Genomic DNA, 144,179 nt, shown 5'->3' on the forward strand with positions numbered 1-144,179 from the left:
AAATGAAAAAAAAAAAAAATATCTCAGCCAAAGTCAAAGCCATCAAAAGGCATGGCATACCATCAAGGGCAGGGACTTGCACCAAAGCTTGCCCCTTTGGTTCCCATTGAAATCGCAAGATTTCGTTTCCCGTCCCGAAAGGAAATGAAATTTCCTTTCGGGACGGGAAACGAAATCTTGCGACCCTGAAAACAAAGGCTCACAAACACTCTGGAAAGAAGATATGATCAAAAGAAATGAAATTGAAAAAAAACCCAAAAAAACCGGAAAATTGGTAGATGTAATGACTGCAAGAAAGTGGTCTGGACGGAAATGAGGTGCAGTGCAAAAGACAAAATAAGGCCAGCAGTAACCTGACAGCTGTTGCAAAAGCAGGGGAAATATCAAGGAGGCAGACACAACATGGAGGGGAAGATATGAGGGACATGGCGTGGATACTTAAAAAAATGAAAAAAAAAAAAAAATCTCGGCTAAAGTCCAAGACATCAAAAGGCATGGCATACCATCAAGGGCAGGGACTTGCACCACATACCCCTAGGCTTACAAAAATTGATCCCTGCTGAAGGCCAAAACAAATAAGAAGGACTAAGGAGCACTCTGAAATGGAGATACCATCAAAGGAAATTACATTGAAGGAGAAAAAAAAAAAAATGCAGAAATTAAGTGACTACGAGAAAGTGGTCTAGGTGGAAATGATGTACAGTGCAAAGGACCAAAAGAGGCCAGAACTAACCTGACAGCTGTTGCAAAAGCAGGGGAAATATCAAGGAGGCAGACACAACATGGAGGGGAAGATATGAGGGACATGGCGTGGATACTTAAATAATGGAAAAAAAAAAAAAAAATCTCGGCTAAAGTCCAAGACATCAAAAGGCATGGCATACCATCAAGGGCAGGGACTTGCACCACATACCCCTAGGCTTACAAAAATTGATCCCTGCTGAAGGCCAAAACAAATAAGAAGGACTAAGGAGCACTCTGAAATGGAGATACCATCAAAGGAAATGACACTGAAGGAGAAAAAAAAAAAAATTGGGGAAATTTAGTGACTACGAGAAAGTGGTCTGGGTGGAAACTAGGTGCAGTACAAATGACCGAATGAGCTCAGAACTAACCTGACAGCTGTTGCAAAAGAAGGGGAAAAATCAAGGAGGCAGAAACAACATGGAGGGGAAGATATGAGGGACATGGCGTGGATACTTTAATAATGGAAAAAAAAAAAAAAAATCTCGGCCAAAGTCCAAGCCATCAAAAGGCATGGCATACAATCAAGGGCAGGGACTTGCACCACATACCCCTAGGCTTACAAAAATTGATCCCTGCTGAAGGCCAAAACAAATAAGAAGGACTAAGGAGCACTCTGAAATGGAGATACCATCAAAGGAAATTACACTGAAGGAGAAAAAAAAAAAAATTGGGGAAATTTAAAGACTAGGAGAAAGTGGTCTGGGTGGAAACTAGGTGCAGTACAAATGACCGAATGAGGTCAGAACTAACCTGACAGCTGTTGCAAAAGCAGGGGAAATATCAAGGAGGCAGACACAACATGGAGGGGAAGATATGAGGGACATGGCGTGGATACTTAAAAAAATGAAAAAAAAAAAAAAAATATCTCGGACAAAGTCCAAGCCATCAAAAGGCATGGCATACCATCAAGGGCAGGGACTTGCACCACATACCCCTAGGCTTACAAAAATTGATCCCTGCTGAAGGCCAAAACAAATAAGAAGGACTAAGGAGCACTTTGAAATGGAGATACCATCAAAGGAAATTACATTGAAGGAGAAAAAAAAAAAAATGGGGAAATTTAGTGACTACGAGATAGTGGCCTAGGTGGAAATGATGTACAGTGCAAAGGACCAAAAGAGGCCAGAACTAACCTGACAGCTGTTGCAAAAGCAGGGGAAAAATCAAGGAGGCAGACACAACATGGAGGGGAAGATATGAGGGACATGGCGTGGATACTTAAAAAAATGAAAAAAAAAAAAAAAATCTCAGCCAAAGTCAAAGCCATCAAAAGGCATGGCATACCATCAAGGGCAGGGACTTGCACCAAAGCTTGCCCCTTTGGTTCCCATTGAAATCGCAAGATTTCGTTTCCCGTCCCGAAAGGAAATGAAATTTCCTTTCGGGACGGGAAACGAAATCTTGCGACCCTGAAAACAAAGGCTCACAAACACTCTGGAAAGAAGATATGATCAAAAGAAATGAAATTGAAAAAAAACCCAAAAAAACCGGAAAATTGGCAGATGTAATGACTGCAAGAAAGTGGTCTGGACGGAAATGAGGTGCAGTGCAAAGGACAAAATAAGGCCAGAACTAACCTGACAGCTCTTGCAAAAGCAGGGGAAATATCAAGGAGGCAGACACAACATGGAGGGGAAGATATGAGGGACATGGCGTGGATACTTAAAAAAATGAAAAAAAAAAAAAAAATCTCGGCTAAAGTCCAAGACATCAAAAGGCATGGCATACCATCAAGGGCCGGGACTTGCACCACATACCCCTAGGCTTACAAAAATTGATCCCTGCTGAAGGCCAAAACAAATAAGAAGGACTAAGGAGCACTCTGAAATGGAGATACCATCAAAGGAAATTACACTGAAGGAGAAAAAAAAAAAATTGGGGAAATTTAAAAATTAGGAGAAAGTGGTCTGGGTGGAAACTAGGTGCAGTACAAATGACCGAATGAGCTCAGAACTAACCTGACAGCTGTTGCAAAAGCAGGGGAAAAATCAAGGAGGCAGACACAACATGGAGGGGAAGATATGAGGGACATGGCGTGGATACTTAAAAAAATGAAAAAAAAAAAAAAAATCTCGGCTAAAGTCCAAGACATCAAAAGGCATGGCATACAATCAAGGGCAGGGACTTGCACCACATACCCCTAGGCTTACAAAAATTGATCCCTGCTGAAGGCCAAAACAAATAAGAAGGACTAAGGAGCACTCTGAAATGGAGATACCATCAAAGGAAATTACACTGAAGGAGAAAAAAAAAAAATTGGGGAAATTTAAAGACTACGAGAAAGTGGTCTGGTTGGAAACTAGGTGCAGTACAAATGACCGAATGAGCTCAGAACTAACCTGACAGCTGTTGCAAAAGCAGGGGAAATATCAAGGAGGCAGACACAACATGGAGGGGAAGATATGAGGGACATGGCGTGGATACTTTAATAATGGAAAAAAAAAAAAAAAATCTCGGCTTAAGTCCAAGACATCAAAAGGCATGGCATACCATCAAGGGCAGGGACTTGCACCACATACCCCTAGGCTTACAAAAATTGATCCCTGCTGAAGGCCAAAACAAATAAGAAGGACTAAGGAGCACTCTGAAATGGAGATACCATCAAAGGAAATGACACTGAAGGAGAAAAAAAAAAAAATTGGGGAAATTTAGTGACTACGAGAAAGTGGTCTGGGTGGAAACTAGGTGCAGTACAAATGACCGAATGAGCTCAGAACTAACCTGACAGCTGTTGCAAAAGAAGGGGAAAAATCAAGGAGGCAGAAACAACATGGAGGGGAAGATATGAGGGACATGGCGTGGATACTTTAATAATGGAAAAAAAAAAAAAAAATCTCGGCCAAAGTCCAAGCCATCAAAAGGCATGGCATACAATCAAGGGCAGGGACTTGCACCACATACCCCTAGGCTTACAAAAATTGATCCCTGCTGAAGGCCAAAACAAATAAGAAGGACTAAGGAGCACTCTGAAATGGAGATACCATCAAAGGAAATTACATTGAAGGAGAAAAAAAAAAAAAAGGGGAAATTTAGTGACTACGAGAAAGTGGTCTAGGTGGAAATGATGTACAGTGCAAAGGACCAAAAGAGGCCAGAACTAACCTGACAGCTGTTGCAAAAGCAGGGGAAAAATCAAGGAGGCAGACACAACATGGAGGGGAAGATATGAGGGACATGGCGTGGATACTTAAAAAAATGAAAAAAAAAAAAAATATCTCAGCCAAAGTCAAAGCCATCAAAAGGCATGGCATACCATCAAGGGCAGGGACTTGCACCAAAGCTTGCCCCTTTGGTTCCCATTGAAATCGCAAGATTTCGTTTCCCGTCCCGAAAGGAAATGAAATTTCCTTTCGGGACGGGAAACGAAATCTTGCGACCCTGAAAACAAAGGCTCACAAACACTCTGGAAAGAAGATATGATCAAAAGAAATGAAATTGAAAAAAAACCCAAAAAAACCGGAAAATTGGTAGATGTAATGACTGCAAGAAAGTGGTCTGGACGGAAATGAGGTGCAGTGCAAAAGACAAAATAAGGCCAGCAGTAACCTGACAGCTGTTGCAAAAGCAGGGGAAATATCAAGGAGGCAGACACAACATGGAGGGGAAGATATGAGGGACATGGCGTGGATACTTAAAAAAATGAAAAAAAAAAAAAAATCTCGGCTAAAGTCCAAGACATCAAAAGGCATGGCATACCATCAAGGGCAGGGACTTGCACCACATACCCCTAGGCTTACAAAAATTGATCCCTGCTGAAGGCCAAAACAAATAAGAAGGACTAAGGAGCACTCTGAAATGGAGATACCATCAAAGGAAATTACATTGAAGGAGAAAAAAAAAAAAATGCAGAAATTAAGTGACTACGAGAAAGTGGTCTAGGTGGAAATGATGTACAGTGCAAAGGACCAAAAGAGGCCAGAACTAACCTGACAGCTGTTGCAAAAGCAGGGGAAATATCAAGGAGGCAGACACAACATGGAGGGGAAGATATGAGGGACATGGCGTGGATACTTAAATAATGGAAAAAAAAAAAAAAAATCTCGGCTAAAGTCCAAGACATCAAAAGGCATGGCATACCATCAAGGGCAGGGACTTGCACCACATACCCCTAGGCTTACAAAAATTGATCCCTGCTGAAGGCCAAAACAAATAAGAAGGACTAAGGAGCACTCTGAAATGGAGATACTATCAAAGGAAATTACACTGAAGGAGAAAAAAAAAAAAATTGGGGAAATTTAAAGACTGGGAGAAAGTGGTCTGGGTGGAAACTAGGTGCAGTACAAATGACCGAATGAGGTCAGAACTAACGTGACAGCTCTTGCAAAAGCAGGGGAAATATCAAGGAGGCAGACACAACATGGAGGGGAAGATATGAGGGACATGGCGTGGATACTTAAAAAAATGAAAAAAAAAAAAAAATCTCGGCTAAAGTCCAAGCCATCAAAAGGCATGGCATACAATCAAGGGCAGGGACTTGCACCACATACCCCTAGGCTTACAAAAATTGATCCCTGCTGAAGGCCAAAACAAATAAGAAGGACAAAGGAGCACTCTGAAATGGAGATACCATCAAAGGAAATTACACTGAAGGAGAAAAAAAAAAAAAATTGGGGAAATTTAGTGACTACGAGAAAGTGGTCTGGGTGGAAACTAGGTGCAGTACAAATGACCGAATGAGGTCAGAACTAACCTGACAGCTGTTGCAAAAGCAGGGGAAATATCAAGGAGGCAGACACAACATGGAGGGGAAGATATGAGGGACATGGCGTGGATACTTTAATAATGGAAAAAAAAAAAAAAATCTCGGCTAAAGTCCAAGACATCAAAAGGCATGGCATACCATCAAGGGCAGGGACTTGCACCACATACCCCTAGGCTTACAAAAATTGATCCCTGCTGAAGGCCAAAACAAATAAGAAGGACAAAGGAGCACTCTGAAATGGAGATACCATCAAAGGAAATGACATTGAAGGAGAAAAAAAAAAAAAATTGGGGAAATTTAGTGACTAGGAGAAAGTGGTCTGGGTGGAAACTAGGTGCAGTACAAATGACCGAATGAGCTCAGAACTAACCTGACAGCTGTTGCAAAAGAAGGGGAAAAATCAAGGAGGCAGAAACAACATGGAGGGGAAGATATGAGGGACATGGCGTGGATACTTTAATAATGGAAAAAAAAAAAAAAAATCTCGGCCAAAGTCCAAGCCATCAAAAGGCATGGCATACCATCAAGGGCAGGGACTTGAACCACATACCCCTAGGCTTACAAAAATTGATCCCTGCTGAAGGCCAAAACAAATAAGAAGGACTAAGGAGCACTCTGAAATGGAGATACCATCAAAGGAAATTACAGTGAAGGAGAAAAAAATAAAAATGGGGAGATTTAGTGACTACGAGAAAGTGGTCTTGGTGGAAATGATGTACAGTGCAAAGGACCAAAAGAGGCCAGAACTAACCTGACAGCTGTTGCAAAAGCAGGGGAAAAATCAAGGAGGCAGACACAACATGGAGGGGAAGATATGAGGGACATGGCGTGGTTACTTAAAAAAATGAAAAAAAAAAAAATATCTCAGCCAAAGTCCAAGACATCAAAAGGCATGGCATACCATCAAGGGCAGGGACTTGCACCAAAGCTTGCCCCTTTGGTTCCCATTGAAATCGCAAGATTTCGTTTCCCGTCCCGAAAGGAAATGAAATTTCCTTTCGGGACGGGAAACGAAATCTTGCGACCCTGAAAACAAAGGCTCACAAACACTCTGGAAAGAAGATATGATCAAAAGAAATGAAATTGAAAAAAAACCCAAAAAAACCGGAAAATTGGCAGATGTAATGACTGCAAGAAAGTGGTCTGGACGGAAATGAGGTGCAGTGCAAAAGACAAAATAAGGCCAGCAGTAACCTGACAGCTGTTGCAAAAGCAGGGGAAATATCAAGGAGGCAGACACAACATGGAGGGGAAGATATGAGGGACATGGCGTGGATACTTAAAAAAATGAAAAAAAAAAAAAATCTCGGCTAAAGTCCAAGACATCAAAAGGCATGGCATACCATCAAGGGCAGGGACTTGCACCACATACCCCTAGGCTTACAAAAATTGATCCCTGCTGAAGGCCAAAACAAATAAGAAGGACTAAGGAGCACTCTGAAATGGAGATACCATCAAAGGAAATTACATTGAAGGAGAAAAAAAAAAAAATGCAGAAATTAAGTGACTACGAGAAAGTGGTCTAGGTGGAAATGATGTACAGTGCAAAGGACCAAAAGAGGCCAGAACTAACCTGACAGCTGTTGCAAAAGCAGGGGAAATATCAAGGAGGCAGACACAACATGGAGGGGAAGATATGAGGGACATGGCGTGGATACTTAAATAATGGAAAAAAAAAAAAAAAATCTCGGCTAAAGTCCAAGACATCAAAAGGCATGGCATACCATCAAGGGCAGGGACTTGCACCACATACCCCTAGGCTTACAAAAATTGATCCCTGCTGAAGGCCAAAACAAATAAGAAGGACTAAGGAGCACTCTGAAATGGAGATACTATCAAAGGAAATTACACTGAAGGAGAAAAAAAAAAAAATTGGGGAAATTTAAAGACTGGGAGAAAGTGGTCTGGGTGGAAACTAGGTGCAGTACAAATGACCGAATGAGGTCAGAACTAACGTGACAGCTCTTGCAAAAGCAGGGGAAATATCAAGGAGGCAGACACAACATGGAGGGGAAGATATGAGGGACATGGCGTGGATACTTAAAAAAATGAAAAAAAAAAAAAAATCTCGGCTAAAGTCCAAGCCATCAAAAGGCATGGCATACAATCAAGGGCAGGGACTTGCACCACATACCCCTAGGCTTACAAAAATTGATCCCTGCTGAAGGCCAAAACAAATAAGAAGGACAAAGGAGCACTCTGAAATGGAGATACCATCAAAGGAAATTACACTGAAGGAGAAAAAAAAAAAAAATTGGGGAAATTTAGTGACTACGAGAAAGTGGTCTGGGTGGAAACTAGGTGCAGTACAAATGACCGAATGAGGTCAGAACTAACCTGACAGCTGTTGCAAAAGCAGGGGAAATATCAAGGAGGCAGACACAACATGGAGGGGAAGATATGAGGGACATGGCGTGGATACTTTAATAATGGAAAAAAAAAAAAAAATCTCGGCTAAAGTCCAAGACATCAAAAGGCATGGCATACCATCAAGGGCAGGGACTTGCACCACATACCCCTAGGCTTACAAAAATTGATCCCTGCTGAAGGCCAAAACAAATAAGAAGGACAAAGGAGCACTCTGAAATGGAGATACCATCAAAGGAAATGACATTGAAGGAGAAAAAAAAAAAAAATTGGGGAAATTTAGTGACTAGGAGAAAGTGGTCTGGGTGGAAACTAGGTGCAGTACAAATGACCGAATGAGCTCAGAACTAACCTGACAGCTGTTGCAAAAGAAGGGGAAAAATCAAGGAGGCAGAAACAACATGGAGGGGAAGATATGAGGGACATGGCGTGGATACTTTAATAATGGAAAAAAAAAAAAAAAATCTCGGCCAAAGTCCAAGCCATCAAAAGGCATGGCATACCATCAAGGGCAGGGACTTGAACCACATACCCCTAGGCTTACAAAAATTGATCCCTGCTGAAGGCCAAAACAAATAAGAAGGACTAAGGAGCACTCTGAAATGGAGATACCATCAAAGGAAATTACAGTGAAGGAGAAAAAAATAAAAATGGGGAAATTTAGTGACTACGAGAAAGTGGTCTAGGTGGAAATGATGTACAGTGCAAAGGACCAAAAGAGGCCAGAACTAACCTGACAGCTGTTGCAAAAGCAGGGGAAAAATCAAGGAGGCAGACACAACATGGAGGGGAAGATATGAGGGACATGGCGTGGTTACTTAAAAAAATGAAAAAAAAAAAAATATCTCAGCCAAAGTCCAAGACATCAAAAGGCATGGCATACCATCAAGGGCAGGGACTTGCACCAAAGCTTGCCCCTTTGGTTCCCATTGAAATCGCAAGATTTCGTTTCCCGTCCCGAAAGGAAATGAAATTTCCTTTCGGGACGGGAAACGAAATCTTGCGACCCTGAAAACAAAGGCTCACAAACACTCTGGAAAGAAGATATGATCAAAAGAAATGAAATTGAAAAAAAACCCAAAAAAACCGGAAAATTGGCAGATGTAATGACTGCAAGAAAGTGGTCTGGACGGAAATGAGGTGCAGTGCAAAGGACAAAATAAGGCCAGCAGTAACCTGACAGCTGTTGCAAAAGCAGGGGAAATATCAAGGAGGCAGACACAACATGGAGGGGAAGATATGAGGGACATGGCGTGGATACTTAAAAAAATGAAAAAAAAAAAAAAAATCTCGGCTAAAGTCCAAGCCATCAAAAGGCATGGCATACTATCAAGGGCAGGGACTTGCACCACATACCCCTAGGCTTACAAAAATTGATCCCTGCTGAAGGCCAAAACAAATAAGAAGGACTAAGGAGCACTCTGAAATGGAGATACCATCAAAGGAAATTACACTGAAGGAGAAAAAAAAAAAATTGGGGAAATTTAAAGACTAGGAGAAAGTGGTCTGGTTGGAAACTAGGTGCAGTACAAATGACCGAATGAGCTCAGAACTAACCTGACAGCTGTTGCAAAAGCAGGGGAAATATCAAGGAGGCAGACACAACATGGAGGGGAAGATATGAGGGACATGGCGTGGATACTTAAAAAAATGAAAAAAAAAAAAAAAAATCTCGGCTAAAGTCCAAGCCATCAAAAGGCATGGCATACCATCAAGGGCAGGGACTTGCACCACATACCCCTAGGCTTACAAAAATTGATCCCTGCTGAAGGCCAAAACAAATAAGAAGGACTAAGGAGCACTCTGAAATGGAGATACCATCAAAGGAAATGACATTGAAGGAGAAAAAAAAAAAAATTGGGGAAATTTAGTGACTACGAGAAAGTGGTCTGGGTGGAAACTAGGTGCAGTACAAATGACCGAATGAGCTCAGAACTAACATGACAGCTGTTGCAAAAGAAGGGGAAAAATCAAGGAGGCAGAAACAACATGGAGGGGAAGATATGAGGGACATGGCATGGATACTTAAATAATGGAAAAAAAAAAAAAAAATCTCGGCCAAAGTCCAAGCCATCAAAAGGCATGGCATACAATCAAGGGCAGGGACTTGCACCACATACCCCTAGGCTTACAAAAATTGATCCCTGCTGAAGGCCAAAACAAATAAGAAGGACTAAGGAGCACTCTGAAATGGAGATACCATCAAAGGAAATTACATTGAAGGAGAAAAAAAAAAAAATGGGGAAATTTAGTGACTACGAGAAAGTGATCTAGGTGGAAATGATGTACAGTGCAAAGGACCAAAAGAGGCCAGAACTAACCTGACAGCTGTTGCAAAAGCAGGGGAAAAATCAAGGAGGCAGACACAACATGGAGGGGAAGATATGAGGGACATGGCGTGGATACTTAAAAAAATGAAAAAAAAAAAAAAATCTCGGCTAAAGTCCAAGACATCAAAAGGCATGGCTTACCATCAAGGGCAGGGACTTGCACCACATACCCCTAGGCTTACAAAAATTGATCCCTGCTGAAGGCCAAAACAAATAAGAAGGACTAAGGAGCACTTTGAAATGGAGATACCATCAAAGGAAATTACATTGAAGGAGAAAAAAAAAAAAATGGGGAAATTTAGTGACTACGAGAAAGTGGCCTAGGTGGAAATGATGTACAGTGCAAAGGACCAAAAGAGGCCAGAACTAACCTGACAGCTGTTGCAAAAGCAGGGGAAAAATCAAGGAGGCAGACACAACATGGAGGGGAAGATATGAGGGACATGGCGTGGATACTTAAAAAAATGAAAAAAAAAAAAAAAAAATCTCGGCTAAAGTCCAAGCCATCAAAAGGCATGGCATACCATCAAGGGCATAGACTTGCACCACATACCCCTAGGCTTACAAAAATTGATCCCTGCTGAAGGCCAAAACAAATAAGAAGGACTAAGGAGCACTCTGAAATGGAGATACCATCAAAGGAAATTACACTGAAGGAGAAAAAAAAAAAATTGGGGAAATTTAAAAATTAGGAGAAAGTGGTCTGGGTGGAAACTAGGTGCAGTACAAATGACCGAATGAGCTCAGAACTAACCTGACAGCTGTTGCAAAAGCAGGGGAAAAATCAAGGAGGCAGACACAACATGGAGGGGAAGATATGAGGGACATGGCGTGGATACTTAAAAAAATGAAAAAAAAAAAAAAAAAATCTCGGCTAAAGTCCAAGCCATCAAAAGGCATGGCATACCATCAAGGGCATAGACTTGCACCACATACCCCTAGGCTTACAAAAATTGATCCCTGCTGAAGGCCAAAACAAATAAGAAGGACTAAGGAGCACTCTGAAATGGAGATACCATCAAAGGAAATTACACTGAAGGAGAAAAAAAAAAAATTGGGGAAATTTAAAAATTAGGAGAAAGTGGTCTGGGTGGAAACTAGGTGCAGTACAAATGACCGAATGAGCTCAGAACTAACCTGACAGCTGTTGCAAAAGCAGGGGAAAAATCAAGGAGGCAGACACAACATGGAGGGGAAGATATGAGGGACATGGCGTGGATACTTAAAAAAATGAAAAAAAAAAAAAAAATCTCGGCTAAAGTCCAAGCCATCAAAAGGCATGGCATACCATCAAGGGCATAGACTTGCACCACATACCCCTAGGCTTACAAAAATTGATCCCTGCTGAAGGCCAAAACAAATAAGAAGGACTAAGGAGCACTCTGAAATGGAGATACCATCAAAGGAAATTACACTGAAGGAGAAAAAAAAAAAATTGGGGAAATTTAAAAATTAGGAGAAAGTGGTCTGGGTGGAAACTAGGTGCAGTACAAATGACCGAATGAGCTCAGAACTAACCTGACAGCTGTTGCAAAAGCAGGGGAAAAATCAAGGAGGCAGACACAACATGGAGGGGAAGATATGAGGGACATGGCGTGGATACTTAAAAAAATGAAAAAAAAAAAAAAAATCTCGGCTAAAGTCCAAGACATCAAAAGGCATGGCATACAATCAAGGGCAGGGACTTGCACCACATACCCCTAGGCTTACAAAAATTGATCCCTGCTGAAGGCCAAAACAAATAAGAAGGACTAAGGAGCACTCTGAAATGGAGATACCATCAAAGGAAATTACACTGAAGGAGAAAAAAAAAAAATTGGGGAAATTTAAAGACTAGGAGAAAGTGGTCTGGTTGGAAACTAGGTGCAGTACAAATGACCGAATGAGCTCAGAACTAACCTGACAGCTGTTGCAAAAGCAGGGGAAATATCAAGGAGGCAGACACAACATGGAGGGGAAGATATGAGGGACATGGCGTGGATACTTTAATAATGGAAAAAAAAAAAAAAAAATCTCGGCTAAAGTCCAAGACATCAAAAGGCATGGCATACCATCAAGGGCAGGGACTTGCACCACATACCCCTAGGCTTACAAAAATTGATCCCTGCTGAAGGCCAAAACAAATAAGAAGGACTAAGGAGCACTCTGAAATGGAGATACCATCAAAGGAAATGACACTGAAGGAGAAAAAAAAAAAAAATTGGGGAAATTTAGTGACTACGAGAAAGTGGTCTGGGTGGAAACTAGGTGCAGTACAAATGACCGAATGAGCTCAGAACTAACCTGACAGCTGTTGCAAAAGAAGGGGAAAAATCAAGGAGGCAGAAACAACATGGAGGGGAAGATATGAGGGACATGGCGTGGATACTTTAATAATGGAAAAAAAAAAAAAAAATCTCGGCCAAAGTCCAAGCCATCAAAATGCATGGCATACAATCAAGGGCAGGGACTTGCACCACATACCCCTAGGCTTACAAAAATTGATCCCTGCTGAAGGCCAAAACAAATAAGAAGGACTAAGGAGCACTCTGAAATGGAGATACCATCAAAGGAAATTACATTGAAGGAGAAAAAAAAAAAAAAGGGGAAATTTAGTGACTACGAGAAAGTGGTCTAGGTGGAAATGATGTACAGTGCAAAGGACCAAAAGAGGCCAGAACTAACCTGACAGCTGTTGCAAAAGCAGGGGAAAAATCAAGGAGGCAGACACAACATGGAGGGGAAGATATGAGGGACATGGCGTGGATACTTAAAAAAATGAAAAAAAAAAAAAATATCTCAGCCAAAGTCAAAGCCATCAAAAGGCATGGCATACCATCAAGGGCAGGGACTTGCACCAAAGCTTGCCCCTTTGGTTCCCATTGAAATCGCAAGATTTCGTTTCCCGTCCCGAAAGGAAATGAAATTTCCTTTCGGGACGGGAAACGAAATCTTGCGACCCTGAAAACAAAGGCTCACAAACACTCTGGAAAGAAGATATGATCAAAAGAAATGAAATTGAAAAAAAACCCAAAAAAACCGGAAAATTGGTAGATGTAATGACTGCAAGAAAGTGGTCTGGACGGAAATGAGGTGCAGTGCAAAAGACAAAATAAGGCCAGCAGTAACCTGACAGCTGTTGCAAAAGCAGGGGAAATATCAAGGAGGCAGACACAACATGGAGGGGAAGATATGAGGGACATGGCGTGGATACTTAAAAAAATGAAAAAAAAAAAAAAATCTCGGCTAAAGTCCAAGACATCAAAAGGCATGGCATACCATCAAGGGCAGGGACTTGCACCACATACCCCTAGGCTTACAAAAATTGATCCCTGCTGAAGGCCAAAACAAATAAGAAGGACTAAGGAGCACTCTGAAATGGAGATACCATCAAAGGAAATTACATTGAAGGAGAAAAAAAAAAAAATGCAGAAATTTAGTGACTACGAGAAAGTGGTCTAGGTGGAAATGATGTACAGTGCAAAGGACCAAAAGAGGCCAGAACTAACCTGACAGCTGTTGCAAAAGCAGGGGAAATATCAAGGAGGCAGACACAACATGGAGGGGAAGATATGAGGGACATGGCGTGGATACTTAAATAATGGAAAAAAAAAAAAAAAATCTCGGCTAAAGTCCAAGACATCAAAAGGCATGGCATACCATCAAGGGCAGGGACTTGCACCACATACCCCTAGGCTTACAAAAATTGATCCCTGCTGAAGGCCAAAACAAATAAGAAGGACTAAGGAGCACTCTGAAATGGAGATACTATCAAAGGAAATTACACTGAAGGAGAAAAAAAAAAAAATTGGGGAAATTTAAAGACTGGGAGAAAGTGGTCTGGGTGGAAACTAGGTGCAGTACAAATGACCGAATGAGGTCAGAACTAACGTGACAGCTCTTGCAAAAGCAGGGGAAATATCAAGGAGGCAGACACAACATGGAGGGGAAGATATGAGGGACATGGCGTGGATACTTAAAAAAATGAAAAAAAAAAAAAAATCTCGGCTAAAGTCCAAGCCATCAAAAGGCATGGCATACAATCAAGGGCAGGGACTTGCACCACATACCCCTAGGCTTACAAAAATTGATCCCTGCTGAAGGCCAAAACAAATAAGAAGGACAAAGGAGCACTCTGAAATGGAGATACCATCAAAGGAAATTACACTGAAGGAGAAAAAAAAAAAAAATTGGGGAAATTTAGTGACTACGAGAAAGTGGTCTGAGTGGAAACTAGGTGCAGTACAAATGACCGAATGAGGTCAGAACTAACCTGACAGCTGTTGCAAAAGCAGGGGAAATATCAAGGAGGCAGACACAACTTGGAGGGGAAGATATGAGGGACATGGTGTGGATACTTAAATAATGGAAAAAAAAAAAAAAATCTCAGCTAAAGTCAAAGCCATCAAAAGGCATGGCATACCATCAAGGGCAGGGACTTGCACCAAAGCTTGCCCCTTTGGTTCCCATTGAAATCGCAAGATTTCGTTTCCCGTCCCGAAAGGAAATGAAATTTCCTTTCGGGACGGGAAACGAAATCTTGCGACCCTGAAAACAAAGGCTCACAAACACTCTGGAAAGAAGATATGATCAAAAGAAATGAAATTGAAAAAAAACCCAAAAAAACCGGAAAATTGGCAGATGTAATGACTGCAAGAAAGTGGTCTGGACGGAAATGAGGTGCAGTGCAAAGGACAAAATAAGGCCAGCAGTAACCTGACAGCTGTTGCAAAAGCAGGGGAAATATCAAGGAGGCAGACACAACATGGAGGGGAAGATATGAGGGACATGGCGTGGATACTTAAAAAAATGAAAAAAAAAAAAAAAATCTCGGCTAAAGTCCAAGCCATCAAAAGGCATGGCATACTATCAAGGGCAGGGACTTGCACCACATACCCCTAGGCTTACAAAAATTGATCCCTGCTGAAGGCCAAAACAAATAAGAAGGACTAAGGAGCACTCTGAAATGGAGATACCATCAAAGGAAATTACACTGAAGGAGAAAAAAAAAAAATTGGGGAAATTTAAAGACTAGGAGAAAGTGGTCTGGTTGGAAACTAGGTGCAGTACAAATGACCGAATGAGCTCAGAACTAACCTGACAGCTGTTGCAAAAGCAGGGGAAATATCAAGGAGGCAGACACAACATGGAGGGGAAGATATGAGGGACATGGCGTGGATACTTTAATAATGGAAAAAAAAAAAAAATATCTCGGCCAAAGTCCAAGCCATCAAAAGGCATGGCATACCATCAAGGGCAGGGACTTGCACCACATACCCCTAGGCTTACAAAAATTGATCCCTGCTGAAGGCCAAAACAAATAAGAAGGACTAAGGAGCACTCTGAAATGGAGATACCATCAAAGGAAATGACATTGAAGGAGAAAAAAAAAAAAATTGGGGAAATTTAGTGACTACGAGAAAGTGGTCTGGGTGGAAACTAGGTGCAGTACAAATGACCGAATGAGCTCAGAACTAACCTGACAGCTGTTGCAAAAGAAGGGGAAAAATCAAGGAGGCAGAAACAACATGGAGGGGAAGATATGAGGGACATGGCGTGGATACTTAAATAATGGAAAAAAAAAAAAAAAATCTCGGCCAAAGTCCAAGCCATCAAAAGGCATGGCATACAATCAAGGGCAGGGACTTGCACCACATACCCCTAGGCTTACAAAAATTGATCCCTGCTGAAGGCCAAAACAAATAAGAAGGACTAAGGAGCACTCTGAAATGGAGATACCATCAAAGGAAATTACATTGAAGGAGAAAAAAAAAAAAATGGGGAAATTTAGTGACTACGAGAAAGTGATCTAGGTGGAAATGATGTACAGTGCAAAGGACCAAAAGAGGCCAGAACTAACCTGACAGCTGTTGCAAAAGCAGGGGAAAAATCAAGGAGGCAGACACAACATGGAGGGGAAGATATGAGGGACATGGCGTGGATACTTAAAAAAATGAAAAAAAAAAAAAAATCTCGGCTAAAGTCCAAGACATCAAAAGGCATGGCTTACCATCAAGGGCAGGGACTTGCACCACATACCCCTAGGCTTACAAAAATTGATCCCTGCTGAAGGCCAAAACAAATAAGAAGGACTAAGGAGCACTCTGAAATGGAGATACTATCAAAGGAAATTACACTGAAGGAGAAAAAAAAAAAAATTGGGGAAATTTAAAGACTATGAGAAAGTGGTCTGGGTAGAAACTAGGTGCAGTACAAATGACCGGATGAGGTCAGAACTAACCTGACAGCTGTTGCAAAAGCAGGGGAAATATCAAGGAGGCAGACACAACATGGAGGGGAAGATATGAGGGACATGGCGTGGATACTTAAAAAAATGAAAAAAAAAAAAAAAAATCTCGGCCAAAGTCCAAGCCATCAAAAGGCATGGCATACAATCAAGGGCAGAGACCTGCACCACATACCCCTAGGCTTACAAAAATTGATCCCTGCTGAAGGCCAAAACAAATAAGAAGGACTAAGGAGCACTCTGAAATGGAGATACCATCAAAAGAAAGGGAATTGAAGGGAAAAAAAAAAAAAAATGGGGAAATTTAATGACTTGGAGAAAGTGGTCTGGGTGGAAACTAGGTGCAGTACAAATGACCGAATGAGCTCAGAACTAACCTGACAGCTGTTGCAAAAGAAGGGGAAAAATCAAGGAGGCAGAAACAACATGGAGGGGAAGATATGAGGGACATGGCGTGGATACTTTAATAATGGAAAAAAAAAAAAAAAATCTCGGCCAAAGTCCAAGCCATCAAAAGGCATGGCATACCATCAAGGGCAGGGACTTGCACCACATACCCCTAGGCTTACAAAAACTGATCCCTGCTGAAGGCCAAAACAAATAAGAAGGACTAAGGAGCACTCTGAAATGGAGATACCATCAAAGGAAATTACACTGAAGGAGAAAAAAAAAAAATTGGGGAAATTTAAAGACTAGGAGAAAGTGGTCTGGTTGGAAACTAGGTGCAGTACAAATGACCGAATGAGGTCAGAACTAACGTGACAGCTGTTGCAAAAGCAGGGGAAATATCAAGGAGGCAGACACAACATGGAGGGGAAGATATGAGGGACATGGCGTGGATACTTTAATAATGGAAAAAAAAAAAAAAAATCTCGGCTAAATTCCAAGCCATCAAAAGGCATGGCATACCATCAAGGGCAGGGACTTGCACCACATACCCCTAGGCTTACAAAAATTGATCCCTGCTGAAGGCCAAAACAAATAAGAAGGACTAAGGAGCACTCTGAAATGGAGATACCATCAAAGGAAATGACATTGAAGGAGAAAAAAAAAAAAATTGGGGAAATTTAGTGACTACGAGAAAGTGGTCTGGGTGGAAACTAGGTGCAGTACAAATGACCGAATGAGCTCAGAACTAACCTGACAGCTGTTGCAAAAGAAGGGGAAAAATCAAGGAGGCAGAAACAACATGGAGGGGAAGATATGAGGGACATGGCGTGGATACTTAAATAATGGAAAAAAAAAAAAAATCTCGGCCAAAGTCCAAGCCATCAAAAGGCATGGCATACAATCAAGGGCAGGGACTTGCACCACATACCCCTAGGCTTACAAAAATTGATCCCTGCTGAAGGCCAAAACAAATAAGAAGGACTAAGGAGCACTCTGAAATGGAGATACCATCAAAGGAAATTGCATTGAAGGAGAAAAAAAAAAAAATGGGGAAATTTAGTGACTACGAGAAAGTGATCTAGGTGGAAATGATGTTTAGTGCAAAGGACCAAAAGAGGCCAGAACTAACCTGACAGCTGTTGCAAAAGCAGGGGAAAAATCAAGGAGGCAGACACAACATGGAGGGGAAGATATGAGGGACATGGCGTGGATACTTAAAAAAATGAAAAAAAAAAAAAAATCTCGGCTAAAGTCCAAGACATCAAAAGGCATGGCTTACCATCAAGGGCAAAGACTTGCACCACATACCCCTAGGCTTACAAAAATTGATCCCTGCTGAAGGCCAAAACAAATAAGAAGGACTAAGGAGCACTCTGAAATGGAGATACTATCAAAGGAAATTACACTGAAGGAGAAAAAAAAAAAAAATTTGGGAAATTTAAAGACTAGGAGAAAGTGGTCTGGGTAGAAACTAGGTGCAGTACAAATGACCGGATGAGGTCAGAACTAACCTGACAGCTGTTGCAAAAGCAGGGGAAATATCAAGGAGGCAGACACAACATGGAGGGGAAGATATGAGGGACATGGCGTGGATACTTAAAAAAATGAAAAAAAAAAAAAAAAATCTCGGCTAAAGTCCAAGACATCAAAAGGCATGGCATATCATCAAGGGCAGGGACTTGCACCACATACCCCTAGGCTTACAAAAATTGATCCCTGCTGAAGGCCAAAACAAATATGAAGGACTAAGGAGCACTCTGAAATGGAGATACTATCAAAGGAAATTACACTGAAGGAGAAAAAAAAAAAAATTGGGGAAATTTAAAGACTGGGAGAAAGTGGTCTGGGTGGAAACTAGGTGCAGTACAAATGACCGAATGAGGTCAGAACTAACGTGACAGCTGTTGCAAAAGCAGGGGAAATATCAAGGAGGCAGACACAACATGGAGGGGAAGATATGAGGGACATGGCGTGGATACTTAAAAAAATGAAAAAAAAAAAAAAATCTCGGCTAAAGTCCAAGCCATCAAAAGGCATGGCATACAATCAAGGGCAGAGACCTGCACCACATACCCCTAGGCTTACAAAAATTGATCCCTGCTGAAGGCCAAAACAAATAAGAAGGACTAAGAAGAACTCTGAAATGGAGATACCATCAAAAGAAAGCGAATTGAAGGGAAAAAAAAAAAAAAAAGGGGAAATTTAATGACTTGGAGAAAGTGGTCTGGGTGGAAACTAGGTGCAGTACAAATGACCGAATGAGCTCAGAACTAACGTGACAGCTGTTGCAAAAGCAGGGGAAATATCAAGGAGGCAGACACAACATGGAGGGGAAGATATGAGGGACATGGCGTGGATACTTTAATAATGGAAAAAAAAAAAAAAAATCTCGGCCAAAGTCCAAGCCAACAAAAGGCATGGCATACAATCAAGGGCAGGGACTTGCACCACATACCCTAGGCTTACAAAAATTGATCCCTGCTGAAGGCCAAAACAAATAAGAAGGACTAAGGAGCACTCTGAAATGGAGATACCATCAAAAGAAATTACACGGAAGGAGAAAAAAAAAAAAATTGGGGAAATTTAAAGACTAGGAGAAAGTGGTCTGGGTGGAAACTAGGTGCAGTACAAATGACCGAATGAGGTCAGAACTAACCTGACAGCTGTTGCAAAAGCAGGGGAAATATCAAGGAGGCAGACACAACATGGAGGGGAAGATATGAGGGACATGGCGTGGATACTTAAAAAAATGAAAAAAAAAAAAAAATATCTCGGACAAAGTCCAAGCCATCAAAAGGCATGGCATACCATCAAGGGCAGGGACTTGCACCACATACCCCTAGGCTTACAAAAACTGATCCCTGCTGAAGGCCAAAACAAATAAGAAGGACTAATGAGCACTCTGAAATGGAGATACCATCAAAGGAAATTACACTGAAGGAGAAAAAAAAAAAATTGGGGAAATTTAAAGACTAGGAGAAAGTGGTCTGGTTGGAAACTAGGTGCAGTACAAATGACCGGATGAGGTCAGAACTAACCTGACAGCTGTTGCAAAAGCAGGGGAAATATCAAGGAGGCAGACACAACATGGAGGGGAAGATATGAGGGACATGGCGTGGATACTTTAATAATGGAAAAAAAAAAAAAAAATCTCGGCTAAAGTCCAAGACATCAAAAGGCATGGCATACCATCAAGGGCAGGGACTTGCACCACATACCCCTAGGCTTACAAAAATTGATCCCTGCTGAAGGCCAAAAGAAATAAGAAGGACTAAGGAGCACTCTGAAATGGAGATACCATCAAAGGAAATGACATTGAAGGAGAAAAAAAAAAAAATTGGGGAAATTTAGTGACTACGAGAAAGTGGTCTGGGTGGAAACTAGGTGCAGTACAAATGACCGAATGAGCTCAGAACTAACCTGACAGCTGTTGCAAAAGAAGGGGAAAAATCAAGGAGGCAGAAACAACATGGAGGGGAAGATATGAGGGACATGGCGTGGATACTTTAATAATGGAAAAAAAAAAAAAAAATCTCGGCCAAAGTCCAAGCCATCAAAAGGCATGGCATACCATCAAGGGCAGGGACTTGCACCACATACCCCTAGGCTTACAAAAATTGATCCCTGCTGAAGGCCAAAACAAAAAAGAAGGACTAAGGAGCACTCTGAAATGGAGATACCATCAAAGGAAATTACATTGAAGGAGAAAAAAAAAAAAATGGGGAAATTTAGTGACTACGAGAAAGTGGTCTAGGTGGAAATGATGTACAGTGCAAAGGACCAAAAGAGGCCAGAACTAACCTGACAGCTGTTGCAAAAGCAGGGGAAAAATCAAGGAGGCAGACACAACATGGAGGGGAAGATATGAGGGACATGGCGTGGATACTTTAATAATGGAAAAAAAAAAAAAAAATCTCTGCCAAAGTCCAAGCCAACAAAAGGCATGGCATACAATCAAGGGCAGGGACTTGCACCACATACCCTAGGCTTACAAAAATTGATCCCTGCTGAAGGCCAAAACAAATAAGAAGGACTAAGGAGCACTCTGAAATGGAGATACCATCAAAAGAAATTACACGGAAGGAGAAAAAAAAAAAAATTGGGGAAATTTAAAGACTAGGAGAAAGTGGTCTGGGTGGAAACTAGGTGCAGTACAAATGACCGAATGAGGTCAGAACTAACCTGACAGCTGTTGCAAAAGCAGGGGAAATATCAAGGAGGCAGACACAACATGGAGGGGAAGATATGAGGGACATGGCGTGGATACTTAAAAAAAGAAAAAAAAAAAAAATATCTCGGACAAAGTCCAAGACATCAAAAGGCATGGCATACCATCAAGGGCAGGGACTTGCACCACATACCCCTAGGCTTACAAAAACTGATCCCTGCTGAAGGCCAAAACAAATAAGAAGGACTAATGAGCACTCTGAAATGGAGATACCATCAAAGGAAATTACACTGAAGGAGAAAAAAAAAAAATTGGGGAAATTTAAAGATAAGGAGAAAGTGGTCTGGTTGGAAACTAGGTGCAGTACAAATGACCGGATGAGGTCAGAACTAACCTGACAGCTGTTGCAAAAGCAGGGGAAATATCAAGGAGGCAGACACAACATGGAGGGGAAGATATGAGGGACATGGTGTGGATACTTTAATAATGGAAAAAAAAAAAAAAAATCTCGGCTAAAGTCCAAGACATCAAAAGGCATGGCATACCATCAAGGGCCGGGACTTGCACCACATACCCCTAGGCTTACAAAAATTGATCCCTGCTGAAGGCCAAAAGAAATAAGAAGGACTAAGGAGCACTCTGAAATGGAGATACCATCAAAGGAAATGACATTGAAGGAGAAAAAAAAAAAAATTGGGGAAATTTAGTGACTACGAGAAAGTGGTCTGGGTGGAAACTAGGTGCAGTACAAATGACCGAATGAGCTCAGAACTAACCTGACAGCTGTTGCAAAAGAAGGGGAAAAATCAAGGAGGCAGAAACAACATGGAGGGGAAGATATGAGGGACATGGCGTGGATACTTTAATAATGGAAAAAAAAAAAAAAAATCTCGGCCAAAGTCCAAGCCATCAAAAGGCATGGCATACCATCAAGGGCAGGGACTTGCACCACATACCCCTAGGCTTACAAAAATTGATCCCTGCTGAAGGCCAAAACAAATAAGAAGGACTAAGGAGCACTCTGAAATGGAGATACCATCAAAGGAAATTACATTGAAGGAGAAAAAAAAAAAAAAGGGGAAATTTAGTGACTACGAGAAAGTGGTCTAGGTGGAAATGATGTACAGTGCAAAGGACCAAAAGAGGCCAGAACTAACCTGACAGCTGTTGCAAAAGCAGGGGAAAAATCAAGGAGGCAGACACAACATGGAGGGGAAGATATGAGGGACATGGCGTGGATACTTTAATAATGGAAAAAAAAAAAAAAAATCTCGGCCAAAGTCCAAGCCAACAAAAGGCATGGCATACAATCAAGGGCAGGGACTTGCACCACATACCCTAGGCTTACAAAAATTGATCCCTGCTGAAGGCCAAAACAAATAAGAAGGACTAAGGAGCACTCTGAAATGGAGATACCATCAAAAGAAATTACACGGAAGGAGAAAAAAAAAAAAATTGGGGAAATTTAAAGACTAGGAGAAGGTGGTCTGGGTGGAAACTAGGTGCAGTACAAATGACCGAATGAGGTCAGAACTAACGTGACAGCTGTTGCAAAAGCAGGGGAAATATCAAGGAGGCAGACACAACATGGAGGGGAAGATATGAGGGACATGGCGTGGATACTTAAAAAAATGAAAAAAAAAAAAAAATATCTCGGACAAAGTCCAAGCCATCAAAAGGCATGGCATACCATCAAGGGCAGGGACTTGCACCACATACCCCTAGGCTTACAAAAACTGATCCCTGCTGAAGGCCAAAACAAATAAGAAGGACTAATGAGCACTCTGAAATGGAGATACCATCAAAGGAAATTACACTGAAGGAGAAAAAAAAAAAATTGGGGAAATTTAAAGACTAGGAGAAAGTGGTCTGGTTGGAAACTAGGTGCAGTACAAATGACCGGATGAGGTCAGAACTAACCTGACAGCTGTTGCAAAAGCAGGGGAAATATCAAGGAGGCAGACACAACATGGAGGGGAAGATATGAGGGACATGGCGTGGATACTTTAATAATGGAAAAAAAAAAAAAAAATCTCGGCTAAAGTCCAAGACATCAAAAGGCATGGCATACCATCAAGGGCCGGGACTTGCACCACATACCCCTAGGCTTACAAAAATTGATCCCTGCTGAAGGCCAAAAGAAATAAGAAGGACTAAGGAGCACTCTGAAATGGAGATACCATCAAAGGAAATGACATTGAAGGAGAAAAAAAAAAAAATTGGGGAAATTTAGTGACTACGAGAAAGTGGTCTGGGTGGAAACTAGGTGCAGTACAAATGACCGAATGAGCTCAGAACTAACCTGACAGCTGTTGCAAAAGAAGGGGAAAAATCAAGGAGGCAGAAACAACATGGAGGGGAAGATATGAGGGACATGGCGTGGATACTTTAATAATGGAAAAAAAAAAAAAAAATCTCGGACAAAGTCCAAGCCATCAAAAGGCATGGCATACCATCAAGGGCAGGGACTTGCACCACATACCCCTAGGCTTACAAAAATTGATCCCTGCTGAAGGCCAAAACAAATAAGAAGGACTAAGGAGCACTCTGAAATGGAGATACCATCAAAGGAAATTACATTGAAGGAGAAAAAAAAAAAAATGGGGAAATTTAGTGACTACGAGAAAGTGGTCTAGGTGGAAATGATGTACAGTGCAAAGGACCAAAAGAGGCCAGAACTAACCTGACAGCTGTTGCAAAAGCAGGGGAAAAATCAAGGAGGCAGACACAACATGGAGGGGAAGATATGAGGGACATGGCGTGGATACTTAAAAAAATGAAAAAAAAAAAAAAATCTCAGCCAAAGTCCAAGCCATCAAAAGGCATGGCATACCATCAAGGGCAGGGACTTGCACCAAAGCTTGCCCCTTTGGTTCCCATTGAAATCGCAAGATTTCGTTTCCCGTCCCGAAAGGAAATGAAATTTCCTTTCGGGACGGGAAACGAAATCTTGCGACCCTGAAAACAAAGGCTCACAAACACTCTGGAAAGAAGATATGATCAAAAGAAATGACATTGAAAAAAAACCCAAAAAAAACGGAAAATTGGCAGATGTAATGACTGCAAGAAAGTGGTCTGGACGGAAATGAGGTGCAGTGCAAAGGACAAAATAAGGCCAGCAGTAACCTGACAGCTGTTGCAAAAGCAGGGGAAATATCAAGGAGGCAGACACAACATGGAGGGGAAGATATGAGGGACATGGCGTGGATACTTAAAAAAATGAAAAAAAAAAAAAAATCTCGGCTAAAGTCCAAGACATCAAAAGGCATGGCATACCATCAAGGGCCGGGACTTGCACCACATACCCCTAGGCTTACAAAAATTGATCCCTGCTGAAGGCCAAAACAAATAAGAAGGACTAAGGAGCACTCTGAAATGGAGATACTATCAAAGGAAATTACACTGGAGGAGAAAAAAAAAAAAATTGGGGAAATTTAGTGACTAGGAGAAAGTGGTCTGGGTGGAAACTAGGTGCAGTACAAATGACCGGATGAGGTCAGAACTAACCTGACAGCTGTTGCAAAAGCAGGGGAAATATCAAGGAGGCAGACACAACATGGAGGGGAAGATATGAGGGACATGGCGTGGATACTTAAAAAAATGAAAAAAAAAAAAAAAAAAAATCTCGGCTAAAGTCCAAGACATCAAAAGGCATGGCATACCATCAAGGGCAGAGACTTGCACCACATACCCCTAGGCTTACAAAAATTGATCCCTGCTGAAGGCCAAAACAAATAAGAAGGACTAAGGAGCACTCTGAAATGGAGATACCATCAAAGGAAATTACATTGAAGGAGAAAAAAAAAAAATGGGGAAATTTAGTGACTACGAGAAAGTGGTCTAGGTGGAAATGATGTACAGTGCAAAGGACCAAAAGAGGCCAGAACTAACCTGACAGCTGTTGCAAAAGCAGGGGAAATATCAAGGAGGCAGACACAACATGGAGGGGAAGATATGAGGGACATGGCGTGGATACTTAAATAATGGAAAAAAAAAAAAAAATCTCGGCTAAAGTCCAAGACATCAAAAGGCATGGCATACCATCAAGGGCAGGGACTTGCACCACATACCCCTAGGCTTACAAAAATTGATCCCTGCTGAAGGCCAAAACAAATAAGAAGGACTAAGGAGCACTCTGAAATGGAGATACTATCAAAGGAAATTACACTGAAGGAGAAAAAAAAAAAAATTGGGGAAATTTAAAGACTGGGAGAAAGTGGTCTGGGTGGAAACTAGGTGCAGTACAAATGACCGAATGAGGTCAGAACTAACGTGACAGCTGTTGCAAAAGCAGGGGAAATATCAAGGAGGCAGACACAACATGGAGGGGAAGATATGAGGGACATGGCGTGGATACTTAAAAAAATGAAAAAAAAAAAAAAATATCTCGGACAAAGTCCAAGACATCAAAAGGCATGGCATACCATCAAGGGCAGGGACTTGCACCACATACCCCTAGGCTTACAAAAACTGATCCCTGCTGAAGGCCAAAACAAATAAGAAGGACTAATGAGCACTCTGAAATGGAGATACCATCAAAGGAAATTACACTGAAGGAGAAAAAAAAAAAATTGGGGAAATTTAAAGATAAGGAGAAAGTGGTCTGGTTGGAAACTAGGTGCAGTACAAATGACCGAATGAGCTCAGAACTAACCTGACAGCTGTTGCAAAAGAAGGGGAAAAATCAAGGAGGCAGAAACAACATGGAGGGGAAGATATGAGGGACATGGCGTGGATACTTTAATAATGGAAAAAAAAAAAAAAAATCTCGGCCAAAGTCCAAGCCATCAAAAGGCATGGCATACCATCAAGGGCAGGGACTTGCACCACATACCCCTAGGCTTACAAAAATTGATCCCTGCTGAAGGCCAAAACAAATAAGAAGGACTAAGGAGCACTCTGAAATGGAGATACCATCAAAGGAAATTACATTGAAGGAGAAAAAAAAAAAAATGGGGAAATTTAGTGACTACGAGAAAGTGGTCTAGGTGGAAATGATGTACAGTGCAAAGGACCAAAAGAGGCCAGAACTAACCTGACAGCTGTTGCAAAAGCAGGGGAAAAATCAAGGAGGCAGACACAACATGGAGGGGAAGATATGAGGGACATGGCGTGGATACTTTAATAATGGAAAAAAAAAAAAAAAATCTCGGCCAAAGTCCAAGCCAACAAAAGGCATGGCATACAATCAAGGGCAGGGACTTGCACCACATACCCTAGGCTTACAAAAATTGATCCCTGCTGAAGGCCAAAACAAATAAGAAGGACTAAGGAGCACTCTGAAATGGAGATACCATCAAAAGAAATTACACGGAAGGAGAAAAAAAAAAAAATTGGGGAAATTTAAAGACTAGGAGAAAGTGGTCTGGGTGGAAACTAGGTGCAGTACAAATGACCGAATGAGGTCAGAACTAACCTGACAGCTGTTGCAAAAGCAGGGGAAATATCAAGGAGGCAGACAGAACTTGGAGGGGAAGATATGAGGGACATGGCGTGGATACTTAAAAAAATGAAAAAAAAAAAAAAATATCTCGGACAAAGTCCAAGCCATCAAAAGGCATGGCATACCATCAAGGGCAGGGACTTGCACCACATACCCCTAGGCTTACAAAAACTGATCCCTGCTGAAGGCCAAAACAAATAAGAAGGACTAATGAGCACTCTGAAATGGAGATACCATCAAAGGAAATTACACTGAAGGAGAAAAAAAAAAAATTGGGGAAATTTAAAGACTAGGAGAAAGTGGTCTGGTTGGAAACTAGGTGCAGTACAAATGACCGGATGAGGTCAGAACTAACCTGACAGCTGTTGCAAAAGCAGGGGAAATATCAAGGAGGCAGACACAACATGGAGGGGAAGATATGAGGGACATGGCGTGGATACTTTAATAATGGAAAAAAAAAAAAAAAATCTCGGCTAAAGTCCAAGACATCAAAAGGCATGGCATACCATCAAGGGCCGGGACTTGCACCACATACCCCTAGGCTTACAAAAATTGATCCCTGCTGAAGGCCAAAAGAAATAAGAAGGACTAAGGAGCACTCTGAAATGGAGATACCATCAAAGGAAATGACATTGAAGGAGAAAAAAAAAAAAATTGGGGAAATTTAGTGACTACGAGAAAGTGGTCTGGGTGGAAACTAGGTGCAGTACAAATGACCGAATGAGCTCAGAACTAACCTGACAGCTGTTGCAAAAGAAGGGGAAAAATCAAGGAGGCAGAAACAACATGGAGGGGAAGATATGAGGGACATGGCGTGGATACTTTAATAATGGAAAAAAAAAAAAAAATCTCGGACAAAGTCCAAGCCATCAAAAGGCATGGCATACCATCAAGGGCAGGGACTTGCACCACATACCCCTAGGCTTACAAAAATTGATCCCTGCTGAAGGCCAAAACAAATAAGAAGGACTAAGGAGCACTCTGAAATGGAGATACCATCAAAGGAAATGACATTGAAGGAGAAAAAAAAAAAAATGGGGAAATTTAGTGACTACGAGAAAGTGGTCTAGGTGGAAATGATGTACAGTGCAAAGGACCAAAAGAGGCCAGAACTAACCTGACAGCTGTTGCAAAAGCAGGGGAAAAATCAAGGAGGCAGACACAACATGGAGGGGAAGATATGAGGGACATGGCGTGGATACTTAAAAAAATGAAAAAAAAAAAAAAATCTCAGCCAAAGTCCAAGCCATCAAAAGGCATGGCATACCATCAAGGGCAGGGACTTGCACCAAAGCTTGCCCCTTTGGTTCCCATTGAAATCGCAAGATTTCGTTTCCCGTCCCGAAAGGAAATGAAATTTCCTTTCGGGACGGGAAACGAAATCTTGCGACCCTGAAAACAAAGGCTCACAAACACTCTGGAAAGAAGATATGATCAAAAGAAATGACATTGAAAAAAAACCCAAAAAAAACGGAAAATTGGCAGATGTAATGACTGCAAGAAAGTGGTCTGGACGGAAATGAGGTGCAGTGCAAAGGACAAAATAAGGCCAGCAGTAACCTGACAGCTGTTGCAAAAGCAGGGGAAATATCAAGGAGGCAGACACAACATGGAGGGGAAGATATGAGGGACATGGCGTGGATACTTAAAAAAATGAAAAAAAAAAACAAATCTCGGCTAAAGTCCAAGACATCAAAAGGCATGGCATACCATCAAGGGCAGGGACTTGCACCACATACCCCTAGGCTTACAAAAATTGATCCCTGCTGAAGGCCAAAACAAATAAGAAGGACTAAGGAGCACTCTGAAATGGAGATACTATCAAAGGAAATTACACTGGAGGAGAAAAAAAAAAAAATTGGGGAAATTTAGTGACTAGGAGAAAGTGGTCTGGGTGGAAACTAGGTGCAGTACAAATGACCGGATGAGGTCAGAACTAACCTGACAGCTGTTGCAAAAGCAGGGGAAATATCAAGGAGGCAGACACAACATGGAGGGGAAGATATGAGGGACATGGCGTGGATACTTAAAAAAATGAAAAAAAAAAAAAAAAAAAAATCTCGGCTAAAGTCCAAGACATCAAAAGGCATGGCATACCATCAAGGGCAGAGACTTGCACCACATACCCCTAGGCTTACAAAAATTGATCCCTGCTGAAGGCCAAAACAAATAAGAAGGACTAAGGAGCACTCTGAAATGGAGATACCATCAAAGGAAATTACATTGAAGGAGAAAAAAAAAAAATGGGGAAATTTAGTGACTACGAGAAAGTGGTCTAGGTGGAAATGATGTACAGTGCAAAGGACCAAAAGAGGCCAGAACTAACCTGACAGCTGTTGCAAAAGCAGGGGAAATATCAAGGAGGCAGACACAACATGGAGGGGAAGATATGAGGGACATGGCGTGGATACTTAAATAATGGAAAAAAAAAAAAAAATCTCGGCTAAAGTCCAAGACATCAAAAGGCATGGCATACCATCAAGGGCAGGGACTTGCACCACATACCCCTAGGCTTACAAAAATTGATCCCTGCTGAAGGCCAAAACAAATAAGAAGGACTAAGGAGCACTCTGAAATGGAGATACTATCAAAGGAAATTACACTGAAGGAGAAAAAAAAAAAAATTGGGGAAATTTAAAGACTGGGAGAAAGTGGTCTGGGTGGAAACTAGGTGCAGTACAAATGACCGAATGAGGTCAGAACTAACGTGACAGCTGTTGCAAAAGCAGGGGAAATATCAAGGAGGCAGACACAACATGGAGGGGAAGATATGAGGGACATGGCGTGGATACTTAAAAAAATGAAAAAAAAAAAAAAATCTCGGCTAAAGTCCAAGCCATCAAAAGGCATGGCATACAATCAAGGGCAGGGACTTGCACCACATACCCCTAGGCTTACAAAAATTGATCCCTGCTGAAGGCCAAAACAAATAAGAAGGACAAAGGAGCACTCTGAAATGGAGATACCATCAAAGGAATTACACTGAAGGAGAAAAAAAAAAAAAATTGGGGAAATTTAATGACTAGGAGAAAGTGGTCTGGGTGGAAACTAGGTGCAGTACAAATGACCGAATAAGCTCAGAACTAACCTGACAGCTGTTGCAAAAGCAGGGGAAATATCAAGGAGGCAGACACAACATGGAGGGGAAGATATGAGGGACATGGCGTGGATACTTAAAAAAATGAAAAAAAAAAAAAAAAAATCTCGGCCAAAGTCCAAGACATCAAAAGGCATGGCATACCATCAAGGGCAGAGACTTGCACCACATACCCCTAGGCTTACAAAAATTGATCCCTGCTGAAGGCCAAAACAAATAAGAAGGACTAAGGAGCACTCTGAAATGGAGATACCATCAAAGGAAATTACACTGAAGGAGAAAAAAAAAAAAATTGGGGAAATTTAGTGACTTGGAGAAAGTGGTCTGGGTGGAAACTAGGTGCAGTACAAATGACCGAATGAGCTCAGAACTAACCTGACAGCTGTTGCAAAAGCAGGGGAAATATCAAGGAGGCAGACACAACTTGGAGGGGAAGATATGAGGGACATGGCGTGGATACTTAAATAATGGAAAAAAAAAAAAAAATCTCGGCTAAAGTCCAAGACATCAAAAGGCATGGCATACCATCAAGGGCAGGGACTTGCACCACATACCCCTAGGCTTACAAAAATTGATCCCTGCTGAAGGCCAAAACAAATAAGAAGGACTAAGGAGCACTCTGAAATGGAGATACTATCAAAGGAAATTACACTGAAGGAGAAAAAAAAAAAAATTGGGGAAATTTAAAGACTAGGAGAAAGTGGTCTGGGTGGAAACTAGGTGCAGTACAAATGACCGAATGAGGTCAGAACTAACGTGACAGCTGTTGCAAAAGCAGGGGAAATATCAAGGAGGCAGACACAACATGGAGGGGAAGATATGAGGGACATGGCGTGGATACATAAAAAAATGAAAAAAAAAAAAAAATCTCGGCTAAAGTCCAAGCCATCAAAAGGCATGGCATACAATCAAGGGCAGGGACTTGCACCACATACCCCTAGGCTTACAAAAATTGATCCCTGCTGAAGGCCAAAACAAATAAGAAGGACTAAGGAGCACTCTAAAATGGAGATACCATCAAAGGAAATTACACTGAAGGAGAAAAAAAAAAAATTGTGAAATTTAGTGACTTGGAGAAAGTGGTCTGGTTGGAAACTAGGTGCAGTACAAATGACCGAATGAGCTCAGAACTAACGTGACAGCTGTTGCAAAAGCAGGGGAAATATCAAGGAGGCAGACACAACATGGAGGGGAAGATATGAGGGACATGGCGTGGATACTTAAAAAAATGAAAAAAAAAAAAAACAATCTCGGCCAAAGTCCAAACCATCAAAAGGCATGGCATACCATCAAGGGCAGGGACTTGCACCACATACCCCTAGGCTTACAAAAATTGATCCCTGCTGAAGGCCAAAACAAATAAGAAGGACTAAGGAGCACTCTGAAATGGAGATACCATCAAAGGAAATTACAATGAAGGAGAAAAAAAAAAAAATGGGGAAATTTAGTGACTACGAGAAAGTGGTCTAGGTGGAAATGATGTACAGTGCAAAGGACCAAAAGAGGCCAGAACTAACCTGACAGCTGTTGCAAAAGCAGGGGAAAAATCAAGGAGGCAGACACAACTTGGAGGGGAAGATATGAGGGACATGGCTTGGATACTTAAAAAAATGAAAAAAAAAAAAATCTCGGCTAAAGTCCAAGACATCAAAAGGCATGGCATACCATCAAGGGCAGGGACTTGCACCACATACCCCTAGGCTTACAAAAATTGATTCCTGCTGAAGGCCAAAACAAATAAGAAGGACTAAGAAGCACTCTGAAATGGAGATACCATCAAAAGAAACTAAATTGAAGGCAAAAAAAAAAAAAAATGGAGAAATTTAATGACTTGGAGAAAGTGGTCTGGGTGGAAACTAGGTGCAGTACAAATGACCGAATGAGGTCAGAACTAACCTGACAGCTGTTGCAAAAGCAGGGGAAATATCAAGGAGGCAGACACAACATGGAGGGGAAGATATGAGGGACATGGCGTGGATACTTAAAAAAATGAAAAAAAAAAAAAAAATATCGGCTAAAGTCCAAGACATCAAAAGGCATGGCATACAATCAAGGGCAGGGACTTGCACCACATACCCCTAGGCTTACAAAAATTGATCCCTGCTGAAGGCCAAAACAAATAAGAAGGACTAAGGAGCACTCTGAAATGGAGATACCATCAAAGGAAATTACACTGAAGGAGAAAAAAAAAAAATTGGGGAAATTTAAAAACTAGGAGAAAGTGGTCTGGGTGGAAACTAGGTGCAGTACAAATGACCGAATGAGCTCAGAACTAACCTGACAGCTGTTGCAAAAGCAGGGGAAAAATCAAGGAGGCAGACACAACATGGAGGGGAAGATATGAGGGACATGGCGTGGATACTTAAAAAAATGAAAAAAAAAAAAAAAAATCTCGGCTAAAGTCCAAGACATCAAAAGGCATGGCATACCATCAAGGGCAGGGACTTGCACCACATACCCCTAGGCTTACAAAAATTGATCCCTGCTGAAGGCCAAAACAAATAAGAAGGACTAAGGAGCACTCTGAAATGGAGATACCATCAAAGGAAATGACATTGAAGGAGAAAAAAAAAAAAATTGGGGAAATTTAGTGACTACGAGAAAGTGGTCTGGGTGGAAACTAGGTGCAGTACAAATGACCGAATGAGCTGAGAACTAACCTGACAGCTGTTGCAAAAGAAGGGGAAAAATCAAGGAGGCAGAAACAACATGGAGGGGAAGATATGAGGGACATGGCGTGGATACTTAAAAAAATGAAAAAAAAAAAAAAATCTCGGCCAAAGTCCAAGCCATCAAAAGGCATGGCATACAATCAAGGGCAGGGACTTGCACCACATACCCCTAGGCTTACAAAAATTGATCCCTGCTGAAGGCCAAAACAAATAAGAAGGACTAAGGAGCACTCTGAAATGGAGATACCATCAAAGGAAATTACACTGAAGGAGAAAAAAAAAAAAATTGGGGAAATTTAAAGACTAGGAGAAAGTGGTCTGGGTGGAAACTAGGTGCAGTACAAATGACCGAATGAGGTCAGAACTAACCTGACAGCTGTTGCAAAAGCAGGGGAAATATCAAGGAGGCAGACACAACATGGAGGGGAAGATATGAGGGACATGGCGTGGATACTTAAAAAAATGAAAAAAAAAAAAAAAATCTCGGCTAAAGTCCAAGACATCAAAAGGCATGGCATACAATCAAGGGCAGGGACTTGCACCACATACCCCTAGGCTTACAAAAATTGATCCCTGCTGAAGGCCAAAACAAATAAGAAGGACTAAGGAGCACTCTGAAATGGAGATACCATCAAAGGAAATTACATTGAAGGAGAAAAAAAAAAAAATGGGGAAATTTAGTGACTACGAGAAAGTGCTCTGGGTGGAAACTAGGTGCAGTACAAATGACCGATTGAGCTCAGAACTAACGTGACAGCTGTTGCAAAAGCAGGGGAAATATCAAGGAGGCAGACACAACATGGAGGGGAAGATATGAGGGACATGGCGTGGATACTTAAAAAAATGAAAAAAAAAAAAAAAAAATCTCGGCTAAAGTCCAAGACATCAAAAGGCATGGCATACCATCAAGGGCAGGGACTTGCACCACATACCCCTAGGCTTACAAAAATTGATCCCTGCTGAAGGCCAAAACAAATAAGAAGGACTAAGGAGCACTCTGAAATGGAGATACCATCAAAGGAAATGACATTGAAGGAGAAAAAAAAAAAAATTGGGGAAATTTAGTGACTACGAGAAAGTGGTCTGGGTGGAAACTAGGTGCAGTACAAATGACCGAATGAGCTCAGAACTAACCTGACAGCTGTTGCAAAAGAAGGGGAAAAATCAAGGAGGCAGAAACAACATGGAGGGGAAGATATGAGGGACATGGCGTGGATACTTTAATAATGGAAAAAAAAAAAAAAATCTCGGCCAAAGTCCAAGCCATCAAAAGGCATGGCATACAATCAAGGGCAGGGACTTGCACCACATACCCCTAGGCTTACAAAAATTGATCCCTGCTGAAGGCCAAAACAAATAAGAAGGACTAAGGAGCACTCTGAAATGGAGATACCATCAAAGGAAATTACACTGAAGGAGAAAAAAAAAAAAATGGGGAAATTTAATGACTTGGAGAAAGTGGTCTGGGTGGAAACTAGGTGCAGTACAAATGACCGAATGAGCTCAGAACTAACCTGACAGCTGTTGCAAAAGCAGGGGAAATATCAAGGAGGCAGACACAACATGGAGGGGAAGATATGAGGGACATGGCGTGGATACTTAAAAAAATGAAAAAAAAAAAAAAAAAAATCTCGGCCAAAGTCCAAGCCATCAAAAGGCATGGCATACCATCAAGGGCCGGGACTTGCACCACATACCCCTAGGCTTACAAAAATTGATCCCTGCTGAAGGCCAAAACAAATAAGAAGGACTAAGGAGCACTCTGAAATGGAGATACCATCAAAGGAAATTACATTGAAGGAGAAAAAAAAAAAAATGGGGAAATTTAGTGACTACGAGAAAGTGGTCTAGGTGGAAATGATGTACAGTGCAAAGGACCAAAAGAGGCCAGAACTAACCTGACAGCTGTTGCAAAAGCAGGGGAAAAATCAAGGAGGCAGACACAACATGGAGGGGAAGATATGAGGGACATGGCGTGGATACTTAAAAAAATGAAAAAAAAAAAAAAAAAATCTCGGCTAAAGTCCAAGCCATCAAAAGGCATGGCATACCATCAAGGGCAGGGACTTGCACCACATACCCCTAGGCTTACAAAAATTGATCCCTGCTGAAGGCCAAAACAAATAAGAAGGACTAAGAAGCACTCTGAAATGGAGATACCAACAAAAGAAACGAAATTGAAGGAAAAAAAAAAAAATGGGGAAATTTAATGACTTGGAGAAAGTGGTCTGGGTGGAAACTAGGTGCAGTACAAATGACCGAATGAGGTCAGAACTAACCTGACAGCTGTTGCAAAAGCAGGGGAAATATCAAGGAGGCAGACACAACATGGAGGGGAAGATATGAGGGACATGGCGTGGATACTTAAAAAAATGAAAAAAAAAAAAAAATCTGGGCTAAAGTCCAAGACATCAAAAGGCATGGCATACAATCAAGGGCAGGGACTTGCACCACATACCCCTAGGCTTACAAAAATTGATCCCTGCTGAAGGCCAAAACAAATAAGAAGGACTAAGGAGCACTCTGAAATGGAGATACCATCAAAGGAAATTACACTGAAGGAGAAAAAAAAAAAATTGGGGAAATTTAAAGACTAGGAGAAAGTGGTCTGGGTGGAAACTAGGTGCAGTACAAATGACCGAATGAGCTCAGAACTAACGTGACAGCTGTTGCAAAAGCAGGGGAAATATCAAGGAGGCAGACACAACATGGAGGGGAAGATATGAGGGACATGGCGTGGATACTTAAAAAAATGAAAAAAAAAAAAAATCTCGGCTAAAGTCCAAGACATCAAAAGGCATGGCATACCATCAAGGGCCGGGACTTGCACCACATACCCCTAGGCTTACAAAAATTGATCCCTGCTGAAGGCCAAAACAAATAAGAAGGACTAAGGAGCACTCTGAAATGGAGATACTATCAAAGGAAATTACACTGAAGGAGAAAAAAAAAAAAAATTGGGGAAATTTAAAGACTAGGAGAAAGTGGTCTGGGTGGAAACTAGGTGCAGTACAAATGACCGAATGAGGTCAGAACTAACGTGACAGCTGTTGCAAAAGCAGGGGAAATATCAAGGAGGCAGACACAACATGGAGGGGAAGATATGAGGGACATGGCGTGGATACTTAAAAAAATGAAAAAAAAAACCAAATCTCGGCTAAAGTCCAAGCCATCAAAAGGCATGGCATACAATCAAGGGCAGGGACTTGCACCACATACCCCTAGGCTTACAAAAATTGATCCCTGCTGAAGGCCAAAACAAATAAGAAGGACTAAGGAGCACTCTGAAATGGAGATACCATCAAAGGAAATTACACTGAAGGAGAAAAAAAAAAAAAATTGGGGAAATTTAAAGACTACGAGAAAGTGGTCTGGGTGGAAACTAGGTGCAGTACAAATGACCGAATAAGCTCAGAACTAACCTGACAGCTGTTGCAAAAGCAGGGGAAATATCAAGGAGGCAGACACAACATGGAGGGGAAGATATGAGGGACATGGCGTGGATACTTAAAAAAATGAAAAAAAAAAAAAAAAATCTCGGCCAACGTCCAAGACATCAAAGGGCATGGCATACCATCAAGGGCAGAGACTTGCACCACATACCCCTAGGCTTACAAAAATTGATCCCTGCTGAAGGCCAAAACAAATAAGAAGGACTAAGGAGCACTCTGAAATGGAGATACCATCAAAGGAAATTGCACTGAAGGAGAAAAAAAAAAAATTGTGAAATTTAGTGACTTGGAGAAAGTGGTCTGGTTGGAAACTAGGTGCAGTGCAAAGGACCAAAAGAGGCCAGAACTAACCTGACAGCTGTTGCAAAAGCAGGGGAAATATCAAGGAGGCAGACACAACATGGAGGGGAAGATATGAGGGACATGGCGTGGATACTTAAAAAAATGAAAAAAAAAAAAAAAAATCTCGGCCAAAGTCCAAGCCATCAAAAGGCATGGCATACCATCAAGGGCAGGGACTTGCACCACATACCCCTAGGCTTACAAAAATTGATCCCTGCTGAAGGCCAAAACAAATAAGAAGGACTAAGAAGCACTCTGAAATGGAGATACCATCAAAAGAAACTAAATTGAAGGCAAAAAAAAAAAAATGGAGAAATTTAATGACTTGGAGAAAGTGGTCTGGGTGGAAACTAGGTGCAGTACAAATGACCGAATGAGGTCAGAACTAACGTGACAGCTGTTGCAAAAGCAGGGGAAATATCAAGGAGGCAGACACAACATGGAGGGGAAGATATGAGGGACATGGCGTGGATACTTAAAAAAATGAAAAAAAAAAAAAAAATCTCGGCTAAAGTCCAAGACATCAAAAGGCATGGCATACAATCAAGGGCAGGGACTTGCACCACATACCCCTAGGCTTACAAAAATTGATCCCTGCTGAAGGCCAAAACAAATAAGAAGGACTAAGGAGCACTCTGAAATGGAGATACCATCAAAGGAAATTACACTGAAGGAGAAAAAAAAAAAAATTGGGGAAATTTAAAAACTAGGAGAAAGTGGTCTGGGTGGAAACTAGGTGCAGTACAAATGACCGAATGAGCTCAGAACTAACCTGACAGCTGTTGCAAAAGCAGGGGAAAAATCAAGGAGGCAGACACAACATGGAGGGGAAGATATGAGGGACATGGCGTGGATACTTAAAAAAATGAAAAAAAAAAAAAAAAATCTCGGCTAAAGTCCAAGACATCAAAAGGCATGGCATACCATCAAGGGCAGGGACTTGCACCACATACCCCTAGGCTTACAAAAATTGATCCCTGCTGAAGGCCAAAACAAATAAGAAGGACTAAGGAGCACTCTGAAATGGAGATACCATCAAAGGAAATGACATTGAAGGAGAAAAAAAAAAAAATTGGGGAAATTTAGTGACTACGAGAAAGTGGTCTGGGTGGAAACTAGGTGCAGTACAAATGACCGAATGAGCTGAGAACTAACCTGACAGCTGTTGCAAAAGAAGGGGAAAAATCAAGGAGGCAGAAACAACATGGAGGGGAAGATATGAGGGACATGGCGTGGATACTTTAATAATGGAAAAAAAAAAAAAATCTCGGCCAAAGTCCAAGCCATCAAAAGGCATGGCATACAATCAAGGGCAGGGACTTGCACCACATACCCCTAGGCTTACAAAAATTGATCCCTGCTGAAGGCCAAAACAAATAAGAAGGACTAAGGAGCACTCTGAAATGGAGATACCATCAAAGGAAATTACACTGAAGGAGAAAAAAAAAAAAATTGGGGAAATTTAAAGACTAGGAGAAAGTGGTCTGGGTGGAAACTAGGTGCAGTACAAATGACCGAATGAGGTCAGAACTAACGTGACAGCTGTTGCAAAAGCAGGGGAAATATCAAGGAGGCAGACACAACATGGAGGGGAAGATATGAGGGACATGGCGTGGATACTTAAAAAAATGAAAAAAAAAAAAAAAAAATATCTCGGCCAAAGTCCAAACCATCAAAAGGCATGGCATACCATCAAGGGCCGGGACTTGCACCACATACCCCTAGGCTTACAAAAATTGATCCCTGCTGAAGGCCAAAACAAATAAGAAGGACTAAGGAGCACTCTGAAATGGAGATACCATCAAAAGAAATGACATTGAAGGAGAAAAAAAAAAAAAAGGGGAAATTTAGTGACTACGAGAAAGTGGTCTAGGTGGAAATGATGTACAGTGCAAAGGACCAAAAGAGGCCAGAACTAACCTGACAGCTGTTGCAAAAGCAGGGGAAAAATCAAGGAGGCAGACACAACATGGAGGGGAAGATATGAGGGACATGGCGTGGATACTTAAAAAAATGAAAAAAAAAAAAAAAATCTCAGCCAAAGTCAAAGCCATCAAAAGGCATGGCATACCATCAAGGGCAGGGACTTGCACCAAAGCTTGCCCCTTTGGTTCCCATTGAAATCGCAAGATTTCGTTTCCCGTCCCGAAAGGAAATGAAATTTCCTTTCGGGACGGGAAACGAAATCTTGCGACCCTGAAAACAAAGGCTCACAAACACTCTGGAAAGAAGATATGATCAAAAGAAATGAAATTGAAAAAAAACCCAAAAAAACCGGAAAATTGGCAGATGTAATGACTGCAAGAAAGTGGTCTAGACGGAAATGAGGTGCAGTGCAAAGGACAAAATAAGGCCAGAACTAACCTGACAGCTGTTGCAAAAGCAGGGGAAATATCAAGGAGGCAGACAGAACATGGAGGGGAAGATATGAGGGACATGGCGTGGATACTTAAAAAAATGAAAAAAAAAAAAAAAATCTCGGCCAAAGTCCAAGACATCAAAAGGCATGGCATACCATCAAGGGCAGGGACTTGCACCACATACCCCTAGGCTTACAAAAATTGATCCCTGCTGAAGGCCAAAACAAATAAGAAGGACTAAGGAGCACTCTGAAATGGAGATACCATCAAAGGAAATTACATTGAAGGAGAAAAAAAAAAAAATGGGGAAATTTAGTGACTACGAGAAAGTGGTCTAGGTAGAAATGATGTACAGTGCAAAGGACCAAAAGAGGCCAGAACTAACCTGACAGCTGTTGCAAAAGCAGGGGAAAAATCAAGGAGGCAGACACAACATGGAGGGGAAGATATGAGGGACATGGCGTGGATACTTAAAAAAATGAAAAAAAAAAAAAATTCTCGGCTAAAGTCCAAGCCATCAAAAGGCATGGCATACAATCAAGGGCAGGGACTTGCACCACATACCCCTAGGCTTACAAAAATTGATCCCTGCTGAAGGCCAAAACAAATGATAAGGACTAAGGAGCACTCTGAAATGGAGATACCATCAAAGGAAATTACACTGAAGGAGAAAAAAAAAAAATTGTGAAATTTAGTGACTTGGAGAAAGTGGTCTGGTTGGAAACTAGGTGCAGTACAAATGACCGAATGAGCTCAGAACTAACGTGACAGCTGTTGCAAAAGCAGGGGAAATATCAAGGAGGCAGACACAACATGGAGGGGAAGATATGAGGGACATGGCGTGGATACTTAAAAAAATGAAAAAAAAAAAAAAAAAATCTCGGCCAAAGTCCAAGCCATCAAAAGGCATGGCATACCATCAAGGGCAGGGACTTGCACCACATACCCCTAGGCTTACAAAAATTGATCCCTGCTGAAGGCCAAAACAAATAAGAAGAACTAAGGAGCACTCTGAAATGGAGATACCATCAAAGGAAATTACATTGAAGGAGAAAAAAAAAAAAAAATGGGGAAATTTAGTGACTACGAGAAAGTGGTCTGTGTGGAAACTAGGTGCAGTACAAATGACCGAATTAGCTCAGAATTAACCTGACAGCTGTTGCAAAAGCAGGGGAAATATCAAGGAGGCAGACACAACATGGAGGGGAAGATATGAGGGACATGGCGTGGATACTTAAAAAAATGAAAAAAAAAAAAATCTCGGCTAAAGTCCAAGCCATCAAAAGGCATGGCATACCATCAAGGGCAGGGACTTGCACCACATACCCCTAGGCTTACAAAAATTGATCCCTGCTGAAGGCCAAAACAAATAAGAAGGACTAAGGAGCACTCTGAAATGGAGATACCATCAAAGGAAATGACATTGAAGGAGAAAAAAAAAAAAAATGGGGAAATTTAGTGACTACGAGAAAGTGGTCTGGGTGGAAACTAGGTGCAGTACAAATGACCGAATGAGGTCAGAACTAACGTGACAGCTGTTGCAAAAGCAGGGGAAATATCAAGGAGGCAGACACAACATGGAGGGGAAGATATGAGGGACATGGCGTGGATACTTTAATAATGGAAAAAAAAAAAAAAAATCTCTGCCAAAGTCCAAGCCATCAAAAGGCATGGCATACAATCAAGGGCAGGGACTTGCACCACATACCCCTAGGCTTACAAAAATTGATCCCTGCTGAAGGCCAAAACAAATAAGAAGGACTAAGGAGCACTCTGAAATGGAGATACCATCAAAGGAAATTACACTGAAGGAGAAAAAAAAAAAATTGGGGAAATTTAAAAACTAGGAGAAAGTGGTCTGGGTGGAAACTAGGTGCAGTACAAATGACCGAATGAGCTCAGAACTAACCTGACAGCTGTTGCAAAAGCAGGGGAAATATCAAGGAGGCAGACACAACATGGAGGGGAAGATATGAGGGACATGGCGTGGATACTTAAAAAAATGAAAAAAAAAAAAAAAAATCTCGGCTAAAGTCCAAGACATCAAAAGGCATGGCATACCATCAAGGGCAGGGACTTGCACCACATACCCCTAGGCTTACAAAAATTGATCCCTGCTGAAGGCCAAAACAAATAAGAAGGACTAAGGAGCACTCTGAAATGGAGATACCATCAAAGGAAATGACATTGAAGGAGAAAAAAAAAAAAAATTGGGGAAATTTAGTGACTACGAGAAAGTGGTCTGGGTGGAAACTAGGTGCAGTACAAATGACCGAATGAGCTCAGAACTAACCTGACAGCTGTTGCAAAAGAAGGGGAAAAATCAAGGAGGCAGACACAACATGGAGGGGAAGATATGAGGGACATGGCGTGGATACTTTAATAATGGAAAAAATAAAAAAAAATCTCTGCCAAAGTCCAAGCCATCAAAAGGCATGGCATACAATCAAGGGCAGGGACTTGCACCACATACCCCTAGGCTTACAAAAATTGATCCCTGCTGAAGGCCAAAACAAATAAGAAGGACTAAGGAGCACTCTGAAATGGAGATACCAGCAAAGGAAATTACACTGAAGGAGAAAAAAAAAAAAATTGGGGAAATTTAAAGACTAGGAGAAAGTGGTCTGGGTGGAAACTAGGTGCAGTACAAATGACCGAATGAGCTCAGAACTAACCTGACAGCTGTTGCAAAAGCAGGTGAAATATCAAGGAGGCAGAAACAACATGGAGGGGAAGATATGAGGGACATGGCGTGGATACTTAAAAAAATGAAAAAAAAAAAAAAAAATATCTCGGCTAAAGTCCAAGCCATCAAAAGGCATGGCATACCATCAAGGGCCGGGACTTGCACCACATACCCCTAGGCTTACAAAAATTGATCCCTGCTGAAGGCCAAAACAAATAAGAAGGACTAAGGAGCACTCTGAAATGGAGATACCATCAAAAGAAACGAAATTGAAGGAAAAAAAAAAAAAAATGGGGAAATTTAAAGACTAGGAGAAAGTGGTCTGTGTGGAAACTAGGTGCAGTACAAATGACCGAATGAGGTCAGAACTAACGTGACAGCTGTTGCAAAAGCAGGGGAAATATCAAGGAGGCAGACACAACATGGAGGGGAAGATATGAGGGACATGGCGTGGATACTTAAAAAAATGAAAAAAAAAAAAAAAATCTCGGCTAAAGTCGAAGACATCAAAAGGCATGGCATACCATCAAGGGCAGGGACTTGCACCACATACCCCTAGGCTTACAAAAATTGATCCCTGCTGAAGGCCAAAACAAATAAGAAGGACTAAGGAGCACTCTGAAATGGAGATACCATCAAAGGAAATTACATTGAAGGAGAAAAAAAAAAAAATGGGGAAATTTAGTGACTACGAGAAAGTGGTCTAGGTGGAAATGATGTACAGTGCAAAGGACCAAAAGAGGCCAGAACTAACCTGACAGCTGTTGCAAAAGCAGGGGAAAAATCAAGGAGGCAGACACAACATGGAGGGGAAGATATGAGGGACATGGCGTGGATACTTAAAAAAATGAAAAAAAAAAAAAAAAAATCTCGGCTAAAGTCCAAGCCATCAAAAGGCATGGCATACCATCAAGGGCAGGGACTTGCACCACATACCCCTAGGCTTACAAAAATTGATCCCTGCTGAAGGCCAAAACAAATAAGAAGGACTAAGAAGCACTCTGAAATGGAGATACCATCAAAAGAAACGAAATTAAAGGAAAAAAAAAAAAAATGGGGAAATTTAATGACTTGGAGAAAGTGGTCTGGGTGGAAACTAGGTGCAGTACAAATGACCGAATGAGCTCAGAACTAACGTGACAGCTGTTGCAAAAGCAGGGGAAATATCAAGGAGGCAGACACAACATGGAGGGGAAGATATGAGGGACATGGCGTGGATACTTAAAAAAATGAAAAAAAAAAAAAATTCTCGGCTAAAGTCCAAGCCATCAAAAGGCATGGCATACAATCAAGGGCAGGGACTTGCACCACATACCCCTAGGCTTACAAAAATTGATCCCTGCTGAAGGCCAAAACAAATAAGAAGAACTAAGGAGCACTCTGAAATGGAGATACCATCAAAGGAAATTACATTGAAGGAGAAAAAAAAAAAAAAATGGGGAAATTTAGTGACTACGAGAAAGTGGTCTGTGTGGAAACTAGGTGCAGTACAAATGACCGAATGAGCTCAGAATTAACCTGACAGCTGTTGCAAAAGCAGGGGAAATATCAAGGAGGCAGACACAACATGGAGGGGAAGATATGAGGGACATGGCGTGGATACTTAAAAAAATGAAAAAAAAAAAAAAAAAATATCTCGGCCAAAGTCCAAACCATCAAAAGGCATGGCATACCATCAAGGGCCGGGACTTGCACCACATACCCCTTGGCTTACAAAAATTGATCCCTGCTGAAGGCCAAAACAAATAAGAAGGACTAAGGAGCACTCTGAAATGGAGATACCATCAAAAGAAATGACATTGAAGGAGAAAAAAAAAAAAAAGGGGAAATTTAGTGACTACGAGAAAGTGGTCTAGGTGGAAATGATGTACAGTGCAAAGGACCAAAAGAGGCCAGAACTAACCTGACAGCTGTTGCAAAAGCAGGGGAAAAATCAAGGAGGCAGACACAACATGGAGGGGAAGATATGAGGGACATGGCGTGGATACTTAAAAAAATGAAAAAAAAAAAAAAAATCTCAGCCAAAGTCAAAGCCATCAAAAGGCATGGCATACCATCAAGGGCAGGGACTTGCACCAAAGCTTGCCCCTTTGGTTCCCATTGAAATCGCAAGATTTCGTTTCCCGTCCCGAAAGGAAATGAAATTTCCTTTCGGGACGGGAAACGAAATCTTGCGACCCTGAAAACAAAGGCTCACAAACACTCTGGAAAGAAGATATGATCAAAAGAAATGAAATCGAAAAAAAACCCAAAAAAAACGGAAAATTGGCAGATGTAATGACTGCAAGAAAGTGGTCTGGACGGAAATGAGGTGCAGTGCAAAGGACAAAATAAGGCCAGAACTAACCTGACAGCTGTTGCAAAAGCAGGGGAAATATCAAGGAGGCAGACAGAACATGGAGGGGAAGATATGAGGGACATGGCGTGGATACTTAAAAAAATGAAAAAAAAAAAAAAATCTCGGCCAAAGTCCAAGACATCAAAAGGCATGGCATACCATCAAGGGCAGGGACTTGCACCACATACCCCTAGGCTTACAAAAATTGATCCCTGCTGAAGGCCAAAACAAATAAGAAGGACTAAGGAGCACTCTGAAATGGAGATACCATCAAAGGAAATGACATTGAAGGAGAAAAAAAAAAAAAAATGGGGAAATTTAGTGACTACGAGAAAGTGGTCTGGGTGGAAACTAGGTGCAGTACAAATGACCGAATGAGGTCAGAACTAACGTGACAGCTGTTGCAAAAGCAGGGGAAATATCAAGGAGGCAGACACAACATGGAGGGGAAGATATGAGGGACATGGCGTGGATACTTAAAAAAATGAAAAAAAAAAAAAAATCTCGGCTAAAGTCCAAGACATCAAAGGGCATGGCATACAATCAAGGGCAGGGACTTGCACCACATACCCCTAGGCTTACAAAAATTGATCCCTGCTGAAGGCCAAAACAAATAAGAAGGACTAAGGAGCACTCTGAAATGGAGATACCATCAAAGGAAATTACACTGAAGGAGAAAAAAAAAAAATTGGGGAAATTTAAAAACTAGGAGAAAGTGGTCTGGGTGGAAACTAGGTGCAGTACAAATGACCGAATGAGGTCAGAACTAACCTGACAGCTGTTGCAAAAGCAGGGGAAATATCAAGGAGGCAGACACAACATGGAGGGGAAGATATGAGGGACATGGCGTGGATACTTTAATAATGGAAAAAAAAAAAAAAAATCTCTGCCAAAGTCCAAGCCATCAAAAGGCATGGCATACAATCAAGGGCAGGGACTTGCACCACATAGCCCTAGGCTTACAAAAATTGATCCCTGCTGAAGGCCAAAACAAATAAGAAGGACTAAGGAGCACTCTGAAATGGAGATACCATCAAAGGAAATTACACTGAAGGAGAAAAAAAAAAAATTGGGGAAATTTAAAAACTAGGAGAAAGTGGTCTGGGTGGAAACTAGGTGCAGTACAAATGACCGAATGAGCTCAGAACTAACCTGACAGCTGTTGCAAAAGCAGGGGAAATATCAAGGAGGCAGACACAACATGGAGGGGAAGATATGAGGGACATGGCGTGGATACTTAAAAAAATGAAAAAAAAAAAAAAAAATCTCGGCTAAAGTCCAAGACATCAAAAGGCATGGCATACCATCAAGGGCAGGGACTTGCACCACATACCCCTAGGCTTACAAAAATTGATCCCTGCTGAAGGCCAAAACAAATAAGAAGGACTAAGAAGCACTCTGAAATGGAGATACCATCAAAGGAAATGACATTGAAGGAGAAAAAAAAAAAAAATTGGGGAAATTTAGTGACTACGAGAAAGTGGTCTGGGTGGAAACTAGGTGCAGTACAAATGACCGAATGAGCTCAGAACTAACCTGACAGCTGTTGCAAAAGAAGGGGAAAAATCAAGGAGGCAGACACAACATGGAGGGGAAGATATGAGGGACATGGCGTGGATACTTTAATAATGGAAAAAATAAAAAAAAATCTCTGCCAAAGTCCAAGCCATCAAAAGGCATGGCATACAATCAAGGGCAGGGACTTGCACCACATACCCCTAGGCTTACAAAAATTGATCCCTGCTGAAGGCCAAAACAAATAAGAAGGACTAAGGAGCACTCTGAAATGGAGATACCAGCAAAGGAAATTACACTGAAGGAGAAAAAAAAAAAAATTGGGGAAATTTAAAGACAAGGAGAAAGTGGTCTGGGTGGAAACTAGGTGCAGTACAAATGACCGAATGAGCTCAGAACTAACCTGACAGCTGTTGCAAAAGCAGGTGAAATATCAAGGAGGCAGACACAACATGGAGGGGAAGATATGAGGGACATGGCGTGGATACTTAAAAAAATGAAAAAAAAAAAAAATAATATCTCGGCTAAAGTCCAAGCCATCAAAAGGCATGGCATACCATCAAGGGCCGGGACTTGCACCACATACCCCTAGGCTTACAAAAATTGATCCCTGCTGAAGGCCAAAACAAATAAGAAGGACTAAGGAGCACTCTGAAATGGAGATACCATCAAAAGAAACGAAATTGAAGGAAAAAAAAAAAAAAATGGGGAAATTTAAAGACTAGGAGAAAGTGGTCTGTGTGGAAACTAGGTGCAGTACAAATGACCGAATGAGGTCAGAACTAACGTGACAGCTGTTGCAAAAGCAGGGGAAATATCAAGGAGGCAGACACAACATGGAGGGGAAGATATGAGGGACATGGCGTGGATACTTAAAAAAATGAAAAAAAAAAAAAAAATCTCGGCTAAAGTCGAAGACATCAAAAGGCATGGCATACCATCAAGGGCAGGGACTTGCACCACATACCCCTAGGCTTACAAAAATTGATCCCTGCTGAAGGCCAAAACAAATAAGAAGGACTAAGGAGCACTCTGAAATGGAGATACCATCAAAGGAAATTACATTGAAGGAGAAAAAAAAAAAAATGGGGAAATTTTGTGACTTCGAGAAAGTGGTCTAGGTGGAAATGATGTACAGTGCAAAGGACCAAAAGAGGCCAGAACTAACCTGACAGCTGTTGCAAAAGCAGGGGAAAAATCAAGGAGGCAGACACAACATGGAGGGGAAGATATGAGGGACATGGCGTGGATACTTAAAAAAATGAAAAAAAAAAAAAAAAAATCTCGGCTAAAGTCCAAGCCATCAAAAGGCATGGCATACCATCAAGGGCAGGGACTTGCACCACATACCCCTAGGCTTACAAAAATTGATCCCTGCTGAAGGCCAAAACAAATAAGAAGGACTAAGAAGCACTCTGAAATGGAGATACCATCAAAAGAAACGAAATTAAAGGAAAAAAAAAAAAAATGGGGAAATTTAATGACTTGGAGAAAGTGGTCTGGGTGGAAACTAGGTGCAGTACAAATGACCGAATGAGCTCAGAACTAACGTGACAGCTGTTGCAAAAGCAGGGGAAATATCAAGGAGGCAGACACAACATGGAGGGGAAGATATGAGGGACATGGCGTGGATACTTAAAAAAATGAAAAAAAAAAAAAATTCTCGGCTAAAGTCCAAGACATCAAAAGGCATGGCATACAATCAAGGGCAGGGACTTGCACCACATACCCCTAGGCTTACAAAAATTGATCCCTGCTGAAGGCCAAAACAAATAAGAAGGACTAAGGAGCACTCTGAAATGGAGATACCATCAAAGGAAATTACACTGAAGGAGAAAAAAAAAAAATTGTGAAATTTAGTGACTTGGAGAAAGTGGTCTGGTTGGAAACTAGGTGCAGTACAAATGACCGAATGAGGTCAGAACTAACGTGACAGCTGTTGCAAAAGCAGGGGAAATATCAAGGAGGCAGACACAACATGGAGGGGAAGATATGAGGGACATGGTGTGGATACTTAAAAAAATGAAAAAAAAAAAAAAAAAATCTCGGCCAAAGTCCAAGCCATCAAAAGGCATGGCATACCATCAAGGGCAGGGACTTGCACCACATACCCCTAGGCTTACAAAAATTGATCCCTGCTGAAGGCCAAAACAAATAAGAAGAACTAAGGAGCACTCTGAAATGGAGATACCATCAAAGGAAATTACATTGAAGGAGAAAAAAAAAAAAAAATGGGGAAATTTAGTGACTACGAGAAAGTGGTCTGTGTGGAAACTAGGTGCAGTACAAATGACCGAATGAGCTCAGAATTAACCTGACAGCTGTTGCAAAAGCAGGGGAAATATCAAGGAGGCAGACACAACATGGAGGGGAAGATATGAGGGACATGGCGTGGATACTTAAAAAAATGAAAAAAAAAAAAATCTCGGCTAAAGTCCAAGCCATCAAAAGGCATGGCATACCATCAAGGGCAGGGACTTGCACCACATACCCCTAGGCTTACAAAAATTGATCCCTGCTGAAGGCCAAAACAAATAAGAAGGACTAAGGAGCACTCTGAAATGGAGATACCATCAAAGGAAATGACATTGAAGGAGAAAAAAAAAAAAAATTGGGGAAATTTAGTGACTACGAGAAAGTGGTCTGGGTGGAAACTAGGTGCAGTACAAATGACCGAATGAGGTCAGAACTAACGTGACAGCTGTTGCAAAAGCAGGGGAAATATCAAGGAGGCAGACACAACATGGAGGGGAAGATATGAGGGACATGGCGTGGATACTTAAAAAAATGAAAAAAAAAAAAAAATCTCGGCTAAAGTCCAAGACATCAAAGGGCATGGCATACAATCAAGGGCAGGGACTTGCACCACATACCCCTAGGCTTACAAAAATTGATCCCTGCTGAAGGCCAAAACAAATAAGAAGGACTAAGGAGCACTCTGAAATGGAGATACCATCAAAGGAAATTACACTGAAGGAGAAAAAAAAAAAATTGGGGAAATTTAAAAACTAGGAGAAAGTGGTCTGGGTGGAAACTAGGTGCAGTACAAATGACCGAATGAGGTCAGAACTAACCTGACAGCTGTTGCAAAAGCAGGGGAAATATCAAGGAGGCAGACACAACATGGAGGGGAAGATATGAGGGACATGGCGTGGATACTTTAATAATGGAAAAAAAAAAAAAAAATCTCTGCCAAAGTCCAAGCCATCAAAAGGCTTGGCATACAATCAAGGGCAGGGACTTGCACCACATACCCCTAGGCTTACAAAAATTGATCCCTGCTGAAGGCCAAAACAAATAAGAAGGACTAAGGAGCACTCTGAAATGGAGATACCATCAAAGGAAATTACACTGAAGGAGAAAAAAAAAAAATTGGGGAAATTTAAAAACTAGGAGAAAGTGGTCTGGGTGGAAACTAGGTGCAGTACAAATGACCGAATGAGGTCAGAACTAACCTGACAGCTGTTGCAAAAGCAGGGGAAATATCAAGGAGGCAGACACAACATGGAGGGGAAGATATGAGGGACATGGCGTGGATACTTAAAAAAATGAAAAAAAAAAAAAAAAATCTCGGCTAAAGTCCAAGACATCAAAAGGCATGGCATACCATCAAGGGCAGGGACTTGCACCACATACCCCTAGGCTTACAAAAATTGATCCCTGCTGAAGGCCAAAACAAATAAGAAGGACTAAGGAGCACTCTGAAATGGAGATACCATCAAAGGAAATGACATTGAAGGAGAAAAAAAAAAAAAATTGGGGAAATTTAGTGACTACGAGAAAGTGGTCTGGGTGGAAACTAGGTGCAGTACAAATGACCGAATGAGCTCAGAACTAACCTGACAGCTGTTGCAAAAGAAGGGGAAAAATCAAGGAGGCAGACACAACATGGAGGGGAAGATATGAGGGACATGGCGTGGATACTTTAATAATGGAAAAAATAAAAAAAAATCTCTGCCAAAGTCCAAGCCATCAAAAGGCATGGCATACAATCAAGGGCAGGGACTTGCACCACATACCCCTAGGCTTACAAAAATTGATCCCTGCTGAAGGCCAAAACAAATAAGAAGGACTAAGGAGCACTCTGAAATGGAGATACCAGCAAAGGAAATTACACTGAAGGAGAAAAAAAAAAAAATTGGGGAAATTTAAAGACTAGGAGAAAGTGGTCTGGGTGGAAACTAGGTGCAGTACAAATGACCGAATGAGCTCAGAACTAACCTGACAGCTGTTGCAAAAGCAGGTGAAATATCAAGGAGGCAGACACAACATGGAGGGGAAGATATGAGGGACATGGCGTGGATACTTAAAAAAATGAAAAAAAAAAAAAAAAATATCTCGGCTAAAGTCCAAGCCATCAAAAGGCATGGCATACCATCAAGGGCCGGGACTTGCACCACATACCCCTAGGCTTACAAAAATTGATCCCTGCTGAAGGCCAAAACAAATAAGAAGGACTAAGGAGCACTCTGAAATGGAGATACCATCAAAAGAAACGAAATTGAAGGAAAAAAAAAAAAAAATGGGGAAATTTAAAGACTAGGAGAAAGTGGTCTGGTTGGAAACTAGGTGCAGTACAAATGACCGAATGAGGTCAGAACTAACGTGACAGCTGTTGCAAAAGCAGGGGAAATATCAAGGAGGCAGACACAACATGGAGGGGAAGATATGAGGGACATGGCGTGGATACTTAAAAAAATGAAAAAAAAAAAAAAAATCTCGGCTAAAGTCGAAGACATCAAAAGGCATGGCATACCATCAAGGGCAGGGACTTGCACCACATACCCCTAGGCTTACAAAAATTGATCCCTGCTGAAGGCCAAAACAAATAAGAAGGACTAAGGAGCACTCTGAAATGGAGATACCATCAAAGGAAATTACATTGAAGGAGAAAAAAAAAAAAATGGGGAAATTTAGTGACTACGAGAAAGTGGTCTAGGTGGAAATGATGTACAGTGCAAAGGACCAAAAGAGGCCAGAACTAACCTGACAGCTGTTGCAAAAGCAGGGGAAAAATCAAGGAGGCAGACACAACATGGAGGGGAAGATATGAGGGACATGGCGTGGATACTTAAAAAAATGAAAAAAAAAAAAAAAAATCTCAGCCAAAGTCAAAGCCATCAAAAGGCATGGCATACCATCAAGGGCAGGGACTTGCACCAAAGCTTGCCCCTTTGGTTCCCATTGAAATCGCAAGATTTCTTTTCCCGTCCCGAAAGGAAATGAAATTTCCTTTCGGGACGGGAAACGAAATCTTGCGACCCTGAAAACAAAGGCTCACAAACACTCTGGAAAGAAGATATGATCAAAAGAAATGAAATTGAAAAAAAACCCAAAAAAACCGGAAAATTGGCAGATGTAATGACTGCAAGAAAGTGGTCTGGACGGAAATGAGGTGCAGTGCAAAGGACAAAATAAGGCCAGAACTAACCTGACAGCTCTTGCAAAAGCAGGGGAAATATCAAGGAGGCAGACACAACATGGAGGGGAAGATATGAGGGACATGGCGTGGATACTTAAAAAAATGAAAAAAAAAAAAAAATCTCAGCTAAAGTCCAAGACATCAAAAGGCATGGCATACCATCAAGGGCAGGGACTTGCACCACATACCCCTAGGCTTACAAAAATTGATCCCTGCTGAAGGCCAAAACAAATAAGAAGGACTAAGGAGCACTCTGAAATGGAGATACCATCAAAGGAAATTACATTGAAGGAGAAAAAAAAAAAATTGGGGAAATTTAGTGACTACGAGAAAGTGGTCTAGGTGGAAATGATGTACAGTGCAAAGGACCAAAAGAGGCCAGAACTAACCTGAAAGCTGTTGCAAAAGCAGGGGAAAAATCAAGGAGGCAGACACAACATGGAGGGGAAGATATGAGGGACATGGCGTGGATACTTAAAAAAATGAAAAAAAAAAAAAAAAAATCTCGGCTAAAGTCCAAGACATCAAAAGGCATGGCATACCATCAAGGGCAGGGACTTGCACCACATACCCCTAGGCTTACAAAAATTGATCCCTGCTGAAGGCCAAAACAAATAAGAAGGACTAAGGAGCACTCTGAAATGGAGATACCATCAAAGGAAATGACATTGAAGGAGAAAAAAAAAAAAAATTGGGGAAATTTAGTGACTACGAGAAAGTGGTCTGGGTGGAAACTAGGTGCAGTACAAATGACCGAATGAGCTCAGAACTAACCTGACAGCTGTTGCAAAAGAAGGGGAAAAATCAAGGAGGCAGAAACAACATGGAGGGGAAGATATGAGGGACATGCGTGGATACTTTAATAATGGAAAAAAAAAAAAAAAATCTCGGCCAAAGTCCAAGCCATCAAAAGGCATGGCATACAATCAAGGGCAGGGACTTGCACCACATACCCTAGGCTTACAAAAATGGATCCCTGCTGAAGGCCAAAACAAATAAGAAGGACTAAGGAGCACTCTGAAATGGAGATACCATCAAAGGAAATTACACTGAAGGAGAAAAAAAAAAAAATTGGGGAAATTTAAAGACTAGGAGAAAGTGGTCTGGGTGGAAACTAGGTGCAGTACAAATGACCGAATGAGGTCAGAACTAACCTGACAGCTGTTGCAAAAGCAGGGGAAATATCAAGGAGGCAGACACAACATGGAGGGGAAGATATGAGGGACATGGCGTGGATACTTAAAAAAATGAAAAAAAAAAAAAAAAATCTCGGCTAAAGTCGAAGACATCAAAAGGCATGGCATACCATCAAGGGCAGGGACTTGCACCACATACCCCTAGGCTTACAAAAATTGATCCCTGCTGAAGGCCAAAACAAATAAGAAGGACTAAGGAGCACTCTGAAATGGAGATACCATCAAAGGAAATGACTTTGAAGGAGAAAAAAAAAAAAAATTGGGGAAATTTAGTGACTACGAGAAAGTGGTCTGGGTGGAAACTAGGTGCAGTACAAATGACCGAATGAGCTCAGAACTAACCTGACAGCTGTTGCAAAAGAAGGGGAAAAATCAAGGAGGCAGAAACAACATGGAGGGGAAGATATGAGGGACATGGCGTGGATACTTTAATAATGGAAAAAAAAAAAAAAATCTCAGCCAAAGTCAAAGCCATCAAAAGGCATGGCATACCATTAAGGGCAGGGACTTGCACCAAATCTTGCCCCTTTGGTTCCCATTGAAATCGCAAGATTTCGTTTCCCGTCCCGAAAGGAAATGAAATTTCCTTTCGGGACGGGAAACGAAATCTTGCGACCCTGAAAACAAAGGCTCACAAACACTCTGGAAAGAAGATATGATCAAAAGAAATGAAATTGAAAAAAAACCCAAAAAAACCGGAAAATTGGCAGATGTAATGACTGCAAGAAAGTGGTCTGGACGGAAATGAGGTGCAGTGCAAAGGACAAAATAAGGCCAGAACTAACCTGACAGCTGTTGCAAAAGCAGGGGAAATATCAAGGAGGCAGACACAACATGGAGGGGAAGATATGAGGGACATGGCGTGGATACTTAAAAAAATGAAAAAAAAAAAAAAAATATCTCAGACAAAGTCCAAGACATCAAAAGGCATGGCATACCATCAAGGGCAGGGACTTGCACCACATACCCCTAGGCTTACAAAAATTGATCCCTGCTGAAGGCCAAAACAAAGAGAATGACTAAGGAGCACTCTGAAATGGAGATACCATCAAAGGAAATTACATTGAAGGAGAAAATAAAAAAATTGGGGAAATTTAGTGACTACGAGAAAGTGGTCTGGGTGGAAACTAGGTGCAGTACAAATGACCGAATGAGCTCAGAACTAACCTGACAGCTGTTGCAAAAGAAGGGGAAAAATCAAGGAGGCAGAAACAACATGGAGGGGAAGATATGAGGGACATGGCGTGGATACTTTAATAATGGAAAAAAAAAAAAAAAATCTCAGCTAAAGTCCAAGACATCAAAAGGCATGGCATACAATCAAGGGCAGGGACTTGCACCACATACCCCTAGGCTTACAAAAATTGATCCCTGCTGAAGGCCAAAACAAATAAGAAGGACTAAGAAGCACTCTGAAATGGAGATACCATCAAAAGAAACGAAATTGAAGGAGAAAAAAAAAAAAAAATTGGGGAAATTTAATGACTTGGAGAAAGTGGTCTGGGTGGAAACTAGGTGCAGTACAAATGACCGAATGAGCTCAGAACTAACCTGACAGCTGTTGCAAAAGCAGGGGAAATATCAAGGAGGCAGACACAACATGGAGGGGAAGATATGAGGGACATGGCGTGGATACTTAAAAAAATGAAAAAAAAAAAAAAAAATCTCGGCTAAAGTCCAAGACATCAAAAGGCATGGCATACCATCAAGGGCAGGGACTTGCACCACATACCCCTAGGCTTACAAAAATTGATCCCTGCTGAAGGCCAAAACAAATAAGAAGGATTAAGCAGCACTCTGAAATAGAGATACCATCAAAGGAAATGACATTGAAGGAGAAAAAAAAAAAAAATTGGGGAAATTTAGTGACTACGAGAAAGTGGTCTGGGTGGAAACTAGGTGCAGTACAAATGACCGAATGAGCTCAGAACTAACCTGACAGCTGTTGCAAAAGAAGGGGAAAAATCAAGGAGGCAGAAACAACATGGAGGGGAAGATATGAGGGACATGGCGTGGATACTTTATTAATGAAAAAAAAAAAAAAAATCTCTGCCAAAGTCCAAGCCATCAAAAGGCATGGCATACAATCAAGGGCAGGGACTTGCACCACATACCCCTAGGCTTACAAAAATTGATCCCTGCTGAAGGCCAAAACAAATAAGAAGGACTAAGGAGCACTCTGAAATGGAGATACCATCAAAGGAAATTACACTGAAGGAGAAAAAAAAAAAAATTGGGGAAATTTAAAGACTAGGAGAAAGTGGTCTGGGTGGAAACTAGGTGCAGTACAAATGACCGAATGAGCTCAGAACTAACCTGACAGCTGTTGCAAAAGCAGGTGAAATATCAAGGAGGCAGACACAACATGGAGGGGAAGATATGAGGGACATGGCGTGGATACTTAAAAAAATGAAAAAAAAAAAAAAAAAATATCTCGGCCAAAGTCCAAGCCATCAAAAGGCATGGCATACCATCAAGGGCCGGGACTTGCACCACATACCCCTAGGCTTACAAAAATTGATCCCTGCTGAAGGCCAAAACAAATAAGAAGGACTAAGGAGCACTCTGAAATGGAGATACCATCAAAAGAAACGAAATTGAAGGAAAAAAAAAAAAAAATGGGGAAATTTAAAGACTAGGAGAAAGTGGTCTGGGTGGAAACTAGGTGCAGTACAAATGACCGAATGAGGTCAGAACTAACGTGACAGCTGTTGCAAAAGCAGGGGAAATATCAAGGAGGCAGACACAACATGGAGGGGAAGATATGAGGGACATGGCGTGGATACTTAAAAAAATGAAAAAAAAAAAAAAAATCTCGGCCAAAGTCCAAGCCATCAAAAGGCATGGCATACCATCAAGGGCAGGGACTTGCACCACATACCCCTAGGCTTACAAAAATTGATCCCTGCTGAAGGCCAAAACAAATAAGAAGGACTAAGGAGCACTCTGAAATGGAGATACTATCAAAGGAAATTACACTGAAGGAGAAAAAAAAAAAAAATTGGGGAAATTTAGTGACTACGAGAAAGTGGTCTGGGTGGAAACTAGGTGCAGTACAAATGACCGAATGAGGTCAGAACTAACCTGACAGCTGTTGCAAAAGCAGGGGAAATATCAAGGAGGCAGACACAACATGGAGGGGAAGATATGAGGGACATGGTGTGGATACTTAAAAAAATGAAAAAAAAAAAAAAATCTCGGCTAAAGTCCAAGCCATCAAAAGGCATGGCATACCATCAAGGGCAGGGACTTGCACCACATACCCCTAGCCTTCCAAAAATTGATCCCTGCTGAAGGCCAAAACAAATAATAAGGACTAAGGAGCACTCTGAAATGGAGATATCATCAAAAGAAACGAAATTGAAGGAGAAAAAAAAAAAAAAATGGGGAAATTTAATGACTTGGAGAAAGTGGTCTGGGTGAAAACTAGGTGCAGTACAAATGACCGAAGGAGGTCAGAACTAACCTGACAGCTGTTGCAAAAGCAGGGGAAATATCAAGGAGGCAGACACAACATGGAGGGGAAGATATGAGGGACATGGCGTGGATACTTAAAAAAATGAAAAAAAAAAAAAAAAATCTCGGCTAAAGTCCAAGACATCAAAAGGCATGGCATACCATCAAGGGCAGGGACTTGCACCACATACCCCTAGGCTTACAAAAATTGATCCCTGCTGAAGGCCAAAACAAATAAGAAGGACTAAGAAGCACTCTGAAATGGAGATACCATCAAAAGAAACGAAATTGAAGGAGAAAAAAAAAAAAAATTGGGGAAATTTAATGACTAGGAGAAAGTGGTCTGGGTGGAAACTAGGTGCAGTACAAATGACCGAAGGAGGTCAGAACTAACCTGACAGCTGTTGCAAAAGCAGGGGAAATATCAAGGAGGCAGACACAACATGGAGGGGAAGATATGAGGGACATGGCGTGGATACTTAAAAAAATGAAAAAAAAAAAATATCTCGGCTAAAGTCCAAGACATCAAAAGGCATGGCATACAATCAAGGGCAGGGACTTGCACCACATACCCCTAGGCTTACAAAAATTGATCCCTGCTGAAGGCCAAAACAAATAAGAAGGACTAAGGAGCACTCTGAAATGGAGATACCATCAAAGGAAATGACATTGAAGGAGAAAAAAAAAAAAAAATGGGGAAATTTAAAAACGAGGAGAAAGTGGTCTGGGTGGAAACTAGGTGCAGTACAAATGACCGAATGAGCTCAGAACTAACCTGACAGCTGTTGCAAAAGCAGGGGAAATATCAAGGAGGCAGACACAACATGGAGGGGAAGATATGAGGGACATGGCGTGGATACTTAAAAAAATGAAAAAAAAAAAAAAAAATCTCGGCTAAAGTCCAAGCCATCAAAAGGCATGGCATACCATCAAGGGCAGGGACTTGCACCACATACCCCTAGGCTTACAAAAATTGATCCCTGCTGAAGGCCAAAACAAATAAGAAGGACTAAGGAGCACTCTGAAATGGAGATACCATCAAAGGAAATGACATTGAAGGAGAAAAAAAAAAAAAAATTGGGGAAATTTAGTGACTACGAGAAAGTGGTCTGGGTGGAAACTAGGTGCTGTACAAATGACCGAATGAGCTCAGAACTAACCTGACAGCTGTTGCAAAAGAAGGGGAAAAATCAAGGAGGCAGAAACAACATGGAGGGGAAGATATGAGGGACATGGCGTGGATACTTTAATAATGGAAAAAAAAAAAAAAAATCTCTGCCAAAGTCCAAGCCATCAAAAGGCATGGCATACAATCAAGGGCAGGGACTTGCACCACATACCCCTAGGCTTACAAAAATTGATCCCTGCTGAAGGCCAAAACAAATAAGAAGGACTAAGGAGCACTCTGAAATGGAGATACCAGCAAAGGAAATTACACTGAAGGAGAAAAAAAAAAAAAATTGGGGAAATTTAAAGACTAGGAGAAAGTGGTCTGGTTGGAAACTAGGTGCAGTACAAATGACCGAATGAGGTCAGAACTAACCTGACAGCTGTTGCAAAAGCAGGGGAAATATCAAGGAGGCAGACACAACTTGGAGGGGAAGATATGAGGGACATGGCGTGGATACTTAAAAAAATGAAAAAAAAAAAAAAAAATATCTCGGCCAAAGTCCAAGCCATCAAAAGGCATGGCATACCATCAAGGGCAGGGACTTGCACCACATACCCCTAGGCTTACAAAAATTGATCCCTGCTGAAGGCCAAAACAAATAAGAAGGACTAAGGAGCACTCTGAAATGGAGATACCATCAAAAGAAACGAAATTGAAGGAAAAAAAAAAAAAATGGGGAAATTTAAAGACTAGGAGAAAGTGGTCTGGGTGGAAACTAGGTGCAGTACAAATGACCGAATGAGGTCAGAACTAACGTGACAGCTGTTGCAAAAGCAGGGGAAATATCAAGGAGGCAGACACAACATGGAGGGGAAGATATGAGGGACATGGCGTGGATACTTAAAAAAATGAAAAAAAAAAAAAAAATCTCGGCTAAAGTCCAAGACATCAAAAGGCATGGCATACCATCAAGGGCAGGGACTTGCACCACATACCCCTAGGCTTACAAAAATTGATCCCTGCTGAAGGCCAAAACAAATAAGAAGGACTAAGGAGCACTCTGAAATGGAGATACTATCAAAGGAAATTACACTGAAGGAGAAAAAAAAAAAAATTGGGGAAATTTAGTGACTACGAGAAAGTGGTCTAGGTGGAAATGATGTACAGTGCAAAGGACCAAAAGAGGCCAGAACTAACCTGACAGCTGTTGCAAAAGCAGGGGAAAAATCAAGGAGGCAGACACAACATGGAGGGGAAGATATGAGGGACATGGCGTGGATACTTAAAAAAATGAAAAAAAAAAAAAAAATCTCAGCCAAAGTCAAAGCCATCAAAAGGCATGGCATACCATCAAGGGCAGGGACTTGCACCAAAGCTTGCCCCTTTGGTTCCCATTGAAATCGCAAGATTTCGTTTCCCGTCCCGAAAGGAAATGAAATTTCCTTTCGGGACGGGAAACGAAATCTTGCGACCCTGAAAACAAAGGCTCACAAACACTCTGGAAAGAAGATATGAACAAAAGAAATGAAATTGAAAAAAAACCCAAAAAAACCGGAAAATTGGCAGATGTAATGACTGCAAGAAAGTGGTCTGGACGGAAATGAGGTGCAGTGCAAAGGACAAAATAAGGCCAGAACTAACCTGACAGCTCTTGCAAAAGCAGGGGAAATATCAAGGAGGCAGACACAACATGGAGGGGAAGATATGAGGGACATGGCGTGGATACTTAAAAAGATGAAAAAAAAAAAAAAATCTCAGCTAAAGTCCAAGACATCAAAAGGCATGGCATACAATCAAGGGCAGGGACTTGCACCACATACCCCTAGGCTTACAAAAATTGATCCCTGCTGAAGGCCAAAACAAATAAGAAGGACTAAGGAGCACTCTGAAATGGAGATACCATCAAAGGAAATTACATTGAAGGAGAAAAAAAAAAAAATGGGGAAATTTAGTGACTACGAGAAAGTGGTCTAGGTGGAAATGATGTACAGTGCAAAGGACCAAAAGAGGCCAGAACTAACCTGACAGCTGTTGCAAAAGCAGGGGAAAAATCAAGGAGGCAGACACAACATGGAGGGGAAGATATGAGGGACATGGCGTGGATACTTAAAAAAATGAAAAAAAAAAAAAAAAAATCTCGGCTAAAGTCCAAGCCATCAAAAGGCATGGCATACCATCAAGGGCAGGGACTTGCACCACATACCCCTAGGCTTACAAAAATTGATCCCGGCTGAAGGCCAAAACAAATAAGAAGGACTAAGGAGCACTCTGAAATGGAGATACCATCAAAGGAAATGACATTGAAGGAGAAAAAAAAAAAAAATTGGGGAAATTTAGTGACTACGAGAAAGTGGTCTGGGTGGAAACTAGGTGCAGTACAAATGACCGAATGAGCTCAGAGCTAACCTGACAGCTGTTGCAAAAGAAGGGGAAAAATCAAGGAGGCAGAAACAACAAGGAGGGGAAGATATGAGGGACATGGCGTGGATACTATAATAATGGAAAAAAAAAAAAAAAATCTCGGCCAAAGTCCAAGCCATCAAAAGGCATGGCATACAATCAAGGGCAGGGACTTGCACCACATACCCTAGGCTTACAAAAATTGATCCCTGCTGAAGGCCAAAACAAATAAGAAGGACTAAGGAGCACTCTGAAATGGAGATACCATCAAAGGAAATGACATTGAAGGAGAAAAAAAAAAAAAATTGGGGAAATTTAAAGACTAGGAGAAAGTGGTCTGGTTGGAAACTAGGTGCAGTACAAATGACCGAATGAGGTCAGAACTAACCTGACAGCTGTTGCAAAAGCAGGGGAAATATCAAGGAGGCAGACACAACATGGAGGGGAAGATATGAGGGACATGGCGTGGATACTTAAAAAAATGAAAAAAAAAAAAAAAATCTCAGCCAAAGTCAAAGCCATCAAAAGGCATGGCATACCATCAAGGGCAGGGACTTGCACCAAAGCTTGCCCCTCTGGTTCCCATTGAAATCGCAAGATTTCGTTTCCCGTCCCGAAAGGAAATGAAATTTCCTTTCGGGACGGGAAACGAAATCTTGCGACCCTGAAAACAAAGGCTCACAAACACTCTGGAAAGAAGATATGATCAAAAGAAATGAAATTGAAAAAAAACCCAAAAAAACCGGAAAATTGGCAGATGTAATGACTGCAAGAAAGTGGTCTGGACGGAAATGAGGTGCAGTGCAAAGGACAAAATAAGGCCAGAACTAACCTGACAGCTCTTGCAAAAGCAGGGGAAATATCAAGGAGGCAGACACAACATGGAGGGGAAGATATGAGGGACATGGCGTGGATACTTAAAAAAATGAAAAAAAAAAAAAAAAATCTCGGCTAAAGTCCAAGACATCAAAAGGCATGGCATACCATCAAGGGCAGGGACTTGCACCACATACCCCTAGGCTTACAAAAATTGATCCCTGCTGAAGGCCAAAACAAATAAGAAGGACTAAGGAGCACTCTGAAATGGAGATACCATCAAAGGAAATGACATTGAAGGAGAAAAAAAAAAAAAATTGGGGAAATTTAGTGACTACGAGAAAGTGGTCTGGGTGGAAACTAGGTGCAGTACAAATGACCGAATGAGCTCAGAACTAACCTGACAGCTGTTGCAAAAGAAGGGGAAAAATCAAGGAGGCAGAAACAACATGGAGGGGAAGATATGAGGGACATGGCGTGGATACTTTAATAATGGAAAAAAAAAAAAAAATCTCAGCCAAAGTCAAAGCCATCAAAAGGCATGGCATACCATTAAGGGCAGGGACTTGCACCAAATCTTGCCCCTTTGGTTCCCATTGAAATCGCAAGATTTCGTTTCCCGTCCCGAAAGGAAATGAAATTTCCTTTCGGGACGGGAAACGAAATCTTGCGACCCTGAAAACAAAGGCTCACAAACACTCTGGAAAGAAGATATGATCAAAAGAAATGAAATTGAAAAAAAACCCAAAAAAACCGGAAAATTGGCAGATGTAATGACTGCAAGAAAGTGGTCTGGACGGAAATGAGGTGCAGTGCAAAGGACAAAATAAGGCCAGAACTAACCTGACAGCTGTTGCAAAAGCAGGGGAAATATCAAGGAGGCAGACACAACATGGAGGGGAAGATATGAGGGACATGGCGTGGATACTTAAAAAAATGAAAAAAAAAAAAAAAATATCTCGGACAAAGTCCAAGACATCAAAAGGCATGGCATACCATCAAGGGCAGGGACTTGCACCACATACCCCTAGGCTTACAAAAATTGATCCCTGCTGAAGGCCAAAACAAAGAGAATGACTAAGGAGCACTCTGAAATGGAGATACCATCAAAGGAAATTACATTGAAGGAGAAAATAAAAAAATTGGGGAAATTTAGTGACTACGAGAAAGTGGTCTGGGTGGAAACTAGGTGCAGTACAAATGACCTAATGAGCTCAGAACTAACCTGACAGCTGTTGCAAAAGAAGGGGAAAAATCAAGGAGGCAGAAACAACATGGAGGGGAAGATATGAGGGACATGGCGTGGATACTTTAATAATGGAAAAAAAAAAAAAAAATCTCTGCCAAAGTCCAAGCCATCAAAAGGCATGGCATACCATCAAGGGCAGGGACTTGCACCACATACCCCTAGGCTTACAAAAATTGATCCCTGCTGAAGGCCAAAACAAATAAGAAGGACTAAGAAGCACTCTGAAATGGAGATACCATCAAAAGAAACGAAATTGAAGGAGAAAAAAAAAAAAAAATTGGGGAAATTTAAAGACTAGGAGAAAGTGGTCTGGGTGGAAACTAGGTGCAGTACAAATGACCGAATGAGCTCAGAACTAACCTGACAGCTGTTGCAAAAGCAGGGGAAATATCAAGGAGGCAGACACAACATGGAGGGGAAGATATGAGGGACATGGCGTGGATACTTAAAAAAATGAAAAAAAAAAAAAAAAATCTCGGCTAAAGTCCAAGACATCAAAAGGCATGGCATACCATCAAGGGCAGGGACTTGCACCACATACCCCTAGGCTTACAAAAATTGATCCCTGCTGAAGGCCAAAACAAATAAGAAGGATTAAGCAGCACTCTGAAATAGAGATACCATCAAAGGAAATGACATTGAAGGAGAAAAAAAAAAAAAATTGGGGAAATTTAGTGACTACGAGAAAGTGGTCTGGGTGGAAACTAGGTGCAGTACAAATGACCGAATGAGCTCAGAACTAACCTGACAGCTGTTGCAAAAGAAGGGGAAAAATCAAGGAGGCAGAAACAACATGGAGGGGAAGATATGAGGGACATGGCGTGGATACTTTATTAATGAAAAAAAAAAAAAAAATCTCTGCCAAAGTCCAAGCCATCAAAAGGCATGGCATACAATCAAGGGCAGGGACTTGCACCACATACCCCTAGGCTTACAAAAATTGATCCCTGCTGAAGGCCAAAACAAATAAGAAGGACTAAGGAGCACTCTGAAATGGAGATACCATCAAAGGAAATTACACTGAAGGAGAAAAAAAAAAAAATTGGGGAAATTTAAAGACTAGGAGAAAGTGGTCTGGGTGGAAACTAGGTGCAGTACAAATGACCGAATGAGCTCAGAACTAACCTGACAGCTGTTGCAAAAGCAGGTGAAATATCAAGGAGGCAGACACAACATGGAGGGGAAGATATGAGGGACATGGCGTGGATACTTAAAAAAATGAAAAAAAAAAAAAAAAAATATCTCGGCCAAAGTCCAAGCCATCAAAAGGCATGGCATACCATCAAGGGCCGGGACTTGCACCACATACCCCTAGGCTTACAAAAATTGATCCCTGCTGAAGGCCAAAACAAATAAGAAGGACTAAGGAGCACTCTGAAATGGAGATACCATCAAAAGAAACGAAATTGAAGGAAAAAAAAAAAAAAATGGGGAAATTTAAAGACTAGGAGAAAGTGGTCTGGGTGGAAACTAGGTGCAGTACAAATGACCGAATGAGGTCAGAACTAACGTGACAGCTGTTGCAAAAGCAGGGGAAATATCAAGGAGGCAGACACAACATGGAGGGGAAGATATGAGGGACATGGCGTGGATACTTAAAAAAATGAAAAAAAAAAAAAAAATCTCGGCTAAAGTCCAAGCCATCAAAAGGCATGGCATACCATCAAGGGCAGGGACTTGCACCACATACCCCTAGGCTTACAAAAATTGATCCCTGCTGAAGGCCAAAACAAATAAGAAGGACTAAGGAGCACTCTGAAATGGAGATACTATCAAAGGAAATTACACTGAAGGAGAAAAAAAAAAAAAATTGGGGAAATTTAGTGACTACGAGAAAGTGGTCTGGGTGGAAACTAGGTGCAGTACAAATGACCGAATGAGGTCAGAACTAACCTGACAGCTGTTGCAAAAGCAGGGGAAATATCAAGGAGGCAGACACAACATGGAGGGGAAGATATGAGGGACATGGCGTGGATACTTTAATAATGGAAAAAAAAAAAAAAATCTCTGCCAAAGTCCAAGACATCAAAAGGCATGGCATACCATCAAGGGCAGGGACTTGCACCACATACCCCTAGGCTTACAAAAATTGATCCCTGCTGAAGGCCAAAACAAATAAGAAGGACTAAGAAGCACTCTGAAATGGAGATACCATCAAAAGAAACGAAATTGAAGGAGAAAAAAAAAAAAAAATTGGGGAAATTTAAAGACTAGGAGAAAGTGGTCTGGGTGGAAACTAGGTGCAGTACAAATGACCGAATGAGCTCAGAACTAACCTGACAGCTGTTGCAAAAGCAGGGGAAATATCAAGGAGGCAGACACAACATGGAGGGGAAGATATGAGGGACATGGCGTGGATACTTAAAAAAATGAAAAAAAAAAAAAAAAATCTCGGCTAAAGTCCAAGACATCAAAAGGCATGGCATACCATCAAGGGCAGGGACTTGCACCACATACCCCTAGGCTTACAAAAATTGATCCCTGCTGAAGGCCAAAACAAATAAGAAGGATTAAGCAGCACTCTGAAATAGAGATACCATCAAAGGAAATGACATTGAAGGAGAAAAAAAAAAAAAATTGGGGAAATTTAGTGACTACGAGAAAGTGGTCTGGGTGGAAACTAGGTGCAGTACAAATGACCGAATGAGCTCAGAACTAACCTGACAGCTGTTGCAAAAGAAGGGGAAAAATCAAGGAGGCAGAAACAACATGGAGGGGAAGATATGAGGGACATGGCGTGGATACTTTATTAATGAAAAAAAAAAAAAAAATCTCTGCCAAAGTCCAAGCCATCAAAAGGCATGGCATACAATCAAGGGCAGGGACTTGCACCACATACCCCTAGGCTTACAAAAATTGATCCCTGCTGAAGGCCAAAACAAATAAGAAGGACTAAGGAGCACTCTGAAATGGAGATACCATCAAAGGAAATTACACTGAAGGAGAAAAAAAAAAAAATTGGGGAAATTTAAAGACTAGGAGAAAGTGGTCTGGGTGGAAACTAGGTGCAGTACAAATGACCGAATGAGCTCAGAACTAACCTGACAGCTGTTGCAAAAGCAGGTGAAATATCAAGGAGGCAGACACAACATGGAGGGGAAGATATGAGGGACATGGCGTGGATACTTAAAAAAATGAAAAAAAAAAAAAAAAAATATCTCGGCCAAAGTCCAAGCCATCAAAAGGCATGGCATACCATCAAGGGCCGGGACTTGCACCACATACCCCTAGGCTTACAAAAATTGATCCCTGCTGAAGGCCAAAACAAATAAGAAGGACTAAGGAGCACTCTGAAATGGAGATACCATCAAAAGAAACGAAATTGAAGGAAAAAAAAAAAAAAATGGGGAAATTTAAAGACTAGGAGAAAGTGGTCTGGGTGGAAACTAGGTGCAGTACAAATGACCGAATGAGGTCAGAACTAACGTGACAGCTGTTGCAAAAGCAGGGGAAATATCAAGGAGGCAGACACAACATGGAGGGGAAGATATGAGGGACATGGCGTGGATACTTAAAAAAATGAAAAAAAAAAAAAAAATCTCGGCTAAAGTCCAAGCCATCAAAAGGCATGGCATACCATCAAGGGCAGGGACTTGCACCACATACCCCTAGGCTTACAAAAATTGATCCCTGCTGAAGGCCAAAACAAATAAGAAGGACTAAGGAGCACTCTGAAATGGAGATACTATCAAAGGAAATTACACTGAAGGAGAAAAAAAAAAAAAATTGGGGAAATTTAGTGACTACGAGAAAGTGGTCTGGGTGGAAACTAGGTGCAGTACAAATGACCGAATGAGGTCAGAACTAACCTGACAGCTGTTGCAAAAGCAGGGGAAATATCAAGGAGGCAGACACAACATGGAGGGGAAGATATGAGGGACATGGCGTGGATACTTTAATAATGGAAAAAAAAAAAAAAAATCTCTGCCAAAGTCCAAGACATCAAAAGGCATGGCATACCATCAAGGGCAGGGACTTGCACCACATACCCCTAGGCTTACAAAAATTGATCCCTGCTGAAGGCCAAAACAAATAAGAAGGACTAAGAAGCACTCTGAAATGGAGATACCATCAAAAGAAACGAAATTGAAGGAGAAAAAAAAAAAAAAATTGGGGAAATTTAATGACTAGGAGAAAGTGGTCTGGGTGGAAACTAGGTGCAGTACAAATGACCGAAGGAGGTCAGAACTAACCTGACAGCTGTTGCAAAAGCAGGGGAAATATCAAGGAGGCAGACACAACATGGAGGGGAAGATATGAGGGACATGGCGTGGATACTTAAAAAAATGAAAAAAAAAAAATATCTCGGCTAAAGTCCAAGACATCAAAAGGCATGGCATACAATCAAGGGCAGGGACTTGCACCACATACCCCTAGGCTTACAAAAATTGATCCCTGCTGAAGGCCAAAACAAATAAGAAGGACTAAGGAGCACTCTGAAATGGAGATACCATCAAAGGAAATGACATTGAAGGAGAAAAAAAAAAAAAAATGGGGAAATTTAAAAACGAGGAGAAAGTGGTCTGGGTGGAAACTAGGTGCAGTACAAATGACCGAATGAGCTCAGAACTAACCTGACAGCTGTTGCAAAAGCAGGGGAAATATCAAGGAGGCAGACACAACATGGAGGGGAAGATATGAGGGACATGGCGTGGATACTTAAAAAAATGAAAAAAAAAAAAAAAAATCTCGGCTAAAGTCCAAGCCATCAAAAGGCATGGCATACCATCAAGGGCAGGGACTTGCACCACATACCCCTAGGCTTACAAAAATTGATCCCTGCTGAAGGCCAAAACAAATAAGAAGGACTAAGGAGCACTCTGAAATGGAGATACCATCAAAGGAAATGACATTGAAGGAGAAAAAAAAAAAAAATTGGGGAAATTTAGTGACTACGAGAAAGTGGTCTGGGTGGAAACTAGGTGCTGTACAAATGACCGAATGAGCTCAGAACTAACCTGACAGCTGTTGCAAAAGAAGGGGAAAAATCAAGGAGGCAGAAACAACATGGAGGGGAAGATATGAGGGACATGGCGTGGATACTTTAATAATGGAAAAAAAAAAAAAAAATCTCTGCCAAAGTCCAAGCCATCAAAAGGCATGGCATACAATCAAGGGCAGGGACTTGCACCACATACCCCTAGGCTTACAAAAATTGATCCCTGCTGAAGGCCAAAACAAATAAGAAGGACTAAGGAGCACTCTGAAATGGAGATACCAGCAAAGGAAATTACACTGAAGGAGAAAAAAAAAAAAATTGGGGAAATTTAAAGACTAGGAGAAAGTGGTCTGGTTGGAAACTAGGTGCAGTACAAATGACCGAATGAGGTCAGAACTAACCTGACAGCTGTTGCAAAAGCAGGGGAAATATCAAGGAGGCAGACACAACTTGGAGGGGAAGATATGAGGGACATGGCGTGGATACTTAAAAAAATGAAAAAAAAAAAAAAAAATATCTCGGCCAAAGTCCAAGCCATCAAAAGGCATGGCATACCATCAAGGGCAGGGACTTGCACCACATACCCCTAGGCTTACAAAAATTGATCCCTGCTGAAGGCCAAAACAAATAAGAAGGACTAAGGAGCACTCTGAAATGGAGATACCATCAAAAGAAACGAAATTGAAGGAAAAAAAAAAAAAATGGGGAAATTTAAAGACTAGGAGAAAGTGGTCTGGGTGGAAACTAGGTGCAGTACAAATGACCGAATGAGGTCAGAACTAACGTGACAGCTGTTGCAAAAGCAGGGGAAATATCAAGGAGGCAGACACAACATGGAGGGGAAGATATGAGGGACATGGCGTGGATACTTAAAAAAATGAAAAAAAAAAAAAAAATCTCGGCTAAAGTCCAAGACATCAAAAGGCATGGCATACCATCAAGGGCAGGGACTTGCACCACATACCCCTAGGCTTACAAAAATTGATCCCTGCTGAAGGCCAAAACAAATAAGAAGGACTAAGGAGCACTCTGAAATGGAGATACTATCAAAGGAAATTACACTGAAGGAGAAAAAAAAAAAAATTGGGGAAATTTAGTGACTACGAGAAAGTGGTCTAGGTGGAAATGATGTACAGTGCAAAGGACCAAAAGAGGCCAGAACTAACCTGACAGCTGTTGCAAAAGCAGGGGAAAAATCAAGGAGGCAGACACAACATGGAGGGGAAGATATGAGGGACATGGCGTGGATACTTAAAAAAATGAAAAAAAAAAAAAAAATCTCAGCCAAAGTCAAAGCCATCAAAAGGCATGGCATACCATCAAGGGCAGGGACTTGCACCAAAGCTTGCCCCTTTGGTTCCCATTGAAATCGCAAGATTTCGTTTCCCGTCCCGAAAGGAAATGAAATTTCCTTTCGGGACGGGAAACGAAATCTTGCGACCCTGAAAACAAAGGCTCACAAACACTCTGGAAAGAAGATATGAACAAAAGAAATGAAATTGAAAAAAAACCCAAAAAAACCGGAAAATTGGCAGATGTAATGACTGCAAGAAAGTGGTCTGGACGGAAATGAGGTGCAGTGCAAAGGACAAAATAAGGCCAGAACTAACCTGACAGCTCTTGCAAAAGCAGGGGAAATATCAAGGAGGCAGACACAACATGGAGGGGAAGATATGAGGGACATGGCGTGGATACTTAAAAAGATGAAAAAAAAAAAAAAATCTCAGCTAAAGTCCAAGACATCAAAAGGCATGGCATACAATCAAGGGCAGGGACTTGCACCACATACCCCTAGGCTTACAAAAATTGATCCCTGCTGAAGGCCAAAACAAATAAGAAGGACTAAGGAGCACTCTGAAATGGAGATACCATCAAAGGAAATTACATTGAAGGAGAAAAAAAAAAAAATGGGGAAATTTAGTGACTACGAGAAAGTGGTCTAGGTGGAAATGATGTACAGTGCAAAGGACCAAAAGAGGCCAGAACTAACCTGACAGCTGTTGCAAAAGCAGGGGAAAAATCAAGGAGGCAGACACAACATGGAGGGGAAGATATGAGGGACATGGCGTGGATACTTAAAAAAATGAAAAAAAAAAAAAAAAAATCTCGGCTAAAGTCCAAGCCATCAAAAGGCATGGCATACCATCAAGGGCAGGGACTTGCACCACATACCCCTAGGCTTACAAAAATTGATCCCTGCTGAAGGCCAAAACAAATAAGAAGGACTAAGGAGCACTCTGAAATGGAGATACCATCAAAGGAAATGACATTGAAGGAGAAAAAAAAAAAAAATTGGGGAAATTTAGTGACTACGAGAAAGTGGTCTGGGTGGAAACTAGGTGCAGTACAAATGACCGAATGAGCTCAGAGCTAACCTGACAGCTGTTGCAAAAGAAGGGGAAAAATCAAGGAGGCAGAAACAACAAGGAGGGGAAGATATGAGGGACATGGCGTGGATACTATAATAATGGAAAAAAAAAAAAAAAATCTCGGCCAAAGTCCAAGCCATCAAAAGGCATGGCATACAATCAAGGGCAGGGACTTGCACCACATACCCTAGGCTTACAAAAATTGATCCCTGCTGAAGGCCAAAACAAATAAGAAGGACTAAGGAGCACTCTGAAATGGAGATACCATCAAAGGAAATGACATTGAAGGAGAAAAAAAAAAAAAATTGGGGAAATTTAAAGACTAGGAGAAAGTGGTCTGGTTGGAAACTAGGTGCAGTACAAATGACCGAATGAGGTCAGAACTAACCTGACAGCTGTTGCAAAAGCAGGGGAAATATCAAGGAGGCAGACACAACATGGAGGGGAAGATATGAGGGACATGGCGTGGATACTTAAAAAAATGAAAAAAAAAAAAAAAATCTCAGCCAAAGTCAAAGCCATCAAAAGGCATGGCATACCATCAAGGGCAGGGACTTGCACCAAAGCTTGCCCCTTTGGTTCCCATTGAAATCGCAAGATTTCGTTTCCCGTCCCGAAAGGAAATGAAATTTCCTTTCGGGACGGGAAACGAAATCTTGCGACCCTGAAAACAAAGGCTCACAAACACTCTGGAAAGAAGATATGATCAAAAGAAATGAAATTGAAAAAAAACCCAAAAAAACCGGAAAATTGGCAGATGTAATGACTGCAAGAAAGTGGTCTGGACGGAAATGAGGTGCAGTGCAAAGGACAAAATAAGGCCAGAACTAACCTGACAGCTCTTGCAAAAGCAGGGGAAATATCAAGGAGGCAGACACAACATGGAGGGGAAGATATGAGGGACATGGCGTGGATACTTAAAAAAATGAAAAAAAAAAAAAAAATATCTCGGCCAAAGTCCAAGCCATCAAAAGGCATGGCATACAATCAAGGGCCGGGACTTGCACCACATACCCCTAGGCTTACAAAAATTGATCCCTGCTGAAGGCCAAAACAAAGAGAAGGACTAAGGAGCACTCTGAAATGGAGATACCATCAAAGGAAATTACATTGAAGGAGAAAAAAAAAAAATTGGGGAAATTTAGTGACTACGAGAAAGTGGTCTGGGTGGAAACTAGGTGCAGTACAAATGACCGAATGAGCTGAGAACTAACCTGACAGCTGTTGCAAAAGAAGGGGAAAAATCAAGGAGGCAGAAACAACATGGAGGGGAAGATATGAGGGACATGGCGTGGATACTTTAATAATGGAAAAAAAAAAAAAAAATCTCTGCCAAAGTCCAAGCCATCAAAAGGCATGGCATACCATCAAGGGCAGGGACTTGCACCACATACCCCTAGGCTTACAAAAATTGATCCCTGCTGAAGGCCAAAACAAATAAGAAGGACTAAGGAGCACTCTGAAATGGAGATACCATCAAAGGAAATTACACTGAAGGAGAAAAAAAAAAAATTGGGGAAATTTAAAAACTAGGAGAAAGTGGTCTGGGTGGAAACTAGGTGCAGTACAAATGACCGAATGAGCTCAGAACTAACCTGACAGCTGTTGCAAAAGCAGGGGAAATATCAAGGAGGCAGACACAACATGGAGGGGAAGATATGAGGGACATGGCGTGGATACTTAAAAAAATGAAAAAAAAAAAAAAAAATCTCGGCTAAAGTCCAAGACATCAAAAGGCATGGCATACCATCAAGGGCAGGGACTTGCACCACATACCCCTAGGCTTACAAAAATTGATCCCTGCTGAAGGCCAAAACAAATAAGAAGGACTAAGGAGCACTCTGAAATGGAGATACCATCAAAGGAAATGACATTGAAGGAGAAAAAAAAAAAAAATTGGGGAAATTTAGTGACTACGAGAAAGTGGTCTGGGTGGAAACTAGGTGCAGTACAAATGACCGAATGAGGTCAGAACTAACCTGACAGCTGTTGCAAAAGCAGGGGAAATATCAAGGAGGCAGAAACAACATGGAGGCGAAGATATGAGGGACATGGCGTGGATACTTTAATAATGGAAAAAAAAAAAAAAAATCTCTGCCAAAGTCCAAGCCATCAAAAGGCATGGCATACAATCAAGGGCAGGGACTTGCACCACATACCCCTAGGCTTACAAAAATTGATCCCTGCTGATGGCCAAAACAAATAAGAAGGACTAAGGAGCACTCTGAAATGGAGATACCATCAAAGGAAATTACACTGAAGGAGAAAAAAAAAAAAATTGGGGAAATTTAAAGACTAGGAGAAAGTGGTCTGGTTGGAAACTAGGTGCAGTACAAATGACCGAATGAGGTCAGAACTAACCTGACAGCTGTTGCAAAAGCAGGGGAAATATCAAGGAGGCAGACACAACATGGCGGGGAAGATATGAGGGACATGGCGCGGATACTTAATAAAATGAAAAAAAAAAAAAAAATATCTCGGCCAAAGTCCAAGCCATCAAAAGGCATGGCATACAATCAAGGGCCGGGACTTGCACCACATACCCCTAGGCTTACAAAAATTGATCCCTGCTGAAGGCCAAAACAAATAAGAAGGACTAAGGAGCACTCTGAAATGGAGATACCATCAAAGGAAATTACATTGAAGGAGAAAAAAAAAAAAAATGGGGAAATTTAGTGACTATGAGAAAGTGGTCTAGGTAGAAATGATGTACAGTGCAAAGGACCAAAAGAGGCCAGAACTAACCTGACAGCTGTTGCAAAAGCAGGGGGAAAATCAAGGAGGCAGACACAACATGGAGGGGAAGATATGAGGGACATGGCGTGGATACTTAAAAAAATGAAAAAAAAAAAAAAAATCTCAGCCAAAGTCAAAGCCATCAAAAGGCATGGCATACCATCAAGGGCAGGGACTTGCACCAAAGCTTGCCCCTTTGGTTCCCATTGAAATCGCAAGATTTCGTTTCCCGTCCCGAAAGGAAATGAAATTTCCTTTCGGGACGGGAAACGAAATCTTGCGACCCTGAAAACAAAGGCTCACAAACATTCTGGAAAGAAGATATGATCAAAAGAAATGAAATTGAAAAAAAACCCAAAAAAACCGGAAAATTGGCAGATGTAATGACTGCAAGAAAGTGGTCTGGACGGAAATGAGGTGCAGTGCAAAGGACAAAATAAGGCCAGAACTAACCTGACAGCTCTTGCAAAAGCAGGGGAAATATCAAGGAGGCAGACACAACATGGAGGGGAAGATATGAGGGACATGGCGTGGATACTTAAAAAAATGAAAAAAAAAAAAAAAATCTCGGCTAAAGTCCAAGACATCAAAAGGCATGGCATACCATCAAGGTCAGGGACTTGCACCACATACCCCTAGGCTTACAAAAATTGATCCCTGCTGAAGGCCAAAACAAATAAGAAGGACTAAGGAGCACTCTGAAATGGAGATACCATCAAAGGAAATTACATTGAAGGAGAAAAAAAAAAAAATGGGGAAATTTAGTGACTACGAGAAAGTGGTCTAGGTGGAAATGATGTACAGTGCAAAGGACCAAAAGAGGCCAGAACTAACCTGACAGCTGTTGCAAAAGCAGGGGAAAAATCAAGGAGGCAGACACAACATGGAGGGGAAGATATGAGGGACATGGCGTGGATACTTAAAAAAATGAAAAAAAAAAAAAAAAATCTCGGCTAAAGTCCAAGACATCAAAAGGCATGGCATACCATCAAGGGCAGGGACTTGCACCACATACCCCTAGGCTTACAAAAATTGATCCCTGCTGAAGGCCAAAACAAATAAGAAGGACTAAGGAGCACTCTGAAATGGAGATACCATCAAAGGAAATGACATTGAAGGAGAAAAAAAAAAAAAATTGGGGAAATTTAGTGACTACGAGAAAGTGGTCTGGGTGGAAACTAGGTGCAGTACAAATGACCGAATGAGCTCAGAACTAACCTGACAGCTGTTGCAAAAGAAGGGGAAAAATCAAGGAGGCAGAAACAACATGGAGGCGAAGATATGAGGGACATGGCGTGGATACTTTAATAATGGAAAAAAAAAAAAAAAATCTCTGCCAAAGTCCAAGCCATCAAAAGGCATGGCATACAATCAAGGGCAGGGACTTGCACCACATACCCCTAGGCTTACAAAAATTGATCCCTGCTGAAGGCCAAAACAAATAAGAAGGACTAAGGAGCACTCTGAAATGGAGATACCATCAAAGGAAATGACATTGAAGGAGAAAAAAAAAAAAAAATTGGGGAAATTTAGTGACTACGAGAAAGTGGTCTGGGTGGAAACTAGGTGCAGTACAAATGACCGAATGAGCTCAGAACTAACCTGACAGCTGTTGCAAAAGAAGGGGAAAAATCAAGGAGGCAGAAACAACATGGAGGGGAAGATATGAGGGACATGGCGTGGATACTTTAATAATGGAAAAAAAAAAAAAAAATCTCTGCCAAAGTCCAAGCCATCAAAAGGCATGGCATACAATCAAGGGCAGGGACTTGCACCACATACCCCTAGGCTTACAAAAATTGATCCCTGCTGAAGGCCAAAACAAATAAGAAGGACTAAGGAGCACTCTGAAATGGAGATACCATCAAAGGAAATTACACTGAAGGAGAAAAAAAAAAAAATTGGGGAAATTTAAAGACTAGGAGAAAGTGGTCTGGGTGGAAACTAGGTGCAGTACAAATGACCGAATGAGGTCAGAACTAACCTGACAGCTGTTGCAAAAGCAGGGGAAATATCAAGGAGGCAGACACAACATGGAGGGGAAGATATGAGGGACATGGCGTGGATACTTAAAAAAATGAAAAAAAAAAAAAAAATATCTCGGCCAAAGTCAAAGCCATCAAAAGGCATGGCATACCATCAAGGGCAGGGACTTGCACCAAAGCTTGCCCCTTTGGTTCCCATTGAAATCGCAAGATTTCGTTTCCGGTCCCGAAAGGAAATGAAATTTCCTTTCGGGACGGGAAACGAAATCTTGCGACCCTGAAAACAAAGGCTCACAAACATTCTGGAAAGAAGATATGATCAAAAGAAATGAAATTGAAAAAAAACCCAAAAAAACCGGAAAATTGGCAGATGTAATGACTGCAAGAAAGTGGTCTGGACGGAAATGAGGTGCAGTGCAAAGGACAAAATAAGGCCAGAACTAACCTGACAGCTGTTGCAAAAGCAGGGGAAATATCAAGGAGGCAGACACAACATGGAGGGGAAGATATGAGGGACATGGCATGGATACTTAAAAAAATGAAAAAAAAAAAAAAATCTCGGCTAAAGTCCAAGACATCAAAAGGCATGGCATACCATCAAGGGCAGGGACTTGCACCACATACCCCTAGGCTTACAAAAATTGATCCCTGCTGAAGGCCAAAACAAATAAGAAGGACTAAGGAGCACTCTGAAATGGAGATACCATCAAAGGAAATTACATTGAAGGAGAAAAAAAAAAAAATGGGGAAATTTAGTGACTACGAGAAAGTGGTCTAGGTGGAAATGATGTACAGTGCAAAGGAACAAAAGAGGCCAGAACTAACCTGACAGCTGTTGCAAAAGCAGGGGAAAAATCAAGGAGGCAGACACAACATGGAGGGGAAGATATGAGGGACATGGCGTGGATACTTAAAAAAATGAAAAAAAAAAAAATATCTCAGCCAAAGTCAAAGCCATCAAAAGGCATGGCATACCATCAAGGGCAGGGACTTGCACCACATACCCCTAGGCTTACAAAAATTGATCCCTGCTGAAGGCCAAAACAAATAAGAAGGACTAAGAAGCACTCTGAAATGGAGATACCATCAAAAGAAACGAAATTGAAGGAAAAAAAAAAAAAAATGGGGAAATTTAATGACTTGGAGAAAGTGGTCTGGGTGGAAACTAGGTGCAGTACAAATGACCGAATGAGGTCAGAACTAACGTGACAGCTGTTGCAAAAGCAGGGGAAATATCAAGGAGGCAGACACAACATGGAGGGGAAGATATGAGGGACACGGCATGGATACTTAAAAAAATGAAAAAAAAAAAAAAATCTCGGCTAAAGTCCACGACATCAAAAGGCATGGCATACAATCAAGGGCAGGGACTTGCACCACATACCCCTAGGCTTACAAAAATTGATCCCTGCTGAAGGCCAAAACAAATAAGAAGGACTAAGGAGCACTCTGAAATGGAGATACCATCAAAGGAAATTACACTGAAGGAGAAAAAAAAAAAATTGGTGAAATTTAGTGACTACGAGAAAGTGGTCTGGGTGGAAACTAGGTGCAGTACAAATGACCGAATGAGCTCAGAACTAACCTGACAGCTGTTGCAAAAGAAGGGGAAAAATCAAGGAGGCAGAAACAACATGGAGGGGAAGATATGAGGGACATGGCGTGGATACTTTAATAATGGAAAAAAAAAAAAAAAATCTCTGCCAAAGTCCAAGCCATCAAAAGGCATGGCATACAATCAAGGGCAGGGACTTGCACCACATACCCCTAGGCTTACAAAAATTGATCCCTGCTGAAGGCCAAAACAAATAAGAAGGACTAAGGAGCACTCTGAAATGGAGATACCATCAAAGGAAATTACACTGAAGGAGAAAAAAAAAAAAATTGGGGAAATTTAAAGACTAGGAGAAAGTGGTCTGGTTGGAAACTAGGTGCAGTACAAATGACCGAATGAGGTCAGAACTAACCTGACAGCTGTTGCAAAAGCAGGGGAAATATCAAGGAGGCAGACACAACATGGAGGGGAAGATATGAGGGACATGGCGTGGATACTTAAAAAAATGAAAAAAAAAAAAAAAATATCTCGGCCAAAGTCCAAGCCATCAAAAGGCATGGCATACCATCAAGGGCCGGGACTTGCACCACATACCCCTAGGCTTACAAAAATGGATCCCTGCTGAAGGCCAAAACAAATAAGAAGGACTAAGGAGCACTCTGAAATGGAGATACCATCAAAGGAAATTACATTGAAGGAGAAAAAAAAAAAAATGGGGAAATTTAGTGACTATGAGAAAGTGGTCTAGGTGGAAATGATGTACAGTGCAAAGGACCAAAAGAGGCCAGAACTAACCTGACAGCTGTTGCAAAAGCAGGGGAAAAATCAAGGAGGCAGACACAACATGGAGGGGAAGATATGAGGGACATGGCGTGGATACTTAAAAAAATGAAAAAAAAAAAAAAAATCTCAGCCAAAGTCAAAGCCATCAAAAGGCATGGCATACCATCAAGGGCAGGGACTTGCACCAAAGCTTGCCCCTTTGGTTCCCATTGAAATCGCAAGATTTCGTTTCCCGTCCCGAAAGGAAATGAAATTTCCTTTCGGGACGGGAAACGAAATCTTGCGACCCTGAAAACAAAGGCTCACAAACATTCTGGAAAGAAGATATGATCAAAAGAAATGAAATTGAAAAAAAACCCAAAAAAACCGGAAAATTGGCAGATGTAATGACTGCAAGAAAGTGGTCTGGACGGAAATGAGGTGCAGTGCAAAGGACAAAATAAGGCCAGAACTAACCTGACAGCTGTTGCAAAAGCAGGGGAAATATCAAGGAGGCAGACACAACATGGAGGGGAAGATATGAGGGACATGGCATGGATACTTAAAAAAATGAAAAAAAAAAAAAAATCTCGGCTAAAGTCCAAGACATCAAAAGGCATGGCATACCATCAAGGGCAGGGACTTGCACCACATACCCCTAGGCTTACAAAAATTGATCCCTGCTGAAGGCCAAAACAAATAAGAAGGACTAAGGAGCACTCTGAAATGGAGATACCATCAAAGGAAATGACATTGAAGGAGAAAAAAAAAAAAATTGGGGAAATTTAGTGACTACGAGAAAGTGGTCTGGGTGGAAACTAGGTGCAGTACAAATGACCGAATGAGGTCAGAACTAACCTGACAGCTGTTGCAAAAGCAGGGGAAATATCAAGGAGGCAGAAACAACATGGAGGCGAAGATATGAGGGACATGGCGTGGATACTTTAATAATGGAAAAAAAAAAAAAAAATCTCTGCCAAAGTCCAAGCCATCAAAAGGCATGGCATACAATCAAGGGCAGGGACTTGCACCACATACCCCTAGGCTTACAAAAATTGATCCCTGCTGATGGCCAAAACAAATAAGAAGGACTAAGGAGCACTCTGAAATGGAGATACCATCAAAGGAAATTACACTGAAGGAGAAAAAAAAAAAAATTGGGGAAATTTAAAGACTAGGAGAAAGTGGTCTGGTTGGAAACTAGGTGCAGTACAAATGACCGAATGAGGTCAGAACTAACCTGACAGCTGTTGCAAAAGCAGGGGAAATATCAAGGAGGCAGACACAACATGGCGGGGAAGATATGAGGGACATGGCGCGGATACTTAATAAAATGAAAAAAAAAAAAAAAATATCTCGGCCAAAGTCCAAGCCATCAAAAGGCATGGCATACAATCAAGGGCCGGGACTTGCACCACATACCCCTAGGCTTACAAAAATTGATCCCTGCTGAAGGCCAAAACAAATAAGAAGGACTAAGGAGCACTCTGAAATGGAGATACCATCAAAGGAAATTACATTGAAGGAGAAAAAAAAAAAAAATGGGGAAATTTAGTGACTATGAGAAAGTGGTCTAGGTAGAAATGATGTACAGTGCAAAGGACCAAAAGAGGCCAGAACTAACCTGACAGCTGTTGCAAAAGCAGGGGGAAAATCAAGGAGGCAGACACAACATGGAGGGGAAGATATGAGGGACATGGCGTGGATACTTAAAAAAATGAAAAAAAAAAAAAAAATCTCAGCCAAAGTCAAAGCCATCAAAAGGCATGGCATACCATCAAGGGCAGGGACTTGCACCAAAGCTTGCCCCTTTGGTTCCCATTGAAATCGCAAGATTTCGTTTCCCGTCCCGAAAGGAAATGAAATTTCCTTTCGGGACGGGAAACGAAATCTTGCGACCCTGAAAACAAAGGCTCACAAACATTCTGGAAAGAAGATATGATCAAAAGAAATGAAATTGAAAAAAAACCCAAAAAAACCGGAAAATTGGCAGATGTAATGACTGCAAGAAAGTGGTCTGGACGGAAATGAGGTGCAGTGCAAAGGACAAAATAAGGCCAGAACTAACCTGACAGCTCTTGCAAAAGCAGGGGAAATATCAAGGAGGCAGACACAACATGGAGGGGAAGATATGAGGGACATGGCGTGGATACTTAAAAAAATGAAAAAAAAAAAAAAAATCTCGGCTAAAGTCCAAGACATCAAAAGGCATGGCATACCATCAAGGTCAGGGACTTGCACCACATACCCCTAGGCTTACAAAAATTGATCCCTGCTGAAGGCCAAAACAAATAAGAAGGACTAAGGAGCACTCTGAAATGGAGATACCATCAAAGGAAATTACATTGAAGGAGAAAAAAAAAAAAATGGGGAAATTTAGTGACTACGAGAAAGTGGTCTAGGTGGAAATGATGTACAGTGCAAAGGACCAAAAGAGGCCAGAACTAACCTGACAGCTGTTGCAAAAGCAGGGGAAAAATCAAGGAGGCAGACACAACATGGAGGGGAAGATATGAGGGACATGGCGTGGATACTTAAAAAAATGAAAAAAAAAAAAAAAAATCTCGGCTAAAGTCCAAGACATCAAAAGGCATGGCATACCATCAAGGGCAGGGACTTGCACCACATACCCCTAGGCTTACAAAAATTGATCCCTGCTGAAGGCCAAAACAAATAAGAAGGACTAAGGAGCACTCTGAAATGGAGATACCATCAAAGGAAATGACATTGAAGGAGAAAAAAAAAAAAAATTGGGGAAATTTAGTGACTACGAGAAAGTGGTCTGGGTGGAAACTAGGTGCAGTACAAATGACCGAATGAGCTCAGAACTAACCTGACAGCTGTTGCAAAAGAAGGGGAAAAATCAAGGAGGCAGAAACAACATGGAGGCGAAGATATGAGGGACATGGCGTGGATACTTTAATAATGGAAAAAAAAAAAAAAAATCTCTGCCAAAGTCCAAGCCATCAAAAGGCATGGCATACAATCAAGGGCAGGGACTTGCACCACATACCCCTAGGCTTACAAAAATTGATCCCTGCTGAAGGCCAAAACAAATAAGAAGGACTAAGGAGCACTCTGAAATGGAGATACCATCAAAGGAAATGACATTGAAGGAGAAAAAAAAAAAAAAATTGGGGAAATTTAGTGACTACGAGAAAGTGGTCTGGGTGGAAACTAGGTGCAGTACAAATGACCGAATGAGCTCAGAACTAACCTGACAGCTGTTGCAAAAGAAGGGGAAAAATCAAGGAGGCAGAAACAACATGGAGGGGAAGATATGAGGGACATGGCGTGGATACTTTAATAATGGAAAAAAAAAAAAAAAATCTCTGCCAAAGTCCAAGCCATCAAAAGGCATGGCATACAATCAAGGGCAGGGACTTGCACCACATACCCCTAGGCTTACAAAAATTGATCCCTGCTGAAGGCCAAAACAAATAAGAAGGACTAAGGAGCACTCTGAAATGGAGATACCATCAAAGGAAATTACACTGAAGGAGAAAAAAAAAAAAATTGGGGAAATTTAAAGACTAGGAGAAAGTGGTCTGGGTGGAAACTAGGTGCAGTACAAATGACCGAATGAGGTCAGAACTAACCTGACAGCTGTTGCAAAAGCAGGGGAAATATCAAGGAGGCAGACACAACATGGAGGGGAAGATATGAGGGACATGGCGTGGATACTTAAAAAAATGAAAAAAAAAAAAAAAATATCTCGGCCAAAGTCAAAGCCATCAAAAGGCATGGCATACCATCAAGGGCAGGGACTTGCACCAAAGCTTGCCCCTTTGGTTCCCATTGAAATCGCAAGATTTCGTTTCCGGTCCCGAAAGGAAATGAAATTTCCTTTCGGGACGGGAAACGAAATCTTGCGACCCTGAAAACAAAGGCTCACAAACATTCTGGAAAGAAGATATGATCAAAAGAAATGAAATTGAAAAAAAACCCAAAAAAACCGGAAAATTGGCAGATGTAATGACTGCAAGAAAGTGGTCTGGACGGAAATGAGGTGCAGTGCAAAGGACAAAATAAGGCCAGAACTAACCTGACAGCTGTTGCAAAAGCAGGGGAAATATCAAGGAGGCAGACACAACATGGAGGGGAAGATATGAGGGACATGGCATGGATACTTAAAAAAATGAAAAAAAAAAAAAAATCTCGGCTAAAGTCCAAGACATCAAAAGGCATGGCATACCATCAAGGGCAGGGACTTGCACCACATACCCCTAGGCTTACAAAAATTGATCCCTGCTGAAGGCCAAAACAAATAAGAAGGACTAAGGAGCACTCTGAAATGGAGATACCATCAAAGGAAATTACATTGAAGGAGAAAAAAAAAAAAATGGGGAAATTTAGTGACTACGAGAAAGTGGTCTAGGTGGAAATGATGTACAGTGCAAAGGAACAAAAGAGGCCAGAACTAACCTGACAGCTGTTGCAAAAGCAGGGGAAAAATCAAGGAGGCAGACACAACATGGAGGGGAAGATATGAGGGACATGGCGTGGATACTTAAAAAAATGAAAAAAAAAAAAATATCTCAGCCAAAGTCAAAGCCATCAAAAGGCATGGCATACCATCAAGGGCAGGGACTTGCACCACATACCCCTAGGCTTACAAAAATTGATCCCTGCTGAAGGCCAAAACAAATAAGAAGGACTAAGAAGCACTCTGAAATGGAGATACCATCAAAAGAAACGAAATTGAAGGAAAAAAAAAAAAAAATGGGGAAATTTAATGACTTGGAGAAAGTGGTCTGGGTGGAAACTAGGTGCAGTACAAATGACCGAATGAGGTCAGAACTAACGTGACAGCTGTTGCAAAAGCAGGGGAAATATCAAGGAGGCAGACACAACATGGAGGGGAAGATATGAGGGACACGGCATGGATACTTAAAAAAATGAAAAAAAAAAAAAAATCTCGGCTAAAGTCCACGACATCAAAAGGCATGGCATACAATCAAGGGCAGGGACTTGCACCACATACCCCTAGGCTTACAAAAATTGATCCCTGCTGAAGGCCAAAACAAATAAGAAGGACTAAGGAGCACTCTGAAATGGAGATACCATCAAAGGAAATTACACTGAAGGAGAAAAAAAAAAAATTGGTGAAATTTAGTGACTACGAGAAAGTGGTCTGGGTGGAAACTAGGTGCAGTACAAATGACCGAATGAGCTCAGAACTAACCTGACAGCTGTTGCAAAAGAAGGGGAAAAATCAAGGAGGCAGAAACAACATGGAGGGGAAGATATGAGGGACATGGCGTGGATACTTTAATAATGGAAAAAAAAAAAAAAAATCTCTGCCAAAGTCCAAGCCATCAAAAGGCATGGCATACAATCAAGGGCAGGGACTTGCACCACATACCCCTAGGCTTACAAAAATTGATCCCTGCTGAAGGCCAAAACAAATAAGAAGGACTAAGGAGCACTCTGAAATGGAGATACCATCAAAGGAAATTACACTGAAGGAGAAAAAAAAAAAAATTGGGGAAATTTAAAGACTAGGAGAAAGTGGTCTGGTTGGAAACTAGGTGCAGTACAAATGACCGAATGAGGTCAGAACTAACCTGACAGCTGTTGCAAAAGCAGGGGAAATATCAAGGAGGCAGACACAACATGGAGGGGAAGATATGAGGGACATGGCGTGGATACTTAAAAAAATGAAAAAAAAAAAAAAAATATCTCGGCCAAAGTCCAAGCCATCAAAAGGCATGGCATACCATCAAGGGCCGGGACTTGCACCACATACCCCTAGGCTTACAAAAATGGATCCCTGCTGAAGGCCAAAACAAATAAGAAGGACTAAGGAGCACTCTGAAATGGAGATACCATCAAAGGAAATTACATTGAAGGAGAAAAAAAAAAAAATGGGGAAATTTAGTGACTATGAGAAAGTGGTCTAGGTGGAAATGATGTACAGTGCAAAGGACCAAAAGAGGCCAGAACTAACCTGACAGCTGTTGCAAAAGCAGGGGAAAAATCAAGGAGGCAGACACAACATGGAGGGGAAGATATGAGGGACATGGCGTGGATACTTAAAAAAATGAAAAAAAAAAAAAAAATCTCAGCCAAAGTCAAAGCCATCAAAAGGCATGGCATACCATCAAGGGCAGGGACTTGCACCAAAGCTTGCCCCTTTGGTTCCCATTGAAATCGCAAGATTTCGTTTCCCGTCCCGAAAGGAAATGAAATTTCCTTTCGGGACGGGAAACGAAATCTTGCGACCCTGAAAACAAAGGCTCACAAACATTCTGGAAAGAAGATATGATCAAAAGAAATGAAATTGAAAAAAAACCCAAAAAAACCGGAAAATTGGCAGATGTAATGACTGCAAGAAAGTGGTCTGGACGGAAATGAGGTGCAGTGCAAAGGACAAAATAAGGCCAGAACTAACCTGACAGCTGTTGCAAAAGCAGGGGAAATATCAAGGAGGCAGACACAACATGGAGGGGAAGATATGAGGGACATGGCATGGATACTTAAAAAAATGAAAAAAAAAAAAAAATCTCGGCTAAAGTCCAAGACATCAAAAGGCATGGCATACCATCAAGGGCAGGGACTTGCACCACATACCCCTAGGCTTACAAAAATTGATCCCTGCTGAAGGCCAAAACAAATAAGAAGGACTAAGGAGCACTCTGAAATGGAGATACCATCAAAGGAAATTACATTGAAGGAGAAAAAAAAAAAAATGGGGAAATTTAGTGACTACGAGAAAGTGGTCTAGGTGGAAATGATGTACAGTGCAAAGGAACAAAAGAGGCCAGAACTAACCTGACAGCTGTTGCAAAAGCAGGGGAAAAATCAAGGAGGCAGACACAACATGGAGGGGAAGATATGAGGGACATGGCGTGGATACTTAAAAAAATGAAAAAAAAAAAAATATCTCAGCCAAAGTCCAAGCCATCAAAAGGCATGGCATACAATCAAGGGCAGGGACTTGCACCACATACCCCTAGGCTTACAAAAATTGATCCCTGCTGAAGGCCAAAACAAATAAGAAGGACTAAGAAGCACTCTGAAATGGAGATACCATCAAAAGAAACGAAATTGAAGGAAAAAAAAAAAAAAAATGGGGAAATTTAATGACTTGGAGAAAGTGGTCTGGGTGGAAACTAGGTGCAGTACAAATGACCGAATGAGGTCAGAACTAACGTGACAGCTGTTGCAAAAGCAGGGGAAATATCAAGGAGGCAGACACAACATGGAGGGGAAGATATGAGGGACACGGCATGGATACTTAAAAAAATGAAAAAAAAAAAAAAATCTCGGCCAAAGTCCAAGCCATCAAAAGGCATGGCATACCATCAAGGTCAGGGACTTGCACCACATACCCCTAGGCTTACAAAAATTGATCCCTGCTGGAGGCCAAAACAAATAAGAAGGACTAAGGAGCACTCTGAAATGGAGATACCATCAAAGGAAATTACACTGAAGGAGAAAAAAAAAAAAATTGGGGAAATTTAAAGACTAGGAGAAAGTGGTCTGGGTGGAAACTAGGTGCAGTACAAATGACCGAATGAGGTCAGAACTAACCTGACAGCTGTTGCAAAAGCAGGGGAAATATCAAGGAGGCAGACACAACATGGAGGGGAAGATATGAGGGACATGGCGTGGATACTTAAAAAAATTAAAAAAAAAAAAAAAAAATATCTCGGCCAAAGTCCAAGCCATCAAAAGGCATGGCATACCATCAAGGGCCGGGACTTGCACCACATACCCCTAGGCTTACAAAAATGGATCCCTGCTGAAGGCCAAAACAAATAAGAAGGACTAAGGAGCACTCTGAAATGGAGATACCATCAAAGGAAATTACATTGATGGAGAAAAAAAAAAAAATGGGGAAATTTAGTGACTACGAGAAAGTGGTCTAGGTGGAAATGATGTACAGTGCAAAGGACCAAAAGAGGCCAGAACTAACCTGACAGCTGTTGCAAAAGCAGGGGAAAAATCAAGGAGGCAGACACAACATGGAGGGGAAGATATGAGGGACATGGCGTGGATACTTAAAAAAATGAAAAAAAAAAAAAAAATCTCAGCCAAAGTCAAAGCCATCAAAAGGCATGGCATACCATCAAGGGCAGGGACTTGCACCAAAGCTTGCCCCTTTGGTTCCCATTGAAATCTTGCGACCCTGAAAAGAAAGGCTCACAAACACTCTGGAAAGAAGATATGATCAAAAGAAATGAAATTGAAAAAAAACCCAAAAAAACCAGAAAATTGGCAGATGTAATGACTGCAAGAAAGTGGTCTGGACGGAAATGAGGTGCAGTGCAAAGGGCAAAATAAGGCCAGAACTAGCCTGACAGCTCTTGCAAAAGCATGGGAAATATCAAGGAGGCAGACACAACATGGAGGGGAAGATATGAGGGACATGGCGTGGATACTTAAAAAAATGAAAAAAAAAAAAAAAAAATCTCGGCTAAAGTCCAAGACATCAAAAGGCATGGCATACCATCAAGGGCAGGGACTTGCACCACATACCCCTAGGCTTACAAAAATTGATCCCTGCTGAAGGCCAAAACAAATAAGAAGGACTAAGGAGGACTCTGAAATGGAGATACCATCAAAGGAAATGACATTGAAGGAGAAAAAAAAAAAAAATTGGGGAAATTTAGTGACTACGAGAAAGTGGTCTGGGTGGAAACTAGGTGCAGTACAAATGACTGAATGAGCTCAGAACTAACCTGACAGCTGTTGCAAAAGAAGGGGAAAAATCAAGGAGGCAGAAACAACATGGAGGGGAAGATATGAGGGACATGGCGTGGATACTTTAATAATGGAAAAAAAAAAAAAAATCTCTGCCAAAGTCCAAGCCATCAAAAGGCATGGCATACAATCAAGGGCAGGGACTTGCACCACATACCCCTAGGCTTACAAAAATTGATCCCTGCTGAAGGCCAAAACAAATAAGAAGGACTAAGGAGCACTCTGAAATGGAGATACCAGCAAAGGAAATTACACTGAAGGAGAAAAAAAAAAAAATTGGGGAAATTTAAAGACTAGGAGAAAGTGGTCTGGTTGGAAACTAGGTGCAGTACAAATGACCGAATGAGCTCAGAACTAACCTGACAGCTGTTGCAAAAGCAGGGGAAATATCAAGGAGGCAGACACAACATGGAGGGGAAGATATGAGGGACATGGCGTGGATAATTAAAAAAATGAAAAAAAAAAAAAAAATATCTCGGCCAAAGTCCAAGCCATCAAAAGGCATGGCATACCATCAAGGGCCGGGACTTGCACCACATACCCCTAGGCTTACAAAAATTGATCCCTGCTGAAGGCCAAAACAAATAAGAAGGACTAAGGAGCACTCTGAAATGGAGATACCATCAAAAGAAACGAAATTGAAGGAAAAAAAAAAAAAAAAGGGGAAATTTAAAGACTAGGAGAAAGTGGTCTGGGTGGAAACTCGGTGCAGTACAAATGACCGAATGAGGTCAGAACTAACGTGACAGCTGTTGCAAAAGCAGGGGAAATATCAAGGAGGCAGACACAACATGGAGGGGAAGATATGAAGGACATGGCGTGGATACTTAAAAAAATGAAAAAAAAAAAAAAAATCTCGGCTAAAGTCCAAGACATCAAAAGGCATGGCATACCATCAAGGGCAGGGACTTGCACCACATACCCCTAGGCTTACAAAAATTGATCCCTGCTGAAGGCCAAAACAAATAAGAAGGACTAAGGAGCACTCTGAAATGGAGATACCATCAAAGGAAATTACATTGAAGGAGAAAAAAAAAAAAATGGGGAAATTTAGTGACTACGAGAAAGTGGTCTAGGTGGAAATGAGGTACAGTGCAAAGGACCAAAAGAGGCCAGAACTAACCTGACAGCTGTTGCAAAAGCAGGGGAAAAATCAAGGAGGCAGACACAACATGGAGGGGAAGATATGAGGGACATGGCGTGGATACTTAAAAAAATGAAAAAAAAAAAAAAAATCTCAGCCAAAGTCAAAGCCATCAAAAGGCATGGCATACCATCAAGGGCAGGGACTTGCACCAAAGCTTGCCCCTTTGGTTCCCATTGAAATCGCAAGATTTCGTTTCCCGTCCCGAAAGGAAATGAAATTTCCTTTCGGGACGGGAAACGAAATCTTGCGACCCTGAAAACAAAGGCTCACAAACACTCTGGAAAGAAGATATGATCAAAAGAAATGAAATTGAAAAAAAACCCAAAAAAACCGGAAAATTGGCAGATGTAATGACTGCAAGAAAGTGGTCTGGACGGAAATGAGGTGCAGTGCAAAGGACAAAATAAGGCCAGAACTAACCTGACAGCTCTTGCAAAAGCAGGGGAAATATCAAGGAGGCAGACACAACATGGAGGGGAAGATATGAGGGACATGGCGTGGATACTTAAAAAAATGAAAAAAAAAAAAAAATCTCAGCTAAAGTCCAAGACATCAAAAGGCATGGCATACAATCAAGGGCAGGGACTTGCACCACATACCCCTAGGCTTACAAAAATTGATCCCTGCTGAAGGCCAAAACAAATAAGAAGGACTAAGGAGCACTCTGAAATGGAGATACCATCAAAGGAAATGACATTGAAGGAGAAAAAAAAAAAATTGGGGAAATTTAGTGACTACGAGAAAGTGGTCTGGGTGGAAACTAGGTGCAGTACAAATGACCGAATGAGCTGAGAACTAACCTGACAGCTGTTGCAAAAGAAGGGGAAAAATCAAGGAGGCAGAAACAACATGGAGGGGAAGATATGAGGGACATGGCGTGGATACTTTAATAATGGAAAAAAAAAAAAAAAATCTCGGCCAAAGTCCAAGCCATCAAAAGGCATGGCATACAATCAAGGGCAGGGACTTGCACCACATACCCCTAGGCTTACAAAAATTGATCCCTGCTGAAGGCCAAAACAAATAAGAAGGACTAAGGAGCACTCTGAAATGGAGATACCATCAAAGGAAATTACACTGAAGGAGAAAAAAAAAAAATTGGGGAAATTTAAAAACTAGGAGAAAGTGGTCTGGGTGGAAACTAGGTGCAGTACAAATGACCGAATGAGCTCAGAACTAACCTGACAGCTGTTGCAAAAGCAGGGGAAATATCAAGGAGGCAGACACAACATGGAGGGGAAGATATGAGGGACATGGCGTGGATACTTAAAAAAATGAAAAAAAAAAAAAAAAATCTCGGCTAAAGTCCAAGACATCAAAAGGCATGGCATACCATCAAGGGCCGGGACTTGCACCACATACCCCTAGGCTTACAAAAATTGATCCCTGCTGAAGGCCAAAACAAATAAGAAGGACTAAGGAGCACTCTGAAATGGAGATACCATCAAAGGAAATGACATTGAAGGAGAAAAAAAAAAAAAATTGGGGAAATTTAGTGACTACGAGAAAGTGGTCTGGGTGGAAACTAGGTGCAGTACAAATGACCGAATGAGGTCAGAACTAACCTGACAGCTGTTGCAAAAGCAGGGGAAATATCAAGGAGGCAGAAACAACATGGAGGGGAAGATATGAGGGACATGGCGTGGATACTTTAATAATGGAAAAAAAAAAAAAAAATCTCTGCCAAAGTCCAAGCCATCAAAAGGCATGGCATACAATCAAGGGCAGGGACTTGCACCACATACCCCTAGGCTTACAAAAATTGATCCCTGCTGAAGGCCAAAACAAATAAGAAGGACTAAGGAGCACTCTGAAATGGAGATACCATCAAAGGAAATTACACTGAAGGAGAAAAAAAAAAAAATTGGGGAAATTTAAAGACTAGGAGAAAGTGGTCTGGTTGGAAACTAGGTGCAGTACAAATGACCGAATGAGCTCAGAACTAACCTGACAGCTGTTGCAAAAGCAGGGGAAATATCAAGGAGGCAGACACAACATGGCGGGGAAGATATGAGGGACATGGCGTGGATACTTAAAAAAATGAAAAAAAAAAAAAAATCTCAGCTAAAGTCCAAGACATCAAAAGGCATGGCATACAATCAAGGGCAGGGACTTGCACCACATACCCCTAGGCTTACAAAAATTGATCCCTGCTGAAGGCCAAAACAAATAAGAAGGACTAAGGAGCACTCTGAAATGGAGATACCATCAAAGGAAATGACATTGAAGGAGAAAAAAAAAAAATTGGGGAAATTTAGTGACTACGAGAAAGTGGTCTGGGTGGAAACTAGGTGCAGTACAAATGACCGAATGAGCTGAGAACTAACCTGACAGCTGTTGCAAAAGAAGGGGAAAAATCAAGGAGGCAGAAACAACATGGAGGGGAAGATATGAGGGACATGGCGTGGATACTTTAATAATGGAAAAAAAAAAAAAAAATCTCGGCCAAAGTCCAAGCCATCAAAAGGCATGGCATACAATCAAGGGCAGGGACTTGCACCACATACCCCTAGGCTTACAAAAATTGATCCCTGCTGAAGGCCAAAACAAATAAGAAGGACTAAGGAGCACTCTGAAATGGAGATACCATCAAAGGAAATTACACTGAAGGAGAAAAAAAAAAAATTGGGGAAATTTAAAAACTAGGAGAAAGTGGTCTGGGTGGAAACTAGGTGCAGTACAAATGACCGAATGAGCTCAGAACTAACCTGACAGCTGTTGCAAAAGCAGGGGAAATATCAAGGAGGCAGACACAACATGGAGGGGAAGATATGAGGGACATGGCGTGGATACTTAAAAAAATGAAAAAAAAAAAAAAAAATCTCGGCTAAAGTCCAAGACATCAAAAGGCATGGCATACCATCAAGGGCCGGGACTTGCACCACATACCCCTAGGCTTACAAAAATTGATCCCTGCTGAAGGCCAAAACAAATAAGAAGGACTAAGGAGCACTCTGAAATGGAGATACCATCAAAGGAAATGACATTGAAGGAGAAAAAAAAAAAAAATTGGGGAAATTTAGTGACTACGAGAAAGTGGTCTGGGTGGAAACTAGGTGCAGTACAAATGACCGAATGAGGTCAGAACTAACCTGACAGCTGTTGCAAAAGCAGGGGAAATATCAAGGAGGCAGAAACAACATGGAGGGGAAGATATGAGGGACATGGCGTGGATACTTTAATAATGGAAAAAAAAAAAAAAAATCTCTGCCAAAGTCCAAGCCATCAAAAGGCATGGCATACAATCAAGGGCAGGGACTTGCACCACATACCCCTAGGCTTACAAAAATTGATCCCTGCTGAAGGCCAAAACAAATAAGAAGGACTAAGGAGCACTCTGAAATGGAGATACCATCAAAGGAAATTACACTGAAGGAGAAAAAAAAAAAAATTGGGGAAATTTAAAGACTAGGAGAAAGTGGTCTGGTTGGAAACTAGGTGCAGTACAAATGACCGAATGAGCTCAGAACTAACCTGACAGCTGTTGCAAAAGCAGGGGAAATATCAAGGAGGCAGACACAACATGGCGGGGAAGATATGAGGGACATGGCGTGGATACTTAATAAAATGAAAAAAAAAAAAAAATCTCAGCCAAAGTCAAAGCCATCAAAAGGCATGGCATACAATCAAGGGCCGGGACTTGCACCACATACCCCTAGGCTTACAAAAATTGATCCCTGCTGAAGGCCAAAACAAATAAGAAGGACTAAGGAGCACTCTGAAATGGAGATACCATCAAAGGAAATTACATTGAAGGAGAAAAAAAAAAAAAATGGGGAAATTTAGTGACTATGAGAAAGTGGTCTAGGTAGAAATGATGTACAGTGCAAAGGACCAAAAGAGGCCAGAACTAACCTGACAGCTGTTGCAAAAGCAGGGGAAATATCAAGGAGGCAGACACAACATGGAGGGGAAGATATGAGGGACATGGCGTGGATACTTAAAAAAATGAAAAAAAAAAAAAAAATCTCAGCCAAAGTCAAAGCCATCAAAAGGCATGGCATACCATCAAGGGCAGGGACTTGCACCAAAGCTTGCCCCTTTGGTCCCCATTGAAATCGCAAGATTTCGTTTCCCGTCCCGAAAGGAAATGAAATTTCCTTTCGGGACGGGAAACGAAATCTTGCGACCCTGAAAACAAAGGCTCACAAACATTCTGGAAAGAAGATATGATCAAAAGAAATGAAATTGAAAAAAAACCCAAAAAAACCGGAAAATTGGCAGATGTAATGACTGCAAGAAAGTGGTCTGGACGGAAATGAGGTGCAGTGCAAAGGACAAAATAAGGCCAGAACTAACCTGACAGCTGTTGCAAAAGCAGGGGAAATATCAAGGAGGCAGACACAACATGGAGGGGAAGATATGAGGGACATGGCGTGGATACTTAAAAAAATGAAAAAAAAAAAAAAAATCTCGGCTAAAGTCCAAGACATCAAAAGGCATGGCATACCATCAAGGGCAGGGACTTGCACCACATACCCCTAGGCTTACAAAAATTGATCCCTGCTGAAGGCCAAAACAAATAAGAAGGACTAAGGAGCACTCTGAAATGGAGATACCATCAAAGGAAATTACATTGAAGGAGAAAAAAAAAAAAATGGGGAAATTTAGTGACTACGAGAAAGTGGTCTAGGTGGAAATGATGTACAGTGCAAAGGACCAAAAGAGGCCAGAACTAACCTGACAGCTGTTGCAAAAGCAGGGGAAAAATCAAGGAGGCAGACACAACATGGAGGGGAAGATATGAGGGACATGGCGTGGATACTTAAAAAAATGAAAAAAAAAAAAAAATCTCGGCTAAAGTCCAAGACATCAAAAGGCATGGCATACCATCAAGGGCAGGGACTTGCACCACATACCCCTAGGCTTACAAAAATTGATCCCTGCTGAAGGCCAAAACAAATAAGAAGGACTAAGGAGCACTCTGAAATGGAGATACCATCAAAGGAAATGACATTGAAGGAGAAAAAAAAAAAAAATTGGGGAAATTTAGTGACTACGAGAAAGTGGTCTGGGTGGAAACTAGGTGCAGTACAAATGACCGAATGAGCTCAGAACTAACCTGACAGCTGTTGCAAAAGAAGGGGAAAAATCAAGGAGGCAGAAACAACATGGAGGCGAAGATATGAGGGACATGGCGTGGATACTTTAATAATGGAAAAAAAAAAAAAAAATCTCTGCCAAAGTCCAAGCCATCAAAAGGCATGGCATACAATCAAGGGCAGGGACTTGCACCACATACCCCTAGGCTTACAAAAATTGATCCCTGCTGAAGGCCAAAACAAATAAGAAGGACTAAGGAGCACTCTGAAATGGAGATACCATCAAAGGAAATGACATTGAAGGAGAAAAAAAAAAAAAATTGGGGAAATTTAGTGACTACGAGAAAGTGGTCTGGGTGGAAACTAGGTGCAGTACAAATGACCGAATGAGCTCAGAACTAACCTGACAGCTGTTGCAAAAGAAGGGGAAAAATCAAGGAGGCAGAAACAACATGGAGGGGAAGATATGAGGGACATGGCGTGGATACTTTAATAATGGAAAAAAAAAAAAAAAAATCTCTGCCAAAGTCCAAGCCATCAAAAGGCATGGCATACAATCAAGGGCAGGGACTTGCACCACATACCCCTAGGCTTACAAAAATTGATCCCTGCTGAAGGCCAAAACAAATAAGAAGGACTAAGGAGCACTCTGAAATGGAGATACCAGCAAAGGAAATTACACTGAAGGAGAAAAAAAAAAAAATTGGGGAAATTTAAAGACTAGGAGAAAGTGGTCTGGTTGGAAACTAGGTGCAGTACAAATGACCGAATGAGGTCAGAACTAACCTGACAGCTGTTGCAAAAGCAGGGGAAATATCAAGGAGGCAGACACAACATGGAGGGGAAGATATGAGGGACATGGCGTGGATACTTAAAAAAATGAAAAAAAAAAAAAAAATATCTCGGCCAAAGTCCAAGCCATCAAAAGGCATGGCATACCATCAAGGGCCGGGACTTGCACCACATACCCCTAGGCTTACAAAAATGGATCCCTGCTGAAGGCCAAAACAAATAAGAAGGACTAAGGAGCACTCTGAAATGGAGATACCATCAAAGGAAATTACATTGAAGGAGAAAAAAAAAAAAATGGGGAAATTTAGTGACTATGAGAAAGTGGTCTAGGTGGAAATGATGTACAGTGCAAAGGACCAAAAGAGGCCAGAACTAACCTGACAGCTGTTGCAAAAGCAGGGGAAAAATCAAGGAGGCAGACACAACATGGAGGGGAAGATATGAGGGACATGGCGTGGATACTTAAAAAAATGAAAAAAAAAAAAAAAATCTCAGCCAAAGTCAAAGCCATCAAAAGGCATGGCATACCATCAAGGGCAGGGACTTGCACCAAAGCTTGCCCCTTTGGTTCCCATTGAAATCGCAAGATTTCGTTTCCCGTCCCGAAAGGAAATGAAATTTCCTTTCGGGACGGGAAACGAAATCTTGCGACCCTGAAAACAAAGGCTCACAAACATTCTGGAAAGAAGATATGATCAAAAGAAATGAAATTGAAAAAAAACCCAAAAAAACCGGAAAATTGGCAGATGTAATGACTGCAAGAAAGTGGTCTGGACGGAAATGAGGTGCAGTGCAAAGGACAAAATAAGGCCAGAACTAACCTGACAGCTGTTGCAAAAGCAGGGGAAATATCAAGGAGGCAGACACAACATGGAGGGGAAGATATGAGGGACATGGCGTGGATACTTAAAAAAATGAAAAAAAAAAAAATATCTCAGCCAAAGTCCAAGCCATCAAAAGGCATGGCATACCATCAAGGGCCGGGACTTGCACCACATACCCCTAGGCTTACAAAAATTGATCCCTGCTGAAGGCCAAAACAAATAAGAAGGACTAAGAAGCACTCTGAAATGGAGATACCATCAAAAGAAACGAAATTGAAGGAAAAAAAAAAAAAATTGGGGAAATTTAATGACTTGGAGAAAGTGGTCTGGGTGGAAACTAGGTGCAGTACAAATGACCGAATGAGGTCAGAACTAACGTGACAGCTGTTGCAAAAGCAGGGGAAATATCAAGGAGGCAGACACAACATGGAGGGGAAGATATGAGGGACACGGCATGGATACTTAAAAAAATGAAAAAAAAAAAAAAATCTCGGCTAAAGTCCACGACATCAAAAGGCATGGCATACAATCAAGGGCAGGGATTTGCACCACATACCCCTAGGCTTACAAAAATTGATCCCTGCTGAAGGCCAAAACAAATAAGAAGGACTAAGGAGCACTCTGAAATGGAGATACCATCAAAGGAAATTACACTGAAGGAGAAAAAAAAAAAAATTGGGGAAATTTAAAGACTAGGAGAAAGTGGTCTGGGTGGAAACTAGGTGCAGTACAAATGACCGAATGAGGTCAGAACTAACCTGACAGCTGTTGCAAAAGCAGGGGAAATATCAAGGAGGCAGACACAACATGGAGGGGAAGATATGAGGGACATGGCGTGGATACTTAAAAAAATTAAAAAAAAAAAAAAAAATATCTCGGCCAAAGTCCAAGCCATCAAAAGGCATGGCATACCATCAAGGGCCGGGACTTGCACCACATACCCCTAGGCTTACAAAAATTGATCCCTGCTGAAGGCCAAAACAAATAAGAAGGACTAAGGAGCACTCTGAAATGGAGATACCATCAAAGGAAATTACATTGATGGAGAAAAAAAAAAAAATGGGGAAATTTAGTGACTATGAGAAAGTGGTCTAGGTGGAAATGATGTACAGTGCAAAGGACCAAAAGAGGCCAGAACTAACCTGACAGCTGTTGCAAAAGCAGGGGTAAAATCAAGGAGGCAGACACAACATGGAGGGGAAGATATGAGGGACATGGCGTGGATACTTAAAAAAATGAAAAAAAAAAAAAAAATCTCTGCCAAAGTCAAAGCCATCAAAAGGCATGGCATACCATCAAGGGCAGGGACTTGCACCAAAGCTTGCCCCTTTGGTTCCCATTGAAATCGCAAGATTTCGTTTCCCGTCCCGAAAGGAAATGAAATTTCCTTTCGGGACGGGAAACGAAATCTTGCGACCCTGAAAAGAAAGGCTCAGAAACACTCTGGAAAGAAGATATGATCAAAAGAAATGAAATTGAAAAAAAACCCAAAAAAACCAGAAAATTGGCAGATGTAATGACTGCAAGAAAGTGGTCTGGACGGAAATGAGGTGCAGTGCAAAGGGCAAAATAAGGCCAGAACTAGCCTGACAGCTCTTGCAAAAGCATGGGAAATATCAAGGAGGCAGACACAACATGGAGGGGAAGATATGAGGGACATGGCGTGGATACTTAAAAAAATGAAAAAAAAAAAAAAAAATATCTCGGCCAAAGTCCAAGCCATCAAAAGGCATGGCATACCATCAAGGGCCGGGACTTGCACCACATACCCCTAGGCTTACAAAAATTGATCCCTGCTGAAGGCCAAAACAAATAAGAAGGACTAAGGAGCACTCTGAAATGGAGATACCATCAAAGGAAATTACATTGAAGGAGAAAAAAAAAAAAATTGGGGAAATTTAGTGACTACGAGAAAGTGGTCTGGGTGGAAACTAGGTGCAGTACAAATGACCGAATGAGCTCAGAACTAACCTGACAGCTGTTGCAAAAGCAGGGGAAAAATCAAGGAGGCAGAAACAACATGGAGGGGAAGATATGAGGGACATGGCGTGGATACTTTAATAATGGAAAAAAAAAAAAAAATCTTTGCCAAAGTCCAAGCCATCAAAAGGCATGGCATACAATCAACGGCAGGGACTTGCACCACATACCCCTAGGCTTACAAAAATTGATCCCTGCTGAAGGCCAAAACAAATAAGAACGACTAAGAAGCACTCTGAAATGGAGATACCATCAAAGGAAACGAAATTGAAGGAGAAAAAAAAAAAAAAATTGGGGAAATTTAATGACTTGGAGAAAGTGGTCTGGGTGGAAACTAGGTGCAGTACAAATGACCGAATGAGGTCAGAACTAACGTGACAGCTGTTGCAAAAGCAGGGGAAATATCAAGGAGGCAGACACAACATGGAGGGGAAGATATGAGGGACATGGCGTGGATACTTAAAAAAATGAAAAAAAAAAAAAAATCTCGGCTAAAGTCCAAGACATCAAAAGGCATGGCATACAATCAAGGGCAGGGACTTGCACCACATACCCCTAGGCTTACAAAAATTGATCCCTGCTGAAGGCCAAAACAAATAAGAAGGACTAAGGAGCACTCTGAAATGGAGATACCATCAAAGGAAATTACACTGAAGGAGAAAAAAAAAAAAATTGGGGAAATATAAAAACTAGGAGAAAGTGGTCTGGGTGGAAACTAGGTGCAGTACAAATGACCGAATGAGCTCAGAACTAACCTGACAGCTGTTGCAAAAGCAGGGGAAATATCAAGGAGGCAGACACAACATGGAGGGGAAGATATGAGGGACATGGCGTGGATACTTAAAAAAATTAAAAAAAAAAAAAAAAATATCTCGGCCAAAGTCCAAGCCATCAAAAGGCATGGCATACCATCAAGGGCCGGGACTTGCACCACATACCCCTAGGCTTACAAAAATTGATCCCTGCTGAAGGCCAAAACAAATAAGAAGGACTAAGGAGCACTCTGAAATGGAGATACCATCAAAGGAAATTACATTGATGGAGAAAAAAAAAAAAATGGGGAAATTTAGTGACTATGAGAAAGTGGTCTAGGTGGAAATGATGTACAGTGCAAAGGACCAAAAGAGGCCAGAACTAACCTGACAGCTGTTGCAAAAGCAGGGGTAAAATCAAGGAGGCAGACACAACATGGAGGGGAAGATATGAGGGACATGGCGTGGATACTTAAAAAAATGAAAAAAAAAAAAAAATCTCAGCCAAAGTCAAAGCCATCAAAAGGCATGGCATACCATCAAGGGCAGGGACTTGCACCAAAGCTTGCCCCTTTGGTTCCCATTGAAATCGCAAGATTTCGTTTCCCGTCCCGAAAGGAAATGAAATTTCCTTTCGGGACGGGAAACGAAATCTTGCGACCCTGAAAAGAAAGGCTCAGAAACACTCTGGAAAGAAGATATGATCAAAAGAAATGAAATTGAAAAAAAACCCAAAAAAACCAGAAAATTGGCAGATGTAATGACTGCAAGAAAGTGGTCTGGACGGAAATGAGGTGCAGTGCAAAGGGCAAAATAAGGCCAGAACTAGCCTGACAGCTCTTGCAAAAGCATGGGAAATATCAAGGAGGCAGACACAACATGGAGGGGAAGATATGAGGGACATGGCGTGGATACTTAAAAAAATGAAAAAAAAAAAAAAAAATATCTCGGCCAAAGTCCAAGCCATCAAAAGGCATGGCATACCATCAAGGGCCGGGACTTGCACCACATACCCCTAGGCTTACAAAAATTGATCCCTGCTGAAGGCCAAAACAAATAAGAAGGACTAAGGAGCACTCTGAAATGGAGATACCATCAAAGGAAATTACATTGAAGGAGAAAAAAAAAAAATTGGGGAAATTTAGTGACTACGAGAAAGTGGTCTGGGTGGAAACTAGGTGCAGTACAAATGACCGAATGAGCTCAGAACTAACCTGACAGCTGTTGCAAAAGCAGGGGAAAAATCAAGGAGGCAGAAACAACATGGAGGGGAAGATATGAGGGACATGGCGTGGATACTTTAATAATGGAAAAAAAAAAAAAAATCTCTGCCAAAGTCCAAGCCATCAAAAGGCATGGCATACAATCAACGGCAGGGACTTGCACCACATACCCCTAGGCTTACAAAAATTGATCCCTGCTGAAGGCCAAAACAAATAAGAACGACTAAGAAGCACTCTGAAATGGAGATACCATCAAAAGAAACGAAATTGAAGGAGAAAAAAAAAAAAAAATTGGGGAAATTTAATGACTTGGAGAAAGTGGTCTGGGTGGAAACTAGGTGCAGTACAAATGACCGAATGAGGTCAGAACTAACGTGACAGCTGTTGCAAAAGCAGGGGAAATATCAAGGAGGCAGACACAACATGGAGGGGAAGATATGAGGGACATGGCGTGGATACTTAAAAAAATGAAAAAAAAAAAAAAATCTCGGCTAAAGTCCAAGACATCAAAAGGCATGGCATACAATCAAGGGCAGGGACTTGCACCACATACCCCTAGGCTTACAAAAATTGATCCCTGCTGAAGGCCAAAACAAATAAGAAGGACTAAGGAGCACTCTGAAATGGAGATACCATCAAAAGAAACGAAATTGAAGGAAAAAAAAAAAAAAATGGGGAAATTTAAAGACTAGGAGAAAGTGGTCTGGGTGGAAACTAGGTGCAGTACAAATGACCGAATGAGCTCAGAACTAACCTGACAGCTGTTGCAAAAGCAGGGGAAATATCAAGGAGGCAGACACAACATGGAGGGGAAGATATGAGGGACATGGCGTGGATACTTAAAAAAATGAAAAAAAAAAAAAAAATCTCGGCTAAAGTCCAAGCCATCAAAAGGCATGGCATACCATCAAGGGCAGGGACTTGCACCACATACCCCTAGGCTTACAAAAATTGATCCCTGCTGAAGGCCAAAACAAATAAGAAGGACTAAGGAGCACTCTGAAATGGAGATACTATCAAAGGAAATTACACTGAAGGAGAAAAAAAAAAAAAATTGGGGAAATTTAGTGACTACGAGAAAGTGGTCTGGGTGGAAACTAGGTGCAGTACAAATGACCGAATGAGGTCAGAACTAACGTGACAGCTGTTGCAAAAGCAGGGGAAATATCAAGGAGGCAGACACAACATGGAGGGGAAGATATGAGGGACATGGTGTGGATACTTAAAAAAATGAAAAAAAAAAAAAAATCTCGGCTAAAGTCCAAGCCATCAAAAGGCAAGGCATACCATCAAGGGCAGGGACTTGCACCACATACCCCTAGCCTTCCAAAAATTGATCCCTGCTGAAGGCCAAAACAAATAAGAAGGACTAAGGAGCACTCTGAAATGGAGATATCATCAAAAGAAACGAAATTGAAGGAGAAAAAAAAAAAAAAAATGGGGAAATTTAATGACTTGGAGAAAGTGGTCTGGGTGAAAACTAGGTGCAGTACAAATGACCGAAGGAGGTCAGAACTAACCTGACAGCTGTTGCAAAAGCAGGGGAAATATCAAGGAGGCAGACACAACATGGAGGGGAAGATATGAGGGACATGGCGTGGATACTTAAAAAAATGAAAAAAAAAAAAAAAAATCTCGGCTAAAGTCCAAGACATCAAAAGGCATGGCATACCATCAAGGGCAGGGACTTGCACCACATACCCCTAGGCTTACAAAAATTGATCCCTGCTGAAGGCCAAAACAAATAAGAAGGACTAAGAAGCACTCTGAAATGGAGATACCATCAAAAGAAACGAAATTGAAGGAGAAAAAAAAAAAAAAATTGGGGAAATTTAATGACTAGGAGAAAGTGGTCTGGGTGGAAACTAGGTGCAGTACAAATGACCGAATGATCTCAGAACTAACCTGACAGCTGTTGCAAAAGCAGGGGAAATATCAAGGAGGCAGACACAACATGGAGGGGAAGATATGAGGGACATGGCGTGGATACTTAAAAAAATGAAAAAAAAAAAATATCTCGGCTAAAGTCCAAGACATCAAAAGGCATGGCATACAATCAAGGGCAGGGACTTGCACCACATACCCCTAGGCTTACAAAAATTGATCCCTGCTGGAGGCCAAAACAAATAAGAAGGACTAAGGAGCACTCTGAAATGGAGATACCATCAAAGGAAATTACACTGAAGGAGAAAAAAAAAAAAAAATGGGGAAATTTAAAAACTAGGAGAAAGTGGTCTGGGTGGAAACTAGGTGCAGTACAAATGACCGAATGAGGTCAGAACTAACGTGACAGCTGTTGCAAAAGCAGGGGAAATATCAAGGAGGCAGACACAACATGGAGGGGAAGATATGAGGGACATGGCGTGGATACTTAAAAAAATGAAAAAAAAAAAAAAAAATCTCGGCTAAAGTCCAAGACATCAAAAGGCATGGCATACCATCAAGGGCAGGGACTTGCACCACATACCCCTAGGCTTACAAAAATTGATCCCTGCTGAAGGCCAAAACAAATAAGAAGGACTAAGGAGCACTCTGAAATGGAGATACCATCAAAGGAAATGACATTGAAGGAGAAAAAAAAAAAAAATTGGGGAAATTTAGTGACTACGAGAAAGTGGTCTGGGTGGAAACTAGGTGCAGTACAAATGACCGAATGAGCTCAGAACTAACCTGACAGCTGTTGCAAAAGAAGGGGAAAAATCAAGGAGGCAGAAACAACATGGAGGGGAAGATATGAGGGACATGGCGTGGATACTTAAAAAAATGAAAAAAAAAAAAATCTCGGCTAAAGTCCAAGCCATCAAAAGGCATGGCATACAATCAAGGGCAGGGACTTGCACCACATACCCCTAGGCTTACAAAAATTGATCCCTGCTGAAGGCCAAAACAAATAAGAAGGACTAAGGAGCACTCTGAAATGGAGATACCAGCAAAGGAAATTACACTGAAGGAGAAAAAAAAAAAAATTGGGGAAATTTAAAGACTAGGAGAAAGTGGTCTGGTTGGAAACTAGGTGCAGTACAAATGACCGAATGAGCTCAGAACTAACCTGACAGCTGTTGCAAAAGCAGGGGAAATATCAAGGAGGCAGACACAACATGGAGGGGAAGATATGAGGGACATGGCGTGGATACTTAAAAAAATGAAAAAAAAAAAAAAAATATCTCGGCCAAAGTCCAAGCCATCAAAAGGCATGGCATACCATCAAGGGCCGGGACTTGCACCACATACCCCTAGGCTTACAAAAATTGATCCCTGCTGAAGGCCAAAACAAATAAGAAGGACTAAGGAGCACTCTGAAATGGAGATACCATCAAAAGAAACGAAATTGAAGGAAAAAAAAAAAAAAATGGGGAAATTTAAAGACTAGGAGAAAGTGGTCTGGGTGGAAACTAGGTGCAGTACAAATGACCGAATGAGGTCAGAACTAACGTGACAGCTGTTGCAAAAGCAGGGGAAATATCAAGGAGGCAGACACAACATGGAGGGGAAGATATGAGGGACATGGCGTGGATACTTAAAAAAATGAAAAAAAAAAAAAAAATCTCGGCTAAAGTCCAAGACATCAAAAGGCATGGCATACCATCAAGGGCAGGGACTTGCACCACATACCCCTAGGCTTACAAAAATTGATCCCTGCTGAAGGCCAAAACAAATAAGAAGGACTAAGGAGCACTCTGAAATGGAGATACCATCAAAGGAAATTACATTGAAGGAGAAAAAAAAAAAAATGGGGAAATTTAGTGACTACGAGAAAGTGGTCTAGGTGGAAATGATGTACAGTGCAAAGGACCAAAAGAGGCCAGAACTAAACTGACAGCTGTTGCAAAAGCAGGGGAAAAATCAAGGAGGCAGACACAACATGGAGGGGAAGATATGAGGGACATGGCGTGGATACTTAAAAAAATGAAAAAAAAAAAAAACAATCTCGGCCAAAGTCCAAGCCATCAAAAGGCATGGCATACAATCAAGGTCAGGGACTTGCACCACATACCCCTAGGCTTACAAAAATTGATCCCTTCTGGAGGCCAAAACAAATAAGAAGGACTAAGGAGCACTCTGAAATGGAGATACCATCAAAGGAAATTACACTGAAGGAGAAAAAAAAAAAAATTGGGGAAATTTAAAGACTAGGAGAAAGTGGTCTGGGTGGAAACTAGGTGCAGTACAAATGACCGAATGAGCTCAGAACTAACCTGACAGCTGTTGCAAAAGCAGGTGAAATATCAAGGAGGCAGACACAACATGGAGGGGAAGATATGAGGGACATGGCGTGGATACTTAAAAAAATGAAAAAAAAAAAAAAAAAATCTCGGCCAAAGTCCAAGCCATCAAAAGGCATGGCATACCATCAAGGGCCGGGACTTGCACCACATACCCCTAGGCTTACAAAAATTGATCCCTGCTGAAGGCCAAAACAAATAAGAAGGACTAAGGAGCACTCTGAAATGGAGATACCATCAAAAGAAACGAAATTGAAGGAAAAAAAAAAAAAAATGGGGAAATTTAAAGACTAGGAGAAAGTGGTCTGGGTGGAAACTAGGTGCAGTACAAATGACCGAATGAGCTCAGAACTAACGTGACAGCTGTTGCAAAAGCAGGGGAAATATCAAGGAGGCAGACACAACATGGAGGGGAAGATATGAGGGACATGGCGTGGATACTTAAAAAAATGAAAAAAAAAAAAAAAATCTCGGCTAAAGTCCAAGCCATCAAAAGGCATGGCATACCATCAAGGGCAGGGACTTGCACCACATACCCCTAGGCTTACAAAAATTGATCCCTGCTGAAGGCCAAAACAAATAAGAAGGACTAAGGAGCACTCTGAAATGGAGATACTATCAAAGGAAATTACACTGAAGGAGAAAAAAAAAAAAAATTGGGGAAATTTAGTGACTACGAGAAAGTGGTCTGGGTGGAAACTAGGTGCAGTACAAATGACCGAATGAGGTCAGAACTAACGTGACAGCTGTTGCAAAAGCAGGGGAAATATCAAGGAGGCAGACACAACATGGAGGGGAAGATATGAGGGACATGGTGTGGATACTTAAAAAAATGAAAAAAAAAAAAAAATCTCGGCTAAAGTCCAAGCCATCAAAAGGCATGGCATACCATCAAGGGCAGGGACTTGCACCACATACCCCTAGCCTTCCAAAAATTGATCCCTGCTGAAGGCCAAAACAAATAAGAAGGACTAAGGAGCACTCTGAAATGGAGATATCATCAAAAGAAACGAAATTGAAGGAGAAAAAAAAAAAAAAAATGGGGAAATTTAATGACTTGGAGAAAGTGGTCTGGGTGAAAACTAGGTGCAGTACAAATGACCGAAGGAGGTCAGAACTAACCTGACAGCTGTTGCAAAAGCAGGGGAAATATCAAGGAGGCAGACACAACATGGAGGGGAAGATATGAGGGACATGGCGTGGATACTTAAAAAAATGAAAAAAAAAAAAAAAAATCTCGGCTAAAGTCCAAGACATCAAAAGGCATGGCATACCATCAAGGGCAGGGACTTGCACCACATACCCCTAGGCTTACAAAAATTGATCCCTGCTGAAGGCCAAAACAAATAAGAAGGACTAAGAAGCACTCTGAAATGGAGATACCATCAAAAGAAACGAAATTGAAGGAGAAAAAAAAAAAAAAATTGGGGAAATTTAATGACTAGGAGAAAGTGGTCTGGGTGGAAACTAGGTGCAGTACAAATGACCGAATGATCTCAGAACTAACCTGACAGCTGTTGCAAAAGCAGGGGAAATATCAAGGAGGCAGACACAACATGGAGGGGAAGATATGAGGGACATGGCGTGGATACTTAAAAAAATGAAAAAAAAAAAATATCTCGGCTAAAGTCCAAGACATCAAAAGGCATGGCATACAATCAAGGGCAGGGACTTGCACCACATACCCCTAGGCTTACAAAAATTGATCCCTGCTGGAGGCCAAAACAAATAAGAAGGACTAAGGAGCACTCTGAAATGGAGATACCATCAAAGGAAATTACACTGAAGGAGAAAAAAAAAAAAAAATGGGGAAATTTAAAAACTAGGAGAAAGTGGTCTGGGTGGAAACTAGGTGCAGTACAAATGACCGAATGAGGTCAGAACTAACGTGACAGCTGTTGCAAAAGCAGGGGAAATATCAAGGAGGCAGACACAACATGGAGGGGAAGATATGAGGGACATGGCGTGGATACTTAAAAAAATGAAAAAAAAAAAAAAAAATCTCGGCTAAAGTCCAAGACATCAAAAGGCATGGCATACCATCAAGGGCAGGGACTTGCACCACATACCCCTAGGCTTACAAAAATTGATCCCTGCTGAAGGCCAAAACAAATAAGAAGGACTAAGGAGCACTCTGAAATGGAGATACCATCAAAGGAAATGACATTGAAGGAGAAAAAAAAAAAAAATTGGGGAAATTTAGTGACTACGAGAAAGTGGTCTGGGTGGAAACTAGGTGCAGTACAAATGACCGAATGAGCTCAGAACTAACCTGACAGCTGTTGCAAAAGAAGGGGAAAAATCAAGGAGGCAGAAACAACATGGAGGGGAAGATATGAGGGACATGGCGTGGATACTTTAATAATGGAAAAAAAAAAAAAAAATCTCTGCCAAAGTCCAAGCCATCAAAAGGCATGGCATACAATCAAGGGCAGGGACTTGCACCACATACCCCTAGGCTTACAAAAATTGATCCCTGCTGAAGGCCAAAACAAATAAGAAGGACTAAGGAGCACTCTGAAATGGAGATACCAGCAAAGGAAATTACACTGAAGGAGAAAAAAAAAAAAATTGGGGAAATTTAAAGACTAGGAGAAAGTGGTCTGGTTGGAAACTAGGTGCAGTACAAATGACCGAATGAGCTCAGAACTAACCTGACAGCTGTTGCAAAAGCAGGGGAAATATCAAGGAGGCAGACACAACATGGAGGGGAAGATATGAGGGACATGGCGTGGATACTTAAAAAAATGAAAAAAAAAAAAAAAATATCTCGGCCAAAGTCCAAGCCATCAAAAGGCATGGCATACCATCAAGGGCCGGGACTTGCACCACATACCCCTAGGCTTACAAAAATTGATCCCTGCTGAAGGCCAAAACAAATAAGAAGGACTAAGGAGCACTCTGAAATGGAGATACCATCAAAAGAAACGAAATTGAAGGAAAAAAAAAAAAAATGGGGAAATTTAAAGACTAGGAGAAAGTGGTCTGGGTGGAAACTAGGTGCAGTACAAATGACCGAATGAGGTCAGAACTAACGTGACAGCTGTTGCAAAAGCAGGGGAAATATCAAGGAGGCAGACACAACATGGAGGGGAAGATATGAGGGACATGGCGTGGATACTTAAAAAAATGAAAAAAAAAAAAAAAATCTCGGCTAAAGTCCAAGACATCAAAAGGCATGGCATACCATCAAGGGCAGGGACTTGCACCACATACCCCTAGGCTTACAAAAATTGATCCCTGCTGAAGGCCAAAACAAATAAGAAGGACTAAGGAGCACTCTGAAATGGAGATACCATCAAAGGAAATTACATTGAAGGAGAAAAAAAAAAAAATGGGGAAATTTAGTGACTACGAGAAAGTGGTCTAGGTGGAAATGATGTACAGTGCAAAGGACCAAAAGAGGCCAGAACTAACCTGACAGCTGTTGCAAAAGCAGGGGAAAAATCAAGGAGGCAGACACAACATGGAGGGGAAGATATGAGGGACATGGCGTGGATACTTAAAAAAATGAAAAAAAAAAAAAAAATCTCAGCCAAAGTCAAAGCCATCAAAAGGCATGGCATACCATCAAGGGCAGGGACTTGCACCAAAGCTTGCCCCTTTGGTTCCCATTGAAATCGCAAGATTTCGTTTCCCGTCCCGAAAGGAAATGAAATTTCCTTTCGGGACGGGAAACGAAATCTTGCGACCCTGAAAACAAAGGCTCACAAACACTCTGGAAAGAAGATATGATCAAAAGAAATGAAATTGAAAAAAAACCCAAAAAAACCGGAAAATTGGCAGATGTAATGACTGCAAGAAAGTGGTCTGGACGGAAATGAGGTGCAGTGCAAAGGACAAAATAAGGCCAGAACTAACCTGACAGCTCTTGCAAAAGCAGGGGAAATATCAAGGAGGCAGACACAACATGGAGGGGAAGATATGAGGGACATGGCGTGGATACTTTAATAATGGAAAAAAAAAAAAAAAATCTCTGCCAAAGTCCAAGCCATCAAAAGGCATGGCATACAATCAAGGGCAGGGACTTGCACCACATACCCCTAGGCTTACAAAAATTGATCCCTGCTGAAGGCCAAAACAAATAAGAAGGACTAAGGAGCACTCTGAAATGGAGATACCATCAAAGGAAATTACACTGAAGGAGAAAAAAAAAAAATTGGGGAAATTTAAAAACTAGGAGAAAGTGGTCTGGGTGGAAACTAGGTGCAGTACAAATGACCGAATGAGCTCAGAACTAACCTGACAGCTGTTGCAAAAGCAGGGGAAATATCAAGGAGGCAGACACAACATGGAGGGGAAGATATGAGGGACACGGCATGGATACTTAAAAAAATGAAAAAAAAAAAAAAAATCTCGGCTAAAGTCCAAGACATCAAAAGGCATGGCATACCATCAAGGGCAGGGACTTGCACCACATACCCCTAGGCTTACAAAAATTGATCCCTGCTGAAGGCCAAAACAAATAAGAAGGACTAAGGAGCACTCTGAAATGGAGATACCATCAAAGGAAATTACACTGAAGGAGAAAAAAAAAAAAATTGGGGAAATTTAAAGACTAGGAGAAAGTGGTCTGGGTGGAAACTAGGTGCAGTACAAATGACCGAATGAGCTCAGAACTAACCTGACAGCTGTTGCAAAAGCAGGGGAAATATCAAGGAGGCAGACACAACATGGAGGGGAAGATATGAGGGACATGGCGTGGATACTTAAAAAAATGAAAAAAAAAAAAAAAAATCTCGGCCAAAGTCCAAGCCATCAAAAGGCATGGCATACCATCAAGGTCAGGGACTTGCACCACATACCCCTAGGCTTACAAAAATTGATCCCTGCTGGAGGCCAAAACAAATAAGAAGGACTAAGGAGCACTCTGAAATGGAGATACCATCAAAGGAAATTACACTGAAGGAGAAAAAAAAAAAAATTGGGGAAATTTAAAGACTAGGAGAAAGTGGTCTGGGTGGAAACTAGGTGCAGTACAAATGACCGAATGAGGTCAGAACTAACCTGACAGCTGTTGCAAAAGCAGGGGAAATATCAAGGAGGCAGACACAACATGGAGGGGAAGATATGAGGGACATGGCGTGGATACTTAAAAAAATTAAAAAAAAAAAAAAAATATCTCGGCCAAAGTCCAAGCCATCAAAAGGCATGGCATACCATCAAGGGCAGGGACTTGCACCACATACCCCTAGGCTTACAAAAATTGATCCCTGCTGAAGGCCAAAACAAATAAGAAGGACTAAGGAGCACTCTGAAATGGAGATACCATCAAAGGAAATTATATTGAAGGAGAAAAAAAAAAAAATGGGGAAATTTAGTGACTACGAGAAAGTGGTCTAGGTGGAAATGATGTACAGTGCAAAGGACCAAAAGAGGCCAGAACTAACCTGACAGCTGTTGCAAAAGCAGGGGAAAAATCAAGGAGGCAGACACAACATGGAGGGGAAGATATGAGGGACATGGCGTGGATACTTAAAAAAATGAAAAAAAAAAAAAAAATCTCAGCCAAAGTCAAAGCCATCAAAAGGCATGGCATACCATCAAGGGCAGGGACTTGCACCAAAGCTTGCCCCTTTGGTTCCCATTGAAATCGCAAGATTTCGTTTCCCGTCCCGAAAGGAAATGAAATTTCCTTTCGGGACGGGAAACGAAATCTTGCGACCCTGAAAAGAAAGGCTCAGAAACACTCTGGAAAGAAGATATGATCAAAAGAAATGAAATTGAAAAAAAACCCAAAAAAACCAGAAAATTGGCAGATGTAATGACTGCAAGAAAGTGGTCTGGACGGAAATGAGGTGCAGTGCAAAGGACAAAATAAGGCCAGAACTAGCCTGACAGCTCTTGCAAAAGCATGGGAAATATCAAGGAGGCAGACACAACATGGAGGGGAAGATATGAGGGACATGGCGTGGATACTTAAAAAAATGAAAAAAAAAAAAAAAAATATCTCGGCCAAAGTCCAAGCCATCAAAAGGCATGGCATACCATCAAGGGCCGGGACTTGCACCACATACCCCTAGGCTTACAAAAATTGATCCCTGCTGAAGGCCAAAACAAATAAGAAGGACTAAGGAGCACTCTGAAATGGAGATACCATCAAAAGAAACGAAATTGAAGGAAAAAAAAAAAAAAATGGGGAAATTTAAAGACTAGGAGAAAGTGGTCTGGGTGGAAACTAGGTGCAGTACAAATGACCGAATGAGGTCAGACCTAACGTGACAGCTGTTGCAAAAGCAGGGGAAATATCAAGGAGGCAGACACAACATGGAGGGGAAGATATGAGGGACATGGCGTGGATACTTAAAAAAATGAAAAAAAAAAAAAAAATCTCGGCTAAAGTCCAAGACATCAAAAGGCATGGCATACCATCAAGGGCCGGGACTTGCACCACATACCCCTAGGCTTACAAAAATTGATCCCTGCTGAAGGCCAAAACAAATAAGAAGGACTAAGGAGCACTCTGAAATGGAGATACCATCAAAGGAAATTACATTGAAGGAGAAAAAGAAAAAAATGGGGAAATTTGGTGACTACGAGAAAGTGGTCTAGGTGGAAATGATGTACAGTGCAAAGGACCAAAAGAGGCCAGAACTAACCTGACAGCTGTTGCAAAAGCAGGGGAAAAATCAAGGAGGCAGACACAACATGGAGGGGAAGATATGAGGGACATGGCGTGGATACTTAAAAAAATGAAAAAAAAAAAAAAATCTCAGCCAAAGTCAAAGCCATCAAAAGGCATGGCATACCATCAAGGGCAGGGACTTGCACCAAAGCTTGCCCCTTTGGTTCCCATTGAAATCGCAAGATTTCGTTTCCCGTCCCGAAAGGAAATGAAATTTCCTTTCGGGACGGGAAACGAAATCTTGCGACTCTGAAAACAAAGGCTCACAAACACTCTGGAAAGAAGATATGATCAAAAGAAATGAAATTGAAAAAAAACCCAAAAAAAACGGAAAATTGGCAGATGTAATGACTGCAAGAAAGTGGTCTGGACGGAAATGAGGTGCAGTGCAAAGGACAAAATAAGGCCAGAACTAACCTGACAGCTCTTGCAAAAGCAGGGGAAATATCAAGGAGGCAGACACAACATGGAGGGGAAGATATGAGGGACATGGCGTGGATACTTAAAAAAATGAAAAAAAAAAAAAAATCTCAGCTAAAGTCCAAGCCATCAAAAGGCATGGCATACCATCAAGGGCCGGGACTTGCACCACATACCCCTAGGCTTACAAAAATTGATCCCTGCTGAAGGCCAAAACAAATAAGAAGGACTAAGGAGCACTCTGAAATGGAGATACCATCAAAGGAAATTACATTGAAGGAGAAAAAAAAAAAAACGGGGAAATTTAGTGACTACGAGAAAGTGGTCTAGGTGGAAATGATGTACAGTGCAAAGGACCAAAAGAGGCCAGAACTAACCTGACAGCTGTTGCAAAAGCAGGGGAAAAATCAAGGAGGCAGACACAACATGGAGGGGAAGATATGAGGGACATGGCGTGGATACTTAAAAAAATGAAAAAAAAAAAAAAAAAATCTCGGCTAAAGTCCAAGACATCAAAAGGCATGGCATACCATCAAGGGCAGGGACTTGCACCACATACCCCTAGGCTTACAAAAATTGATCCCTGCTGAAGGCCAAAACAAATAAGAAGGACTAAGGAGCACTCTGAAATGGAGATACCATCAAAGGAAATGACATTGAAGGAGAAAAAAAAAAAAAATTGGGGAAATTTAGTGACTACGAGAAAGTGGTCTGGGTGGAAACTAGGTGCAGTACAAATGACCGAATGAGCTCAGAACTAACCTGACAGCTGTTCCAAAAGAAGGGGAAAAATCAAGGAGGCAGAAACAACATGGAGGGGAAGATATGAGGGACATGCGTGGATACTTTAATAATGGAAAAAAAAAAAAAAAATCTCGGCCAAAGTCCAAGCCATCAAAAGGCATGGCATACAATCAAGGGCAGGGACTTGCACCACATACCCTAGGCTTACAAAAATTGATCCCTGCTGAAGGCCAAAACAAATAAGAAGGACTAAGGAGCACTCTGAAATGGAGATACCATCAAAGGAAATTACACTGAAGGAGAAAAAAAAAAAAATTGGGGAAATTTAAAGACTAGGAGAAAGTGGTCTGGTTGGAAACTAGGTGCAGTACAAATGACCGAATGAGGTCAGAACTAACCTGACAGCTGTTGCAAAAGCAGGGGAAATATCAAGGAGGCAGACACAACATGGAGGGGAAGATATGAGGGACATGGCGTGGATACTTAAAGAAATGAAAAAAAAAAAAAAAATATCTCGGCCAAAGTCCAAGCCATCAAAAGGCATGGCATACCATCAAGGGCCGGGACTTGCACCACATACCCCTAGGCTTACAAAAATGGATCCCTGCTGAAGGCCAAAACAAATAAGAAGGACTAAGAAGCACTCTGAAATGGAGATACCATAAAAAGAAACGAAATTGAAGGAAAAAAAAAAAAAAAATGGGGAAATTTAGTGACTATGAGAAAGTGGTCTAGGTGGAAATGATGTACAGTGCAAAGGACCAAAAGAGGCCAGAACTAACCTGACAGCTGTTGCAAAAGCAGGGGAAAAATCAAGGAGGCAGACACAACATGGAGGGGAAGATATGAGGGACATGGCGTGGATACTTAAAAAAAAAAAAAAAAAAAAAAAAATCTCGGCTAAAGTCCAAGACATCAAAAGGCATGGCATACCATCAAGGGCAGGGACTTGCACCACATACCCCTAGGCTTACAAAAATTGATCCCTGCTGAAGGCCAAAACAAATAAGAAGGACTAAGAAGCACTCTGAAATGCAGATACCATCAAAAGAAACGAAATTGAAGGAAAAAAAAAAAAAAAATGGGGAAATTTAATGACTTGGAGAAAGTGGTCTGGGTGGAAACTAGGTGCAGTACAAATGACCGAATGAGGTCAGAACTAACCTGACAGCTGTTGCAAAAGCAGGGGAAAAATCAAGGAGGCAGACACAACATGGAGGGGAAGATATGAGGGACATGGCGTGGATACTTAAAAAAATGAAAAAAAAAAATAAATCTCGGCTAAAGTCCAAGACATCAAAAGGCATGGCATACAATCAAGGGCAGGGACTTGCACCACATACCCCTAGGCTTACAAAAATTGATCCCTGCTGAAGGCCAAAACAAATAAGAAGGACTAAGAAGCACTCTGAAATGGAGATACCATCAAAAGAAACGAAATTGAAGGAAAAAAAAAAAAAAATGGGGAAATTTAATGACTTGGAGAAAGTGGTCTGGGTGGAAACTAGGTGCAGTACAAATGACCGAATGAGGTCAGAACTAACGTGACAGCTGTTGCAAAAGCAGGGGAAAAATCAAGGAGGCAGACACCACATGGAGGGGAAGATATGAGGGACATGGCGTGGATACTTTAATAATGGAAAAAAAAAAAAAAATCTCGGCCAAAGTCCAAGCCATCAAAAGGCATGGCATACAATCAAGGGCAAGGACTTGCACCACATACCCCTAGGCTTACAAAAATTGATCCCTGCTGAAGGCCAAAACAAATAAGAAGGACTAAGGAGCACTCTGAAATGGAGATACCATCAAAAGAACTTACATTGAAGGAGAAAAAAAAAAAAATGGTGAAATTTAGCGACTACGAGAAAGTGGTCTAGGTGGAAATGATGTACAGTGCAAAGGACCAAAAGAGGCCAGCACTAACCTGACAGCTGTTGCAAAAGCAGGGGAAAAATCAAGGAGGCAGACACAACTTGGAGGGGAAGATATGAGGGACATGGCGTGGATACTTAAAAAAATGAAAAAAAAAAAAAAAAATCTCAGCCAAAGTCAAAGCCATCAAAAGGCATGGCATACCATCAAGGGCAGGGACTTGCACCAAAGCTTTCCCCTTTGGTTCCCATTGAAATCGCAAGATTTCGTTTCCCGTCCCGAAAGGAAATGAAATTTCCTTTCGGGACGGGAAACGAAATCTTGCGACCCTGAAAACAAAGGCTCACAAACACTCTGGAAAGAAGATATGATCAAAAGAAATGAAATTGAAAAAAAACCCTAAATAAACGGAAAATTGGGAGATGTAATGACTGCAAGAAAGTGGTCTGGACGGAAATGAGGTGCAGTGCAAAGGACAAAAGGAGGCCAGAACTAACCTGACAGCTGTTGCAAAAGCAGGGGAAATATCAAGGAGGCAGACAGAACATGGAGGGGAAGATATGAGGGACATGGCGTGGATACTTAAAAAAATGAAAAAAAAAAAAAATATCTCGGCCAAAGTCCAAGCCATCAAAAGGCATGGCATACCATCAAGGGCAGGGACTTGCACCAAAGCTTGCCCCTTTGGTTCCCATTGAAATCGCAAGATTTCGTTTCCCGTCCCGAAAGGAAATGAAATTTCCTTTCGGGACGGGAAACGAAATCTTGCGACCCTGAAAACAAAGGCTCACAAACACTCTGGAAAGAAGATATGATCAAAAGAAATGAAATTGAAAAAAAACCCCAAAAAACCGGAAAATTGGCAGATGTAATGACTGCAAGAAAGTGGTCTGGACGGAAATGAGGTGCAGTGCAAAGGACAAAAAAAGGCCAGCAGTAACCTGACAGCTGTTGCAAAAGCAGGGGAAATATCAAGGAGGCAGACACAACATGGAGGGGAAGATATGAGGGACATGGCGTGGATACTTAAAAAAATGAAAAAAAAAAAAAAATCTCGGCTAAACTCCAAGCCATCAAAAGGCATGGCATACCATCAAGGGCCGGGACTTGCACCACATACCCCTAGGCTTACAAAAATTGATCCCTGCTGAAGGCCAAAACAAATAAGAAGGACTAAGGAGCACTCTGAAATGGAGATATTATCAAAGGAAATTACACTGAAGGAGAAAAAAAAAAAAATTGGGGAAATTTAGTGACTAGGAGAAAGTGGTCTGGGTGGAAACTAGGTGCAGTACAAATGACCGGATGAGGTCAGAACTAACGTGACAGCTGTTGCAAAAGCAGGGGAAATATCAAGGAGGCAGACACAACATGGAGGGGAAGATATGAGGGACATGGCGTGGATACTTAAAAAAATGAAAAAAAAAAAAAAAAAATCTCGGCTAAAGTCCAAGACATCAAAAGGCATGGCATACCATCAAGGGCAGAGACTTGCACCACATACCCCTAGGCTTACAAAAATTGATCCCTGCTGAAGGCCAAAACAAATAAGAAGGACTAAGGAGCACTCTGAAATGGAGATACCATCAAAGGAAATTACATTGAAGGAGAAAAAAAAAAAAATGGGGAAATTTAGTGACTACGAGAAAGTGGTCTAGGTGGAAATGATGTACAGTGCAAAGGACCAAAAGAGGCCAGAACTAACCTGACAGCTGTTGCAAAAGCAGGGGAAATATCAAGGAGGCAGACACAACATGGAGGGGAAGATATGAGGGACATGGCGTGGATACTTAAATAATGGAAAAAAAAAAAAAAATCTCGGCTAAAGTCCAAGACATCAAAAGGCATGGCATACCATCAAGGGCAGGGACTTGCACCACATACCCCTAGGCTTACAAAAATTGATCCCTGCTGAAGGCCAAAACAAATAAGAAGGACTAAGAAGCACTCTGAAATGGAGATAGCATCAAAAGAAACGAAATTGAAGGAAAAAAAAAAAAAATTGGGGAAATTTAATGACTTGGAGAAAGTGGTCTGGGTGGAAACTAGGTGCAGTACAAATGACCGAATGAGGTCAGAACTAACGTGACAGCTGTTGCAAAAGCAGGGGAAATATCAAGGAGGCAGACACAACATGGAGGGGAAGATATGAGGGACATGGCGTGGATACTTAAAAAAATGAAAAAAAAAAAAAAAATCTCGGCTAAAGTCCAAGACATCAAAAGGCATGGCATACTATCAAGGGCAGGGACTTGCACCACATACCCCTAGGCTTACAAAAATTGATCCCTGCTGAAGGCCAAAACAAATAAGAAGGACTAAGGAGCACTCTGAAATGGAGATACCATCAAAGGAAATTACACTGAAGGAGAAAAAAAAAAAATTGGGGAAATTTAAAAACTAGGAGAAAGTGGTCTGGGTGGAAACTAGGTGCAGTACAAATGACCGAATGAGCTCAGAACTAACCTGACAGCTGTTGCAAAAGCAGGGGAAATATCAAGGAGGCAGACACAACATGGAGGGGAAGATATGAGGGACATGGCGTGGATACTTAAAAAAATGAAAAAAAAAAAAAAAAATCTCGGCTAAAGTCCAAGACATCAAAAGGCATGGCATACCATCAAGGGCAGGGACTTGCACCACATACCCCTAGGCTTACAAAAATTGATCCCTGCTGAAGGCCAAAACAAATAAGAAGGACTAAGGAGCACTCTGAAATGGAGACACCATCAAAGGAAATTACACTGAAGGAGAAAAAAAAAAAATTGTGAAATTTAGTGACTTGGAGAAAGTGGTCTGGGTGGAAACTAGGTGCAGTACAAATGACCGAATGAGCTCAGAACTAACGTGACAGCTGTTTCAAAAGCAGGGGAAATATCAAGGAGGCAGACACAACATGGAGGGGAAGATATGAGGGACATGGCGTGGATACTTAAAAAAATGAAAAAAAAAAAAAAAATCTCGGCTAAAGTCCAAGACATCAAAAGGCATGGCATACAATCAAGGGCAGGGACTTGCACCACATACCCCTAGGCTTACAAAAATTGATCCCTGCTGAAGGCCAAAACAAATAAGAAGGACTAAGGAGCACTCTGAAATGGAGATACTATCAAAGGAAATTACACTGAAGGAGAAAAAAAAAAAAAATTGGGGAAATTTAATGACTTGGAGAAAGTGGTCTGGGTGGAAACTAGGTGCAGTACAAATGACCGGATGAGGTCAGAACTAACCTGACAGCTGTTGCAAAAGCAGGGGAAATATCAAGGAGGCAGACACAACATGGAGGGGAAGATATGAGGGACATGGCGTGGATACTTAAAAAAATGAAAAAAAAAAAAAAAAATCTCGGCTAAAGTCCAAGACATCAAAAGGCATGGCATACCATCAAGGGCAGGGACTTGCACCACATACCCCTAGGCTTACAAAAATTGATCCCTGCTGAAGACCAAAACAAATAAGAAGGACTAAGGAGCACTCTGAAATGGAGATACCATCAAAGGAAATTACATTGAAGGAAAAAAAAAAAAAAATGGGGAAATTTAGTGACTACGAGAAAGTGGTCTAGGTGGAAATGATGTACAGTGCAAAGGACCAAAAGAGGCCAGAACTAACCTGACAGCTGTTGCAAAAGCAGGGGAAATATCAAGGAGGCAGACACAACATGGAGGGGAAGATATGAGGGACATGGCGTGGATACTTTAATAATGGAAAAAAAAAAAAAAATCTCGGCTAAAGTCCAAGACATCAAAAGGCATGGCATACCATCAAGGGCAGGGACTTGCACCACATACCCCTAGGCTTACAAAAATTGATCCCTGCTGAAGACCAAAACAAATAAGAAGGACTAAGGAGCACTCTGAAATGGAGATACCATCAAATGAAATGACATTGAAGGAGAAAAAAAAAAAAAAAAATGGGGAAATTTAGTGACTACGAGAAAGTGGTCTGGGTGGAAACTAGGTGCAGTACAAATGACCGAATGAGGTCAGAACTAACGTGACAGCTGTTGCAAAAGCAGGGGAAATATCAAGGAGGCAGACACAACATGGAGGGGAAGATATGAGGGACATGGCGTGGATACTTAAAAAAATGAAAAAAAAAAAAAATCTCGGCTAAAGTCCAAGCCATCAAAAGGCATGGCATACCATCAAGGGCAGGGACTTGCACCACATACCCCTAGGCTTACAAAAATTGATCCCTGCTGAAGGCCAAAACAAATAAGAAGGACTAAGGAGCACTCTGAAATGGAGATACCATCAAAGGAAATTACACTGAAGGAGAAAAAAAAAAAAATTGGGGAAATTTAAAGACTAGGAGAAAGTGGTCTGGTTGGAAACTAGGTGCAGTACAAATGACCGAATGAGGTCAGAACTAACGTGACAGCTGTTGCAAAAGCAGGGGAAATATCAAGGAGGCAGACATAACATGGAGGGGAAGATATGAGGGACATGGCGTGGATACTTAAAAAAATGAAAAAAAAAAAAAATCTCGGCTAAAGTCCAAGACATCAAAAGGCATGGCATACAATCAAGGGCAGGGACTTGCACCACATACCCCTAGGCTTACAAAAATTGATCCCTGCTGAAGGCCAAAACAAATAAGAAGGACTAAGGAGCACTCTGAAATGGAGATACTATCAAAGGAAATTACACTGAAGGAGAAAAAAAAAAAAATTGGGGAAATTTAGTGACTAGGAGAAAGTGGTCTGGGTGGAAACTAGGTGCAGTACAAATGACCGGATGAGGTCAGAACTAACCTGACAGCTGTTGCAAAAGCAGGGGAAATATCAAGGAGGCAGACACAACATGGAGGGGAAGATATGAGGGACATGGCGTGGATACTTAAAAAAATGAAAAAAAAAAAAAAAAAATCTCGGCTAAAGTCCAAGACATCAAAAGGCATGGCATACCATCAAGGGCCGGGACTTGCACCACATACCCCTAGGCTTACAAAAATTGATCCCTGCTGAAGGCCAAAACAAATAAGAAGGACTAAGGAGCACTCTGAAATGGAGATACCATCAAAGGAAATTACATTGAAGGAGAAAAAAAAAAAATTGGGGAAATTTAGTGACTACGAGAAAGTGGTCTAGGTGGAAATGATGTACAGTGCAAAGGACCAAAAGAGGCCAGAACTAACCTGACAGCTGTTGCAAAAGCAGGGGAAATATCAAGGAGGCAGACACAACATGGAGGGGAAGATATGAGGGACATGGCGTGGATACTTAAAAAAATGAAAAAAAAAAAAAATCTCGGCTAAAGTCCAAGACATCAAAAGGCATGGCATACCATCAAGGGCAGGGACTTGCACCACATACCCCTAGGCTTACAAAAATTGATCCCTGCTGAAGGCCAAAACAAATAAGAAGGACTAAGAAGCACTCTGAAATGGAGATACCATCAAAAGAACTGACATTGAAGGAGAAAAAAAAAAAAAAATGGGGAAATTTAGTGACTACGAGAAAGTGGTCTGGGTGGAAACTAGGTGCAGTACAAATGACCGAATGAGGTCAGAACTAACGTGACAGCTGTTGCAAAAGCAGGAGAAATATCAAGGAGGCAGACACAACATGGAGGGGAAGATATGAGGGACATGGCGTGGATACTTAAAAAAATGAAAAAAAAAAAAATTCTCGGCTAAAGTCCAAGACATCAAAAGGCATGGCATACCATCAAGGGCAGGGACTTGCACCACATACCCCTAGGCTTACAAAAATTGATCCCTGCTGAAGGCCAAAACAAATAAGAAGGACTAAGAAGCACTCTGAAATGGAGATACCATCAAAAGAAACGAAATTGAAGGAAAAAAAAAAAAAAAATGGGGAAATTTAATGACTTGGAGAAAGTGGTCTGGGTGGAAACTAGGTGCAGTACAAATGACCGAATGAGGTCAGAACTAACGTGACAGCTGTTGCAAAAGCAGGGGAAATATCAAGGAGGCAGACACAACATGGAGGGGAAGATATGAGGGACATGGTGTGGATACTTAAAAAAATGAAAAAAAAAAAAAAAAAATCTCGGCCAAAGTCCAAGCCATCAAAAGGCATGGCATACCATCAAGGGCAGAGACTTGCACCACATACCCCTAGGCTTACAAAAATTGATCCCTGCTGAAGGCCAAAACAAATAAGAAGGACTAAGGAGCACTCTGAAATGGAGATACCATCAAAGGAAATTACACTGAAGGAGAAAAAAAAAAAATTGTGAAATTTAGTGACTTGGAGAAAGTGGTCTGGGTGGAAACTAGGTGCAGTACAAATGACCGAATGAGCTCAGAACTAACCTGACAGCTGTTGCAAAAGCAGGGGAAATATCAAGGAGACAGACACAACATGGAGGGGAAGATATGAGGGACATGGCGTGGATACTTAAAAAAATGAAAAAAAAAAAAAAAAAATCTCGGCCAAAGTCCAAGACATCAAAAGGCATGGCATACCATCAAGGGCAGAGACTTGCACCACATACCCCTAGGCTTACAAAAATTGATCCCTGCTGAAGGCCAAAACAAATAAGAAGGACTAAGGAGCACTCTGAAATGGAGATACTATCAAAGGAAATTACACTGAAGGAGAAAAAAAAAAAAATTGGGGAAATTTAGTGACTAGGAGAAAGTGGTCTGGGTGGAAACTAGGTGCAGTACAAATGACCGGATGAGGTCAGAACTAACCTGACAGCTGTTGCAAAAGCAGGGGAAATATCAAGGAGGCAGACACAACATGGAGGGGAAGATATGAGGGACATGGCGTGGATACTTAAAAAAATGAAAAAAAAAAAAAAAAAATCTCGGCTAAAGTCCAAGACATCAAAAGGCATGGCATACCATCAAGGGCCGGGACTTGCACCACATACCCCTAGGCTTACAAAAATTGATCCCTGCTGAAGGCCAAAACAAATAAGAAGGACTAAGGAGCACTCTGAAATGGAGATACCATCAAAGGAAATTACATTGAAGGAGAAAAAAAAAAAATTGGGGAAATTTAGTGGCTACGAGAAAGTGGTCTAGGTGGAAATGATGTACAGTGCAAAGGACCAAAAGAGGCCAGAACTAACCTGACAGCTGTTGCAAAAGCAGGGGAAATATCAAGGAGGCAGACACAACATGGAGGGGAAGATATGAGGGACATGGCGTGGATACTTAAAAAAATGAAAAAAAAAAAAAATCTCGGCTAAAGTCCAAGACATCAAAAGGCATGGCATACCATCAAGGGCAGGGACTTGCACCACATACCCCTAGGCTTACAAAAATTGATCCCTGCTGAAGGCCAAAACAAATAAGAAGGACTAAGAAGCACTCTGAAATGGAGATACCATCAAAAGAACTGACATTGAAGGAGAAAAAAAAAAAAAAATGGGGAAATTTAGTGACTACGAGAAAGTGGTCTGGGTGGAAACTAGGTGCAGTACAAATGACCGAATGAGGTCAGAACTAACGTGACAGCTGTTGCAAAAGCAGGAGAAATATCAAGGAGGCAGACACAACATGGAGGGGAAGATATGAGGGACATGGCGTGGATACTTAAAAAAATGAAAAAAAAAAAAATTCTCGGCTAAAGTCCAAGACATCAAAAGGCATGGCATACCATCAAGGGCAGGGACTTGCACCACATACCCCTAGGCTTACAAAAATTGATCCCTGCTGAAGGCCAAAACAAATAAGAAGGACTAAGAAGCACTCTGAAATGGAGATACCATCAAAAGAAACGAAATTGAAGGAAAAAAAAAAAAAAAATGGGGAAATTTAATGACTTGGAGAAAGTGGTCTGGGTGGAAACTAGGTGCAGTACAAATGACCGAATGAGGTCAGAACTAACGTGACAGCTGTTGCAAAAGCAGGGGAAATATCAAGGAGGCAGACACAACATGGAGGGGAAGATATGAGGGACATGGTGTGGATACTTAAAAAAATGAAAAAAAAAAAAAAAAAATCTCGGCCAAAGTCCAAGCCATCAAAAGGCATGGCATACCATCAAGGGCAGAGACTTGCACCACATACCCCTAGGCTTACAAAAATTGATCCCTGCTGAAGGCCAAAACAAATAAGAAGGACTAAGGAGCACTCTGAAATGGAGATACCATCAAAGGAAATTACACTGAAGGAGAAAAAAAAAAAATTGTGAAATTTAGTGACTTGGAGAAAGTGGTCTGGGTGGAAACTAGGTGCAGTACAAATGACCGAATGAGCTCAGAACTAACCTGACAGCTGTTGCAAAAGCAGGGGAAATATCAAGGAGACAGACACAACATGGAGGGGAAGATATGAGGGACATGGCGTGGATACTTAAAAAAATGAAAAAAAAAAAAAAAAAATCTCGGCCAAAGTCCAAGACATCAAAAGGCATGGCATACCATCAAGGGCAGAGACTTGCACCACATACCCCTAGGCTTACAAAAATTGATCCCTGCTGAAGGCCAAAACAAATAAGAAGGACTAAGGAGCACTCTGAAATGGAGATACCATCAAAGGAAATTACACTGAAGGAGAAAAAAAAAAAAAATGGGGAAATTTAGTGACTACGAGAAAGTGGTCTGGGTGGAAACTAGGTGCAGTACAAATGACCGAATGAGGTCAGAACTAACGTGACAGCTGTTGCAAAAGCAGGAGAAATATCAAGGAGGCAGACACAACATGGAGGGGAAGATATGAGGGACATGGCGTGGATACTTAAAAGAATGAAAAAAAAAAAAAATCTCGGCTAAAGTCCAAGACATCAAAAGGCATGGCATACCATCAAGGGCAGGGACTTGCACCACATACCCCTAGGCTTACAAAAATTGATCCCTGCTGAAGACCAAAACAAATAAGAAGGACTAAGGAGCACTCTGAAATGGAGATACCATCAAATGAAATGACATTGAAGGAGAAAAAAAAAAAAAAAAATGGGGAAATTTAGTGACTACGAGAAAGTGGTCTGGGTGGAAACTAGGTGCAGTACAAATGACCGAATGAGGTCAGAACTAACGTGACAGCTGTTGCAAAAGCAGGGGAAATATCAAGGAGGCAGACACAACATGGAGGGGAAGATATGAGGGACATGGCGTGGATACTTAAAAAAATGAAAAAAAAAAAAAATCTCGGCTAAAGTCCAAGCCATCAAAAGGCATGGCATACCATCAAGGGCAGGGACTTGCACCACATACCCCTAGGCTTACAAAAATTGATCCCTGCTGAAGGCCAAAACAAATAAGAAGGACTAAGGAGCACTCTGAAATGGAGATACCATCAAAGGAAATTACACTGAAGGAGAAAAAAAAAAAAATTGGGGAAATTTAAAGACTAGGAGAAAGTGGTCTGGTTGGAAACTAGGTGCAGTACAAATGACCGAATGAGGTCAGAACTAACGTGACAGCTGTTGCAAAAGCAGGGGAAATATCAAGGAGGCAGACACAACATGGAGGGGAAGATATGAGGGACATGGCGTGGATACTTAAAAAAATGAAAAAAAAAAAAAAATCTCGGCTAAAGTCCAAGACATCAAAAGGCATGGCATACAATCAAGGGCAGGGACTTGCACCACATACCCCTAGGCTTACAAAAATTGATCCCTGCTGAAGGCCAAAACAAATAAGAAGGACTAAGGAGCACTCTGAAATGGAGATACTATCAAAGGAAATTACACTGAAGGAGAAAAAAAAAAAAATTGGGGAAATTTAGTGACTAGGAGAAAGTGGTCTGGGTGGAAACTAGGTGCAGTACAAATGACCGGATGAGGTCAGAACTAACCTGACAGCTGTTGCAAAAGCAGGGGAAATATCAAGGAGGCAGACACAACATGGAGGGGAAGATATGAGGGACATGGCGTGGATACTTAAAAAAATGAAAAAAAAAAAAAAAAAATCTCGGCTAAAGTCCAAGACATCAAAAGGCATGGCATACCATCAAGGGCCGGGACTTGCACCACATACCCCTAGGCTTACAAAAATTGATCCCTGCTGAAGGCCAAAACAAATAAGAAGGACTAAGGAGCACTCTGAAATGGAGATACCATCAAAGGAAATTACATTGAAGGAGAAAAAAAAAAAATTGGGGAAATTTAGTGACTACGAGAAAGTGGTCTAGGTGGAAATGATGTACAGTGCAAAGGACCAAAAGAGGCCAGAACTAACCTGACAGCTGTTGCAAAAGCAGGGGAAATATCAAGGAGGCAGACACAACATGGAGGGGAAGATATGAGGGACATGGCGTGGATACTTAAAAAAATGAAAAAAAAAAAAAATCTCGGCTAAAGTCCAAGACATCAAAAGGCATGGCATACCATCAAGGGCAGGGACTTGCACCACATACCCCTAGGCTTACAAAAATTGATCCCTGCTGAAGGCCAAAACAAATAAGAAGGACTAAGAAGCACTCTGAAATGGAGATACCATCAAAAGAACTGACATTGAAGGAGAAAAAAAAAAAAAAATGGGGAAATTTAGTGACTACGAGAAAGTGGTCTGGGTGGAAACTAGGTGCAGTACAAATGACCGAATGAGGTCAGAACTAACGTGACAGCTGTTGCAAAAGCAGGAGAAATATCAAGGAGGCAGACACAACATGGAGGGGAAGATATGAGGGACATGGCGTGGATACTTAAAAAAATGAAAAAAAAAAAAATTCTCGGCTAAAGTCCAAGACATCAAAAGGCATGGCATACCATCAAGGGCAGGGACTTGCACCACATACCCCTAGGCTTACAAAAATTGATCCCTGCTGAAGGCCAAAACAAATAAGAAGGACTAAGAAGCACTCTGAAATGGAGATACCATCAAAAGAAACGAAATTAAAGGAAAAAAAAAAAAAAAATGGGGAAATTTAATGACTTGGAGAAAGTGGTCTGGTTGGAAACTAGGTGCAGTACAAATGACCGAATGAGGTCAGAACTAACGTGACAGCTGTTGCAAAAGCAGGGGAAATATCAAGGAGGCAGACACAACATGGAGGGGAAGATATGAGGGACATGGCATGGATACTTAAAAAAATGAAAAAAAAAAAAAAAAAATCTCGGCCAAAGTCCAAGCCATCAAAAGGCATGGCATACCATCAAGGGCAGAGACTTGCACCACATACCCCTAGGCTTACAAAAATTGATCCCTGCTGAAGACCAAAACAAATAAGAAGGACTAAGAAGCACTCTGAAATGGAGATACCATCAAAGGAAATGACATTGAAGGAGAAAAAAAAAAAAAAAATGGGGAAATTTAGTGACTACGAGAAAGTGGTCTGGGTGGAAACTAGGTGCAGTAGAAATGACCGAATGAGGTCAGAACTAACGTGACAGCTGTTGCAAAAGCAGGGGAAATATCAAGGAGGCAGACACAACATGGAGGGGAAGATATGAGGGACATGGCGTGGATACTTAAAAAAATGAAAAAAAAAAAAAATCTCGGCTAAAGTCCAAGCCATCAAAAGGCATGGCATACCATCAAGGGCAGGGACTTGCACCACATACCCCTAGGCTTACAAAAATTGATCCCTGCTGAAGGCCAAAACAAATAAGAAGGACTAAGAAGCACTCTGAAATGGAGACCATCAAAAGAAACGAAATTGAAGGAAAAAAAAAAAAAAATGGGGAAATTTAATGACTTGGAGAAAGTGGTCTGGGTGGAAACTAGGTGCAGTACAAATGACCGAATGAGGTCAGAACTAACGTGACAGCTGTTGCAAAAGCAGGGGAAATATCAAGGAGGCAGACACAACATGGAGGGGAAGATATGAGGGACATGGCGCGGATACTTAAATAATGGAAAAAAAAAAAAAAATCTCGGCTAAAGTCCAAGACATCAAAAGGCATGGCATACCATCAAGGGCAGGGACTTGCACCACATACCCCTAGGCTTACAAAAATTGATCCCTGCTGAAGGCCAAAACAAATAAGAAGGACTAAGGAGCACTCTGAAATGGAGATACCATCAAAGGAAATTACACTGAAGGAGAAAAAAAAAAAATTGTGAAATTTAGTGACTTGGAGAAAGTGGTCTGGGTGGAAACTAGGTGCAGTACAAATGACCGAATGAGCTCAGAACTAACCTGACAGCTGTTGCAAAAGCAGGGGAAATATCAAGGAGACAGACACAACATGGAGGGGAAGATATGAGGGACATGGCGTGGATACTTAAAAAAATGAAAAAAAAAAAAAAAAAATCTCGGCCAAAGTCCAAGACATCAAAAGGCATGGCATACCATCAAGGGCAGAGACTTGCACCACATACCCCTAGGCTTACAAAAATTGATCCCTGCTGAAGGCCAAAACAAATAAGAAGGACTAAGGAGCACTCTGAAATGGAGATACCATCAAAGGAAATTACACTGAAGGAGAAAAAAAAAAAAAATGGGGAAATTTAGTGACTACGAGAAAGTGGTCTGGGTGGAAACTAGGTGCAGTACAAATGACCGAATGAGGTCAGAACTAACGTGACAGCTGTTGCAAAAGCAGGAGAAATATCAAGGAGGCAGACACAACATGGAGGGGAAGATATGAGGGACATGGCGTGGATACTTAAAAGAATGAAAAAAAAAAAAAATCTCGGCTAAAGTCCAAGACATCAAAAGGCATGGCATACCATCAAGGGCAGGGACTTGCACCACATACCCCTAGGCTTACAAAAATTGATCCCTGCTGAAGACCAAAACAAATAAGAAGGACTAAGGAGCACTCTGAAATGGAGATACCATCAAATGAAATGACATTGAAGGAGAAAAAAAAAAAAAAAAATGGGGAAATTTAGTGACTACGAGAAAGTGGTCTGGGTGGAAACTAGGTGCAGTACAAATGACCGAATGAGGTCAGAACTAACGTGACAGCTGTTGCAAAAGCAGGGGAAATATCAAGGAGGCAGACACAACATGGAGGGGAAGATATGAGGGACATGGCGTGGATACTTAAAAAAATGAAAAAAAAAAAAAATCTCGGCTAAAGTCCAAGCCATCAAAAGGCATGGCATACCATCAAGGGCAGGGACTTGCACCACATACCCCTAGGCTTACAAAAATTGATCCCTGCTGAAGGCCAAAACAAATAAGAAGGACTAAGGAGCACTCTGAAATGGAGATACCATCAAAGGAAATTACACTGAAGGAGAAAAAAAAAAAAATTGGGGAAATTTAAAGACTAGGAGAAAGTGGTCTGGTTGGAAACTAGGTGCAGTACAAATGACCGAATGAGGTCAGAACTAACGTGACAGCTGTTGCAAAAGCAGGGGAAATATCAAGGAGGCAGACACAACATGGAGGGGAAGATATGAGGGACATGGCGTGGATACTTAAAAAAATGAAAAAAAAAAAAAAATCTCGGCTAAAGTCCAAGACATCAAAAGGCATGGCATACAATCAAGGGCAGGGACTTGCACCACATACCCCTAGGCTTACAAAAATTGATCCCTGCTGAAGGCCAAAACAAATAAGAAGGACTAAGGAGCACTCTGAAATGGAGATACTATCAAAGGAAATTACACTGAAGGAGAAAAAAAAAAAAATTGGGGAAATTTAGTGACTAGGAGAAAGTGGTCTGGGTGGAAACTAGGTGCAGTACAAATGACCGGATGAGGTCAGAACTAACCTGACAGCTGTTGCAAAAGCAGGGGAAATATCAAGGAGGCAGACACAACATGGAGGGGAAGATATGAGGGACATGGCGTGGATACTTAAAAAAATGAAAAAAAAAAAAAAAAAATCTCGGCTAAAGTCCAAGACATCAAAAGGCATGGCATACCATCAAGGGCCGGGACTTGCACCACATACCCCTAGGCTTACAAAAATTGATCCCTGCTGAAGGCCAAAACAAATAAGAAGGACTAAGGAGCACTCTGAAATGGAGATACCATCAAAGGAAATTACATTGAAGGAGAAAAAAAAAAAATTGGGGAAATTTAGTGACTACGAGAAAGTGGTCTAGGTGGAAATGATGTACAGTGCAAAGGACCAAAAGAGGCCAGAACTAACCTGACAGCTGTTGCAAAAGCAGGGGAAATATCAAGGAGGCAGACACAACATGGAGGGGAAGATATGAGGGACATGGCGTGGATACTTAAAAAAATGAAAAAAAAAAAAAATCTCGGCTAAAGTCCAAGACATCAAAAGGCATGGCATACCATCAAGGGCAGGGACTTGCACCACATACCCCTAGGCTTACAAAAATTGATCCCTGCTGAAGGCCAAAACAAATAAGAAGGACTAAGAAGCACTCTGAAATGGAGATACCATCAAAAGAACTGACATTGAAGGAGAAAAAAAAAAAAAAATGGGGAAATTTAGTGACTACGAGAAAGTGGTCTGGGTGGAAACTAGGTGCAGTACAAATGACCGAATGAGGTCAGAACTAACGTGACAGCTGTTGCAAAAGCAGGAGAAATATCAAGGAGGCAGACACAACATGGAGGGGAAGATATGAGGGACATGGCGTGGATACTTAAAAAAATGAAAAAAAAAAAAATTCTCGGCTAAAGTCCAAGACATCAAAAGGCATGGCATACCATCAAGGGCAGGGACTTGCACCACATACCCCTAGGCTTACAAAAATTGATCCCTGCTGAAGGCCAAAACAAATAAGAAGGACTAAGAAGCACTCTGAAATGGAGATACCATCAAAAGAAACGAAATTAAAGGAAAAAAAAAAAAAAAATGGGGAAATTTAATGACTTGGAGAAAGTGGTCTGGTTGGAAACTAGGTGCAGTACAAATGACCGAATGAGGTCAGAACTAACGTGACAGCTGTTGCAAAAGCAGGGGAAATATCAAGGAGGCAGACACAACATGGAGGGGAAGATATGAGGGACATGGCATGGATACTTAAAAAAATGAAAAAAAAAAAAAAAAAATCTCGGCCAAAGTCCAAGCCATCAAAAGGCATGGCATACCATCAAGGGCAGAGACTTGCACCACATACCCCTAGGCTTACAAAAATTGATCCCTGCTGAAGACCAAAACAAATAAGAAGGACTAAGAAGCACTCTGAAATGGAGATACCATCAAAGGAAATGACATTGAAGGAGAAAAAAAAAAAAAAAATGGGGAAATTTAGTGACTACGAGAAAGTGGTCTGGGTGGAAACTAGGTGCAGTAGAAATGACCGAATGAGGTCAGAACTAACGTGACAGCTGTTGCAAAAGCAGGGGAAATATCAAGGAGGCAGACACAACATGGAGGGGAAGATATGAGGGACATGGCGTGGATACTTAAAAAAATGAAAAAAAAAAAAAATCTCGGCTAAAGTCCAAGCCATCAAAAGGCATGGCATACCATCAAGGGCAGGGACTTGCACCACATACCCCTAGGCTTACAAAAATTGATCCCTGCTGAAGGCCAAAACAAATAAGAAGGACTAAGAAGCACTCTGAAATGGAGACCATCAAAAGAAACGAAATTGAAGGAAAAAAAAAAAAAAATGGGGAAATTTAATGACTTGGAGAAAGTGGTCTGGGTGGAAACTAGGTGCAGTACAAATGACCGAATGAGGTCAGAACTAACGTGACAGCTGTTGCAAAAGCAGGGGAAATATCAAGGAGGCAGACACAACATGGAGGGGAAGATATGAGGGACATGGCGCGGATACTTAAATAATGGAAAAAAAAAAAAAAATCTCGGCTAAAGTCCAAGACATCAAAAGGCATGGCATACCATCAAGGGCAGGGACTTGCACCACATACCCCTAGGCTTACAAAAATTGATCCCTGCTGAAGGCCAAAACAAATAAGAAGGACTAAGGAGCACTCTGAAATGGAGATACCATCAAAGGAAATGACATTGAAGGAGAAAAAAAAAAAAAAAATGGGGAAATTTAGTGACTACGAGAAAGTGGTCTGGGTGGAAACTAGGTGCAGTAGAAATGACCGAATGAGGTCAGAACTAACGTGACAGCTGTTGCAAAAGCAGGGGAAATATCAAGGAGGCAGACACAACATGGAGGGGAAGATATGAGGGACATGGCGTGGATACTTAAAAAAATGAAAAAAAAAAAAAATCTCGGCTAAAGTCCAAGACATCAAAAGGCATGGCATACCATCAAGGGCAGGGACTTGCACCACATACCCCTAGGCTTACAAAAATTGATCCCTGCTGAAGGCCAAAACAAATAAGAAGGACTAAGAAGCACTCTGAAATGGAGACCATCAAAAGAAACGAAATTGAAGGAAAAAAAAAAAAAAATGGGGAAATTTAATGACTTGGAGAAAGTGGTCTGGGTGGAAACTAGGTGCAGTACAAATGACCGAATGAGGTCAGAACTAACGTGACAGCTGTTGCAAAAGCAGGGGAAATATCAAGGAGGCAGACACAACATGGAGGGGAAGATATGAGGGACATGGCGTGGATACTTAAAAAAATGAAAAAAAAAAAAAAAATCTCGGCTAAAGTCCAAGACATCAAAAGGCATGGCATACAATCAAGGGCAGGGACTTGCACCACATACCCCTAGGCTTACAAAAATTGATCCCTGCTGAAGGCCAAAACAAATAAGAAGGACTAAGGAGCACTCTGAAATGGAGATACCATCAAAAGAAACGAAATTGAAGGAAAAAAAAAAAAAAAATGGGGAAATTTAATGACTTGGAGAAAGTGGTCTGGGTGGAAACTAGGTGCAGTACAAATGACCGAATCAGGTCAGAACTAACGTGACAGCTGTTGCAAAAGCAGGGGAAATATCAAGGAGGCAGACACAACATGGAGGGGAAGATATGAGGGACATGGCGTGGATACTTAAAAAAATGAAAAAAAAAAAAAAAAAATCTCGGCCAAAGTCCAAGACATCAAAAGGCATGGCATACCATCAAGGGCAGAGACTTGCACCACATACCCCTAGGCTTACAAAAATTGATCCCTGCTGAAGGCCAAAACAAATAAGAAGGACTAAGAAGCACTCTGAAATGGAGATACCATCAAAAGAAACGAAATTGAAGGAAAAAAAAAAAAAAATGGGGAAATTTAATGACTACGAGAAAGTGGTCTGGGTGGAAACTAGGTGCAGTACAAATGACCGAATGAGGTCAGAACTAACCTGACAGCTGCTGCAAAAGCAGGGGAAATATCAAGGAGGCAGACACAACATGGAGGGGAAGATATGAGGGACATGGCGTGGATACTTAAAAAAATGAAAAAAAAAAAAAAATCTCGGCTAAAGTCCAAGACATCAAAAGGCATGGCATACCATCAAGGGCCGGGACTTGCACCACATACCCCTAGGCTTACAAAAATTGATCCCTGCTGAAGGCCAAAACAAATAAGAAGGACTAAGGAGCACTCTGAAATGGAGATACCATCAAAGGAAATTACACTGAAGGAGAAAAAAAAAAAAAATTGGGGAAATTTAAAGACTAGGAGAAAGTGGTCTGGGTGGAAACTAGGTGCAGTACAAATGACCGAATGAGCTCAGAACTAACCTGACAGCTGTTGCAAAAGCAGGGGAAATATCAAGGAGGCAGACACAACATGGAGGGGAAGATATGAGGGACATGGCGTGGATACTTAAAAAAATGAAAAAAAAAAAAAAAAAATCTCGGCCAAAGTCCAAGACATCAAAAGGCATGGCATACCATCAAGGGCAGAGACTTGCACCACATACCCCTAGGCTTACAAAAATTGATCCCTGCTGAAGGCCAAAACAAATAAGAAGGACTAAGGAGCACTCTGAAATGGAGATACCATCAAAGGAAATGACATTGAAGGAGAAAAAAAAAAAAAAAATGGGGAAATTTAGTGACTACGAGAAAGTGGTCTGGGTGGAAACTAGGTGCAGTAGAAATGACCGAATGAGGTCAGAACTAACGTGACAGCTGTTGCAAAAGCAGGGGAAATATCAAGGAGGCAGACGCAACATGGAGGGGAAGATATGAGGGACATGGCGTGGATACTTAAAAAAATGAAAAAAAAAAAAAATCTCGGCTAAAGTCCAAGACATCAAAAGGCATGGCATACCATCAAGGGCAGGGACTTGCACCACATACCCCTAGGCTTACAAAAATTGATCCCTGCTGAAGGCCAAAACAAATAAGAAGGACTAAGAAGCACTCTGAAATGGAGATACCATCAAAAGAAACGAAATTGAAGGAAAAAAAAAAAAAAAATGGGGAAATTTAATGACTTGGAGAAAGTGGTCTGGGTGGAAACTAGGTGCAGTACAAATGACCGAATGAGGTCAGAACTAACCTGACAGCTGTTGCAAAAGCAGGGGAAATATCAAGGAGGCAGACACAACATGGAGGGGAAGATATGAGGGACATGGCGTGGATACTTAAAAAAATGAAAAAAAAAAAAAAAATCTCGGCTAAAGTCCAAGACATCAAAAGGCATGGCATACTATCAAGGGCAGGGACTTGCACCACATACCCCTAGGCTTACAAAAATTGATCCCTGCTGAAGGCCAAAACAAATAAGAAGGACTAAGGAGCACTCTGAAATGGAGATACTATCAAAGGAAATTACACTGAAGGAGAAAAAAAAAAAATTGGGGAAATTTAAAGACTGGGAGAAAGTGGTCTGGGTGGAAACTAGGTGCAGTACAAATGACCGAATGAGGTCAGAACTAACGTGACAGCTGTTGCAAAAGCAGGGGAAATATCAAGGAGGCAGACACAACATGGAGGGGAAGATATGAGGGACATGGCGTGGATACTTAAAAAAATGAAAAAAAAAAAAAAATCTCGGCTAAAGTCCAAGCCATCAAAAGGCATGGCATACCATCAAGGGCCGGGACTTGCACCACATACCCCTAGGCTTACAAAAATTGATCCCTGCTGAAGGCCAAAACAAATAAGAAGGACTAAGGAGCACTCTGAAATGGAGATATCATCAAAAGAAACGAAATTGAAGGAGAAAAAAAAAAAAAAATGGGGAAATTTAATGACTTGGAGAAAGTGGTCTGGGTGGAAACTAGGTGCAGTACAAATGACCGAATGAGGTCAGAACTAACGTGACAGCTGTTGCAAAAGCAGGGGAAATATCAAGGAGGCAGACACAACATGGAGGGGAAGATATGAGGGACATGGCGTGGATACTTAAAAAAATGAAAAAAAAAAAAAAAAATCTCGGCTAAAGTCCAAGACATCAAAAGGCATGGCATACCATCAAGGGCAGGGACTTGCACCACATACCCCTAGGCTTACAAAAATTGATCCCTGCTGAAGGCCAAAACAAATAAGAAGGACTAAGGAGCACTCTGAAATGGAGATACCATCAAAGGAAATGACATTGAAGGAGAAAAAAAAAAAAAATTGGGGAAATTTAGTGACTTGGAGAAAGTGGTCTGGGTGGAAACTAGGTGCAGTACAAATGACCGAATGAGCTCAGAACTAACCTGACAGCTGTTGCAAAAGAAGGGGAAAAATCAAGGAGGCAGAAACAACATGGAGGGGAAGATATGAGGGACATGGCGTGGATACTTTAATAATGGAAAAAAAAAAAAAAAATCTCGGCCAAAGTCCAAGCCATCAAAAGGCATGGCATACAATCAAGGGCAGGGACTTGCACCACATACCCCTAGGCTTACAAAAATTGATCCCTGCTGAAGGCCAAAACAAATAAGAAGGACTAAGGAGCACTCTGAAATGGAGATACCATCAAAGGAAATTACACTGAAGGAGAAAAAAAAAAAAATTGGGGAAATTTAAAGACTAGGAGAAAGTGGTCTGGGTGGAAACTAGGTGCAGTACAAATGACCGAATGAGGTCAGAACTAACGTGACAGCGGTTGCAAAAGCAGGGGAAAAATCAAGGAGGCAGACACAACATGGAGGGGAAGATATGAGGGACATGGCGTGGATACTTAAAAAAATGAAAAAAAAAAAAAAAATCTCAGCCAAAGTCAAAGCCATCAAAAGGCATGGCATACCATCAAGGGCAGGGACTTGCACCAAAGCTTGCCCCTTTGGTTCCCATTGAAATCGCAAGATTTCGTTTCCCGTCCCGAAAGGAAATGAAATTTCCTTTCGGGACGGGAAACGAAATCTTGCGACCCTGAAAACAAAGGCTCACAAACACTCTGGAAAGAAGATATGATCAAAAGAAATGAAATTGAAAAAAAACCAAAAAAAAACGGAAAATTGGCAGATGTAATGACTGCAAGAAAGTGGTCTGGACGGAAATGAGGTGCAGTGAAAAGGACAAAATAAGGCCAGAACTAACCTGACAGCTGTTGCAAAAGCAGGGGAAATATCAAGGAGGCAGACACAACTTGGAGGGGAAGATATGAGGGACATGGCGTGGATACTTAAAAAAATGAAAAAAAAAAAAATCTCGGCTAAAGTCCAAGACATCAAAAGGCATGGCATACCATCAAGGGCAGGGACTTGCACCACATACCCCTAGGCTTACAAAAATTGATCCCTGCTGAAGGCCAAAACAAATAAGAAGGACTAAGGAGCACTCTGAAATGGAGATACCATCAAAGGAAATTACATTGAAGGAGAAAAAAAAAAAAATGGGGAAATTTAGTGACTATGAGAAAGTGGTCTAGGTGGAAATGATGTACAGTGCAAAGGACCAAAAGAGGCCAGAACTAACCTGACAGCTGTTGCAAAAGCAGGGGAAAAATCAAGGAGGCAGACACAACATGGAGAGGAAGATATGAGGGACATGGCGTGGATACTTAAAAAAATGAAAAAAAAAAAAAAAAAATCTCGGCTAAAGTCCAAGACATCAAAAGGCATGGCATACAATCAAGGGCAGGGACTTGCACCACATACCCCTAGGCTTACAAAAATTGATCCCTGCTGAAGGCCAAAACAAATAAGAAGGACTAAGAAGCACTCTGAAATGGAGATACCATCAAAAGAAACGAAATTGAAGGAAAAAAAAAAAAAAATGGGGAAATTTAATGACTTGGAGAAAGTGGTCTGGGTGGAAACTAGGTGCAGTACAAATGACCGAATGAGGTCAGAACTAACGTGACAGCTGTTGCAAAAGCAGGGGAAATATCAAGGAGGCAGACACAACATGGAGGGGAAGATATGAGGGACATGGCGTGGATACTTAAAAAAATGAAAAAAAAAAAAAAAATCTCAGCCACAGTCAAAGCTATCACAATGCATGGCATACCATCAAGGGCAGGGACTTGCACTAAAGCTTGCCCCTTTGGTTCCCATTGAAATCGCAAGATTTCGTTTCCCGTCCCGAAAGGAAATGAAATTTCCTTTCGGGACGGGAAACGAAATCTTGCGACCCTGAAAACAAAGGCTCACAAACACTCTGGAAAGAAGATATGATCAAAAGAAATGAAATTGAAAAAAAACCCAAAAAAACCGGAAAATTGGGAGATGTAATGACTGCAAGAAATTGGTCTGGACGGAAAAGACGTGCAATGCAAAGGACAAAAGGAGGCCAGAACTAACCTGACAGCTGTTGCAAAAGCAGGGGAAATATCAAGGAGGCAGACACAACATGGAGAAGAAGATATGAGGGACATGGCGTGGATACTTAAAAAAATGAAAAAAGAAAAAAAAATCTCGGCCAAAGTCCAAGTCATCAAAAGGCATGGCATAAAATCAAGGGCAGGGACTTGCACCACATACCCCTAGGCTTACAAAAATTGATCCCTGCTAAAGGCCAAAACAAATAAGAAGGACAAAGGAGCACTCTGAAATGGAGATACCATCAAAAGAACTGACATTGAAGGAGAAAAAAAAAAAAATGGGGAAATTTAGTGACTACGAGAAAGTGGTCTGGGTGGAAATGATGTACAGTGCAAAGGACCAAAAGAGGCCAGAACTAACCTGACAGCATTTGCAAAAGAAGGGGAAAAATCAAGGAGGCAGACACAACTTGGAGGGGAAGATATGAGGGACATGGCGTGGATACTTAAAAAAATGAAAAAAAAAAAAAAAAATCTCGGCCAAAGTCAAAGCCATCAAAAGGCATGGCATACCATCAAGGGCAGGGACTTGCAGCAAAGCTTGCCCCTTTGGTTCCCATTGAAATCGCAAGATTTCGTTTCCCGTCCCGAAAGGAAATGAAATTTCCTTTCGGGACGGGAAACGAAATCTTGCGACCCTGAAAACAAAGGCTCACAAACACTCTGGAAAGAAGATATGATCAAAAGAAATGAAATTGAAAAAAAAACCAAAAAAACCAGAAAATTGGCAGATGTAATGACTGCAAGAAAGTGGTCTGGACGGAAATGAGGTGCAGTGCAAAGGACAAAATAAGGCCAGAACTAACCTGACAGCTGTTGCAAAAGCAGGGGAAATATCAAGGAGGCAGACACAACTTGGAGTGGAAGATATGAGGGACATGGCGTGGATACTTAAAAAAATGAAAAAAAAAAAAAAAATCTCGGCTAAAGTGCAAGCCATCAAAAGGCATGGCATACAATCAAGGGCAGGGACTTGCACCACATACCCCTAGGCTTACAAAAATTGATCCCTGCTGAAGGCCAAAACAAATAAGAAGGACTAAGGAGCACTCTGAAATGGAGATACCATCAAAGGAAATTACACTGAAGGAGAAAAAAAAAAAAATTGGGGAAATTTAAAGACTAGGAGAAAGTGGTCTGGGTGGAAACTAGGTGCAGTACAAATGACCGAATGAGGTCAGAACTAACGTGACAGCTGTTGCAAAAGCAGGGGAAAAATCAAGGAGGCAGACACAACATGGAGGGGAAGATATGAGGGACATGGCGTGGATACTTAAAAAAATGAAAAAAAAAAAAAAAATCTCAGCCAAAGTCCAAGCCATCAAAAGGCATGGCATACCATCAAGGGCAGGGACTTGCACCACATACCCCTAGGCTTACAAAAATTGATCCCTGCTGAAGGCCAAAACAAATAAGAAGGACTAAGGAGCACTCTGAAATGGAGATACCATCAAAGGAAATTACATTGAAGGAGAAAAAAAAAAAAATGGGGAAATTTAGTGACTATGAGAAAGTGGTCTAGGTGGAAATGATGTACAGTGCAAAGGACCAAAAGAGGCCAGAACTAACCTGACAGCTGTTGCAAAAGCAGGGGAAAAATCAAGGAGGCAGACACAACATGGAGAGGAAGATATGAGGGACATGGCGTGGATACTTAAAAAAATGAAAAAAAAAAAAAAAAAATCTCGGCTAAAGTCCAAGACATCAAAAGGCATGGCATACAATCAAGGGCAGGGACTTGCACCACATACCCCTAGGCTTACAAAAATTGATCCCTGCTGAAGGCCAAAACAGATAAGAAGGACTAAGAAGCACTCTGAAATGGAGATACCTTCAAAAGAAACGAAATTGAAGGAAAAAAAAAAAAAAAAGGGGAAATTTAATGACTTGGAGAAAGTGGTCTGGGTGGAAACTAGGTGCAGTACAAATGACCGAATGAGGTCAGAACTAACCTGACAGCTGCTGCAAAAGCAGGGGAAATATCAAGGAGGCAGACACAACATGGAGGGGAAGATATGAGGGACATGGCGTGGATACTTAAAAAAATGAAAAAAAAAAAAAAAATCTCAGCCACAGTCAAAGCTATCACAATGCATGGCATACCATCAAGGGCAGGGACTTGCACTAAAGCTTGCCCCTTTGGTTCCCATTGAAATCGCAAGATTTCGTTTCCCGTCCCGAAAGGAAATTTCATTTCCTTTCGGGACGGGAAACGAAATCTTGCGACCCTGAAAACAAAGGCTCACAAACACTCTGGAAAGAAGATATGATCAAAAGAAATGAAATTGAAAAAAAACCCAAAAAAAACGGAAAATTGGCAGATGTAATGACTGCAAGAAAGTGGTCTGGACGGAAATGACGTGCAATGCAAAGGACAAAAGGAGGCCAGAACTAACCTGACAGCTGTTGCAAAAGCAGGGGAAATATCAAGGAGGCAGACACAACATGGAGGGGAAGATATGAGGGACATGGCGTGGATACTTAAAAGAATGAAAAAAAAAAAAAATCTCGGCTAAAGTCCAAGACATCAAAAGGCATGGCATACCATCAAGGGCAGGGACTTGCACCACATACCCCTAGGCTTACAAAAATTGATCCCTGCTGAAGACCAAAACAAATAAGAAGGACTAAGGAGCACTCTGAAATGGAGATACCATCAAATGAAATGACATTGAAGGAGAAAAAAAAAAAAAAAAATGGGGAAATTTAGTGACTACGAGAAAGTGGTCTGGGTGGAAACTAGGTGCAGTACAAATGACCGAATGAGGTCAGAACTAACGTGACAGCTGTTGCAAAAGCAGGGGAAATATCAAGGAGGCAGACACAACATGGAGGGGAAGATATGAGGGACATGGCGTGGATACTTAAAAAAATGAAAAAAAAAAAAAATCTCGGCTAAAGTCCAAGCCATCAAAAGGCATGGCATACCATCAAGGGCAGGGACTTGCACCACATACCCCTAGGCTTACAAAAATTGATCCCTGCTGAAGGCCAAAACAAATAAGAAGGACTAAGGAGCACTCTGAAATGGAGATACTATCAAAGGAAATTACACTGAAGGAGAAAAAAAAAAAAATTGGGGAAATTTAGTGACTAGGAGAAAGTGGTCTGGGTGGAAACTAGGTGCAGTACAAATGACCGGATGAGGTCAGAACTAACCTGACAGCTGTTGCAAAAGCAGGGGAAATATCAAGGAGGCAGACACAACATGGAGGGGAAGATATGAGGGACATGGCGTGGATACTTAAAAAAATGAAAAAAAAAAAAAAAAAATCTCGGCTAAAGTCCAAGACATCAAAAGGCATGGCATACCATCAAGGGCCGGGACTTGCACCACATACCCCTAGGCTTACAAAAATTGATCCCTGCTGAAGGCCAAAACAAATAAGAAGGACTAAGGAGCACTCTGAAATGGAGATACCATCAAAGGAAATTACATTGAAGGAGAAAAAAAAAAAATTGGGGAAATTTAGTGACTACGAGAAAGTGGTCTAGGTGGAAATGATGTACAGTGCAAAGGACCAAAAGAGGCCAGAACTAACCTGACAGCTGTTGCAAAAGCAGGGGAAATATCAAGGAGGCAGACACAACATGGAGGGGAAGATATGAGGGACATGGCGTGGATACTTAAAAAAATGAAAAAAAAAAAAAATCTCGGCTAAAGTCCAAGACATCAAAAGGCATGGCATACCATCAAGGGCAGGGACTTGCACCACATACCCCTAGGCTTACAAAAATTGATCCCTGCTGAAGGCCAAAACAAATAAGAAGGACTAAGAAGCACTCTGAAATGGAGATACCATCAAAAGAACTGACATTGAAGGAGAAAAAAAAAAAAAAATGGGGAAATTTAGTGACTACGAGAAAGTGGTCTGGGTGGAAACTAGGTGCAGTACAAATGACCGAATGAGGTCAGAACTAACGTGACAGCTGTTGCAAAAGCAGGAGAAATATCAAGGAGGCAGACACAACATGGAGGGGAAGATATGAGGGACATGGCGTGGATACTTAAAAAAATGAAAAAAAAAAAAATTCTCGGCTAAAGTCCAAGACATCAAAAGGCATGGCATACCATCAAGGGCAGGGACTTGCACCACATACCCCTAGGCTTACAAAAATTGATCCCTGCTGAAGGCCAAAACAAATAAGAAGGACTAAGAAGCACTCTGAAATGGAGATACCATCAAAAGAAACGAAATTAAAGGAAAAAAAAAAAAAAAATGGGGAAATTTAATGACTTGGAGAAAGTGGTCTGGGTGGAAACTAGGTGCAGTACAAATGACCGAATGAGGTCAGAACTAACGTGACAGCTGTTGCAAAAGCAGGGGAAATATCAAGGAGGCAGACACAACATGGAGGGGAAGATATGAGGGACATGGCATGGATACTTAAAAAAATGAAAAAAAAAAAAAAAAAAATCTCGGCCAAAGTCCAAGCCATCAAAAGGCATGGCATACCATCAAGGGCAGAGACTTGCACCACATACCCCTAGGCTTACAAAAATTGATCCCTGCTGAAGACCAAAACAAATAAGAAGGACTAAGAAGCACTCTGAAATGGAGATACCATCAAAGGAAATGACATTGAAGGAGAAAAAAAAAAAAAAAATGGGGAAATTTAGTGACTACGAGAAAGTGGTCTGGGTGGAAACTAGGTGCAGTAGAAATGACCGAATGAGGTCAGAACTAACGTGACAGCTGTTGCAAAAGCAGGGGAAATATCAAGGAGGCAGACACAACATGGAGGGGAAGATATGAGGGACATGGCGTGGATACTTAAAAAAATGAAAAAAAAAAAAAATCTCGGCTAAAGTCCAAGCCATCAAAAGGCATGGCATACCATCAAGGGCAGGGACTTGCACCACATACCCCTAGGCTTACAAAAATTGATCCCTGCTGAAGGCCAAAACAAATAAGAAGGACTAAGGAGCACTCTGAAATGGAGATACCATCAAAGGAAATGACATTGAAGGAGAAAAAAAAAAAAAAAATGGGGAAATTTAGTGACTACGAGAAAGTGGTCTGGGTGGAAACTAGGTGCAGTAGAAATGACCGAATGAGGTCAGAACTAACGTGACAGCTGTTGCAAAAGCAGGGGAAATATCAAGGAGGCAGACACAACATGGAGGGGAAGATATGAGGGACATGGCGTGGATACTTAAAAAAATGAAAAAAAAAAAAAATCTCGGCTAAAGTCCAAGACATCAAAAGGCATGGCATACCATCAAGGGCAGGGACTTGCACCACATACCCCTAGGCTTACAAAAATTGATCCCTGCTGAAGGCCAAAACAAATAAGAAGGACTAAGGAGCACTCTGAAATGGAGATACCATCAAAGGAAATGACATTGAAGGAGAAAAAAAAAAAAAAAATGGGGAAATTTAGTGACTACGAGAAAGTGGTCTGGGTGGAAACTAGGTGCAGTAGAAATGACCGAATGAGGTCAGAACTAACGTGACAGCTGTTGCAAAAGCAGGGGAAATATCAAGGAGGCAGACACAACATGGAGGGGAAGATATGAGGGACATGGCGTGGATACTTAAAAAAATGAAAAAAAAAAAAAATCTCGGCTAAAGTCCAAGACATCAAAAGGCATGGCATACCATCAAGGGCAGGGACTTGCACCACATACCCCTAGGCTTACAAAAATTGATCCCTGCTGAAGGCCAAAACAAATAAGAAGGACTAAGAAGCACTCTGAAATGGAGACCATCAAAAGAAACGAAATTGAAGGAAAAAAAAAAAAAAATGGGGAAATTTAATGACTTGGAGAAAGTGGTCTGGGTGGAAACTAGGTGCAGTACAAATGACCGAATGAGGTCAGAACTAACGTGACAGCTGTTGCAAAAGCAGGGGAAATATCAAGGAGGCAGACACAACATGGAGGGGAAGATATGAGGGACATGGCGTGGATACTTAAAAAAATGAAAAAAAAAAAAAAAATCTCGGCTAAAGTCCAAGACATCAAAAGGCATGGCATACAATCAAGGGCAGGGACTTGCACCACATACCCCTAGGCTTACAAAAATTGATCCCTGCTGAAGGCCAAAACAAATAAGAAGGACTAAGGAGCACTCTGAAATGGAGATACCATCAAAAGAAACGAAATTGAAGGAAAAAAAAAAAAAAAATGGGGAAATTTAATGACTTGGAGAAAGTGGTCTGGGTGGAAACTAGGTGCAGTACAAATGACCGAATCAGGTCAGAACTAACGTGACAGCTGTTGCAAAAGCAGGGGAAATATCAAGGAGGCAGACACAACATGGAGGGGAAGATATGAGGGACATGGCGTGGATACTTAAAAAAATGAAAAAAAAAAAAAAAAAATCTCGGCCAAAGTCCAAGCCATCAAAAGGCATGGCATACCATCAAGGGCAGAGACTTGCACCACATACCCCTAGGCTTACAAAAATTGATCCCTGCTGAAGGCCAAAACAAATAAGAAGGACTAAGAAGCACTCTGAAATGGAGATACCATCAAAAGAAACGAAATTGAAGGAAAAAAAAAAAAAAATGGGGAAATTTAATGACTACGAGAAAGTGGTCTGGGTGGAAACTAGGTGCAGTACAAATGACCGAATGAGGTCAGAACTAACCTGACAGCTGCTGCAAAAGCAGGGGAAATATCAAGGAGGCAGACACAACATGGAGGGGAAGATATGAGGGACATGGCGTGGATACTTAAAAAAATGAAAAAAAAAAAAAAATCTCGGCTAAAGTCCAAGACATCAAAAGGCATGGCATACCATAGAGGGCCGGGACTTGCACCACATACCCCTAGGCTTACAAAAATTGATCCCTGCTGAAGGCCAAAACAAATAAGAAGGACTAAGGAGCACTCTGAAATGGAGATACCATCAAAGGAAATTACACTGAAGGAGAAAAAAAAAAAAAATTGGGGAAATTTAAAGACTAGGAGAAAGTGGTCTGGGTGGAAACTAGGTGCAGTACAAATGACCGAATGAGCTCAGAACTAACCTGACAGCTGTTGCAAAAGCAGGGGAAATATCAAGGAGGCAGACACAACATGGAGGGGAAGATATGAGGGACATGGCGTGGATACTTAAAAAAATGAAAAAAAAAAAAAAAAAATCTCGGCCAAAGTCCAAGACATCAAAAGGCATGGCATACCATCAAGGGCAGAGACTTGCACCACATACCCCTAGGCTTACAAAAATTGATCCCTGCTGAAGGCCAAAACAAATAAGAAGGACTAAGGAGCACTCTGAAATGGAGATACCATCAAAGGAAATGACATTGAAGGAGAAAAAAAAAAAAAAAATGGGGAAATTTAGTGACTACGAGAAAGTGGTCTGGGTGGAAACTAGGTGCAGTAGAAATGACCGAATGAGGTCAGAACTAACGTGACAGCTGTTGCAAAAGCAGGGGAAATATCAAGGAGGCAGACGCAACATGGAGGGGAAGATATGAGGGACATGGCGTGGATACTTAAAAAAATGAAAAAAAAAAAAAATCTCGGCTAAAGTCCAAGACATCAAAAGGCATGGCATACCATCAAGGGCAGGGACTTGCACCACATACCCCTAGGCTTACAAAAATTGATCCCTGCTGAAGGCCAAAACAAATAAGAAGGACTAAGAAGCACTCTGAAATGGAGATACCATCAAAAGAAACGAAATTGAAGGAAAAAAAAAAAAAAAAATGGGGAAATTTAATGACTTGGAGAAAGTGGTCTGGGTGGAAACTAGGTGCAGTACAAATGACCGAATGAGGTCAGAACTAACCTGACAGCTGTTGCAAAAGCAGGGGAAATATCAAGGAGGCAGACACAACATGGAGGGGAAGATATGAGGGACATGGCGTGGATACTTAAAAAAATGAAAAAAAAAAAAAAAATCTCGGCTAAAGTCCAAGACATCAAAAGGCATGGCATACTATCAAGGGCAGGGACTTGCACCACATACCCCTAGGCTTACAAAAATTGATCCCTGCTGAAGGCCAAAACAAATAAGAAGGACTAAGGAGCACTCTGAAATGGAGATACTATCAAAGGAAATTACACTGAAGGAGAAAAAAAAAAAATTGGGGAAATTTAATGACTACGAGAAAGTGGTCTGGGTGGAAACTAGGTGCAGTACAAATGACCGAATGAGGTCAGAACTAACGTGACAGCTGTTGCAAAAGCAGGGGAAATATCAAGGAGGCAGACACAACATGGAGGGGAAGATATGAGGGACATGGCGTGGATACTTAAAAAAATGAAAAAAAAAAAAAAATCTCGGCTAAAGTCCAAGCCATCAAAAGGCATGGCATACCATCAAGGGCCGGGACTTGCACCACATACCCCTAGGCTTACAAAAATTGATCCCTGCTGAAGGCCAAAACAAATAAGAAGGACTAAGGAGCACTCTGAAATGGAGATATCATCAAAAGAAACGAAATTGAAGGAGAAAAAAAAAAAAAAATGGGGAAATTTAATGACTTGGAGAAAGTGGTCTGGGTGGAAACTAGGTGCAGTACAAATGACCGAATGAGGTCAGAACTAACGTGACAGCTGTTGCAAAAGCAGGGGAAATATCAAGGAGGCAGACACAACATGGAGGGGAAGATATGAGGGACATGGCGTGGATACTTAAAAAAATGAAAAAAAAAAAAAAAAATCTCGGCTAAAGTCCAAGACATCAAAAGGCATGGCATACCATCAAGGGCAGGGACTTGCACCACATACCCCTAGGCTTACAAAAATTGATCCCTGCTGAAGGCCAAAACAAATAAGAAGGACTAAGGAGCACTCTGAAATGGAGATACCATCAAAGGAAATGACATTGAAGGAGAAAAAAAAAAAAAATTGGGGAAATTTAGTGACTTGGAGAAAGTGGTCTGGGTGGAAACTAGGTGCAGTACAAATGACCGAATGAGCTCAGAACTAACCTGACAGCTGTTGCAAAAGAAGGGGAAAAATCAAGGAGGCAGAAACAACATGGAGGGGAAGATATGAGGGACATGGCGTGGATACTTTAATAATGGAAAAAAAAAAAAAAAATCTCGGCCAAAGTCCAAGCCATCAAAAGGCATGGCATACAATCAAGGGCAGGGACTTGCACCACATACCCCTAGGCTTACAAAAATTGATCCCTGCTGAAGGCCAAAACAAATAAGAAGGACTAAGGAGCACTCTGAAATGGAGATACCATCAAAGGAAATTACACTGAAGGAGAAAAAAAAAAAAATTGGGGAAATTTAAAGACTAGGAGAAAGTGGTCTGGGTGGAAACTAGGTGCAGTACAAATGACCGAATGAGGTCAGAACTAACGTGACAGCGGTTGCAAAAGCAGGGGAAAAATCAAGGAGGCAGACACAACATGGAGGGGAAGATATGAGGGACATGGCGTGGATACTTAAAAAAATGAAAAAAAAAAAAAAAATCTCAGCCAAAGTCAAAGCCATCAAAAGGCATGGCATACCATCAAGGGCAGGGACTTGCACCAAAGCTTGCCCCTTTGGTTCCCATTGAAATCGCAAGATTTCATTTCCCGTCCCGAAAGGAAATGAAATTTCCTTTCGGGACGGGAAACGAAATCTTGCGACCCTGAAAACAAAGGCTCACAAACACTCTGGAAAGAAGATATGATCAAAAGAAATGAAATTGAAAAAAAACCAAAAAAAAACGGAAAATTGGCAGATGTAATGACTGCAAGAAAGTGGTCTGGACGGAAATGAGGTGCAGTGAAAAGGACAAAATAAGGCCAGAACTAACCTGACAGCTGTTGCAAAAGCAGGGGAAATATCAAGGAGGCAGACACAACTTGGAGGGGAAGATATGAGGGACATGGCGTGGATACTTAAAAAAATGAAAAAAAAAAAAATCTCGGCTAAAGTCCAAGACATCAAAAGGCATGGCATACCATCAAGGGCAGGGACTTGCACCACATACCCCTAGGCTTACAAAAATTGATCCCTGCTGAAGGCCAAAACAAATAAGAAGGACTAAGGAGCACTCTGAAATGGAGATACCATCAAAGGAAATTACATTGAAGGAGAAAAAAAAAAAAATGGGGAAATTTAGTGACTATGAGAAAGTGGTCTAGGTGGAAATGATGTACAGTGCAAAGGACCAAAAGAGGCCAGAACTAACCTGACAGCTGTTGCAAAAGCAGGGGATAAATCAAGGAGGCAGACACAACATGGAGAGGAAGATATGAGGGACATGGCGTGGATACTTAAAAAAATGAAAAAAAAAAAAAAAAAATCTCGGCTAAAGTCCAAGACATCAAAAGGCATGGCATACAATCAAGGGCAGGGACTTGCACCACATACCCCTAGGCTTACAAAAATTGATCCCTGCTGAAGGCCAAAACAAATAAGAAGGACTAAGAAGCACTCTGAAATGGAGATACCATCAAAAGAAACGAAATTGAAGGAAAAAAAAAAAAAAATGGGGAAATTTAATGACTTGGAGAAAGTGGTCTGGGTGGAAACTAGGTGCAGTACAAATGACCGAATGAGGTCAGAACTAACGTGACAGCTGTTGCAAAAGCAGGGGAAATATCAAGGAGGCAGACACAACATGGAGGGGAAGATATGAGGGACATGGCGTGGATACTTAAAAAAATGAAAAAAAAAAAAAAAATCTCAGCCACAGTCAAAGCTATCACAATGCATGGCATACCATCAAGGGCAGGGACTTGCACTAAAGCTTGCCCCTTTGGTTCCCATTGAAATCGCAAGATTTCGTTTCCCGTCCCGAAAGGAAATGAAATTTCCTTTCGGGACGGGAAACGAAATCTTGCGACCCTGAAAACAAAGGCTCACAAACACTCTGGAAAGAAGATATGATCAAAAGAAATGAAATTGAAAAAAAACCCAAAAAAACCGGAAAATTGGGAGATGTAATGACTGCAAGAAATTGGTCTGGACGGAAAAGACGTGCAATGCAAAGGACAAAAGGAGGCCAGAACTAACCTGACAGCTGTTGCAAAAGCAGGGGAAATATCAAGGAGGCAGACACAACATGGAGAAGAAGATATGAGGGACATGGCGTGGATACTTAAAAAAATGAAAAAAGAAAAAAAAATCTCGGCCAAAGTCCAAGTCATCAAAAGGCATGGCATAAAATCAAGGGCAGGGACTTGCACCACATACCCCTAGGCTTACAAAAATTGATCCCTGCTAAAGGCCAAAACAAATAAGAAGGACAAAGGAGCACTCTGAAATGGAGATACCATCAAAAGAACTGACATTGAAGGAGAAAAAAAAAAAAATGGGGAAATTTAGTGACTACGAGAAAGTGGTCTGGGTGGAAATGATGTACAGTGCAAAGGACCAAAAGAGGCCAGAACTAACCTGACAGCATTTGCAAAAGAAGGGGAAAAATCAAGGAGGCAGACACAACTTGGAGGGGAAGATATGAGGGACATGGCGTGGATACTTAAAAAAATGAAAAAAAAAAAAAAAAATCTCGGCCAAAGTCAAAGCCATCAAAAGGCATGGCATACCATCAAGGGCAGGGACTTGCAGCAAAGCTTGCCCCTTTGGTTCCCATTGAAATCGCAAGATTTCGTTTCCCGTCCCGAAAGGAAATGAAATTTCCTTTCGGGACGGGAAACGAAATCTTGCGACCCTGAAAACAAAGGCTCACAAACACTCTGGAAAGAAGATATGATCAAAAGAAATGAAATTGAAAAAAAACCCAAAAAAACCAGAAAATTGGCAGATGTAATGACTGCAAGAAAGTGGTCTGGACGGAAATGAGGTGCAGTGCAAAGGACAAAATAAGGCCAGAACTAACCTGACAGCTGTTGCAAAAGCAGGGGAAATATCAAGGAGGCAGACACAACTTGGAGTGGAAGATATGAGGGACATGGCGTGGATACTTAAAAAAATGAAAAAAAAAAAAAAAATCTCGGCTAAAGTCCAAGCCATCAAAAGGCATGGCATACAATCAAGGGCAGGGACTTGCACCACATACCCCTAGGCTTACAAAAATTGATCCCTGCTGAAGGCCAAAACAAATAAGAAGGACTAAGGAGCACTCTGAAATGGAGATACCATCAAAGGAAATTACACTGAAGGAGAAAAAAAAAAAAATTGGGGAAATTTAAAGACTAGGAGAAAGTGGTCTGGGTGGAAACTAGGTGCAGTACAAATGACCGAATGAGGTCAGAACTAACGTGACAGCTGTTGCAAAAGCAGGGGAAAAATCAAGGAGGCAGACACAACATGGAGGGGAAGATATGAGGGACATGGCGTGGATACTTAAAAAAATGAAAAAAAAAAAAAAAATCTCAGCCAAAGTCCAAGCCATCAAAAGGCATGGCATACCATCAAGGGCAGGGACTTGCACCACATACCCCTAGGCTTACAAAAATTGATCCCTGCTGAAGGCCAAAACAAATAAGAAGGACTAAGGAGCACTCTGAAATGGAGATACCATCAAAGGAAATTACATTGAAGGAGAAAAAAAAAAAAATGGGGAAATTTAGTGACTATGAGAAAGTGGTCTAGGTGGAAATGATGTACAGTGCAAAGGACCAAAAGAGGCCAGAACTAACCTGACAGCTGTTGCAAAAGCAGGGGAAAAATCAAGGAGGCAGACACAACATGGAGAGGAAGATATGAGGGACATGGCGTGGATACTTAAAAAAATGAAAAAAAAAAAAAAAAAATCTCGGCTAAAGTCCAAGACATCAAAAGGCATGGCATACAATCAAGGGCAGGGACTTGCACCACATACCCCTAGGCTTACAAAAATTGATCCCTGCTGAAGGCCAAAACAGATAAGAAGGACTAAGAAGCACTCTGAAATGGAGATACCTTCAAAAGAAACGAAATTGAAGGAAAAAAAAAAAAAAAAGGGGAAATTTAATGACTTGGAGAAAGTGGTCTGGGTGGAAACTAGGTGCAGTACAAATGACCGAATGAGGTCAGAACTAACCTGACAGCTGCTGCAAAAGCAGGGGAAATATCAAGGAGGCAGACACAACATGGAGGGGAAGATATGAGGGACATGGCGTGGATACTTAAAAAAATGAAAAAAAAAAAAAAAATCTCAGCCACAGTCAAAGCTATCACAATGCATGGCATACCATCAAGGGCAGGGACTTGCACTAAAGCTTGCCCCTTTGGTTCCCATTGAAATCGCAAGATTTCGTTTCCTGTCCCGAAAGGAAATTTCATTTCCTTTCGGGACGGGAAACGAAATCTTGCGACCCTGAAAACAAAGGCTCACAAACACTCTGGAAAGAAGATATGATCAAAAGAAATGAAATTGAAAAAAAACCCAAAAAAACCGGAAAATTGGCAGATGTAATGACTGCAAGAAAGTGGTCTGGACGGAAATGACGTGCAATGCAAAGGACAAAAGGAGGCCAGAACTAACCTGACAGCTGTTGCAAAAGCAGGGGAAATATCAAGGAGGCAGACACAACATGGAGAAGAAGATATGAGGGACATGGCGTGGATACTTAAAAAAATGAAAAAAGAAAAAAAAATCTCGGCCAAAGTCCAAGTCATCAAAAGGCATGGCATACAATCAAGGGCAGGGACTTGCACCACATACCCCTAGGCTTACAAAAATTGATCCCTGCTAAAGGCCAAAACAAATAAGAAGGACAAAGGAGCACTCTGAAATGGAGATACCATCAAAAGAACTGACATTGAAGGAGAAAAAAAAAAAAATGGGGAAATTTAGTGACTACGAGAAAGTGGTCTGGGTGGAAATGA

The sequence above is a fragment of the Haemorhous mexicanus genome, chromosome 2 (assembly GCF_027477595.1).
Source record: "Haemorhous mexicanus isolate bHaeMex1 chromosome 2, bHaeMex1.pri, whole genome shotgun sequence".
Classification (NCBI taxonomy): Eukaryota; Metazoa; Chordata; class Aves; order Passeriformes; family Fringillidae; genus Haemorhous; species Haemorhous mexicanus.